The sequence below is a fragment of the Gouania willdenowi genome, chromosome 18, assembly GCF_900634775.1.
Source record: "Gouania willdenowi chromosome 18, fGouWil2.1, whole genome shotgun sequence".
Classification (NCBI taxonomy): domain Eukaryota; kingdom Metazoa; phylum Chordata; class Actinopteri; order Blenniiformes; family Gobiesocidae; genus Gouania; species Gouania willdenowi.
The window spans coordinates 13,599,669-13,743,847 of NC_041061.1; the positions used below are offsets into that span (position 1 = coordinate 13,599,669).

Below are 144,179 nucleotides of genomic sequence, written 5' to 3' on the forward strand. Positions count from 1 at the left end.
TAGCAAATATGTTTAAGTTTTTTCTGAGTTGATGAGAATATATATTTCCTATAAACAGAAAAACAATGCTAGTTAAACCCCCCCCCCCCTCAAAAAAAACAACTTTTTATCTCATCAAACCAAAAAAACATTTCCTATAAAAACAGAAAAAAGATTTTTATTTACTTATTTTCATCTCATCAATTCAGAAAAAATAAACCTTTTCCTCTTCAGTAAATGCAATAACATTCCATAGGATGCGATATTAAATTAATACAATTAAAAAAACAAAAAAAAACAATGATAAGGTTTTCAGGGGTAGTTTTTGTGCTGCTTCCACATGACGTCAGTTTTTTTTTTTTACCTCAGCTGAACCGTTGGGAAGGAAAAAAATGAATGACTCACTTGATGATAATTTGCTTTTCATCATCCTGGTTAGACATCATCCCAACAGAGCATAGGATAACATTTTCACGCCACAAAAACACAAAAAAGCCTCAAGTGGAACGTCGCTCGGATAATGTTTATGGAAAACACATTAGCTTCGATCTGCTTATTCTGTGACTGGCACAGCATTGGTGACGACTGCAATAGAGACGCTCCATGACCACACATTAAAAAAAAAAAAATATATATATATATTACGATTGCTGAGTAATCTTACATTGATCAGTTTCTTTACGGTCGCTTGGTGGAATAGAACCATTAAACCAAATGGAGAAAATAAACGTACAATGATGCGAACCGAATGGAATAAAGCCATTCTAAAAATTAAAAAATGAAAATTTCAATCTTTGCAAACATGTAACTAAACGTTATTTGCATAAACAAGGCAAAGGCAGGGAGCATGTCCTTTGTTTGCAGAGTTTGAGATGCTAAATATTTACACAGTAACGGCTCACTGGAGAACACATTACCACACGCTTCTTCTCAGAAACAAACAAACCCAGTTTTCCACCCAAAACATCCTCATTGTCAGTCAAACACACGTTTATTCATATACTTCATCTGCACAAGAAAAAGAATAAGGTTACAATAATGACAGTTCCCAGTAGGAATTCATCCAAGGACTGAATTCAAGATTATTTTGACATTTTGAAAAGAGGACGCTTTGGAAAATTAGATACTGGCCTTTTAGCTTCTGTATAACAAAACACATGATTTTAAAATGCATAAAATGTGTTCACTTAAGGTTTAAAGCAAACACACAAAAAAACAATTGTTCTTAGTGTGCAGGTTGGGCTGCAAAAAGCAAAGAGTCAAATTTGTACCAACACAGGTGAGTGTGTTTGACATAGATAAATTCTGCTTATTCAGAGTAACCAGAGGGCATGAAGCTAAAATAATAGGGCCATTTGTACGATGGAGGGTTGCCAGATCGTGTTGTTTTTGTAGAGCAGATGTTCAACCCACCAAACATTGATGGGGAATGCCAGTATTGTGACCAATTGTTTTGTTTTTTTTGGCTCATAGTATAAGCAGGTTTTTTTAACGGCCTTTTAAAGAGTAGTGCTGTCACAGAGCAGCAGTCAATAAATCCATACCTCCCTCTATGTTCAGCCACCAGTTATGATGGATTTACCCACTGAGATCTTTTTCTGCCTTTTTCTAATTGAAAGTGCATGTACTGATAATTCAATCCCTGCATATATCACAGGGTTATTCCATGCTTGAATCAAGGCAGTGAGGTCGTACTGGTCTGATCATGCACATGGGTTCAACTTGCTCAAACAAACACTAAACAAGCAACACGTTTTGTCATTTGGACTCCTAAATGTTATTGAAGAAATTTAAAATTATCACAAAAAAAAATTACCATTTGCCTGGTCAATATGAAATCAAATATGACAAATTGCATGTGTTCACTTACATAGTTACATTTTAATCTACTTTTTCCAAGAGTCAGTTCTATTAACATTGTAAATCAGTATCAGTAAATCATAAAAAAGGCGTATTCGGGAAAATAATATTGCTTCTATTTTTAATGAGTTTTGTTTTCTTTGGGCCACACCAGTTGTTACTTGTCCCTGTTTTGGGTTTCAACCTGCTGTTTGTTTGTTTTTATCACTGAATGCACAGGATTGACTCTTAAAGCTGCTCGTCTGCAGACAACACGTCACTACACTAAGCACTGACACGCCTTTTCCATGCATTGTATTCGTGATGATTCATAGCTGATGAATTACAGGATAGTTTAATGCAATTTTTTAATGAACCAAAACTACAATTCTGGCATCAAAATGTAAGACAATCCGAGTTTTATTGACAGTATTAATATCTGTTGGATATAGGCTGCATCTTGGCAAATCTTGTTTGAGTTATGTTCATACTAACGTTCGCTACATAAAAACTGTGAATCCAGAATATAGCGTCTAAAATAAGCAATTTTATCATGCTTGTGCCCAAGTTTTCACTTCTTTGTATAACAGTATTTAAAGTGTCAGTCCCTGCAGGAGCTTAAATTTCCTTGATTTTGTGAGCAGTAGTTTTTATTTCATTTTTGGAAATTTGAGGGAATAATTTAAGGAAAAAAATTTAGTATTTTGGAAAAAATACTCAAACCAATGACTGTCATCATGTGATACAGACATTGGAAAACTGTACTGCACTTGGAAACAAAACGTGAGGTTTCATTGAATTTGTGTATTTGGACGTATTGAGTTATCTTAAACTGAATTAGTTGGTGATTTACACAACGAGTCGCTGTCATTTTCACTTTCTCCTGCAGGACAAAGTAGCAGCACGAGTTTCACACGGGTTCAATCTAGATCATCATCAAGTTTGATGCTCATATGCAACAACAAATCACAGGAGTTATAATCTTAAGAAATAAATTGCACACAAACCTTTGTGTTTTTGTTTTAAATTCTTTCATAAAATTTGAACACTGCTTTAATTAATTTTGTTATGTAAAATACTATAAAGTGACTGAATAAAGCACTTTTTTTGGTGGTAAAAGAGACAATGTGATGTAATGTGCTACGATTTTTTTGCAAGCCTGACTTGCAGGAGGAATTGAACTTTAGTAAGAGAAAATTCCAGACAACTTTGAAAAGCATGTGCATCTCAGTTTGTGGGATATCCCTTTGGAACAATCTTAATATTTAACTTAAAAGTTGTAACAACACACATATATATATATTTATTTATTTTTTTTTTTAGTTGATCAATACAAAGACAAGAATATTATGGGTAGGTAGACATGTGGATGTTATTTAAGTGAGTAGGCCTATGAATGCTTGTTTTTGTTTATATTTGTTGTATTTATACATTTGTTTGTTACCAGTCATCTTTGTGGAGACATTGGTATGCATTACACACACAAATAGTTTTACACATTGGAACACCCCCCCCCCCCCCCCCCCCCCCCCCCCCCGCGCACACACACACACACACAAATAGTTTTGTCACAATATTAGCCCCATAGATTGGTATAGTTGTGTTTCATAATAATGGTTTTCATCTGTTTTATACTGTATGTTGGTGCTTTTATCTTGTGAAAACTACTTGTGTCTATGTTTTTAAAATGGACTCCTGAGTCTGAAATAAACGATGATAATGATGATGGTATGTATATACCTGCATTTGCTCAATTGGGAGTCTATTTTTTTTAATAAGTGAACAATGATTGCTTTATATAGTTTTTTTTTTTTTTTATGTTTGAGATCCAATCCAAATAATGAAATTTAATATGTGGATTTGTGGGTGGGGGCCGAATGTGCTGAAGAAGAATTTCAAAGAAAACAGCAGAAATGTAGGAAATGTTCCATATCAACAGTGAAAGTGACAGCGGAGGGAAAAGAGGTGGGTTTGCTGTCATACCAAGGCTCATTACTTTCCTTATAGAATGCCAAGAGCTCATCTTGCGGCATCTAAGCTCACTACCCTCCGTTCACCCTCCAACCCCCACCCCCGAGCAGGTGAGGGAGTCACATGCTGTCAAGCACGCCTGCTGCCATCCCTTTTTGGGCCTGTGACACCCATAAACCAAGACGGCGCCGTTTGGAGAAGACGCTTTTAAGCTGCCATTGGCTCGTTGAATGGATGGATTCACTGTTTAGCTTAATTCACATTCCTTTCAGTCCTTACGGGAAGGATTTGACCCTATAGGGTTAAATAATGTTTGGAGCTTATATGGGGGATGTTGGGGGGCAAGGCGGAGATAAATGCACTGTGACATTCAGCCTGCCCCAGCATCCCCCCGACGCGTGATTTCAGAGCAGTCTATTAGGAACATGCTTTGCTTAAACATGGGAAGAGTTATTAGACAGGGCAGCAATGACTGGAGGCTGCACAGGAGGCGGCGTTTGAGCAGAGATATCAGTGTAGGCAGGGCTCCACAGCCATTTATCAAAGCAAATCTGAGAAGACACAAAAGTCCATCAAGAATTAGCCCTGGGCTAACACTTGATCGACAGGGCAAATTAAGCACAAAGACAAACTCTGGGTAAATGTTTTTGATCGTGACTAATCTAAGAAAACAAGCTGATTTGCTTTAAATTAACTCCACTTTATCTCAGGTGTGTAAGACCACGGGTGGTGATTTGAAAAGTCAAGGTGTTCCAAGGGTAGGGCAACCGTTGACTCCCAATTCAGTTTATTAAAATATTTACTAAAACCATGATAAAGCTGTTATTAGGTCAGCTCTTTGTTTTAATTTGAATTATTATTCCCCCAGAAAATCTTAATAGGGGGAACTTTTCAATTCATTTTTACATTTTTCTTTGGCCATTTTGCAACTTTCTTTGTCCCATTTTTGCCTCTTTTTTTCACAAAAAATTTAACTTTTTTTGTTTTTTCAGATTTTCCCTTTTTTTTGCCCATACATATCCATTTTTCCTCATTTTTGTAAAATTTTGCACTTTCATCCACTTTTTGTTTTTTCTTTAACCATTTCTTTTGCCAATTTTCATCCAAATAAGCTACATTTTGCCCTTAAAGAACACTTTTTTCCTTTTTCCCTACATTTTGCCACTTTTTGTTCCACGTTTGCCAATTTTCAATATAGTTTGCCATATTTTGCTCATTTAACCTACCTTTTGCCATTGCATACCACCCGTTTCCTCTTTTTTTTCCATTTCTTTGCCACTTTTGACTGCTTTTGGCCCATTTTAGTCACTTTTCACTGTTATCTTGCGGCGTTTTTGGACCTTTTTTGTCACTTTACTCATCGCTGCTAACTCTTTGGCTTCGTCAAATGGCCGGCTGTGATTGGCTTGAATCAAACTGCACCAATATGTTTTCAACAACGAATCCCTCTGTAAAAAAATGAAGGGGATTCATTTTTGTTTTAATGAAAGTGTGGGTGTCGCATCCCCCACGGGTGAGACGGGCCTGTGTAGGACATTTACCTAAACCAAGCAAAACCTTGAATTAGCCATTTGTAAAAACAAACAATACTTTATACCTCAGACATGAAGTGTTATTTCAAATGTTTCTTTGAGTCCTTTTTGAGGCTGAAGCTCATCTGAACTATAGCAAATATATATGAGCAGATACAGAGGGTCAGCGGGCAGTCGTTGCTCAAGTACACTCAGAAAGTCACTCGTAATGTTCTCGGTGTTCAGTTACAGGATGTAAAATGTCTATTTGGGAGCAGCGCTGGTGTGAAAAGCTGTAGAATAAATCAGAATTTGACTTTCACATGTGTAGGCTACGCAAACCTCTCAGTGACAAACTGAAAGAAATATTGCATTAATGTGGCTCATTTTAAAATAGAGTTTTATTTTCAATATGGCACTTTTTAATCTCAAAATTGTGATAACAGCCATCCAACTTTTTATATTGGTCATATATAGAAACAAGTTTGATGAGAGCAAGTTGTGGGTTTATACGCTTTGGATACTTTTTTGAGTAGAACACAGTAAAACTTTTAAAAGTGCATTTGTTTTTTGTGTTTAAAATTGCTACAATACACTTTCAGTACAGAATTTAAAACCATTAATGATCAGTTGACTGGAGGACATTGGAGACAGAGTTTGTTTGATTGACAGCTTGTTCACGTTGTATTCTGGCTGGGTAAGATGGGTTAGGCTCAGCACTTTAGGCTGTACTAAAAAAAAAAAAAAAAACAGTCAAACCTCACTGTTCAGTTTTTATTTTATTTTTCATAACTACCACCAAATTTAAGCCCATAATACGGGTGGAATTGCTAAGGTTTGCACATTTTACTCTTTTCCAATTGTTCTAGTTCATACAGGCCCTGTAACTTCTCTCTACTGCCATAAACTGCAACAACAAAGCAATTATTTTATTATTCCACTATATCATACAGTCAAGGAACTATTCAGAAAGAAGTCCAATAAATCATTTTTGGACTATTTAAGTAGAATTTAAACCATTTGCACAGCACAGCCAGATATTGTACGAGGCAAATTAGTGTTGACATCTAGAAAGAATAGTTCATGAAAATGACATTAACCATAACTTATTAAGTTATCTGGAACTTGCTTTTCTACACAGATTGCAATTTAGTTTAACATTGTTAGAATGTGATTAAAAAATAAACACTCAAGCTGAATGCACTTTAGCACAGGCATTTGAATTTTTAATTTTTTAAAAAGGCCGAAAATTTTGAAAAAGTGCCAAATTTGGCCCGCTAAATTTCAAATTGCAGACGTCCTGTTGGATTTAAGTTACAAGTCCAAAATACATATTTGATAGTCACTGTCCAAGTGTCAGAAAAAGAAGAAAAATAACTAAAATCTGTATAGAAATAATCGGGCCAAATGAGAGATAATCGGCTTCTTAGTTACCCATCTCTGATAAGTCAACAGGTTTGACTACAGCATGTATACTGTATATCTCCATGTGAAACATATGTGCTTACTTTAAGGACAAGTTTATCAGCAATTAGTTTCAATGATTAACTTTTGTAAAACAATTTGTCTTTAACCTGCTAAAATGTATGTAAAGTCACACATGCTAAAATAAACAGCAATTTTTGGCTACATTTAGCAACAAACTACATTTAAAAAAAACATATGCAAATGTTTTTTATGTTACTTTTGACCAGATTTACAGCAATATTTGTATAATGTGATGTTTTTTTTTCTCGTAAAAATATAATGTCAATGTTACATCTAAATGTTAAATCTAAATGGCACGAGTGAAACTAAATGTTGAGCTAATATGCAAATTCACCGTTTAGATTTAGCATTTAACATTTAGATTTAAATTTAAGATTAAGTTTTAACATTTAGATTTAGCATTTAACATTTAGATTTAAATTTAAGATTTAGATTTAACATTTAGATTTAGCATTTAACATTTAGATTTAAATTTAAGATTTAGATTTAGCATTTAATGTTTAGATTTAGTTTTAACATTCACATACAAGATTTAGATTAATCATTTAACATTTACGATTTACGTTTCAGATTTAGATTTAACATTTAGATTGAACTTTTAGCATTTAGATTTAACATTTAGATCTAAGATTTAGCATTTAGATATAGACTTAACATTTAGATTTTGATTTAACATTTAGAGCTAATATTTAGCATTTAGATTTAACATTTAGATTTAACATTGACATATTGCAAGGAGAAAAAAAAAATCACAAATTTCACAAATATTGCCGTAAATCTGGTCAAAAGTAACAGAAAAAAATTCACATACGTTTTGTAAAAGTGGTTTGTTGCTAAATATGGCAAAAAGTTACTGTTTATTTTAGAATGCACAACTTTACGATCGTTGCCCGATAGAAACGTGTCACATTAGATTATTTTCTATTACTTTTCCTTTTATAAATCATCTCTGTAGTTATCATGATGTTACATACAGTGGTGGCAATCGCTGTGAGTCACTGCAAATCAAAGGGCGCGTGGATTGAAAACGGGAGAAATTATGAGTCACACGCCACTCAAACTTAAAATGCAATAAAATATGTTTAATTATGGTTCATGGTCCTGCTAAACTGATGATAATCTTCACAATGTCTACACTGATTTGTGGTTTTTCAAAGTAAACTTTCCTTCATCGGCTTGCGCCCACATTGTGGAACGACAAACTGATATTATGGTCAAGAATTTAGTCTTGAACCACAAACTAAAGTGAGAGGGAGGAAGGATTACATGTTAGTCATCCCTCCTCTATGGCTCATCTCTTTAATAGTGTTTATCCTCACCCGGGGGAGGTCAGACGGACTTCTTTACTTTTAGATGAAGGGTAAAAAAAAAACAGAGGCTTGTGAAGGGGTCAGAACAATTTTGGCCGTCCTCTCACTCTCTCTCCATCTGTTTGTATTGAAAATGTGAACGTCCACCCCCATCAACATATTCCCACAGTGACAAAACTAGTTAGCCAAGTAATAAATCAAACCCTGACTGCCCAATTTGGCTTCCTAATGTAATTAATAAATGCTAAAAGCATTTAACCAGCCATAATTTGCGGATGCCACTTGTGAAGTGGCGATTCAAAGAAAACTTTATTTATATAATTGAAAACTTTTACTAAACACTGAAGAGCTGGGATTTTCAAAGGGCTCTTTTTATTCTATTGTGGGAAAAGAAAATGTGATAATTGCATAATTAATAGGTAAATTATAAATATATTGGGGATTAAAACGATAGGATATAGTATGTAATTGATGTAATTTCATTAAATGAATGGATTTAACGGATATTAATTATGACAGAAATCAAAGTAATCCATTTATGCATTTTATGCAATGCGCTGTCTTAGTTTCCTTTATTTAAAATTGTGTGTAAATTAATGAACTATAAATAAAATAAAGGTTGTTAAAAAAAAAAAATACAAGTAAAATTTATCACAACAATCCTACAATCTTCACTTTAAACCAGTGGTTCCCAAACAGGGGTACATGTACCCCTGGGGGTACAGGAACACATTATTAAAAAAAAAAATATTGGGAAATATTCCGATTTTCTTTTAAGGCCATTTTTTTAAACAAATTCACCACAAACTAACAGTACTATTGCTTAAATTTTTAATTGATTGAAACAGGATTATTTTATGCTGTAGAGGCCATTTTATCACACTTTAGGAAACAATAATTAGCTGCATTTTACAAAAGGAGACCGAATTTACTTGATATTTAAGTGAAAAAATTCGAGATTAAGCCTTAGGGAACCAATGGTCGAGAGAGTCGAGACACTAAAAAGATTGGTAACCACTAGGCTGTCAGCGAGATTGAATGTATTTCTGCAAATCTATCTACTGTATCTCTACAAAATAGTCAAAGCCATTTCTGCTTTAGCGTCTTGACTTGTTAATCCCCTTCTTTTCCATCTCTCTGCAGAAAACAAGTGAGAGAATAAAGCAGGAAGTATGGGTACTGGCGCTGGCTGACGAGCAGAGCTCGTCATGAGTGGATTTATAGCTCGGGAGACATCGGCGGGAGGGCAAGTGAATTGATGGGTGACACATAATCACCCTCCTTATCGTAGCCCCGCAAAACTGGATTGCATCCAGAGGCTTGTGATCCATCCGGATTTGGCTAATGTCTCCCACTCCTCTCCTGAGCCCCGACAGCTCTCTGTTATCAGGGTCTGGCCTGGGCTTCCTTTCCTTATTCCTTTGACTAGAATCCCACCACCACCACCCAACCCTCCCCATCCACTGTCTCACACATGTTGTCCAAATCTTGACAATGTCAAGATTAGAGGCAACTGGAGGTTTGTTGTCCAGGTGTGTTCATCCAACCTCGTTCTAATCTTTGGCCTGAAGCCTCTTTGTTTAATTCTTCCTCTATTTGCTGCATTTCCTCAAATGTCAAACAGGAAAAATAGCTTCCCAACTTCTTGAATCAGCGCCGATTGTTTACGGTTTTATTTGCAGAAACAAAAGCAGATCGCTCATGTGTCACTTTGTTGAAAAACACCTAAACCTGTAAAGCGGTGTTTCTCAAATGGCGGTAAACGATGGCACTACAGGGGTTTTATAATGTTTATTTTTAGTTTAAAAATATATTATCACACTGAATATTACCAATCACTCACAAAATGACAACAAAATCCACACAAAATAAGAGAATAATGTACTGAATTGTAAAAAAAAAAAAACAGACAAACAACAACATAATAGACAAAATGACACAAAAACACATGCACTGAGTGAAAAATATTTACTATTACCAGAAACACACAAAACGACAACAAAGACACAATAAATGAGGGAAAAAAACCACAAGATTACTACAAAAATAGCAACAACAAAAAAAAAAAAACATACAAATGACACCAAGAACACTGAATAATAAAAAGAACAAACAACAAAATACACAAAATTACACCAAAATCACAAAAAATTACAAAAAAAAAAAAAAAAAAACACAAAATGATACAAGGATCAGGTCGGAGATTACCATAAACCATAAAATCTATGGAAATAAATCTATTCAAGAGGCACTAAATGCTGTTTTATTCCATGTATTTACAAAATGAGATCCTTTAAAATGTGTGTTATCACTCATTCAATCCATCATTATGCTCTATAGTTGTTTTTTTTCATAGAATTCCAAGCAAAATGTTCTTGTTGCACAAAGGGCGTACCTGGATTCAGAAGGACGAGAAAGAGGGTACTTGAGCCAAAACAGTCTGAGAACCACGGCTGTAAAGCAAGGCAAGGCCAATTTATTTATATTGCTCATTTCATACACAAGGCAATTAAATGTGCCTTACATGGTTTAAGTTACAACATTTTGAAAACTGTTTAAAAAATAAGCAATACATACTTTAAACAGTTTGAAATCATAAATGTACTTGTTCAAAAAAAAACTCCCTCAGTCATTAAGACAGAGTTTTTCAACCTTGGGGTCGTGAACCCATATGGGGTCCCTTGAGATTTAAATGGGGTCACCTGAAATGTCTAGTAATTAATAATAATTACAAAAAATTATAAATATAAATCTAGTTCAAATAAAAATGCAGTTGAAGGAAAATAAATAAATAATAAAAATACAGCATAAAAAAAGTATCTGAGCAGGCACATCTTGTCACTATGTGCACTTATCCTGTCTACTCAGTATTTGTTCCACACTACAGCATAACAAACATGATCAAATACTCTTTGGGGTCACCAGAAATGTGTGATATCAAAATAAGGGGTCATGATCCAAAAAAAAAGGTTGGGGACCACTGTGTTGAGAGGAGACGTCTTTGTAAAGTGCTGGGTTTTTCTGCTTTAGGATGGTTAGATATAAAGGAACTATTTGGGAGTTTGACTGCTTTCTGAATGACTATATTATTTGTAGTAACTAGTTTTACATAAATCTACTTCAAACTAAGTCAGAGTTTGAAAATATCTCAAGTGTTGGCCAATCTGGATCACATTTTTCATGGAAAATCAGAATCACACTGCAGAAGTCATTGGAAAACTAGGTAATCAGTTTGCGTACAACAGGCAACGCAAATTAAATTGTCCGACAGCGTCCCTATACAACCTTAATTACTAAGCTCATTAAAATGCCAACACATAAACATTCCCTAATGTTCACATACACTCTACTGTACAGCTCTACTTACAGATAATAAAAAAAGCACACAAAGCAAATCTCTGTCCTTTTCTTTAAAGAAAATGAAAACTAAACGTGCAGTGATTGCCAGTCACCATTCTGAATGACAAAACAATACAAGTCAACGCCAGTATAACGCAATAAGCTCATAAATATTGCATTTGCATATAGATTGAGTGAACTCACTTTTTTGTTGCCTTAGATTATTCAGTCTTATCAGTCAAATAAGTTGATTTTGGAAGAGAGAAAAAGAGAACCATGTTGACAGTGCATTAAAATAGAAGCACGAGTGCCTTTTTCTCGTCTGAGGAGCTTTAACTACAGCAAATACACAAAGGCTGACTATGTTGATGCCCTGAACAGTGAGTTAAGTATATGTCTATGTGGACAAGATTATAATAATCAATTACCAAGACTTTTATTTAAAAATTTCACCAAACAAATTTTATAAAATTATGATTCAAAACAAGCATTTTTATCCAAATTTAGACATGAATTGAAACAATGTAAAAATCCCACCAGTAATTTAAATATACCAACAAGTAAAGAGAGATTTTACAAAAAACTACATCTTATTTTGAAACACACAAACCAGAACATTGGTTTTGGTTTCAAATAAATAATTTGGGAAGATCTATAAGAGTGAATATGAATATTAAAGACAATAAGTAAAACTAGTATTTTTCAATCATTTGTTACATCTTTCCTCTTCAACATGACTGAAATATCGCACAGACACAACAACAGAAGGACAAATGAAGCCATAGTCCATACATAACTGTTGTGTGCATGCATTTGTGAATATATATATATAGGTAGGCAGAACAAAAGAAAGCAAACATCAGCCTAACAGCACTGATTCATTATTTAAGCAGCGACAACAACAACAAAAAAAACATTTACTCAAAAAGGAACGTGTAGTATTTTACTTTCTCAGCTATAAGTGAGTAAGTTTTCTCCATACTTGCTACAGAAATATAGACCACGACGTGGAGGGGCACTTTCACTTCAATACATTGTAATGGTCATATAAATCCCACTCGCTTTCAACGTGTCACTAATAAAATATCCACAGGCTTTAATTCTTAGACCAAACAGGGCTATGTTACTGCTACAGAATGATGAACACCTGTGCCTTTATAATGCTCTCTTAACCTTTTCCTTAAAGGTGCAGTCTGCAACTCTTATAAAAGTGACTTTTTGTCATAATTGCTAAAGCGGTCACTATGTAATGACAGCTTTACATGAAACTAGTAGTTTGTGTGAAAAAAACAGACTCATTGAGTCCCCTCTGCTGCTACTGCTGCCTTTGGCAGATTGCCAGAATGCACCGCGACTGAGCAAAAAGACACAATCAGAGTCAGAATTGTGTTTGATGGACTGTCTGACAGCTGTTGCTCACAGGACCCGCCCCTTTCTCAGGGCTGAGCGCCGTCTTTTTTACGGTGTATGGTCTGGAGGAGTAGAACATGGAATTGGTGCATTTTCTGCTTGAAAGGTAATTACTGCTGCTTGATTTACATTATGTTTGATGTGTAATTGTTACACTAGAACTCTGTAGTGCATGAGTTGTTCATGTGCGCGCAGCAGCCTCCGTGTAAGCTGCTGTAAGTGACACTGTGTTGCTGCTGCTACTGCTGCTGAGGTGTGTGCACATTGAGAGAGAGACGCGCTGCAGTAATATGTTTTTTACAGAGCATGTTATATCACTGTGATGTTGCTGTCAGACTAACGTTAGCTTATTAGCTCATCTGAGGGAGGGACTTTGGAAAGTTTGTGAGGCAGGGGAAGAGAGCAGCGGGGAGGGAGGGGGAGGGAAGGATCTGAGAGTTGCGGACTGCACCTTTAGATATACATCATATTCATACAGAGGTGTATTATTTTACACAAAATTCCTTTTTCTATACCTTTCCTATGTCTGGATTTGATTTTTTCAGAGTTGAGGGATTTTTTATTCTATTTTTGTGAATCAGTGCAGCATGATGTCATGTGATCTATTGCAATTTTCCCAAAAACAAGTGTAGAAAAATGACACATTTCCTTCCAGACGATGCAAATAACCGTTTAATTATTCTTAATGTTATGACTTTTCAAAGGAAAGGATCTTTGTCAGTTTTACACTTTCTGTGATTGCTATACACATCTGCACATCTGTTACAATTGCATAAACATAACATATGTGAATCTAATAGTCCTACTACTGGTGCTGGTACATTAATCTACATTCTTACGCTTTGGTGAATACACACAGAAATATGTGCAAAAGATGGACTTTATTTCGATACTACTATTCAAACTGAGACGAGACACACATCAAAACCATTTTCAAAAAGATTGAAACATCTTCAATCTTTTTGTAATAGGGCTGTGTACTGGTGCTTGTGCTGAAGGACATCATGCTCTGCAATATCAGCCGTTCTTAAAATAGATGCGAGTATTTGATCACAAAGTCATAACTTTTCTAAATGTGGCAGCTAACGGGGTTTGTGATTGATATAGATCTGTTCGTGTTCCAAAGATTCACAAAATAAAGCAGCATTAGAAAAACAATTTCAATGAAATTCCCCCAAAAAAAAAAAAAGCCTGAGTTGTGAGATTGAAAAACTTACTGTGAGCCAAACACGGTCCAACAGTAATAAATGGAGGTGAAAAGAAGAAGGAAGATAGAAAATGTTTTTTGTGACACCGCCGCTCACTCTGGTAAACACCGAGTGGTGCCTCCCTCTGATCTATGGACTGTCAAAACAGATGTTTGTGGAATGCTTTATTCTGTTGCTGTGTACCATTGACACACGCTGGAGGAGAGAATGACCTCAAGAAACCCGACAACACCTCTCTGTGTGTGCGTGGAAATATTAAAATATTTAGTAAAGACGCTTTGTTGGAAAAACAGGAGCAAGCGATGGTCATTGACATTTGGTTGTTTATACAAAAGCATGCTGGGTTATTTCTCTGATACGCTTCTTTGAAAAGCGATTCAGGAGGTGGAGTGTAAACTATTGACATTGCATTTGGAACCTTCAAGCTCTCACTTCAAACTAGGCCTTGGTTTATTCGCGAGGATAATTCAGAGATGAGAGTCTTGCCTTCTGGGAAGGATACTTGTGGCAAACCTCACAACATATTCTTTAGTCTCCCACTGTGCTTATGTGGTTGCTACTCAGAGAGACATTTCTGGAATGATGTGCAGCTTTAATTAGATGAAAATACACTGCATGTGTTCTCAATTCTATAATGAATCCCTGGTATGAGTGTTAGCTTTGAGATGGTTTGTGGTTTTCTGTCACATTCCCCATTCTGTGACTCAATAGCAGACACTTTGTTTATCGCACTGCCCATCACGGTGGTCACAAGTAATAAGATGTGTTGATGTTAGATGATTAGACGTGTTTATTATGAGCAAGTAGCAGACATTCTAGATTGAGCTCACCTCACTATGAATGGATCAATTTACCTGAACAAGACATTTAGTATCATGTGCGTGCGTGCGTGCTGGAGTGTGTGCGTGAGATGGAGAGAAACACAATATTTACAAAGACTACTGATGGTAATCACTCATAAGCAAATCAGTCGTAATCGACTCCAACAATACAACTAGGGTTGTCACGCTACTAAAATATTCAACTCGATACCGATACTCAGGAAAATATTTGGTAATCCATGGCATTTTCCATACCACGGCAATCACAAAATGACCCTAAAATGTAATAGAAATGCAAAAAATATCCTCTATTACAACGCAAAATAATTAACTGAATCTCAGGTTAAATATTAACGATAATAAAGTTGTGCAAAATCAAACTTCAACGACAGGATAACAAGTTTCAGGTAATCCAAGGTAGCGCAAAAAATACCTTCCAAATAACAATTAGCACAATATTTTGAGGTGGTGCTGTGCAAGACTTCTAAATATTAGGTAGGGCAGATGTGTGCACTGCTGCTTTGTGTGTGAAAAAAGAGTGTGTGAATTGGGTGGGGTTTGTATCGACACTTTTGCAAATGAGTATTTTATCCAGATGCAATGTTTTGGTATCAATACTACTTTTAGATATCAATACTTTTGACAACCCTATGCATTTATTCATTAATATTATTTCTTTCCTGAATGCAGCTGTTAGATCTGCACCAACCAGGATCCTTTAATAATGGGCAGGTCATTTTCAAAGAGAACTGATTGTTCAGGAGGCAGGACTTCTGTACTTGTTCAGATCCTATGCAGAACAAAAACTACTCCCAACCAGGTTAGTCATTCAGCCTAAGTTACCATGGTAAGTTAGCTGAGTAAGAAGTTAGCGTGCATCATTGTACAGCACACCCGATTAAATCCTGAATAGGAAGAAATCTAACTTTGTAGTACAGGCCCCTAAAGTTTAGCAAAAATAAATATTTGCAGTGCAACTTTCAACAACTTACTTTTGAGCTCAAATAATTGGATGTTGCACTGAAATCTAAGTCTTCCACTAATAATAATAATAATAGAAAAAAAACTAAATTCTTCCCTCGGGATGGTTGTCGAGCATATACATAAGTCAAAGAGGTCTTTGAGAACCCATGACAGCTCCTCAAACATTAACATTTTCATTCTCCTCTCATCACTAACAGCCCCGGGGAGAGCCAGTCATGCGTATTCTATTAACAAAAGGCACGCCCGATGCTCCCAAGTCTCTGACTTGATTCATACACATCCACAAATCCCTTGGCAAAAACTGTTTGTGTTCACTAGAGCCTACAAGAGAGCCACAAAGGGGGGAAAAGTAACTGACAACAACAAACTAAAGTAAAGAAATAAAAAGAAAAAAAAAACTAAGCTGAGAAAAATACAACGCATAAGTTTGGTCAACATTTGACCTTTTTGTGTGGAGTTTGCATGTTCTCCCCTGGAATGGAGTGTGTAAATTGTAAAAGTAAATGGATGCGTTTTCAGTCCATGTGTTGGGCTTGAAATAAACCAGGATAAAGTGGTGACAGAAGATGAATGAATAAATCCAGTGTCAACACAATCAAGCTTTAAGGTTTTTTTTAATGACGATAAAAAAACAGTGGCTTACCTTTGTTTGCTACACCTTAGCTCCCGAATTAACCAATAGATCAATAGGAGTCCCATAATACATCTTCTCTTAAAAATTAGCTTCTCTAGATATCTCATCAAATTTAACATTTATCAAGTATAATTAGTACACAGAATTGCAGAGGATGTTTGGAGTTTTCACATCCAGGCCTTATGGTTGTGAAAGCTCAAAATCACTAAAGCCTTGCTTTCAAAATAAACTGAATTTGCATTGGAAACCTATCACGACAGCTTTCTCGCACTTGTAATCACGTGCAGTATATCATTATAAAATGTATTTCCTTCATGGCATGATTACTGAGGTATTTCCCACTGAAAACATTATTTTCAGGATATTCTTACATTAAAGGAAGGATAATCATTCTCACTCTTTTTGCATTGCAACACATCCAGCGGGAGATTTACTGGTGTTTTGGTCAAACTGGTGATGGACTTCTGCGCACGACCAAGTGACAATCGGACTCACTCACCCGTTAAAATGAGACCCCGGTTAAATTTAAACTTCACTCAGAGCCCACATCATGACTTTTACACATGTTTACCACATTTTTACACATGCGTGCCTCAGAAAAAGCCCTAAGAACGACTTTATGGAGGTTTTGTACTTGGTTTTAGCTAATGGTACGAGACGAGTTGCACTGCAATCCCTCTGCTTTTTTTCTTTCTCACTACACGGGCGCTACCAAAGGAGTGTTTATCAGTGCAAGATAAACACTCCTGCTGCCATACATCTTTGACATGGTGCAAAGTTTCTCTTTCAAGTGATGATATTTCTCTTCCAATGCACAAAAAAATAAGCCTAATGACGCCCTTTAGAATCAAATGGACACAACGTTTGGCCAAAACTGCAATAAAGTTGATCAATTAGATAAAACTTAAGAGGAAAAAGGGAAACATGGATCTTGAAGTCGCATGAAAGGGGCAAAATTCCAGTGACAAAGTGGCTTTGAGACAAGCAGGTTGCCCACCCCAGCACTAGAGTCACAAGGATAAAGTGAAGAGTAGTTGTGATGGTATCTAAGGATAAAAGCTAAATTATAAGTGTACAATGAAAAAAAAGCCACATAAACATTAACCAAATTGATATTCTCTGATCTATTGGCGCAATAAGAATGAACGACATTCAATAAATCATGTAAATCATTAAAATACCTTTAGCCATTTATGTAAAACATAGCATTTATGTAAAACAAAAACAATTTTGTATAATTATTAGTAGGGGCGAGACGATACACGGCGTTCACGATATGATACGATAGACCAGTGTTTCTGATTAAAATGGTTTTTTGAAATTTTTTATTCATTTATTTAAAACTCAATTTACTGTATTTCTATACTTTTGCTTTGTGCAATATGAATCTAGTTTGACTAAAATGCAGTTAAAAAAAAATCTGAGCTTAAACATGAAGAAAAACTAATTCTAGGGGAAAAAAATGACTTTGGGGTCGCCAGAAATTCTAAATCCAAATGGGGTCACGATCCAAAAAAGCACTTAATACTGTTTCTTTCCACTTGTTTACAAAATGAGATTCCTTAAAATGTGTGTTATCATTCATTCATTCTGTCATTATTCTCTATAGTGGTTTTTAAATACTTATATAAGCTAACTGTTGTAGTCGGACAAAGGGGGTGCTTGGATTTAGAAAAAAAAGGGGGTACTTGAGCCAAAAACGTTTGAAAACCACTGCGTTAAACGATAATGGATGTGCGAGTGGATCATGTGGGTTAATTTTTTTGCATCTGGACCACTCTCACCCCTCTATTAATTATTAGCTATGTACAGTATATATGCTAAACAACAAGTTTGCAAACTTTCAAACTGCTTCAAATACTGGAGCATGCACCAGCAAATTGAAGAGGGACATCATTAACATGCTGGTGGTAACTAGAGATGCAATAAAAAGCATACAGTCTGAGGAGAATTAATTAATTATTGACTAGAAAATCTGATGTATTATGTCCATCGAGCAGAAAATGACAGTGTTTTTCTATTCTGTCTTAAAACACATTTGTCACGTATGCACTGCTGTTCCTTTTCTTGTCCCACAGAAATCCAATGCGTGGTTAATTTCACAGTGGGAAAAAGCGCAGCCTGGTAGAATTGCTGATGGTGGAAGTTGTCGGCCCAGCAGGTAAGGAACACATCACTGACATTTGCCTCTATTCATTTTCAGAAAGTCTTGGACATGCTGCGATCTCGACCAGTCAGATTGTTAGAAATGATCTCCGTGGTGGGTGAAGTTGGAAAACCAATCACACCTAAATGCCACCTTCTCTCAGGGAGGGATACAAATGGGGAAAGTTTCAACCATAGTCAGACAATAACTCGCAAATTTGGAAACATTACCGTACATGCTGCTTTACAAGATGAGCATCCATTCGACAAAACAAACCAATATTTGTCAAGGAAAACTTAATGACCATCTAATGATCTGACATAATTTAGCCATTTATAACAAATGGGAGTCTTACTGGTCACTACATCACATTATGGGTCTGACTTTCTTAGAGTATTTGACTTCAGATAGTGAAAGGTGTTTATCTCGTCATTGTATTTACCTTATATCCACTGCTTGGTGCAGATAGCAAAGGAGCCATTTTCAGATTACTCTTTTCCAGCAGCCATAATGGTGGCTGCAATGATTAAATAATGGGCCACTTTTAGGATTTTAATTTTGCTCTCACCAAGACAAGTTGTGACTGGCGCGCTTCATTTTCTAAAAAACACACACGCTGAAAGAAAAGAGACTCTAAGATCCTTCAATAATTTCACTCTGCAATTTCCTCTGAAGTTTAAATAAATCTGGATTTATTTTTTTGTATTACTTTGTTAGTTTGTTACTATAGCTCCTTTGCATATACCAATATATGAGTATCTTTAAGAACATTCAAAAAAAACATTATTAAACATAACTACAAGAAGTTAACATCTCTTTTCTGCTGTCACGTGCCACACAAGGAGTGAGGTAGCTGAAAATAGTAGAACAGAAAATCTAAAACATGTTTCTATTGATATGGAGGCTTAGCAGAGGAAATAAAAAAAAACAACCATACAATGGAAAATTCAGGAGCAGTTAAAGAAAGTCAACACTGCCCTCTAAGTGCAAAAAATACAAATAAATAGAAATAAATGTAGAGAAAAGTAGAAGAAACTTAAGTTGGCCCCTTTTTAAGGCTGTTTTCATCATGTAAAACAGTGTTTCTCAATTGGGGGTACATGTAGCCCGAGGGGTACGCAATGGCACTACAGGGGTACTTGACAGTTAGAGTGAGTGGAAAATTAACAAATAAAAGCATGAAAAATATGAGAATTTTTAAAAGTGTAATTTTGGTTAGAAATTATAATCATAACAATGAGGTTGAAAATAATGGACTGAAAATAGAGTCTTGGTCCCACATAAATAAAAAAAAACTATAAATCCATTCAGGAAGCACTAAATGCTGTTTCATTCCACTTATTTACAAAGTTAGATTCTTTAAAATAATTATTTTACCATCTGTCGTCATTTTGTTTTAATAGTTTTCTGAGCAGATTGTTGTAGTTGGACAAAGGGGGTGATTGAATTCAGAAACAAGAGAAATGGGGTACTGGCAGGTGCATCTTACCCGTGGCAGATGCGGGAAATGCAATACATGCACTTTCATCAATACAAAAATTCATCCCCACCACTTTTTAAAGATTAAATTGGGGCTGTCGTCTTTATTGGTCATATTTTGTATTTTATTACAAATATGAAATTTGTCCTCAGCATTTAACCCATCCCTGAGGAGCAGTGGGCAGCCATTTTTGCAGCACCTTGGGAGCAGTTAAGGGTTAAGGGACTTACCCAACATCCCACAATGATGGCCCGGGTGAGATTTGAACCGACAAACCCTCCGATTACAAGCCCGGCATCCTTAACCACTAGGCCACCACTCCCACAAAGTGTAAGTAAAGTGACAAAAAATGTATAACAGGTGGCAAAAAAAAATTGTCCAAAAGTGGCAAAAATGTGGCAAGAAAAGAGTGAAAAGTGACTAAGATGGACCAAAAGCTGTCAAGAATGGCAAAAAAGATTGCAATTGCAATTCATATGTTGCCAGAAAAGTATTTCCTACACCGCATTGATATGTTAGGCTAAACTGAATGGGAACATGATGTTCATCAAAGTGGCAAACCATTCATCACCTCTAGACTCATGTCTACCCTTCCACTGTGCCCCACATACCTAGCTCAACCAACTGTGCGTCGTTGGCGCTGATCTGGTTGTGAGTACTGTTGGCGGTAATGGGCTAGGGGACAAAGGGGCTGCTGGGTTTTCAAAAAAAAAAAAAAAACCTGTGCGGAGAGACATCAGTGATTGACAGCTACAATTACCCTGCTGAAGATGCGTCGACAGAACGAGGCCAAGGGGAGGAGCTGGGATGTTTACGAAGCATTTAGTACACTTAGATGTGGACAAACACGCATTTTTATGCAAATAAGTGTTACGATGCATGGGCACAGCAATATTTTCTTTTTTTCTGTGATAAGTACCATGAAAATGAAGATGAATTGAATGCATCTAAAGCAGCAAGTTAGAACATGCGTCTAACAGTGAAATGTCTTTCTTTAAAGTCTGAACAAGTTCAAACACTTTCTGCTTACAGTCAAATAAATACAGGCTGTGCTTAAACAAAAGCTGAGAAAATGAGGACAGAGAAAGCAGTAATGACCAGCACCTTCAGGGCGCTTGAAGCAACACAACTTCTGATCACGGGTAATGGAGGTTTTTTGCACCCCGTTCTCGCTGCTCTTGGCTCCTTTTATGAGGAATATCATGTCACTGTCAGCGTGGCCATTAAGGAAGAACGAGGAGAAGAGGGCTGTGACTCTCTGCCAAATGGTCCAGAGAAATGAAGATTCCATCAGACTGACAGACCCCTCGCTGGCTTTCTGAAAAGGTGTCATTTCCTTTAATTTGATTGTGTTTGTTTCCATATTATATGGCTTTTATTTGGCCCTCCTGTGGATTTCTTGTGATATGCCCTTTAGTAAATTGGTTTGTGTGTACCTGAATGCAGATTTTTTGTACACATTTTGGATTTAGTAGGTTATTTAAATCGTGATTTTTCTGAATGACAATAGACCCATTTCATTGTGGACAAACATGAGACACGTGACTTATGTGCGCATGCATGGCGCAGAAACCATGTTGTTTACATATGGGACGCTTGAAAAATTGAAAAATGGCAATGAATGAACAACTGAAATGAAGATGATGAACCTGCAGAACCCTGACAAGTGAGCTAACCAAGCACCGAGCTAACGCTAGCGCCAAGCTAACGTCACGAAATGCATTTTAATACAGTCTTTTCGGAGACAAAAACGGCAAAATGAAATGACTAATGGAAACTTTAGACTTAAATTAAATCACGTAGGCCATATCATCAAGGATCTAAAACGAGCACACAGCGCTAACATATGAAGACGGTGCAACTGCTAATGCTAAAAAAACAATGACAGGGACGTCTTATCATCACACTTTTTAGCGTTATTTACAGCTTACCAAAGTGCTCTGTTCGTCTTCTCCAAAGATAGAAGGAATTGACCCCTCAATCAGACATAGTCTTTCGGCAAATCCTTCTTTATACTGGCGGAGGTTGCAGAAGCAGTCATCCTTGAAGTGCTTCGTGTACACAAAAATGACCTTACCCACAGATGTGGGTACATTTCCATGAAAAATAAAACTCAACCAGGCACTTTGAAAAGGTTCTGATGCTGGGAGAAGGTGTAATGAAGCGTGTGGGTTACTACATCCAACAACCGAACATTTTGACTTATCCTCTCGTAACTTCGGCATCCTTGAGCTTGGACTACAAAATAAAAGCGAGAAATAAATATGGCGGATTGCTCGAAGTGTTGGACCTGGAGTTGATGTACTAATTTGGCAGTTCTGCTGCAAATAGTGTGACGTTATTGTTCAAAAAACGTAATAGAGAATCGAAAAATCGAAACAGATTGAAAAATATGACCAAAACAGAATATAAAGATATCAACGGAGCACCTGAAGAGACTTTTCTGTACTTCTAAGCACTCTAAATATACAACAAAATGCATTTAAGGGCTAAAAAAGTGGATTTAGCATGATATGTCCCCTTTAAGTCTATAAATGCTTATAACTACTTGAACGGACAGGTAGGCGGGCTGCTGTTCTTGTTAACAAAGGTTTCCATGCATTTCTGCATATTCTGATCAGTTTCAACGGATAAGTTTCCATCTCTACATTAAGAGTCAGATTCACTAAAGATATATGGGTATTAAAACGTGTGCAAACGTTACTCCACGCGCTATTAAACCATACAAACCCCAGGGAATCAGGAGTGCGCTGCTGCTGCACGTCGCAATGCGCCCTCAATCCATTTAGAGCGTTTCCCTCTGATGAATATGTATAATAGGCAGAGCTCCTAAGGGGAGCAAAAATCTGGTAGGAAGACAAGCCAATAAGTTAATGCAGTGGGTGCTATCCAATTCATCAAACCAGGAACTGTTCGTGGCTATTGTTTTAGCACAAGATACAGTAATAGTACAACTGACAAGCAAGTACAGGGTTTATCAAAGTCACTTGTAGCGTCTGCATTGAGCCTATAATTTTAATGTTATTTTTTTTTGTTGCACAGGAAAAAAAAAACAAAGACACTGACTTTGTATCGAGCTCAATGCAAATAAAAAAAAAATGGAACCTTCCAACTCATGTCTATAATGGGTAATTTAGAGAAGGGAAATATATAGAAATGTTGTACTGATTGTGTCTGGTTTTCTTTCAACAATTAAAAAAAATCTCTATTTTTCTCTTTTTTGCCTTTTGTATTGCAATACCAATAAATCCTGCTTTACACAGATAGACAAAAGTACCTAGTCCTCTATAACTAAGGTAAATGAAATCTGGATTCTATAGATTCCATCTCAAAAATATGAATGCACTTTGTCACTAATTCAGCTGTGGGCTGAAATAAGGCGGCATAGTCACTACAGCTTTAAGCACCGTTCTGACATTTAGAAGTCATAGTTACAACATTTAATTCTAATAACACCTGGCTGCCACCAGCTTGAACTATAATTTAGAGCAGAGCTTTTGTAGAGCTGTCATTTAGTGTTGGCCTATTATCACAAACTGGGCGCACATTCTTCAACTTGTATTTATTAACTTAAATGTCCAGCGTTCAAATTCTTTTTTTTCCCCCTCCAATGAAATACTGAATTTCAACCTCTCCTTAAAAAGCCTACTGTTAATCCAAGTGATTTGTCCAACTATAGGTCAATATCCCAGTGCAGCCTTCAATACAGTGGATCATAGTTTATTGCTGCAGAGACTGGGGAGTGTTTTTTTAACTAAAGAAACAGCATTAAGTTGGTTTAAAACAAATTATCAGGGCAAATAGCATCTCAGGATGGCATTACTCTTACTTAGGTTTTATACCGACTTATTCTTTAACTCTCACATTTAGCAAATCGTAAGGACAGCCTTCTTTCACCTCCGTGATATGTCTAAAATCAGGATTATTTTGGCCCAGAGTAACACTGAAAAACTAACCCATGCATTTATTACATCAAGACTAAATTATTCTAACTCTTTACTGTCAGTATGCCCTAGTAACTCACTAAAAAGTCTCCAGTTAATTCAGCCAGAATACTAACAGGTACAAACAGGAGAGAACATATTTATCCAGTATTGGCTTCCCTTCATTGGCTTCCTGTAAAATCTAGAATAGAGTTTAAAATCCTCCTGTTAGCCTACAAAGCTCTACATGATCAAGCTCCTGTATATCTTAAAGACCTGTTAGTGACCTATCGTCCGGACAGAACACTCCGCTCTCAGTTTGCTGGTCTACTGGAAATTCCAAACATGTCTAGAAGTAGAACAGGAGGAAGAGCATCCAGCTACCAGGCTCCTCGCCTTTGGAACCAGCTCCCAGTCTTAGTATGGGAGGCTGCTACTCTCTCCATCTATAAGGATAAACTCAAAACATACTTATTCGCAAAAGCGTATACCGTATAATACCGTTAACCTAACCACTAGGAACAAAACCCAAAACCAGGAACTAAAAATTCAAATTATATAGTAGAATACCAACTGAAGAGTAGTTTTAGGTCCATTTTATAAACTCAAAATGTTAACATTTATATCTCTAACTTTTTTAACATCCAGCTGTGTGAAAAAGATGCTATGCAATTCTGATTCAAACTCCTATGTAAACCCATCAAGCTATCCATTTTGCTCTAGGAAATTCCAGCTTGGATAATAGATGTTTAGCTTGAATATTAACCACTTCATTAAGTGGTGCCAATCCCACAGTGCAAGTGAGAAATCAATATTTTGATTAGAAACAGGTGAAAGATGTACCTACTTAAAACAAAACCTCTCTAGAAATTTGCACAACTGATCTAACAAACATGACTATGTGTTGTTCACGGCTGAACGTTGTAGCACCAGCGATGGAACAAAAGGTTAAATGCAGAATTTCCTTACTGTGACAAGAATTGACTCTTGTGACCTTGTTGGTATCGCCAGGTAAAAAGGAAATGCAAACAGATTAGGAAAATGCCACAAGACAGTTTATTTATTTTATTTTTTTTATCTCCACCAGATAAAATGTCCTCAGTGCATACCATTAAGTCACCATTCACATGTACAAATCTAGAGCTGCACTGCATTTTAGAACACAAACTTTGCCTTAATGATGTATTCCAAGTCAAATATTGTATATTCTTAATGTCTATGTGGGTTAAATAGTGTTTATATATGATGAGTGATGTCTGGATAGATGAAAGGATAATGTATACAAAAGTTGTGTTAAAAATAACAAAAAAAAACATGAGTGACGGCACAGTTTTAAACATAATGTGGAAATCCTCTAAGTACATAAGGTCTTTTCATTCTTATGTATACTTTAGATTGTACCAACTCTGCCATAAGGAAGGAAGAAATATCCAATGAAATGCATAAATAAATAAATAGCATTTAAGGCATGTATAGTTAGGTATTGAGTGCATTATTTATGTATTCATTTATTTATTTATGGCATATAACTCTCTGTATGTACATATTTATGCCATATATAACTGTAGGTATTTATTTATTGTGGCAGAGTTGGTCCTCCAAACATCTGTATCAATAAAAAATAAATAAAAAAAAGTTTTGTTGTCAAGAGCGGCAGCATTGACATTTTATCAGTCTGCCTCCTATATATAAAAGCTGTTGTCTTTGACTATATAAACAATAGGCACATAATTAATTTTGACATCTGTATTTGCTTCAACAACATTCTGTTTTGGCAGAACAGATACTACACCATTACTTAAATAATTGCCATTACAATGTCTTTAAATTACTTAATTAGAAATAGGTATGTCACTTCTTATTAAAATATTTGCCTTATAACAGCAGTATTTAATTTTTCTTAAAAGGGAGAGAAAAAAATGACTTAATGTGGGAACATTTGGTTGTTTTCAAGCTAAATATTTGCTTTTACATCCAGTCCTCCAACTGCCCTTTTCCTGTCCTGAAAACTAAGACCAAGTCTAATATTGTGCTGCTCTAAAGCTACTGTTTACCAGCAGGTTTAATGCAGCAAGCCCTTAATTGCATTCATTATCTAAAGCTCCAGGTCTGGGCCAAGGTTGCTGAAAGAGATAGCGGATTTCAGTTATCTACTGTTTATTCAAAAATATATATAATAACTGCGAGGGCTTAGATAATAAGTAATGAGCACATATTGTAAAAAAAAATAAAAAAATAAAAAAAAAGGAAAGGATTTCCTTGGCACTTCTATTATCCCAATTTTCCATACAGGCAAGAAATAAGGATGTGTTTGGCCATCACAGCTTAAGCCATATCAGAAGTCTGGTGGAAAATGGAAGTTCTTTTGTGCAAAAGAAAACATAATGGAGTCTTTCCCAGCCAGAGGTGCAGTGAAAAGTAGGAATATAATTGAAAAGCAGTTTTAGAAGATTAAACGATTCAGAAATACCTATTTTTAAAAAAGAGACAGCCGTACCAAGTTTACCTTCAAGCATATACTGTGCCAAATAAATAAAGTTTAGTATTTTGTAAGAAAAGTCATTAAAGCATTACATTTTTTTAGAAATTAATGCCAAGTTATCTTTCACCCAAGTCAAGCCATACGATTACTGCATGGGTAAAGCATTACCTATACATGAGAAAAGTAAGACTGAGTATGTGTTCAAAATCACATACTAACGTACTACTCATACTAAGTCTTTAATATTAGTATGTAATGAGTTCACATTAGACAGTATGGAAAGATTTAGTATGCGAGAAATACCCGGATGTATACTATATTGGTAAATGCATGGTGGGCACACTAGTCATACTCAACCGCCCCATGATGCATTGCGAGAAGAATCTAAAATCATCCTGGGACCGGCTTCAAACTAGAAGTAAAACAACCGCTTTTCAAAACAAAATATTTTTTTTTTTTTTTGTCTTCCATTAGTTTTTTAAAACTTTTAAGTTAACCGGAAGTTTAGTCAATGACCGGTCTCCAAAAATCTCTGAAATGTCAACGTAAAAAGTGTATACGTAGGTTTTATGGATCAAATGACCACATGTTGATATTCTTCTCAGGGATATTTAGCTTCAGTGTGTTTCTGGCTTTTATTGTTGTAGGTTTGAAATGCATCTTGGGAAACTTGAAAGTATACTTCAGTGGGAACTATCATCATCCTAATCCTACTTCTAGTAGATACCAAACAGTACATACTCATTGAGTTTGTAGTGTACATTACGAAGTGTTCCATTTCGAACACAATCTGAGAACTTTGAAACATTTTGATCTTTGATTTTCATTGCACAATTGGGATTTTACTTCCAGTATTAATAAATGAGTTTACCAAAACTGCAGAAGAAAAATTACGGAAGGACTGTTCACATACAATACTGAAATATCAAAAAAAAACATTCTACGCTCTCCATAGCCATCCCTATGACCACTTGTGTACGGTCAGCCGATTCAGTACAAGAATAACATCACAAAACTCAACTCACCAGATTTCCTTCAACTAGGGAATCTTTGGGATGTGGTGGAACAAATATTCATAATATGGCTGCACATTATGAAACCTTGTCCGACACTGCAGGTGAGAGTGTTCCCGAGCCCTACCTGGAGCAGAAACATATAGACGGTGTCATACTACCTCCCCCATGCCTCTACCTTCAGATCAGACCACTTTTCTTCACGTTTACCACTCTGTAACACTATATACAACAGTTACAACATGCTCTCACTATCATGTTTTTGTTTTCTTGGTGATGCCACAGGGACCAACACATTAACTCATTGAGTGTCATTCACGTCTATAGACGAGAATTGTGTTTTTTGGCTGGGGTTGCATGGAGACAGTGTGAAGAAGCTCTCCGGTGAATAAATAACTTGTACAATGATGTAGTGACCAACTGGTGACATGTAGGTGGTTGCAGCGCACCTTTGGATGAGAGATCACCCATGATGGGCAGAGCTCAGAGGGAGAGGAAAGAAATTTACAAGACAGAAAATGGTGCTACGAGAGTTGATGCTGAAGTTCCTACCAGCTCACAGCAGCGCCCACTGGAGCAGAGCATATGTGGAACTAAGTGGACTATTGAGAGTGTGGCGATGGTGAAATAAAATGATAAAAAAAAAAAACGGGGCAAGCGGTGACACAGCATGTTCAGGAGGAGGAGGAAGTTGCAAGTGTGGAGAACAGTGGGGGGAGAGACTTGGAGAACGGCCAAAACACAATAAGAAATCCCTTCAACTCTGACTCCGATAGCAAAATAATAACAATGTTGCCATCAAAGTCTCAGTGTTTTTTGTAGTTTTATAGAAGGAAAATAATGTTGGTGTCCCTAAAGCAAAAAAAAAAATTGCTTCAAAGTCACTAAAAGGTTTTTTTCAGAATATTCTGGCCTCCGTCACTCACAAGCACTCTTTATTCTGAAATTCCCTTTCCTCGTCTTTTATGTCAATTGGTCCGCAACTCATTTAGATGCATAAAAAATGAAGTCCTTTGCAATGACCAATTATTATTATTTTACAGATTTATTTGTTGTTTTTTTTCAAGTGCATTTATGTGTTGGTTTGTGAATTTCTACAGCCACCAGACCATAAAGTCAAGCATGTGCTGAATCAGACTCAGTAAGGCGTAAGCTCCCACCCGAGTCAGCTACACCAGATGACATATGTGGAGGCAGATGGGATGAGTAGTTCCTCCAGGTTTATTTATCAGGCTTGTCGGCAGCGTGTTGTACCAACTGATCGAGCCAGGTGCCAAATCAGATAACGGCCTGATTGATAAAAGCTGCTCCAACAAACATCCACATTAACATTGGAAACACTTTGCAATTGCAACGTGCAGGTTTGTTGACCCGATGCATTATTGTAAACTGTGCATTGCATGGATATATCATAGATGCATAAATATTAATAAAAAGCCATGTGGCATTGCACTAGCATGAAACGAGTCCTGCCGATTATGTTTTCACAGCACTCGCTGAGGTAAGGGCAGAAACTCTCACTGTCGTGCCAGTGCACAGCGACACTGCTGATTTTATTTTGACTCAATGACCATATGCTCTTCTCTGTTGTTTCAAATATTCATTCACCTCCCCTCCTACATTTCCTGTGTCTTCCACTCTATCAGCTGTATATCTGGCAGTCATCCCAGGGGACCGGAGTACACAGCTGCTTTAATAGAATCTGACAGACTTCCCACCAAAGCACCCTTTCTTTCTCTTCACATCTCAGTTGACAGTGAAAAAGCCTGAAAAAAGATTTGCACTATTTCTTCTTCCCTGTTCTTGAAATAGAAAATGTGTAAGGTCGGATCCCAAAAAGGCAACATGAGCCATGTCACATGATGATGACCCTTCTGGGCTCACATTCAACTACATCACTCACCCCATATGACCAGTTTAGACACTAATAAATAACTAGCTTTTAACTCATGATTTTTATGTATTTTCTGTATTTACCTTTCTTGTTGTTAGTTTCTTTTCTGACTTGTTTGTGTGTTTCTTTGGGAAAATTTATAGAGAAATATTGTGAAAGCGCTTTGCCGGAAGAAAAATGCTAATGTCTAAAAGTCTCTTCTTTATCTTGTTACCCAATAGGAACTCTATGGGCTACTTTAGCAAAGATATCAAGGTCTGTTGGGATAGTTTAACCACACTTTTCTATGTTGCCAGCTTTATTTTCTGCATTATCACTCTTAAGCTCTAAGACAGTGAGTCATATTATTAATATTCATGTTAGCATTTTGAATAATGACCAATCTGAGCATTATCACAGGAAAGAACAAAGGGTTTGTTAGTTTTTGTAGTTGTTTTGTATAACAATTGTCATTTTGTGCGAGTTCCGCATATTTATTGTTATTTTGTGTTTCTGTCCTCATTTTGTTCTTGTTTTGAATGTTTTTTTGTTTTTTTTCTGTATTTCTGAAGTAATCTTGGTGTGTTTTTTGGGTAATTTTGATTATTTTGGATATTTCTTGTGGTTTTTTTTTAGTTATTTTGTGCACAAAATTAGCCCAAGGGCCCACAGTTAACCATGTTTGCTCTAAGAGTCAGGCAGAGGCAGGGTTGGGGTCAATTACATTTTTCAATTACAATTACATCTTCATTTATCCATGTTCAATTACAGCTCATTTATGATTACGGTGACCAGCATTTTTTGCAATTACAATTAGAATTACAATTATTATTTTTCCCCCTGAAATTCAATTACAATTTTGTTTTCAATTACTAAAGTTCAAATTTAATTAATCACAATTACTGATCCTGACATAAATAACTCCATAAAAAAAATGTGTATGCCTTAGCTCAAAAAAAAAAAAAAAAATGCCTTATGATCAGTGACGTGCAGTCAGGGTCGGCAAAGTAGGCAGTGCCTACCAAAAGGTGAATTGATATTTTGATTATTTGTTCTAATTATATTACAATTATAAATTATTTATTTTTTCAATTTTCTAGCCTACAGTTACAATAAGTTTGTAAGTGTCAACATTTTGTCCTTTTTACAGCCCAGATGACTAAACATCGCTATTTCCTGGTACGGCAGAGACACTGCACAGTCTCCACTGTAAGGCAAGAGGAGGCCACACCCCCTCCCAAAAGCACATTGCTGCTTTGCCTCTGTTTCCATAGCGTGTTTTTATGTGTTTGTGCATGCGCAGTCAGGTCCCCAAGATGAAAACCCTTTACGTAAAAGGGCAGCTCTCTACGCTGCCTTTGGACGTAACCGTGCTATGCTAAATGCTATACGTACGTTCACAGTGCGTTTGTGAATTGATGCAGCGTAGTCGCTGCTACGTTCTCAAGCTAGTGGGCGGGATAACACTACAGGCAGGATGACAGCGCTAGAGACAATAAAGAAAATTTATTTTGAGGAGACCAACACCTGAGCTACCAGACCTTCAGCAAAGGTAACGTCAGAAAATGTTTCATATTTTCCACAGTGAAAGGAAGGATTGGCTTTGTGGTTGTACCTCACTGAGGCTGTTCTGCTGCTGTGTCATGAGATATATCTTGTTGGGAGAGCATGGAGGCTATATTGAATGGGTTTATGTTTCTTTAATGGTGTTTTACGAACTTGATTTTGTTAGATTAACACTTGCCTTGTCATTGGTGTCGACATTGGTGGTCTCGATTCGCAAGGCCCTGCCTACCCAACCCTAGTGCTCACGGCACTAAACTGCTTATGATAGCCTTAATCTTTCCATTTTCATGCCTTGGCACTGAGTTTTTATAGAATTCCCATGACAATTACTAATACAAAGTACAAATTAACTATGATTACAAATACAATTACAATTAGAATTAATGATCAATTACGCAATTATAATTCACCCAACCTTGATGTCAACTACTTTGTATCAATTATTCAACATTGACTGAGAAAATGTGCGCTAAATGTGTCAAAGTGATAAACCGTCGCTGACTCAAATCGATGCTGTATGTTCTGATACAAATAACCAAAGGGCAAGAAATAAACTTATTACTGACATAGTGTTGGTTGGATGAAAAAATATTACTTTTGTCATTTTAGGTCGTACTTTTACGTTCCGGGAGCAATATTTATCACTGTAGTAATGATGTTGCCACCTTGCTGAATCTATAACCAATTTAATGTAGCAGAAGGAAAAAAGGAGGATGGAAAGAGGAAGACAATTTTTATCGGAGAGGGGAAGAATGACAGTTCCATTACCTGAAAGTCACGGCTGCATACAGCATGCAATCCAACAAGCAGACTTTTTCTTTTTTTTACCCAATGAGGCCTTATCAATACTATGGGCATGCCATTTGGAACCATCAACAGTGAGGGCTCTCATTGATCACAGCCTACAAAGTCAATAATGTTTTCTAATTTTTTTTTTTACTAATCAAAGCCAACAATGATTTATAAGTTATCTTCAGACGACACTCACATGTGGTGCCATGTGGACTGTCATATAGAATCTGCTCATGTGAATCCCACCGATGGCAGTGACAGCTTTAGTCCTTTTCCTACTTTATAGGGATTGAACTATAGAAAATATTTATATTCACACATCAGTTTATTCGTTTATAACACATAATAAAGGATTACATGAAATTGAATTAGAAACAGATATGTATTTTCCAATTTAAATGTATTTTGGTATATGATTAAATCGATTAAAACAATAAATGACCATAAACAACAAAATTGTGTTGTGTGTTTTTTGTGAATACGACATGTTTCCAATGTAAATTCTTATCCACTAGCATACCTAAAAATGTTCTCATGTAGACATGTGAATTTAACCACAACTCCTAACCATTTCTGTAAAGATTGATAATAAAGCCAGCTCTCAAAACAAATATTACACTCAAACAGCAACGGCAAAGTTTGACATTTTGTCAGTTGAGTGACGTGTTGAAGTGTCTGGAGTGTTGTACACACAGGCAGGAATATTTTCAATTTTATATAAATAAAGATCTATAAAACAAGTTTTTAAGATTGTTACTTGATCTGGCATTTGGGACACATCATCAATCATTAATACCTGGGCTTGAGCTTATTTTGAAACCAAATGTATTCATTGAAAAGGTAGAGAAGTTAAAATCTGAGATAATCTATGCGTTTTTTTCCCCCCAATCACTAATAAAGAGACTAAATCAAAGTGTAGATAATGGCTTTGAATGTTTAAACGAATAGAAGAGACTTTTGGAACCCAAAGACAAAGACATTCTTAAGGTAATCTAATCTAATTGTTATTGCACTTACTTTAAAACATAATGCCTAGCAGCCAGCAGGTTTAAACTTTAATAACAATAATGAATAATTTACGCTTTAGGAAAAGACTATTTAGCGGACCAATAAAAATGAAGAGCACAGCTAAGGTAAACGCTATGGACTTGAATAGGTCCATTTGTAAAGAATTAAATTAGACTGATTCAATTTGTGTTCAATAAGATTAAAAGACATTGCTACCACTTTGTAATTATAGGGTAGACCACAGAGTCTTTGCATACATTTTAACCAATCAGGTAGCTTAAAAATCTAAGCCACCTGCCCAAACTAGAAATAATTATTTACCTTGTGAGCTTATTGGGGTTTTCTTTTAGGTTTAAGATATTGATAATCATGAATTCATCTGCTCACCAGAAACTGCGTCTGTACACACTTCATTCATTGTGATTACATCAGCCTTTTGCAGGGCCAAAACTTACATTTAGAAAGAGTAAATGTTGAGATGGAGAATTAAAAAGCTTCGTCATAAAGGACTAATGCCAAACGCCATTCCACACAGCGGGAGGACAGAGCGATCATTTTGAAACGAAAAGAAATAGCATCCACATATTTAGCTTAATGCGAGTACTCCAAGTCATCATTTCTGCAAAGCATTAATGACATTTGTCATCACTACAAGGCAAAAAAAAAAAAAAGAAAAAACTTCATTACACAAGCATAAACAGACTCGAACTTGGGCCGCTGGGTAAGCGAGTGTCAACGTTCGGTTTTACAAATAATGAGCATTTTCATAGTCATCGACCACAGCTGTATGTATTAAGAAGTGAGAGGAAATCTGTGCAATAATGAAACATTTGCTGTGCGTTAGGCAGAGGTGAAAGCAATGGATTACTAGTACTCAGATTACTGTAATTGAGTTGCTTTTATCTGTACTTTTTTGGGGTATACGCTATTTCTTAATCAGTAATTCCACTTGTGCTTAGGTACATTTTAAAAGAAGTAAAGTCATTCGCTACATTTCTACATAAAACCCATACGCGGAGTTTGCAGGCAGGCGAGGGGGCATTGCCCCCCTGTGGTGCCAAAAGTTTTCATTACAGTTTTCACAAATTAATTTTAGTACAATGCTTTGATTCTAACATAATACTGTTAGTATCATGTCACAGATGTTAGTTCTACCTCAGGTGTGTACTATAAGTTTTTTATTGAAATGGTCCCAAACTTTTGAGACTTTTGTAAGCAAGTAGTTTATTTATAAAGTGCTTTTTGCAGATAAAATCACAAAGTGCTGTACAGAGTTGTGGTAAAAACACAAGTGCAACACAATAGAATAATAAAACAAGAGTGCATAAACATCATAAGAACAGCAACATTAAAAGATAAATAAAAATTAAAATCCAGTTAACTAAAAGCTTTTCTGTAAAGTGTAGGTTGGTTCTTCTCTGTTGTGCAATTCTTCTTCACAATGTAAATGTTGAGGAGTCACTGCGTCGGGCAGTTCATGTATGATACTGCAGCAAAAATCAAGCAGACTGATTTTATCATGAATTTACAACATTCAACAGTTTTTTGCGTTACTTATCATTTTTGCATTATTGTGTTTGTTACACACATTGTGGTTGGCACGAATCTCGAGATGATCTATTTATTTAAATCTATTTTTTGTTTTGTCCCCCCCGGCAAGAATCTCAAACTCGCCTTTGACCCAACCGTGACTGAGTAAAATATTATTTTTGGTTTTACAAGGCTCAATGGACATTGTGAAACTACAAAAACGAAATGACCAGACAACAATCAAAGGCATAACATCATAGCCGACCAACCAGACTAAATGTAATGCACTGCACCAAAACCAGCATTGAATGGAGGTTATTTTCTCATCATCGCTGGAAGAACAACTAGCTACTGCTGCTCATGTGGACCCAAGTGAGCCATGGACGGTATGGGAGACCGTCCGGAGAAAACACCACAATAGAGAAACGCTGATGATGACGCAAATCCCAGGCCACATCTTTCTGAATTATTTTCATTTAAACATAGGAAAAGAGACAGTATCATAATGCAATGTAAACATTGCCTCCATAAGCAAATGGATGTTGAGGGCTTTTGCGTCAAACTTAGGTAAAGCATGTAAAGATAAGAAGCATTCACTGCTAATATTTGGCAAAATATCTATAGACCACATCCCGGGATGACAACACAGTGTTGTTAAAATGTGACGATTAATTAGGTTTCCTAATTCACACATAAATTAATACAGAAATAGACGTAATATTGCTTCATTCCAGCCAGGCAACCGTCAACTGCTGCCTCATTAAGTGTCGTAAAAATAAATATATTTATATTTGAGAACTTATCTTTCATTTTATACAGATGTCTTTGTGAAAAATAAACTAAGTTTTATTTGTGCAAGATTTCTTTTCCTTTTTAAGTTTACGGAAGAGATACTGTATGCAAGGGAACCATGGCAAAATGTATTACCAACAATAAACGTAGCGGATGAAAGCAACTAGTAACTTTTATTTTGAGTACTATTTAATTCAGCGACTTTTTACTTGTACTTGAGTATTTATGTACAATTTAAATTAAGTAACAGAACTTCTACTTGAGTGGGATACATCAGTACCCTTACACCTCAGCGAATACGTTTGGCCAATTCAGGTCTTGAGCGCCACAGATACCCGCCTGTGCTTTTAGGTTTTAAAGCATTATTTTTTTTTACCTCTAACAAAGATGTCCATCATCTGAAAATAAGTAACCCTGTTGACCTGCCCAGACATCACGAGGCTAGATGTGGAGGCGGAGATAAGTAACCCACAAATCAATCATGCATAAACAACGCACCCAGATGAACTCACTCCAATACAATTCCAAGAGAATATTGCAGCTTAGAAATTGATAACGAAAGCCAGTGAGCGTTGCCAGTAATAGCATCAAGCTAATAAAAGAGATAAGCAATCAAATGAGAAGCCGTTGTGGTAAAGGGAACAATATCTGCGCTCATTCTTTATGATGGCACAGAGGGAGATGGGGGGAGGTAGCTGGCACCCACCCCAGAGGGGCAGTAATTTCATAACTGGAATAATTATAATAATGAAAAATAAAGTTAAACGAAAAAGAGCAAAGTTCTCGTCGACCAGTGCGAAAGTTATGGCTCCAGGAATTGTGCGTTAGTTATAAGCCAACCACTATAATACTTCAGAAGAATTTACCTGAACGTTTGATTGCTTTTTTTTTTTTTTTTTTAAGTGACACGATGATGCCAACTCTTAATGTGCTTTTTAGAAACCTATGTTCTTAGTGGATACATTCAAACATCATGCCTGGAGCACATGCTTCACCAAGGCAGGGTTACGGATGACGAGCATTCAAACAAAGAAGCACAAATAATTGGAAGACAGGAGACAGGAATCCATGTTATCCACCTCACTATCTCGTCCCTGATATACCACATCATATGATGCATAAAAATCCATTTGGCACAATCCAGGCGGTAAGACAATGCAGACAGAATAAAAATGATGACATCAAGGATGGATGGCGGAGAAGATGAAGCTCGACTGGTTATAAATGCAATCACAAAGCAATGGTACTAAGAAGAGGTCAAATTAAGTACTTAAAAATTGCTTTTTTGGGTTTTCTCAGCAGAAGATTGTAATATATATATATATGAACAAAGAAATGAATGCTTCCTATACTTTGCAAAAAACAATTATCCAGCAACTTTTCTTGTGTGTTACAATGTGTCATACAACAAAAAAGTTTTAAGAATACATACTTTAAACTTCTAATACAAATGCAAAAAAATATTTAAAAAACCACACCTATAATGTACAATGTCTAGGTAATAACTGTATTCACTGTCATATGAATAAGACATAAGGAAGGGAAGGGAAGGGGCGGAGCCTATGCAAACGCCACATGCCTGTCAGTGACCAGGGACCCTTGTCATCTCGTAGGCATTTCCCCGCGCTTTCCGAAAATGTATAGTTCATGGTACTCAAGAAGGGGAAAACATTGCTATTGGGCTGGAACATTATTCTTTCTTTCTTCCTTCTTTGTTTCCCGGTGTCGGAACTTTTCACCCACTGAACCATTATGCAGAGTCTCAAAAATTCAAACAAAATTAAATCGCGCGCCTCTCAAATTTCTGGCTATTTTTGATTTAAAAAATGAAAGCATCTGACACGACAGCACCCCCAAGTGTGCCAAAGATGCATTACGAGATAGGAACTGGCAAAAAAAATTAATTAATCACAGAATCATGAAAATTGACACAGAAGTAGACCATGACAAGACAAGTAAAAAATATTATCATGACCATGCCAAAAAACACACAGGACCACAGTTAACGCCCCCTACAGAGTGAAGACAATTTAAAATGGTAATAATAATGTTTGAAATTTTTCACAAACTTCTGTTTTGGCCTCTCGATCAAAAAAGTCAATGAGGTGCATGTTTTTTTTTTTTTATTGTGTTATTTTGTATCGAAATATTCTCCAGTTTATGTATAGGAAATTGGCCAAATCTTGAAAAGGAGGTGCGGCAAAGGTGGCGCCGCAAAGGCGAGGGCCGTTAATTGCCGCTTGCGGCTATATTTATTGCTATTATTGATTTGTTTTTCTTTAGCAGATACAATCTCAAACAAAACTATTCTATACTTTCACTTTCTCAAATATAATTATTTCAAATAAAACTCAGTATTAAAAATATCTGAGCTGGCACATCTTTAACCCTGGTTACTCTGTATTTTTAACACAGTATAACAAACATGATCAAAAACGAATTCTAGAGGAAAAATTTGTGATATTAAAATGGGGTCATGAGCCGAAAAAGGTTGGGAAAAAAAACAGACATTTAGATTTTGTCTAGATGTCTGAAAAAAGGGAGCTTTTGGATCTTGAAAGTAACTCCTTTCTTGTGAAAATGAAATAAAATATTGAGATATTAAAGTTTCTATTAATTTTATTTACATAAAGTCATAAAATGACTTGGTTATCCATTTTCCAAGAGGGTTTCTGATACATGGTGTAAACTGCTCTCTTGCACGCTTCGTCTGATTCTGAGCGTTCTTGCAGGAAAACATCATCTGGGATTTTCTCAAGCTTCCATCTCACATGTGGGCACAGGTGTTGGATTTCCTCGTTAATTGCAACCCCATGGTTTTGCTGTCTGTGGCACACCTGGAACTTCGTGGAAGCCTCAGCGACAGTGGTGCGTGGCTGTCACAGACGCAGATTTGCATCTCTCATCATGAACTTAACTGATTTGTCTTTTGACAACCACAAGTGCTTCCTGAACTTATTCTAACTTTCTTTTTCGGAATGTTTTTTTTCCCACATTTCTGCTTTATTTCTAATCTCCCCTTATAAAGTCAATAAAGATAGCTTAACGAGGACTAACCACAACCCTGTAACGCAGGGGTTCTCAACCTTGGGATCAGAACCCTATTTGGGGTCGCGAGACACTGGGAGACAACAATTTGAGGCCATTTTTGATTATTTTAACCCTTTTTCTGCAACTACACCAAGCTTGCCACAATTTAACCTATTTTCATCACTTTTTTGCCATATTTTTGCTCCATTACTCATATTTCGGCACTTATCAACCCTTTCCACCACTTTTCCCACCCATTGTTGCATATGTTGACCCATTATTAAGAGGACTGCTGTCAGCAATTATCTTGAGTCTCGATCTTTAAAAACTAAAGACCAAGTCAAAAACCTTGGTGTTCTGATTGACTCAGATCTTACATTCAGCAGTCAGATCAAATCTATCACAAAAACAGCCTTCTACCACCTAAAGAACATCTCCAGAGTGAAAGGTTTAATGGCTCAGAAAGACCAGGAGAAACTGGTCCATGCTTTTATCTCCAGCAGACTGGACTATTGTAATGGTCTTCTGACAGGAATCCCCCAAAAGAGCATCAAACAGCTACAGCTGGTTCAGAACGCTGCAGCTCGGGTCTTAACCAGAACAAAGAGGTCAGAGCACATTACTCCAGTTTTAAAGTCTTTACACTGGCTCCCAGTCAGCCTCAGAATAGACTTTAAAGTTCTGCTGCTGGTGTATAAATCTGTGAATGGGTTTGGTCCAGAATACATCAGTGACATGTTAGTCAGGTATGAACCCAGCAGGTCTCTCAGATCTATGGACACAGATCAGATAGTGGAGCCCAGAGTTCACAGTAAACATGGTGATGCTGCTTTTAGTTGTTATGCTGCAAAGAAGTGGAACAAACTGCCAGCGGAGCTGAAGTCAGTATCTAATGTGAACATTTTTAAATCAAAGTTAAAGGCACTTTTTTTCTCTACTGCGTATGATTGAGAGAGAGATTTTTTGTCATGTTGTTGATGTAATGATGATTTTACTGATGATTTTAATTGATTTTACTGATGATTTTAAATGTTCTTATTGATTTAAATGTTCTTATTGATTTTAAACAATTGAATGTTTTATCATGTAAAGCACATTGAGTTGCCTTGAGTATGAAATGCGCTATATAAATAAATTTGCCTTGCCTTGCCTTGCCTTGCCATTATTGTAACTTTTAACCTCTTTTCACCATATATCATGCTTTTTTTTGTCAATTTAACTTCATTCATGATTTGCCATGCCCATTATTTGCCACTTTAAATTAAGTGTTCCAATATTGACGTTTTTAACACTTTTTGTGTCTGCTTTTGGCCACTCTAATTTGCAACTTTAAACCAATTTCAGTGGTTTTTAAAAATCCCATTTCACCACTGTATAACAGTAGATTATATTCAGATAAATAAATAAATAAATGTGGTTATCACAGATTCATAAAACAATGGACCATCATTTTGCTGACTTTATGGATGGCCCTGTCTCCACATGACTGTTCTTGAATATTCATGCCTGTGTTCAACCACCTTCAGGTACAGTGGGGGTTCCCAAGCTCTGGCACCTTTATTTTGAGGGTCGCGGGCTGGAAAGTTTGAGAACCCCTGATGTAAAGGGTAGTTTAAACTAAATGATATATTAACAAATGAGTGTCTAAATGTCTGAGAAATTGCAAACAAAAATATGTCTGTTTAGTCAAAGCTGTAATAGTGTGCGATCTGACAATGTGAAAAGTCTATTTATCTCTCTGAACATGGTGGCAGAAGCCAGGCAGGATTAAAGGACTCGGTCTCCTGCCGACTCTCACCTTCAGCACCCTCTCAACACGGAATGAGGTTACTCCATCATCCAACGTGCACTGTGACACTGGCTGAGCAACTGGGTACAAAGAGCAATGGGATGTCGTGCTCAATGAGAGCACCTCCCTTTTGGTGAGACGCGGTCCGCTCTGGCTTCAACTCACACATCAACTGAATATGGACAGAAAAGAAGGACCAATGAAGAAGGATCAGGATCAAGGCCATTTTTAACCACTAGCAACAACTGGAAGGGTTTAGTTTTTAACGATAACGCTCAGTTTCCAAGTTTTTATAGGCCCTCACAATGAAATACATCATACATTGAAGCATTATTTCATGACTTTACCTCTTCTAACTTGTTTTGCAACAAGAAATGCATCTTGCATCGCATTTATTTTAATTAGAGGTAGTGGGCAATGCAGGACCACAGCATGCATTTTAATTTAACCCAATTAACAGAGAAGCAGCACTCTATCCATAACTGTCACTTTTTAATCAGGAAGTTCCTTTACAGAAGCAGCAAAATAAGTCAAACCAGAAGAGTTTCCTGTCATAGTGACAAACGATCATGGACAAACATGGAATTTCCCAATGAGAAAAACTAAAGAAATCTTTACAAGGATTTAAAGCAAATGTTTTTGACTATAAAGTAGTGTTGCTGATTGATTCTAGTCCGACTCTTGATATTTTAGTCAAAGTATTTCAATTTGATGTATTTTGTAAATTTTTGCTATTGGCTGAGAATGATGGGTTGTGACGTTTTGCTGGCTTCTTACGTCACAAACTAACACGGTTAGCTCCGCCACCTCCTATAAAAACTAGAACGTGTCTATTGGTATGGTTGCCATACAGACAACCCCCGGTGCTATTGGTATGGTTACCGAAGTACAAGTACGTAGCGTCTTAGGGTTAGGTTTAGTCACGCGACCTAAACTGGCCAATGACTGGCCTATCACGTGACCTAAACTGGCCAAATAGGGGCGCTCCGTACGGACAGAATGTCGGTATATTGATACGGCAACCGTACGGATAGCCACTGCCTAAAAACTATCACCTGTTTACTTTGCAATCTCTGACGAGTAGGTTGGATTGAGTGAATTGTGAATAAAGAGGTATCGTGAATATTGAGTAGGTGGTTAGTGTAGAATGTTTTGTAGAGATTTTATGCTAAAGACCGGGCATGTCTTAACTGCTCCAAGAGCCACAACCATAATCAAGGCATTTATCGTCATCCATGTATGTGTACATAAACAGAACAAAATTCTATGTTGGAGTCAAACGTTAAGCTCTTAAAAAACAAGAGCACTCGGAGATCGCAAACCTCCACAAAGTAACCAGCAAGTGGCGCAGTAGAACCAGCCAAATATCTACAATATGCTCCAAAATGGTTCTGTCTCTACAATATCTACCGGATTCACTTTAACAGACAAATGGAGGAATGTCGGTGCACACATTGCCTCCTTGGCAAAAGGAAATTTATAAATGTGTAAATAAAATAGAGAAACACACTTGTGTACAAAATTAGTATCACAGCAGCAGATCTTAAAAGTGCAAGTGTATATGTGTGTGTGTCTGTGTGTATATGAGTGTGTGTTGAGGGGATGTTGGCTACAGAACTCAACCAGTTTTCAACGGTCTAACACATTCAGCAAGAGAAGCTGTTTCTTATTCTGGTGGTACTGCTTTTGATGCTTTTTCAGACATCTTTCTGATGGGAGGGGGTAAAGAGTTCGTATGCAGTGTGGATATGATTCTCCATGATGCATGAGACCCTCTTCCTGCATCTGGAGGAGTACGGTAAATGTCCACAGCAGTGGGTAGGCCGCCTCCCACAGTCTCTGCAGAGAGTTGTTCTCTTAAAAATATTGTTTGCCTTTTTTAACTGTAAAACCAATCATTTTCATTGATTAGGAGCTTTTAGATAAATAGTATTAACTGCTACGACATGAATACATGCACACGTGCACTTTAGGATACAAAAAAATATGTATCTGGAATTGCGTGGGGAGTTCCTTCACATTTGCCCTCAAACAGTCATGCTGAAAATCTGAGGCAAATTTTCATTTTACGGCCCGTCAGCTCCCTGATACAGAGCAAATGAATGCAGCAGCAAACAAATCTATCAAATCCTACATCAAAACAACTGTGCGCTCTGCCTGTGACTTGAGGACACAGACAAAAAGAAAAGTATCATGAAAGAAGGGAAGGAAAAGGTGGAAGGGGAGAAATCAAACCCGCTAAGGAGCCAGATCTGTTCTGGTTCTAATTAAAGGCAAAGGTTGACACGAGAAGCATTTATTTATGATGTACACAAAGAAAACTAGAACTCTTTAAAAAGGTTTTGAAGCGTGAAGATGGCTAATGACACGACACGAGTGGATGGACATACAGGGGAGTCTCCATTCAGTTCAAGTCATCATAAAAAACATTGTAGTTGGTTGAAAATGTCAATTTCATGCCATATAGGCTTCGATTAAAGAGCCTAATGGATACCTCTTTCCAACATGACAGGTTAATCTGTGTCTTTTCAATGTGATTTTTTGGCCATCTCTGCATGACGTTCTTTCTCGATGAACAGAGAAGACAATCTCCAGAGGCATTAGACCATCAATTTGAAGCACACTTTTTTTTTTTTCTTGTGCCATTGAATCTCAGCGTGTCAGTAATATGTATGCTGTCAAGTAACATTGGTTGATAAAATACTGTCAGAAGTGGATGTCAGTATGTATAAATATGACTACAAATGTTGTATCGTTTCATATTTTTTTTTATATGTTTGGTTCAGGCAGGCATTCTTAAGGTTCTTGATCTTCTAAATCAGAAACTTTTCATGCAAGTCTTTATCTATCCACCACGTCAATGCACTTAAAATGATGGCGAGAGCAATTAATGTGCTGCTGGGTTACTGTCAAAAGGCTGAGAGTACTGAAAGGCAGAGGATTGCAATCATTCATCAATGGCCATAAATTTCTTTGCAAAGTATAAGAGGCTGCCATACTTGTGCTGACGTGGCAAAATAGTTTGACAGAGCACCGGCGCGTTATACAGTTTTTATTTTTGCAATAAGTATTTTCCATTAGGAAAATATGCACTTCTAGTTTTCTACCTTCACTGAGGAGCTGACTTTAAAAATTCAATACATGTAGATAGGTTTGGTACCAATGTGTACATAGCTTAATGGTTTTTATCGCATGAGTCAAACGAGCATAGAGGAATGGTGGATGAGGTCATATCCAGTTATAGAATTGCCACTTAGACCCAACGGAACCTTATATGGATGAGTTTTAGCTTTCAGAAAGAGCATAAAGCCAAATCTCCAACAACTTGTAGATACAATCTACAAAAAAATTCAAGGCTAACAATTTAGTTCCTCAAAAACATTTGCAAAAGTTATTTAAAACACTTTTGCTCAAAAAAACAAAAAAAAAAACAAATCCCGAATTATCAATCAATACAATCTTTATATATATAGCGCAAAATACAACAAAGGTCATCTCATAGTGCTATCAACATATAAAATTCATATTAATAGGGACAAAATCCATTATTTTTTAGAATTAGACTTTATATTGGTCATCTAGGGTATTTTCAAATTAATATAATGTTTTACTGTTTTATTGTGCAACATTTCTCCCCAAAAATGGGTTCTAACCCAAAGAGAAACTTAAATAAATGTATTTGGCGCTTCATTTAGAAGACTGAAAGTCATTCGAAAGTGGGTTTTATGTTTGAGACCAGGGGTTAAAACTAAGGTTGTCCTGATCCGACCGAAGATTATCTCATTATATTGGCCTGCATCTATAATCACCGCTTTAATATGTAGTATATTGTTTTTATTGGATTTATTTAGATTATTTTTCACCATCTCCTCCCATTTTGTTTTCCATTTATTTTATTCAATTGTAGAATATTCTTCTGTTTAAGGTAAAAATGTATGTAACTCATTGATCAATAACAAATAGGCCAGTTTTTGTCATACCTACTTTTACTGACTATTGTTTTCTTCACTTCATCAAGCCTTTTATAACACTCTACACTAGAAAATAAGTTGAATGTATGCTGATATTGTATTGATCACGGCAAAAACACAAAGTTACATCAATATTGTATCAGAAGTGAAAAAGCTGTACCGGAACACTTCTGGTTCACATTTTTTGGGGTATTTTACTGTTATGTGTCTGGAGCTGGATACATTTGACAACTTCAGCGTAAAGAACTCTCAACTGTAAATACTTTGCCATGTAGCCTATACTGGCAACAGCAGTAGAATTAGCTTGTCCAATTTCTTCTGAAGTGAAATATCTGATACACGGTAATAAATCCACACAAATGCCCTTCCAACAGTCAGTAGCTGTTGCAAATGTTTTACAAAGACTAATTTTTAACAGGATTCAAACTGATGCAGAACTCTTCTATAGTATAACACATTGTCAAAGCCCAGACTCCCTTGCAAGTCCTCACTATTCTCTGTCACCCCCTGCAAACACACACTTTAATCATTTAGATTTCCATTATCACTGTTTCCGCTTCTCATTACTCAACCTAGTTCTCCTCACTACTGAGCCATGAACCAAATTTAATTCATTACCTTGTCTTCTCCGAAGAATTGCTACATGCACCGGCTTTGAGTCCTTATTCCAACGGCAAACATTTAACATTTTCTATATTTTCACACAGAATCGTGATAGAATTATTAGCATAACTGAGGAGACAAGGCACTTTGTAAGTGCTTGAGTGAATATGGCAAATAAACGTAAATCTGCAGACTGTCTGAGGCAATTTCCCTGAGACAGTTAAGTGTGACTTTGAGGTTTTTCATTAACAGCACATTGTCATTCGCAGGAACCTGTGCCTGGTGGCTTCAAACAGTGTGTGTGTGTGTGTGAATATGCCCGGCTTGTTCATTTGCTCTTCTCAGTTGTTCTTACAGCCATCTTTGCTTTTGCTGTAGCGCATTTCACATTCAATAGAAAGCAAACAAGCAATGTCATCCCTCTACTATTTGCAAGAAAGCCGACTACTCAAGTCTTGACACTTGAATAATAGGAAGAGAGCTCTGTTAAATGATCAGAATCAGAAAAGTTTTTATTGCCATTTATGTTTGCACCTAGACAGAATTTTCCTTTGGTGTTCTGGTCGCATACGCAAAAGAAATAAAATAATAGGCTGTATTTATGAATGATCATATTTACAGCAAGTGTATGTTGGAACTGTGGGTGACATGTGCCTGTTACAGACAGGCGTGTTTTGTGATGTGAAGTTTTAGTCCTAATAGCTCACAGCCTCTTGCCAGAAGGGAGCGGCTCCATCAGAGCTGATGTTCAGCTCCTACTTAAGGTTCTGGGATGTGAGGCAGCCCAGGAAGCAGTCAACAATCTGCACTGGGAGGTCCAACAGGATGGTGGACATGGGGAGGGGGCAAGGTTATTCCAGGGTTGTTCTGGCTGAACCAGGTCACCAGATGGTCCATCTCCCACCTGTCGTCCGACTCTTATCAGAGACGAGTCCAATGAGGACAGTGTCGTCTGCAAATTTGTTGAGTTTGACGAACTGGCGACTGGACATGTAACTGTCGGTAAGAAGCCTGTGCTGATGGTCTCGGAGTTTGAGAAGTGGCTGCCGAGCGTCACTTACAGTCCCATAGCAGGGAGTCATTGATCCACCTGCAGATGGAGTCGGGCACGTTCACCTGGATCAGCTTCTCCTCATGGGAGGACTGTTGAAAGCAGAGCTGAAGGATGACGTGGATGGCTATGTCGACTGCATCGTCTTCAGACCTGTTGGTACTTTAGGCAAACTATAGGTGGTCTAAAAATGGCTCTGTGATGGATTTTAGATGGAGCGCTCATAGGACATCATCACCACAAAGGTCAGGACGACTGGCCTGTAGGCATTCAGTCCACTGGGCCTTAACTTTTTAGGGACTTGGATGATGGAAGAAGTCTTGAAGCAGGTATTGGTATGGTAATACCTTCGTTTCTGCTCATTTCCTCGGTTCGAAAGAAACTGAGCCGGACAGAAAGAACGTCACATCTCCTGCGCTAAGCAGAGTCAAAACAACAAATATTGTGACCGCTACAGAGAAGGCATTCAACGCTGCGCTCTGCTCCATTTTAAAAGACCTGGATATATTGTTGAACCCACAACAAGAAGAGGCTTTAAAACCATAAGTCTGTATTGTACTGGACGTCAAAGCAAGAGTTTAAGAGTGCGCAGAAACCTCTGCTTTTTCCGTTTGTTCTTTCATAACATTCAACAATGGAGCAGCAACAAGTTGCCGTGCATCTGGTGGATTTAATGCCTTGTTTTTCACCGTTGCCAGTTCTTCTGACCACCCACAATGCCTTGTGTTCAACGTCATCTCTGATACTTCCCGTTTTTATTCTGCGGTGAGCACACATAATGCTCACAGTGCATTTAATCGCTCTAGGCTTCGATTGGCAGAATTCACTGGTTTGATTTCACATGTTTACACCTCCCAAACGAGGCAGACTAACTGAGCAAAAGAATCTTAGAGCATTTTAAGTGCATCTGATTCCTTCATCACTTGTAGTTGGACATGATTCTGCTCCTTTGACACACAGATGGACACAGAGGTATCGGAAATCTCCAACAGTTTAACAAGGATGCTCGATGAGGGGAGGAAAAATTAGGGTGAAACTCGGCTTGGGTGGGATTATGACTTTGATCAATGACCGAGGAAACTCATTACCAGCGTGAACCAGTGTGTGAGGCGTCCCCTAATTGTGTGCCACTCTGTAATTCTGCACTGTAATTGACAGCTGGATGGAGCAGGTGTGCCCAGTGACACAGTGGCACTGTGAGGGAGACAAAGGATAAAGGGACGAGAAGCTCACAAACAGGACAGAAGCTATAATGAACCTAACCATCAAGGGGAAATCTCCCTCCTTTATTTAGCCTGCATGTTTTATGATCCAGTACTAAAACTGTTTTATCCAAAAAGTTTAAATAATTTCTGAAATGTTAAGGTTTTGTACATTCTACGATGCTTTGGTATACTTTTTTCTGACAACGGGCATTTATGCTTGATAGAAAGCCCACTCAAACCTGGTCCATCCATGAGCCTGAAGCTTTAGACGTAGACTAATGGCTAAAGATGTTGAATATCAATCAATCACACCATAACACTTTTCATTGTGTGAGTGGAACAGGCTCACATCACAACTCACACTCCTAATGGCTGCTCATAATCAAGCACCACGATTAAGCACTTGGGAAAGTGGCTCGTACTGAATATCCTTTGGAGATGTCTTTTCCCTCCAAGTTAAGTACACTCATTACCTTGTGGCGATGGGTACGTGGGTGCTTTGATACTTCAGTACTTTTTTTTTTTTTTTGTGTGTGTGGATTTTTAACAGATACATTTCCATAGTGTGAAAGTGCTGCCTCGAGAGCCCTCGACTGTAAAGCACTGAAGTATGCAGGATATAAAAGTCTTGAACTGTCCTGATTTGGAGTGTCTAAAACAAAAATTCTAATCATTTATTCTTACATTTAGAATTAGTCAAAATTAGTATATTTCATCATTGTTTTCATCAACTGTATTTTTTTTGTGTAAAATGTAAAAATGTAATGTAAAAAAAATAAATACATGTGAATCAAAACATTCTGATAGTTTTGTGGACTAATAAAAACTAAACTACAACGTTCACATGAGACGAAATCCAGTCGGAAGTTTGGAATTAAGTTTGTTTCCTGGAAAGTATCCAATCAAAACAGTTTTTTGTTGCATAGAAAGCAGGACAAGCCTTTAAGTGATCCAATAGGAATTAAGCCGATTGTGTTTGTGGATGTAGGATGGATAATGTGCTTTTACACATTGATCATATTTACTCTGTCTGCGTGCATATTTACATCCCATATCAGATTGATAAATGGTAATTCAATCTTGAAAAAAATGCATAAATGTATGCTTTATATTTTAGTCAACTGTATTTGTAACAGATTTAGTCTACTAAAATATTAATGTCATTTTGTTGACTAAAACCAGAATATATAATTGAAATATAATTTACTGTAATTGAGTTGCTTTTATGGTTACTTGTACTTTTTTGAGTATATTTTTAAATCAGTAATTTTACTTGTACTAAAGTACATTTTAAAATAATTCAAGTAATTCATTACATTGGGTGTTTTTTTTATTTTTGTCTTTTTTTGGGCCTCACTGCTTCCTTAGCCCTGTTTAAATATGTGCATTATATTTACAGTAAATGGTAGAGGGTTCGTCTTCCGATCGAGAGGTTGAGGGTTCGATCCCCGTCTATACGTCGAAGTGTCCTTGGGCAAGACACCGAACCCTAAGTTGCTCCCAGTGGTCGACTAGCACCTTGCATGGCAGCTCAGTCCCAATGGTGTGTGAATGAGTTGATATGTAAAGCACTTTGTGACTTATCTGTCTGTGAAAGGTGCAATATAAATAAACATTACTTACACTGCTACGCCCAACTATTACGGATTAACTGTTTTTTGAGATTATTTATTTCCGTTTCATGGTCTCTTCATAAAGTATGAAGCACATTGAAATGAATCCATTTGTTCTCAGTTGCGCCATTTCTGATCGACACCCAGCCATTTTCTTGGGTTCAGGTTGTGGTTTCTACCTATTATGTTGTTACCCACATGGCACATTTGGCCTGGCACTGTTTTAGAATTCATAAATGTATCTATTCCTAGCGCATGATATTTTTTTTTATATATATTTTGAATTTAAGTGATTGTTATTTTTATTTTTAAAAGAATTGTTCATGTTGACAAACCTTTTATTTGATACAGATGCCTTTGTGGAAAATATTAAGTTCCAATAGTGCAAAATTTGGTCTCTTCCTTTTTAAGTTTATACATGAGATGTTTACTGTACGTAAGGGAAGCGTGACAACGATTTATTAGCAAAAATAAACATAGGGGGTGAAAAAACAACTAACATTTACTTTGAGTACTATTTAATTGAGCTACTTTTTACTTGTACTTGAGTTTTTTATGTATGACTTCTACTTGTACTTGAGTACAATTTCAATAAAGTAACAGTACTTCCACTTGAGTAGGATGTATCAGTACTCGGGCGACCGTGGCTCAGGTTTTGAGGGTCGTCTTCTGATCGAGAGGTTGGGGGTTCGATCCCAGTACCTGACTATGTGTCGAAGTGTCCTTGGGCAAGACACTGAACCCTAAGTTGCTCCCAGTGGTCGACTAGTGCCTTGCATGGCAGTCCTGTCCCACTGGTGTGTGAATGTGAGAGTGATTGGGTGAATGAGCTGATATGTAAAGCGCTTTGAGACTGCTTCAGTGTGGTGCTAAAGCGCAATATGAAATCAAGTCCGTTTACTCTTTACACTTCTGAAAATTAAGTTGCATTTTGGTCAAAAGACTATGAATAAAAATTAACTCTAAGTTTGTTGTCAAAAACAACATTGGTCAGAACAATTAAAAAAAGTTTAGTTAAACACAATTGACCAACCTAAGGTCACCATTTGCACCATTCTCTCAGACACTTTAATTTAGTTGTACAATCACAAAGCTCACACTTAATTGACACTGTAGATGCTTTTTTGTTTTTAAAACCAACTTCTTGCAGGTCATGGTCAGGACAAAGGGGGACGAAGCGTTGGGGATTCACTGATAGAAAACTAATCACAATGTCAACAAAGCCGATAGAGGTTTGACAGTGTATGACATTCTCCACATGGCAAGATACAACAGTAATCTCGACAGCTGCGTGAGCCGCACAGACTCATTAGCTGAAGTCATTAGGGCTCTGATAGAAAACCCATAACTTTGACCAGTACCATCTGCACTCCAATAACATTGCTTATCGGATTTTATATCAGAATCCCCATTAATAATCTACCTGGCATTTCATAATGAGAAACATTTGGGCATTGATCTACAAGCTTTCTTTATTACATTAGTGCCCTTTTTAACTTTTTCCAACAATTACACTGCTGTTTTATGCGTGCATACACACAAATACATATACCAGCGCCTCGAGGCACAAAGGAAGATGGATTGCCACTAAAGTGTGCTCTGAATCATGTCACAGCTCAAAGATTATAACCATTATAGGTAAGCCTCCTCGCAGGAAGATTAATATAATTAGCTCTCTCTTCAAATCGGCATGTCTTTGGTTGGACACATCTATGATGCATTGCCTCCTTAAAATTTAGAGTTGTGAACAGAATGCCATTTTAGTCAAATGTTTTACATCTTCCTATCTGTTTACCCTTGGCATCATAATGAGTGAAATGCCTAAATGGCTTTCCAAGCGATTTATTGATAACAATTTGCTTGATAATGTTTGAAAAAGCCTGGCGAAAAAGAAAACTGAAGAAACAGTTGCACTGCTGTGATGCCTCTAAATGAAAGGCATCTTCCATCAGCTCTGAGTCGTTTTTTTTTTTCCTTCCCCTCTTGAAAATATGGATTTGATGATAGTCATCTCTCACTCCTAAAATAAGCACAGACAGATGCCTGACAAATGCCCTGATATCTATCAAAGATCTATCTCCTGGACTTGTTTTTCTCTCGCCATGCAGCTCCTGACAACATATCACTGCCTTTGATTCAAACTGTCACAAATGTCTGCTAAACATCACCATTTTGACTGCTGTTTAGCATGTGCAGACATTTGTGCACAAAGTTTCTGTAGAAGTTGTAAAGCTGAACAATTAAAGTGCATTTGCGATGATATCGCGATTTGACTTTAAAACCACAAAAGGCTGTGATTTGACAGGTCACATGATCTGGTCCCGCTATGCACTGTTGCGCAATGGCCTCAGGCTCACAGAAACTGATACGGCACAACAGTGACAAACCTATTAAAGATGGAGACACCGATACACTGCATCTAATCACGAGAGATAACTGACGGGGTAATTTGACTCAGCAGCCCAGTCAGCTATAGGCCTTTACATTATTGTTTAATGTAAGTGGGATCAAGATAAACATTTTATTTTCTATTGTTGGAATGTCAATGTTCAGTAAATATTTACATGTAATATAAATTTAGTTATTCTTTGAAGCATTAATATTAAATTATACAATTGCAATGCTTTGATTTGAGTGAGGTTAGTACACACTTATAGCTATAAATGCAATGTACTAATACATGGCATACATTCAGTGTTTCGGTTTTTGGGCTTTTTTCCTCATTTTCAGCTTCGGCCAATAATTTTTATTTCGGTGCATCTCTGATATGTACATTTTATTTATTCATAGACTGTCTAGTTAAGTTCAGACAGAATTTAAGTTGTGCAATCCACACGTTTACTAATGTTTCATGACAAATGAAAAGTTGGGCCTCTTGATGAGGTAAAGACACAGATTTGTTTGCGCGATTCATTTCTAACATATACTTATTTTTACACCATACTTGTTCTAGAGAACTCCAAGAAGAAGTACTTAGTAAGTTTACAACTGTAATTTAATTTGATTTAAAAAAAAAAAAAAGCCTTTCATACATGTTTTGGCTTTATTTGCCTTTATCTCAACATTAGCCTAACCTACAAGAAGGAACAGTTTATGTATACCAAGTCTGATATTATTGATTATAGTACGGATTGATTTATTGCTTACGTATGTTGAAAAACACATAAAATACAATATTTGAGGCGAAAAAATTCACAATAGGATTTTACAAAATGGTTGAGCCCTAAGTTGTAGTACAATGCTGCAGGTGCAACACTGCTATGAACACAAATGTACCAAGAACATGAAGGGACAATAATGTACCTGAGGTTGCCCTTGCTCAAAACATGTACACCTCTGAGCTCAAGTCTTATCCTGAGAGGGATAAATCCAATCCATTACCTGGCGAGGCCCAGGGCAGTTCAATCGAAGGCACTTCCAGTGGCTGCTGATGAACTTCCCTCTTTGACAAGGTGCATCATTCAGAGCTGTCACCATGGAACACCGTCTGGCATTTCTAAGCAGCAAAAATATCCCCTAAAACTGAGGCAGTGCCCCATTCTATTAAAGGAAATATTCCTTCACACTTGTAATCTCAATGGCATCCCGTCATGTGTATCCATCATGTTGGAGCATTGCTCAGCATTACTGGAATCATGTATTGTCAATTCATGCATGAGTTGAACATAAGCTGTAATTATATTCAATCATCCTGTATGGAAAAAAAAAAAAAAAAACAGTGAATAGCACGCTTTAGGCATGTCGAATCTAAACTCATCTCCAGGCGTGTTTTCTTATCGGCCTGCCACTTCCCTTCAACCTGAAAAAAGTGAGGGATGAAGGGATGGAGGAGCAGGCAGTGTGAAGGAGGAGGAGGAGAAGATCAAATGGCAGGACGGTTATGAGATGTGTGTGTGATGCCTTTGCAGACTGCACTGTTTTGGCCGGCGCACCAGTCAATCACGATTACAATGGCTCGGAGAGATGGGAGCATTGGTGCAGAAAGAGCAGCAGTGATAATTACAATGCAAGGGACAAGATAATGGGAACACGCTGCACTCTCCCAATCATTTCATGTATCAGCAGCTGACTGACCCACCCCCACCCCTTCACTGACAACCAGCAATCACAGGTCATATTGTGAAATCCAAAATGAATTAATATGATGTCGGTGGAGGACGATCTGCCTCTATGGACATACTTGTTTACGTGTGTGCATGCTTTTGGCAAGTGTCACAGATTACTTGCTTCTTAGTTCTCATGGTGAGAAAGGCAGCAAACAAGACTTTTTTTATATGGAATTTCACAACATAATAGATTTATATCAAACAAAAACACTTGGAGATCGCAAACCTCCGCCAACCTCCAAATCTCCTCTTCAGATAGTGGCAGTTATCTGGATCAGTGATCCTATGGGACCATAACCATTCACACTTTAAAGGCTTGGAAGACATTTCTATCTTCATTAATAATGAAGCAGTAGGTCCAAATGTATGGGCACACCCATTTTAATGAAAAATCCCAATGACATGCGCAATCCAGATCTGATCCGGATGAAACTAATGGAACCAACCCGACATAATTCAGTTAAATTTCATAAAGATCGTAATTCCAGCAAGACTAGTTTTTTATATGTCAGAGGCTCAAAGTGGATTTCCTGATGGAGAGTTGTCTGAATAAATGAAACCTTAACATATTATTCAAAAAAGAAGCCAAAAAAAATCTTGCTGGAGTTATTACGCGAAAGTCAAGGAAACTTCAAAGTAAACATCAAAGCGATCAGCAGACGCCTCTGACGAAGACTGGCAGTTGCCAGTCAAAACATGTGAAAAAGTCAAAGTGGATTTCCAAAGCAACAGTTGTCTGAATAAATAAAACCTTAACATATTATTCAAAAAAGAAGCCAAAATGAATCTTGCTGGAGTTATTACGCTGAAGTCAAGGAAACTTCAAAGGAAACATCAAAGCATTTTTGACGCAACAGTTGTCTGAAAGAATGAAACCTTTACATGTTATTCATAAAGATCGATCAATTACTAATTAAGTTATACATTACTTAAATCATGCAAAAGAGATAGGGACATTTCGATTTTTCAAAATGATCCAGAACCAGTATATTGATCCTGATTCCCTCCAAAATTGCACGGAATCATAGTTTATATTTGGTTCAAATTTTGTCAAAAACCATGTCATACTTTTGACGTATCCCACCAGCAGACAAACAAAAAATGCTGGAGAAAATTTCACCTCCTTGGTTGGGCTAAAAACCCAACAAAATCATTTATTTGTACATGAAATTTGAATGATCCTGTGATTACTATCCATAAATACCAAGACGTATTAGATAAGAGGTTATTCACATTTTAAATTAAAACATATCCTTTATCAAAAAAATATGGGTTATGTGCATTTGTGCTGAACATTGTGTAAAATGTCAAGATAAAAGATACTATACAAGTTGTTTTATTCATTCATTCATTCATCCTCTTACAGTATTAACTACACACACACACACAGATGCTTTCACACCAATTTCTCTGCTTTTGAGCAATTTACAGCCTTTAATAAGCATAACATGTATGTATTTATAATGTGGAAGAAAGCCAGAGTACATAGAGAAAACCCATAAAAGCACAGGGAGAACATGCAAACTCCACACAGAAAGGTTCTTCATGTAAACTCTGGTAATCAAACCACCAACTACTACCATCATGCTGCTCCCATCTATTACGTCCTAATAATTCCGACATAGAAGCAGTAGCCTCGTGGACTTTTCATACATCTAGTTAACTCTCAAAAACATGAAGCAAATTAGTTACATTCCAATAACTTGGAAAACAAACGAGTCTTTAATCTCTGTTTATCGCAGCTTTCAAAACACAAATTAGCACTTCCATCTTTCGCTGCCTTGTTACACGTCATGCATTATTGCAGATCCGAGTGCTTGGTCTGCTTGGTGTTTCCACTGTGCTGAGGGCGGTACATGCTTTCCCACTGCTCTTATTAGGTATCGTCAGCTCAGTGCATTAATCATAAGATCGTCAAGATTAAATTTACCAGAAAGAATAAAGTGGCTTAATGAAAATGAAGTTGTTTATGATTTACATGATTACAAGGGTATCTCCTCCTTACTGGAAGTACTTGAGATGAATAATGGTATTGGAGCCACGGAGGAAAGGACAACTGATCTGGGTCAGATCTTAGGAAAGGGTTTAACAGAGCACTTATGGCTAAGTTTCCTATGCCTCCCCATAGTTTTACATAAACACCTGCTAAACTGCTGTACGAGGGGCGACATTAGCCCTGCGGAGAAATACAGACACTCACACTAATCATGTGTACTACTATCTGCCTATAGTTGTTGCTTTTTGGAATATTTTCATCTTCTGACAAAAGTCTTCAGATTTAATATGAAAAATTTTAAATTTCATGCTAATGTGCGAAAAAAATGTTTATAAAGAAGGCATTTTATCATATTTTAGTACCTTTGGTTGACATGATTTAGTTTTTTTTCAACTCTTAAAGGTGCAGCATGCAATGCCGGAAAGCTAGGAAGATTTGATCTAGCTGCTTTAAGCTCCACCCTCTCCTCCCCCTCCCATTATGCTCCCATCAGTGCTTCGTCGAAAGCCACGCCCCCACAAGCTTGAATGTGAGTGGGCATCTGAAGGCATCTGATCAGTTATCTTCAATCGGACCAAATGACAGTTTAGGGTTAGGGTAGTTAGTTTCTGAACAGGATTGCAGAAAATACCTTGAAGGCTTGACAAAGGAGAGGAGGCCGCAACATATAAAGGATGCCAGAAAACTGGAGGTAATTTAAAAAAAAAAATAAATAAATAACAATCAATTTCATCACCTTTGGTGGCTGAATTCTGAGTCTAGTTTACATTGGGTAATTGACAGCTTTACCCTAAAAGGTGCTGTATGCAAAATCGGAAAGCTAGCAGGATTTCAGCGAGAAAGACATCTTTTAAGCTCCACCCCCTCCTGTACGCTCCCGTCACTTTCACCTGCATCCGACACAAAAAATAACAAATCCCCCTGAAGCAAAACAAAAAGTATCTTTCCAAGAGAAAGACAGAATCCTCTACATCACTTTTCAGGCCCTTCAGTTTCTTCATTTACGCAAAATATTGCCTGGAACGGTGTAACACAATGAGCGTGATCACAGGTAAAGGGAGGGACAAAGACATCAAGGCATCTGATTGGTTCTTTTCATTCAGACCAAATGACAGGGATTGGTCAGAGTTTTTACAGGATTGCCGCTGATACAGAGCTCAATTTTTTTTAATCCTTTTTCTGAATACATAATATATTGATCATATACTGGGATCACTTCACCCAGTTTAACTAAAAGTGTATCTGAACAGGATTGCGGACTCAACCTTTAAAGTGGGTTAAATATAGTTTGAGCTCATATTTGCAAAAAAAAAAAAAAAAAAAAAAAAACTATATGACTACAGATGAGAATAAATCCTACATAAAAAAGGACAAAATGTGGTGAAAACATTGTGTGGCAAATAACATGAGAAAACCAGTGGCCATTGTTCAGAATCCGCCAACACAGCTACATCTTCATATTATTAGTATGTTTCATATAAATGTTTAGGTAATATAAACATACATAACTAGCTACTAATCTTTACTACCAGATCAGAACACAATAAAAGGGTCAAATACTATAAATCATATGCCCAGATTGTTTAGACAACTGTCGTGAGTTCAGATTTCACACTAAGAATATTTTGCCTTTTGGCCTAATGTTCAAAGTTGGACGAGATATTTACACAAGCAGCCCATATTTATTGTACAGCACCAGTTCACACAAAGCCATCGCTCACACGCGCTTTCTTCCCCATACATGCATTACCATCTGCTGCATGCACAAACAAAGAGGGAAGGTTGAAAAGGCAGCGACCACACAGTAAAAGCCGCTTTATGGAGGAGGCACAGCTAATCCGCTGTTATCAACACTTAAAAGCCTGCAGTCTTCAGAGCCATTTGCAAACTCCCCCTCCCCCCTTCCCTACTTTGACTTCTTATTTCATGTACATGTGAAGACGCCTGTGTTTTCCACCTGAATCTGTGACCAACCATCTGCAGGAGGCAGTTTCCACGGAGACGTTGAAAGCAAAGCTCCTTAATGTACTGGGGTACAATGCGTCATGCCCCATTTCAGCTCCAAGTCCTCCAGCCAGCTAGCTTCTACTTCAACGTGCTTTAACTACATAATCTCAATGTTTGCCATAACGCTCCAGTGTGTTCAACTAATTTCACAATATAGTTGTTTTTCTGCCATCAAAATGCCACTGTTCATAGCATGACACAGCAATATTAAACACTTAGACTAACATAACGCCTTAAGCAACCCTAATACAAACATACAACAAAAAGCCTGTTTGCCATTAAATGTACACTGTGCTGAACTAAAACTACATTTTCTTTGGACTCACAAACAGTGAACACAATCAACTCAAGACTGGCTCAAAGTATTTGAGAATGGTCAACAAAGCATTGCCCCCCATAGTGGTCAAAAGTGTTCATTTGAAAAAATACAATTCTCAATATAATGTATATAATATACAAATATTTTCAGTGCCATAAAACACAGTAATTGTACAACATATATATGAATTAATGTATTATTTTAAAAAAATTACAAGTTCAGGTGTGTAGTATAAGGCTTCAATGAAATGGTCCCAAACTTTTGAAACTTTAGGTTGGTTCTTCTTTTGTTGCGCAATTCTTCTCCACAAAGTAAATTGTGACGCGACTCCGCCCCCAGCTGTTCATGTATGGTACTGGAGCAAAAATGAAGCAGAAGCAGCCACCAGTCTGATTTTATCATGAATTTACAACATTAAACGACGTGTTGATGCAAATTTTTGTAATCAACATTATCAATTATGTTATGGCAAGAATCTCAAACTCTGCATACGTCTGCTGGCCACATTCCGGCCGTGTCAGTATTAGATGCGTTTCCATTACATTTGACAAAATCTAAAAACTGATAATCGAAAGACCAGAATTTCTGAGAAAAAATAAATTATAAAAATCAAATATCACTAAAAACTTTTTTTTAAGATGTTTTGATATTAAAATGTAGTGCAAAAGCTCAATAAAAACACTTTTTCCGCAATTACACGCCACAGGACATGACGTATCTGGTCACATGACCAAAAATGATTACAGCCACATTAGACAGCAAACAACAAAGGAATGCAAAGCGTTATAAGGAGGTTTGGAGCGTCCATCGTCCTGCAGCGAAGTCTCGCGGGATGAGATTTCACGAGAGTTACAAGGCTCCGGCCCAAAACAAACTTCAATAGAAACACTTTCGAAGCGCAATTAGACTGTCGAAATTTTATTTTGTGGAAAACTTCAATTGATTCTGTTAGCTGTCTGTGCATTCAGAAGAAAGTCAATACTGATGAAAATTTTATTTTGTAGGATTTGGTTATTTTATTTTTTTTACCAATGAGATGAGACCATTAAGTGAACTAGGATTTGTGTGATGGAGTTAAGCAGCGAAGACAAAGATTTATCACCCAGGGAGTCTGTTTTTTTTTTTAAATCTCGATAGCTACTGCCCACAGTGTAGCTTCTCTGAAGGTGAGAAACAACACATATTCGGGTGTTTTCTATCCAATTTGCTTTCATACAATTACTCCAGGCCTTTGTCAAAAGAACCTTTACTAGAAATGATCTCCATTGAGGCATTTAAATCCAATAGGAATAGAAGAAAAAAACACATTGGAGGTATTTCAAATTTAATTGAAAAAGGCTTTTCTTTTCTTCCTGAGCTCCATGATGCCTAACTTTTTATTGAGTGTGCATGTATTTTATGGTGAAAATTAATTCCCTAATTAGCGCAGTTTGACAGGCTAACAGAAAGTGGAGAAGAAAAAAAAGCACACACCAATTTACAGTTAAACCCACTGAAAGCTAATTTTTTATTTATTTTGTTTGTTTAAAAAGCCTCCAAGAATCTTTAATATAGTAATTAATGTCTTTCCTTGCATAATACTTGCCCTTCAATGTCAAAGGCGCGAACAAAACTATATGTTTAAAATGTTTTTACTGAGTTATATTAGGGATAAATATGAAACTTTTTTAAAGAAATATAATAATAAATACAATTTTAAAGAACATCTGATTTTAAACTGCAATAAATTCACACACAAAAAACCACTAAAGAAAATGCTATGCATGTGCTTACACTGAATTACAACATTTAAGGTCTTATTTGCATTGTTTGAAGGAACTTGTCAGTGTTTGTCCTGCTGGTGGAGCACTTGAGCTACTGTGTTTTGGTTTTTCATGGCCTGAGGGCTAGAGTCAAACTAATGCACTGTACTTTAATGCCCTCTAGTGATTCATACAAATAATGCTCACAGTCATGTAATACAAGAAACAAGAAATAGAAAATTGTATTTTTTTTATAGTTTTTTTTTTTTTATCCACACACTCCAGAACTTCTTCACAAAACTCCATTGGGTCAACCTATCAAGAGTGAAAATTTGGCAAATCTCCGGAACAGATTACACCCTACCCGCTTTATTTCCTCACCCCTGCTCATATTTAGAATCCCACCAAACCTCACGGGCCCCTATTTTTTTTTAAAGCCCTCCAACGCAATCAGATTTCACACTTTCCTCTGGGCTTCTACCTATAATCCTGTTCCTGACTGCTTGTCAGGAGGATAACAACAGCAGAGGCCTGTGGGCTGTCTGTCTGTCTGTGTGTGTCTGTGTCTGTGTGTGTGTTTGTGAGCAACGTGCGTCTACAAAACTGAGCAAAAATGAATGGTCTGCTGAAAAAGAAACCCTAGTAACTCATACATAAAACACCCAACAAGGAAATTATTTCACTTTGCTGCATCTGATTTTCAACACATTTTTTTTTTTTCAGACACCAAGGTAGGAATCAAAATTAATATGCAATTAAGTAATGCCAATGTCAAAATGTTATTAAAAAACAAAGGGTGCACACAAGTTCAAATGAGAAAAAAACCCAAATAACTTTTCTCTTGACCAAAACTTAACCATCTGACAAACATTTTCTAACTGCTGCTGATATGTTTCAGCTGCAAATGCAAATTATGTCAATGGTCCATAGCACTGGGCCAGCATACACATCAAATAAAAACAACTGCTGTCTGTCTATTCACCAAAAAAAAAACAGCAGGATCACTTACTCAGAAAGGAGAGTCTTGATGTGTGTGTGTTGTAGTTCTTCTGATGGCCTCTAGATGGTGCCTTCAATAGCACCTCATTGAGATCAGGAAATGGCAGCATCCACACAAATAACTTCACGTGAAGACTAAAAAAAAAGACAATCATTAAGTAAATTGTTTAGCAATACAACTAAACCTTCCTTTTCTTCATTGTCGTATTATTGTTATTTTGTATTAAATAGCTAAGAAATACAGAATTTTGTTTAAAAAAAAATAAATAAATAAAAAAATACAGCAAGTGGTACTACCTACACTATCAAAGGTAAGCCTAAAAGTCATGTGAATAGGAACATAAACAACTGTATTTAAAGCTCCTATCGAGCATCAAAAATCACCATTATGTTGCGCGTCGCCATCTGTTATAATGCTAACACTAACACATCTTTTAGTTTTCTTCTAATTGTAGGAAATTGATAGAATATGTTTGTTATTAAATGCTATTAAGTGCAGAAAGTGATCAGAAATTGGAGGTTTCTTATTTTCTTTGTCAAATTCTAAATGTTCAGTTGCTATGCTTTGGCTTAATGTATAAAGTCACAACATTAATTTCTAAACAGAAAAGGCGTGGGTAGTGTTTGATATTGTCATTTGAATCAAATAAGTCAGGTTTTTATTCATTTTTTTTTTTTTTTAATGGAGAAAATGATTCCAGAAAGCAGTGGTTCCCAAACGTTTTCTGATTAAAGAATGAAAAACTATCAGGCGCCACATCATTGTGACAAAATGTCAAAAAATAAGTTAAATATATAAATAATAATGTGGACTATTCTTCTTCAAATGTCATGAAACTAACATAAAATATGCAAAAATATTTTAGAACAGTAATAAAGCTCTTTATTAATAATGCGCAAAGAAAAAAAGAAGAAAAAAATTTCATGCTCATGGTTCAGCACCCCTGCCATGACGTCACGCCTTCCCCGAGGACACGCACCCCCCAGTTTGGGAACCACTGCCACAATATAGAATCTTTTTTTTTTTCTTTTTAGACATTTTAATAAAAAAAATACAAAGTGTGACACACAGTGAGCTTATTTCTAAATAATGTACCATTAGTGATCCATGTGAGTCACGTGTGGTTTCTAGTTTGTACTATTATTTATAGAAGGAACATGTAAACATGACGTACCGTTGTAGGCTTTTGTTACTGTTCCAGGTTAAAATATGTAGTGTTTCTTGTCCATTTTAGTTTTTTCTTCAATTAAAAACACTGAAAGCTACTTTGGAAACGCGCTGCTGGAGGAGCGCACAAACACGCTCAGGTGTTTTCAATTACATTCACTATGGGAAAGATGCGTTCAAAGACTCCTCGGAAAACCCCATATCACTCACCCGGAAACAGGAGGCATAAAAAATAGGTTTGTGACAAAAAATTATAAATAACAATAATGTATAAGCACAATGAAAATAAGTGTTAGTCTGTGTGTGCATGTGTGATGTCAAATATATTGTGTTTCTTACTTTAAAAAAAAAATTAGCAAATGTAATGAATCTACTGAATAACTAATTGCAGCCAGGCAGCCATTTAAAAAAAAAAAAAAAAAAAATCGTTTTATTTCATTTTTTAAATAAAATCTTAACATGTAAAGTAGAGGGTCTCAACTGGTGGGTCGCAAACCTGCTTCAATTTTGAAAGACATCTCAGTGCCATTTATTCTGACCTCCAACCGTAGGGGGCAGTCATGAGTTTTTATATTTCTCATTACTGCTTAGAAAAACGTATTCTCCATGAATTAATATTTGTTGGGGGAGTTTGTATAAACATTAAAAATGTATTAGGAATTTTCTATCAAAGTGAAAAGAAAAAAAAGGATATGTTTTATCAGCAAAACCAACAACAGTTTTATTCAACACATAATCAAGTTGTCCTAATGCGCAGTGATACGATACATATCGTATACTAACTGCACCATATAAGTATTTCTTCATATTAAAAAAAAAACAAATCAATAACTTTTTATATCTGATGATTGCCTCTTTTCAAACACTGTTTTTTGTTTTGTTTTGTTTTTAATAATATGTAAATACATGTGTGTGATATGTTATTACGTCGCTAAATTTTTCACTGTATATTCTATTGTATATTTCCTGTAATTAGTGTTCTTTTAGGGTGACATTTCAACATTCTGTACAGGAACTACAGATGGAAAAATAGACTTCTGGCTAAATCTGGTAGATTTTCTATATGTATATTAATGTACACTGTCCCTGTTAAATAAACCAATAAATAAATACAATAAATTATTGTGTTTGTGTTGCAGCTTGTTTATAAGGGTTGATAGTGGGTCCCAAAGCCAAAACAGTTGAGAACCACTAATATAAAGCACTAAAAATAATGCAGTTTGGATACATATTGAAGGTATGCCAGCTAATGTTATGGAAGTGTGTCTTTTAGCTGTAAATTCATATATTTCATGCAATTTTAGATGAAAATTTTCACTCAAGTCAGCTAAAAAATTGCAATTTTTTGTAGTTATTATTGCTCTATAGTCTGGTGGACAAATCTCCACAAAAATAATCAAGAATTGTTCTTAGAACCAACCAAAAATATTAGATTTAACACGCTGCAACTCATTTCTAGTGTTATGTGTGTATTTTCCCAATTTAAAAAAAAAAATAGATGTGAAGCGATTGCTCTTATTTTTCCTTAGAATAAAGATTACAGAGATAGATGGGAACATATTTCTAAAACAAAACAAAACGTGAGAATGCAGGGTAGGAGCAGTGAGATTTGATCAGAGAAGACCAAAGTGACGTGACGTGAGGAGTCGGGATGGGTGAGAGCTTGGGGGACAGTTTGTGGGGTGAGAGAGAGCAAACTAAGGGTGCAGGAATGAGAAAAACAGGAGTCAGAGTGTGACAGTGGAGCACTGAGCTCAGCTGATGGCCTCTAATGAAGTGCAGCAGCTGCACAGGAGCCCACACTGACAGCCTGACTTCTACTCTGATGGATGGATGGATGGAGGGATGGATGGATGGATGGATGGAGAAGACACACACCCAGCCCAGAAGAAGACGACAGCTGAAATTTAAACAACCCTAAAAACTTTGATTGACAGGTCATGCAAGGGAGAGCAGGGTGTTGAGTCAAGGTTTTTTTTCTTCCTTTCTGTCCTCTAATAAGCACTGAATGAATCATTTCCTGCTCTGAAGCTGTTCTAATCAATCCATAACCTTTATTAATTGTCCTTGTATTGGTTTGTTCCTATATAGGAAGTGAAGTCAGGAGGTCCTTCTGCCAATCAAAGATGGGGATACATTTGTGACTGCAGTAGCTTAGATTTAAAAAAAAAAAAAAATGAATACAATACAATTGGCCAGATTTGATTGATTCAGGTGGTAAATGTATATTTGCATCTTACAGCTAAAGGTGTAAAGTCCTTTACTTCCCTCTTCTGGATGGATTCAGAGCATTCATCCTATCCAAGGCTTTATCTGACTGATAACACTTATTGGTAAGCTTGGCTTAATAATCACACAAATCTCCATGCTTTATTGGCATCACTTTTTAGCTGTAGAGGTTATTGCAGTATCCTAAACTGAAGAGAGATCCAAAGTATATATAAAAACATATATATATATATATATATATATATATATGGAAAAAATATCACAGTTCTCTCTTCTTTGTTTTTTTATAGGCCGAGGGACCGGACTCAAAACGCCACTCACTGTTCTTCTTCTTCTTGTTGTGTACACTCGTTAAAATCGCTGCTCCTCTGTTATTCGTGAACGCATCAGGCTGAATTTTGCTAGCTATAATCAATGGATGTGTACACATTGAAATTCGGAGCCCGATTTTTGATTTGGTTACCAGGGGGGCCCCAAAAGAACAAAAAACAAAAGTCAATTTCTCATCTATTTACGAGTCAAATATTACGACAGTTGGTGGTACCGAATCATTGGCACATACCAATATATAAATGGAGCTTATTACCCTATACGTGTCACGGGGGCACCTCTGGGGCCCCGTTTTTCAATTGACTACTCCTCTTTTAGTTCTCGTTAGATCAGAATGCAGTTTGGTATGGATACTCTATGAATTAATATGATGAGAACCTTGGAGCCCTTCTTTTGAAATTGGGTAGGGGGCCCGGGGGCCCACCCCCCATTTCTGGTAATTTCCAAATATATGGGAACATAGTCGTGTGACATTGTTTCAAAGGTAATTCAACGTAGATTACGATTATGCCTCGCACAGTTCGATCAGGGGCCCTAGATGCCCACACCCCTTTTTTTAGGCAATTTCCATTAAAGTAGTTTTCTCATTCATTTGTAAGTCAAATATTGCGACAGTTGGTGGTGGTTCCGAATCATTGACACATACCAATATATGAAAGGCGCCCATTACTCCATATGTGCCACAGGAGCGCCAAGGTGCCCCATTTTTCAAACGGCTAGTCCTCGGTTAATGCTTGTTGAATTAATTTGACATGGATATTCTATGAGCAGATGTCAAGAGCCTCTCGGAGACCTTTTTGAAAGGGGAGGGACGGGGGCCCACCCCCTTTTCCGGTAATTTCTAAATTCATTGGAATATAGTCATGTGACATATGGTTTCAAAGGCAATTTAACGTAGATTATGATTTTACGTTGCACAATTTCATTTGTTTTACTCATTGGAACAGAGTCATTTCACTGAATTCTCGGGAACATGGTACGTGCGATTCGGCGCGGGGACGCTCCGCAGGCCTGGCCGTAGTTCATTAGAACTTATCTTTAAATGACAGCACAGTAAAAATCATTTGGAAAATGATTGAGACGTTTGTTCTCTATAATATCTTGTTTTAAGGTTAAGATTTAGAGGATGTTACGATGAAGGAAACCGTGCAAATGTGCAATTAACACAAAAAAGTGACATTAAGATTTAATATAATTTGGTTTAACCCCTTATCTCCTGTTGTTCTTTCTTTTTTTATGGCCATTTCCAGTGATTTAATCCCATACAAGCAGTATGTTTTTAAAATTATTTTTTCATTAATCTAAAAATTTTAATTAGGAACCTACTGAATGTTTAACTCTATGAATACTAACATCTTATATGTTTAAGTCAACATATTTCCAACAAAAAATATTTTCACCCCTGAAACAGTAGTTTATACGTTTCTATTCTTTTAAACACTCATTTAAGCCTATGTTATAATTTACAGAGGCGGAATGTATGGTCAAAGTTTCAAGGTTTTCTTCAAACTGTGACAGAGACGTGTGTATTAAAGATATCCAACAGCAGGTGGCAGTAAAATCTCACGTTCCAAAAGTTTGATAAAAGTGTAAAACAATCCTTGGTTCCTTTTAATCTTTGAGGGTGTTGTACATGTTTTAACCAACAATTAAATGAATAGTTATATATATATATATATATATATATATATATATATAGACATTTTGACACCTCTGCTTTAATTATTACAATTTTTCTATAATTATGACATTAAATAACACATTTTTTTACAAACTGGTAGTTGTGGAAAACATTTTATTCAACAATAGTAAACTAATAAAAATAAAAGAAAATGTTACAAAAAAAAAAAAATCCAAAACCAGAAATTGTACAAATCACAGCTACGCTTTAATCTTGTCTCGCCATACAAAAATACAAAAGGCACTGTGCACAACAAAGCCCCTACACATATAAAACATCTGAACCACAAACAGTACAATGTACTAAGAAGAAAAATCACGTTCCGTCTTGATTTTCTTGCAGAAGACACTGTTGAACCGAGATGTCAATGTTGTACGAGTGCAGACTTACGAGAGGTAATCGAAGGAAACAGGATTCAATATTAGACAGAAATAAAAAGGAGCAGCAAGAGAAAATAATAGAGAATCAGACATTAAAAGATGATAACATGAAGGGATATGTGCACTGTGTATCAGACGAGGTTCAAATCCAGTGCCATTTAACAAGCAGAGGTCATCAATGATCCAAGTTTGGTAGATTTTACCTTCATAACCATTGCACGACGACATTATTCAAGCCAAAAAACAAAGTTAGGCCTCCTGGAGTTTCCTGACGCAGATCCTTGGGATCCATTTTTAACTCATACCAAAAAAACTGTGTCTGACATGTCAAATAACTAGAGATGTTCTATTCTGGCTATAGTTGGAACTCCATGCATCCAGTAAAAGCTGCTGAAAAGCAGATACACTGTGTCGAAGGCTGACAGAATCAGGGCAAAGACCTTCTAACACTGAACTAAGTGTAGTTAAACAAACCTAAGTAGCTTATAAAATGAAGGGACTGAAAAACTGGGAGAAAGTTTCTCATCTATTCTAAGTGATTCATTAATCTCATGTGTGGTAAAGTGACAATATGTGAAAACATTCTTTTACATACTGATCCCTTTTCTTCTCAGCTCAAAAAGAAAAAAAAGAAAATAATCCAGCATAAAGCTTTTAGGCATATTTTTAGTGTACCATTCAAGCGCTCTCTACTGTGCAAAGTCACTATTCAAAGCTTTAAGTAGCTCGCATCAGATTAAAGACACCTCCAATGCTTTTTTACAATCTCTTTGGCAGCTAGTTTATTGTCCAACCTTCTTCTCTAAGAGAAAAAAAAAAAGAAAATCACAGGAGGAGTTGAACTGTGCAGCAGTCATAGTGCATAATTTCTTTTGGCATCCAGTCACGAGGCCTTAAGGAATATGTTATTAACGCTGTTTAAATCATAGGAAACCATGCTCATCTAAACCTTTAGGAGTAACTGGATTCCACTTTGCAATGGGTTTTGTCGTAGAAAGACCTGAAAAAAACAAAGTAGATCAAATGAATTGAGGCAGAATTGTTTGATTTTAATTAAAAAAAGAAAGTGTGGTGCAGTTTTTGGTTACCTGACTCAGTTTTGCTTTTAGACGATTCAAGATTTGGAACATCTGCTAAAGGAAGCCCCCTTCCTTCCATGTCACTCTCTCCAGAGGACGTGTGATCCTCGGCTCGCTTGTACATGGCAGGCTTTTTGTGATATTTGGCCCGGTACGTATCAGTCATACAGTTATCCACGGAAAAATAAGTGGTGGGCAGAACCAGGTCTGCACCGTCCTCATGCCTAGGCCTCGGGCTAGGTAACCTGTCATCGCTCTCGCTGGCTGATAAATCGTTCCTGTCCTGGTCTGATGAGCCCGACTTTGAGCTGGCGTCAGATGAAAGTCTGTGTTCGACAGGTGTCTCGATCCACCGCCGGAGGGTATTGTGCGAAAGGTACGATAGGCCATTTTTGGGTTCGTTGCGGGGGCTCAAGAGTGCAGCCACCTCCGGTTGTAGGGCGTGGACACCGGAAAGGTCGGTGAGATTGTTGCCAAAAGTCCTTGGGGGGAGCTGAGTAGGGATAATATGAGAGTACGTGTCTTTGTGGGCAGTGCGATGCTCTTCTTGCTCTGACGAAAGTTCTACAAAGTCATCCGAGCTGTTCCACTCTGAGCTATTGGTTTTTGGTAAATATGGAGGAATTGGGCTCACAGGACTGCTGTCAAAATCATCCTCTTGTTCACTATCAATGATTTTGTCCCTTTCAAAAATCCCAGGGGTGTATCTGAAAGCTCTTCTTCTTTTACATAACAAAAGAACAACATATTTAGAAGAACTTAATTGAAACATTTGACAAACAGTTGAAAAGTTACTCTTACCTATGTACATGCTGGCCAGACAGGAACTTAGAATCTGGAAGATCTGGAGAATTACGTCCTTGTTCGTCTAGAAGATTAAAAAAAATTATTGGGATGAGTTCTTTGTACCATAAAACCCCAATTTGTAAATGCGTCGTCATCACAACCAGATGGCCAAGGCAGGCGCCAGGTAACATCTGTCATTGGGTTTTATTTGAACATGGCTCCAGTTTTTTCTTTTCCCTCTACATGTTATCTAACAAGGGTCATAATGAGGCCCCTCTGCCTAGAGCTGGAAGAGGAAGTATCAAAACTGCTCGTCTGGCAGAGTGCCCCCCGGCCCCCTGTGTACCACTCTGACTGTCTGATCCAGCCAAAGAACATGCCCCCTGACAGGGAATTTGGGTTCATATCCAGGCCTAGCTAGTATTAGGCTAATAAAACAAAAGCAACCCCGAATGAACTCTGGAGACTGTGGTATCTTAGTGTGTTCAATTCCGGAGAGAAAGTATCTGTGGACGTTCTTGGTAATCCAGGTCATGGTGTATTTGGTAATAATAAGTAACAAGGGCAAGTTAACTTTTCAGATGTTTTTATCAAGGGTTTTTCACCTATCATCTAATTAGAGCTTCAGTCAGCTTGAGTCACAACCAAAAGAGGAGATAATTCAAAACAAAAATACCTTGAAAAATGCCATCAATGCAGGCCAAAGTCCCAATGAGATGCAAGTACAAAACCCAGGTAAATGTGGGAATGATGAAAGATGTTATTGCCAAATCAGCGCAAACACTTAGAATCATGGTAAATTTGGTAATGATGAGTAACAAGAGCAAGTTGACTATTCAGACGTTTTCCTCAAGGGTTTTTCACTTTTCATCTAATAAGAGCTTCAGTCAACTCAAGTCACAACCAAAAGAGGATATATTTCAAAGCAGAAAATGCAATCAATGCAGGCAAAGTCCTAATGAGATGCAACTACAAAACCCAGCTAAAATGTGGGAACGATGACAGATTTTATTGCCGAATCAGCGCAAAATACTTAGAATGGGATCCTGGGGTTGAGGAGGAGAAAGAACCTTTGACAATATGGAAGGGTGGGGTGTTATTTACAAGGCTCGAGACTGACAACAGCTGAAAAACACGACAAGGAAGAGAGTGAAAAGGGTTGAGAACCATCTGTGATGTGTCAGCACACACCACCCGTCCTCTCTCAAAGCATTAGTGGTTAAATCCTTTGTGCTGGCATGAAATTATGCCCGGGTCAGACTGCAGACTTTACATCCCTACCACAACACTATTGCATTTTTAAGCCGCTAAGTCTGTGTGCTGATTCACAATTTGATGCTGCTGATCTGCAATGTTGGCAAGCAACTGTTAGGATATCTTACTTTGAAAATGAAAAAAGGGATCCTGTTTACAACATTTTCTTCCATTTAAAAAGTCCTCCTCATCTTTATGATTATGTCCACTTTGTTGAGTAATGCAAGATGAGGGGGGGGGGGGGGTGGCAGCAAAATTGCAGTCAGCCAAGAGTGTTAGGTCTATTTAAAATAGTTTTTTCCCTTCAGTTAACAACCTTCTAATCATTACCATATCACCATCCAAGTCCTTTGCAACCGTTTCCCAGGTTTGGATGATTTTCACTGAAATCTCATCTCAGTGGAATTTTGGTAGGACCACTAAAAGCTGCGGACAACAGCAAAACAGATGTAATTCAGGGCTCCTGCTGTTTACACAGCCTACTGCACTTGGCCGGGGAACCCTGTGACTGCATGGATTAGACCGCGTTTCAGCTGCATTCGATGCAGCGTCTAAGCCGCAGCACGCACAATAAAATATCCCCGACATTCCCACACTGAGTGGAAAACATACAGTCGAGTCGTTAAAGCGGATTAGAGAAAACTAAGGTGTTTTATGTGTGCATGTTAGTTAAAAATTGTGAGAATAATCTGTTTTACTACTACTATTTAGATTTTTTTAAGGTGCTGAGAAAGATTTAAGTAATGCCTCGTGGCTTGGATGGCTGTGGAGAATTATTGCAGTGTACAGGCTTTTTTTTTTATTACGAGGTCCAATGAAACTCAATGATTGTTAGTCACTGTTTGATTCCAGTGTTATTATCACAGCTTTCTGCTGCATTGTTAGACTTAGGACAGTCAGTGCTAATCAAACAAAATGTTACTTAATGTTTCTGAACTCAAAGTCTGTACAAACTACTTCAAGTATGTAGCTTTAAAAATAGTGATATAATAGTGTGGTATCCCACCAATCCTTTAAGATATTCAAATAAAAACCGACAAAGCCACCTTCTTAGAGGTATAAAAATAGAAATTCTAACTATAAAAACATGTTTTTTTTTTAATATATTGAAATGTAAAATTTCAATTCTAAAAGAATAGCCTAACAGTTTTTTTTTTTTTTAAAACACATTCTAAATAATTAAAAAAATAAAGCAAAAATAAATCATGTTTTTATTTTACGCTTTTACAAAAAATGATTGCGTAACCGGTGGTGGAGTGGTTAGCACAGCCACCTCACAGCAAAAAGGTCCTTGGGTGGACACTTTCTGTGTGGAATGTGCATGTTATCTCCATTAGGGGTGGCTCACAATATGAAAACATTTTGAACATCTGTACCAATAAATGAGCCAATATAACATCAGTAAAGGGTGGCACACATTTTCACAATTTCTATTGCTCAACCGAAGAATGCGTAACTTTCACAGATATCAGAAACTTGAACAATATAAAGGTTTCTCCAATGTATTTATACTAAATGAGTTAGAACATGAAAACAGTTCAAACACTATTATTATCACTATAAAAACAGTCACTGGAAAAAGCACTGGATTAAAAAAAAAAAAATGACAATAAATGATGGAAACCTTAAGAACTTCAGCTAGAAAAAAGTTATTAAGAGGACGGCAAACAACTGTTACCAGTCATTATTTCAATAATTTTACCAAGCTCTCCCACAGACCCTGGCAGCAAACCCAAACTACCTTTGACACATTTTGGAAAAGCTCTTTGAAGTTTTCCCATGGCAAAACATTTTAGCTCCGAGTGTGTTAAAGTTAGATTTGTTGACTGTGTGATGCTGTTGGGCTACTTTAAATTCTTCAACATCACTCTGAAGTGGGAGCATTATTAGAATTAGAACTGTGGTGTGGACAGATTGGGATATTTTCAATGTTATCTGGCTGTTTATCCCAAGTCCACGAATTCATAACTGGCTTTTATTCATATTTCTGAAGTAAAAATGCAATGTTACTGTGTTAGATAGTTAAGTCATGAAAAGCAAACAGGTTAAAATCTCAATTTTTTTGCTTACTTTTCCCATTTTCCTGCAATAAACCAAACTTGCCATATTTTAACTTATTTTCATCACTTTTTCTTGCCATGTTTTTGCTCCTTTAATGCATTTTTGCTACATTACTCCCATTTCTGCTACTTCTCCATCAAATTTCAATGCCCTATCTGCATATTTTTTCAACTTTCAAAAAATTTTCAGCACTTATAAACCCTTTCCGCCACTTTTCCCACTTAATGTCTCATATGTTGACCCATTATTGTCACTTTTATTCTATTTTCACCATATTTCAAGCTTATTTATTGGCAAATTAACCACAGTCACGACTTTTCATGCCCATGATTTGGCAGGTTAAACTATTTGTTCCTACTTTTTCCTGCCACTTTTAAGTGAATATTGACACTGAAACCTTTTTACCACTTTTGTATCCGTATTTGGCCACTCTAATTTGCAAATTTGAACCAATTTCCGTGGTGTTTGAAATCCCATTTCACCACCTTTTCCATCATTTTTGGGTCACTTTTAACCCATTTTTATTTCTGATTAAAACAATGATTTACATCTTTAAGATGACTGTATACTATGGTGCAAATAAACTTCCTGATAACAGTGTTATTCAGATTGTTCTTCAATGTCTGTGTTCAACCACCTTCAGGTACAGTGGGAACCACTGTCTTACAGTGATGACAAGGAACCTCAAAAACAATCCAGGTAACATGAAACTAAAGTTATGATGGGAGTTAAATCCTTATACGCCATTTTTTTCCCCCAATGATGATGGTGGTAGTGGGGGTGAAACTCCTATCAGTGTTTCTTACCAACTGTCCACCCACAGCACTGTGCTTTCAGAAAGAATTTTGGTCTTTAATGGATGACTGGAAGTTGCTCAGGCTTCACTGAAACTGTAGCTCATGCCAGCCTTCCGCCGCTGAATTCCAGCCAATTTGACTCTCGGCACATTTACATCAGCTTGTCAATACAATTTTCAGGCGGCGCGGCAAAAACATTGCATACTTGTTTTAAAATAGCCACGAACGAATGGCTCCCAACGGCGAGGTTTAGAGCCGACGAATGTCCCATCTCCACAAGACATGATTGATGGCACTTTTTGAACAGCTAGGGTTGGGGTTCTAGATCTCGTCTCACAAGAGATCAGCGACAGAATAAATAGTGAAATATATCTCTTCAAATAATTAAAATCCACTCGTGGCAAAACGTCACATTTTCCCTAACTGGCTTCAGCTAGATTAAGATGACTAAACAAAACTCTCAGAGAATCTAAGATTAGGATGTATCTGTCATTGCTTCCCGGAAGACCCCGAAATAACTAGTGTTTGGCGAAAAGGCATTTTTCTTATTTGAGTCTTGTTTGAACACCACCTTCTGACAGGGCTGGCCATGGCATTTTCTGCCTGGCTGGGCACAGCTGGGTGGCCCCTGGAAGCTTACTCTCATCCCCATACACTCTGTTTGGCACCAATGATACAACTGTTAAAGGAATTAGTAAGACATATCTGTTCATTTAAACAATTTTTCCAAATACAAGGTACGCATGAAAGACTGAAACAACTGGCGTGGTTGTTCTCTATCCAGGCGGAGTAACCCTTTAAACTAAGGTAGAATCTTCCTCGCGCTGCACTACATAAACTTTACTCAAGGGAGAAAAAAGGTCAAGGCCAGTCAGCCAAGAGCGAGAGCGCACTTATTTCCATACAGTATCCCTTCAATCAGTCTGTGACCTTACCACCACTGATGGAATGATAAATCAAGGAAATTGCTGAGTACAATCTTAATGTTTCAGGTCCTTTACAACACATGGAAGCCTTTTAGGCAGAAGAAATCTCTCCAGTGTCAGGGCCGAGTCTTGGTACGAGACAGACACTCCCATCGCTTCCTTTGCAGCGTAAGTGTATGTTCTTTCACTTAAGCGACTGTGGCCACATTTAATTGAGAGCTTTAATTCAGAATAAAAGTTAAATCCTCTTTAAACAGAGCTTGTAAACGCTTAATTCTGAATGAAAACGGGCATTCCGAATTAAACTTAATTCCAAATCAAGTAGCTGGTTAATTCCGTTAATGGTATAATTCCTCGATCTTGTAAATGTTTGATTCCGCTAGGGCTGGGCAATATATCCATTTTGGCGATATAGAAAATTACAATATCTCCTATATCAATTTACAGTACATATTTTTATGTTATAGCTTATTTTGTATTAAAATACTCGCATGAAAAGCACAGTTAGATGATTACAGAGTGTGTTCTAACCCAGACCTTCCCTTAAATAAGCCACACTACATAACACTCGCACATGCTGTCCCTTATAGGAGAAAAAGCCAAAACTGGCACATTATGTGCAGCTGTTTGTTGATAAACATCCCAGTCACATTGTGTATTTTTTCCTCCTTTTGTGTGATTTGCTGTCTTTTTGCGTTCTTTCATTTATTTCTGATGTCCAATTGATATTTTCTTCTCTTTTTGTGTCCTTTTATGTCTTTTTGTTGTTCTTTTGTGTATTTATCCATTTGTTTGTAAATTTTTGTAGGTTTTTTTGTGTATTTTTGCTGTCCCATTGTGCATTTTTTCTCATTTTGTGTATTTTTTGTTGTCCTGTGAAGTATTTTTGTTGTTCTTTTGTGTATTTCTATATTATTTGTGTTTTTGTAGTCATTTTGTGGTTTTTTTGGTGTCACTTGGTGCATTTACTGGTACTTTTGGGGCTGCTGTTTTTTTTTTTCTTTAAGCACCATGATGTTATTTTAGTTTCTGGTCAGACTTTATTTGAAATTATTATTTATATTGTATATCGCCATTTTGAGGAAAAATATTGAGATATGAATTTTGGTTCATATCGCTCAACCCTAAACTATGCTCTCAATAATTCAGATTGCTCTGCGCATGCTCGTCCTGTCGCGATAACGCGCTAGTGACGACATAATCTTTGATGGCCGCCCGAAACAAGTGTTGGACGACACATTGTAGTCAAATGTAGCTTCAAAACTACAATCAAAATAAAAATGAAAATATTTCTTATGTCATCTTCTATCTTGTAGCCAAAAATAAAAGGTTTGTTGTGTTTTTTCTGACAGACGTGAATACGTAACGTTCGCCCCCAATCGGAACCCCTCCCAACCCCGAGACCTAAAGTGGAACTGAACAAAGGCAGAAAAAATACGTGATTTCCATGAAAATCTCAATTCAGAATGACTATTTCCATGTAAACACAAAGCAAAACACTTTAATCCAGTTAATTTAATTCCAAATAATTATTTCCAAATTAAAAAAAACATCATGCAAACATGGCCACTGAGTATTTGTAGCAGATTTCTTACCAGTGAAAAATGCAGAGGGCAACACATCGTTCTTTAAATCGTCACTTCTTTTCAGAGGAAAGTGATCCCTGTAACGTGAAGCAGATACAAGCATTCATTCATTACGGAAAAATACACAATAGTCCCAAATTGTGAGGTTGGTTCAAGCTTTATCTCTGACAAAACATTTGAACCTATAGTCGAATAAGCATTTTTAGAAGGTGAAGTCAGACAGGCTTAAATTATGCATCTGCAGCTGATGAGGTCAGCTTTCTGCACACTCTCCCCACTGACTACACCAGTTGTCAGCGAGTCGGGATCATTATCTCCAAACAAAGCCAGCCAGTGACAGCCCAGCATAATAGGGTTTGCCTATCTGCCCCGTGCGCGTTTATGTTAAACGGGTCTTGCTATTCTTGGAGCTGTGTTTGTTTGTTTGTTTAATTGTTAAAGAAAAGAATATCATTTTTGTGCTTCACGTCCTTCCACAACGACATCAAACAGCAGGAACTTCAGCTGTATGTGAGTCACTTAGTTCAGTGATTGACTAGGGGAACTTGGTTCACAAAAACGTCACTCAGAGGCAGGGTTAAAGTCAATTATAATTGTAATTGCATAATTGATAATCAATTACAATCATAATTGTAATTGAAAAATCAATTGCTGTTGTAATCGTAATTGAATTGCATGAAAATTCTATAAAAACAATTTATTTAAATCAAAATGTATCAAAAAATATGTTTTATAGGGTGTTTTAGACTCATTATTTGTCAATAATTGTTAATTAACTTTAATAATTGAGAACGTTGACTTTCAGGGGATAAAAAAAAATCGTAATTTAATTGGAATTGGGAAAAATGTCAGTCAATGCAATCATAATTGAATTGGAATTGAGTTAAGAAAATTGACTTTGTAATTGTAATTGGCATGAAAATTCTATAAAAACTGTTCATTATAATTTAATTAAACGCAAAACTGGGAAACCATGTTACAATTATATGGCTTGTACATATATGTAGTTAATTTTTAAATGAGAAACAAATTAGATGATACATCATTGTCTTGAGTGTAACCGACCAGTTAACATTAAGTTTTATGGTGTTATTTAGACAGTATTTGTGATTAATTGTATTTGAACTTTAATAACTTAGAACGTAATTGACGTTCAGGGGATAAAAAAAAAAATAATCGTAATTTAATTGTAATTCGAAAAACTGTTGGTCACTGCAATCGTAATTGAACAAGGATAGTTTAAAGCATAATGATAATTTAAGAATGTAATTGAGCCCAACCCTGCTCAGAGTTGTTCTAACCTGGTCAGGTGCAGCTCAGGTATGGGTCGCAGGTCCATGGAAGACAGGTTGTCCACCACAGGAGAGTCCAGATTTGCCGAGCCGTTGCTGAGTCGATCACTGCTTTCATATCCAGATTCAGTCCTCTGAATCTTCCAGTTGTCGTGATGCACTTTGAGAGTGGCCGAGCCCTTCGCTCTTTCTTTGTCGCTGTAGCCCCCCCGCCAGTCGGAGTCTAACGAGCTCCGGCTGCCTCCGGTTTCGTTCCTCTGCTCGTCCTCGTAGATGGTCATTAGGCTTTTTGGTTTCCTATCTTCCCGTCCGCCCCACGTAAAGTCCCCGTCTTGGTCTCTGACTCTGTCGCGTGAGGGCGACTGACTGCTTGGCCGTTGTCTTGGGCTGTGTTGCCTTCGGTCTTGATTCCCTGAATTTCCTCCACCAACGCCACTCAAAACACTGTCCACGTTGAGCGCCTCTCGCATGGGTTTCCACGGCCGACTGTTCCGGCTGCGGGTGTTGTTGACTCCGTTTCCAGAACGCTCTCGAGAGTCTTGGCTGCTGTCGGTATCGTACCCATTGGAGATCTGGTCTATTCTCACGCTGTTTGGCACCGTAGGCAGAACTTGGACCCTTGAGTAAGATTGAGACGGCATTTCAAAGGAGGGACGGCTAGCGAGCTGTGGCATTCGCTCACTGCGAATGGGACCTTTGCCTTGGCTGCTGTACAGTCGACCATCCACGTGTTGTCTGAAACCATTCTCAGGAGGGGAAACAGAGCGGGAGTAGGTCCGGTCATGGCCTGGATCTGAAGGCATAGGTTCAAATAAATCAGAGAATGTGAGCACCGAAGAAGACACACCTACTTACACAAATTACTACACAGTTTCATGTAACAACAATGTGTGAATAGAGCAAAGATAATCAGAATCAGAATTTATTAATCCCAGGGGGAAAACATTTATTACAGTGGGGCAACAAAAATGTGATTGTCTGATCAACATTTATGTTAGCATTTAGAATAATGACCAATCTAAGCATTAATACAGGAAGGAACAAAGAGTTTTGTGCATTTTTTGAGTCATTTAGTGTGTCTTTGCCGTTTTTGTTTGTCATTTTGTGTATTTCTGTTGTATTTTTGTGTATTTATGTTGTCATTTTGTATATTTTTCTGTTGTTTTTGTTTTTGTTGTCATTTTGTGTCGTTCTGTTGGCCATTTGTTTGTGTATTTTTGTCGACCTTTTGTGTATTTTTGTTGTCATTTTGCATATTCTTCAGATTTTATCGTAATTTTGTGTGTTATGTGTCATTTTGTGTATTTCTGTGGTATTTTTCCTGTTTTTTGCTGCCATTAATTATTAATGTTAACAGGTAGTCTTGGTAATTCCGAGTTTACCATGCTACAGTGACCAGAGCGTGTTTGCTGAGCTTGAGGTGCTTGGTGGAGGTCTGTGCTCCCCGGGTACTTTTCAAGTTTCTATATGTTTCTGTGTCATTTTGTGGGTTTTTATTTGGGGGGCCGCACAAAATTTGTCCAAGGCTGCCAAAACGCTGTGCTTCAGATTAACAAAGGCTGGACTGGAAGTGAAAAAAAGTGTAATAATGGCAACAATGGCACTGACATTTACTTGTGTAGATTAAAGAACGGTGCCAATGACAGTGGGTGGGTGGTGATATTCCTGCCATGGAGTGTGTGCTACACAGAAGGTCACCACCACATGTGCAGACACCCGTGCAGGTATGTACTCATTGAAGGACTAATACTCTTTTCTTTTTTTAAGACAGTGAGACCTAGATTTGTCCTATTAGCTTCTGATCTTTCTGTAAAAGAAAAAAAAAAAGAAGTTTGTCATTCATCAGTGGTTATGTGCTTTGTGTAAGATTTAAGGTTTCAAAACTGAAAATCCAGTCGGCCTTGATGATGCCATTGAGTGTACAAAAAGTGGATTTAGGAGCACATAACAGTGTCACTCCTTGTAAATAAAACAACTGGAGATGTGCTCCCTACTGCTCCAGATTCTGCTGACTATGGGATGGGCTTAAATCATTTTTAAACATCTATGCATCATCACATACGTGCATTTACTAAGCCAAAAATACTTTCTGCTGCCAGCTCCAGATTGTCAATGGTACACAAGGCAGTGGATCATTTTGGGAGAATATCTTCCTAAATCAATAGCGGGAGAGATCGTTTTGAAGCTCCCCGGGTTCACCTCATCATTCACGTAGGCAGGAAAGTTGCTGAAGCTTTCCTTTAGTGCGCTGTTCCTGATTTATACTACTTATGTTACCTCAAGGATCCCATCCTGCGTTGTCATTCATCAAAACGATGACACCGGCCTGTGTCAGAACGCTGCATTTCTTTATGATAAAAGCTGTGCCAACACGTGCTACTGCAGCTGAGCTAAGGATTAGACGCTGCTGCTAAACTCCTTACCGGTATTTAACAGAAGGTAATGATACACTAATAGAGCATTGCACACACTGATTAAATTAAACAAATTACACAAAATTTGGAGTTGGAAAAATGGGTAAAATGTATTTACAGCTAGACTTTAAACCTTTGAGAAAAAAATAGTTTGTGTCAGTGGTTCTGAACCTTTTCAGCCCGCGACCACCCAAAAAAAAGGTGCCAGGGACACAGGGGCCCCCACTGTACCTGAATATGAACATTGAAGATCAGTCATGTGGAGACAGGGCCATCTATAAGAGGGAATAAAGGGGAGAGCTTTTGGGGCCCATCCATCAAGTCAGCAAAAACCACCGAAATTGGTTAAAAGTTGCAAATCAGAGTGGTCAAAAACGGACAGAAAAAGGGGTAAAAAGGGTTTAAAGTGTCAATATTGACTTTAAAGTGGCAGAAATGGGGGTAAAAGTAGGTTATAGAGAGTAGGTAGAGATTAACTATTGTGAATGTGGATAAAATGGCAAAATGAACATGAAATATCATGAAAAGAGGTTAAAAGTGATAATGGGTCAACATATGTGACAACAGGTGCAGGGAAAAGTGGTGGAAAGGGTTTATAAGTGCCGAAAATGTCTTGAAAGTGGAAAAAAAATGTGCAGAAATGTGAGTAACGTCACTAAAATGCATTAAAAGGAGCAAAAATATGGCAAGAAAAAGAGATGAATATGGGTTAAAATATGGCATGTTTGGTGAAGTTGCAGAAAAAGAATAAAAAATTGTTAAAAAAAATATATATATATATACAGTATATATATGATTAGTTTCTTAAAGGCATCTGGCGACCCCCTACCAGTGTTTTGGGACAACAAATGTGATCCCAACCCCAAGGTTGAGAACCCCTGGTTTATGTTATATAGACCACAGAAAAATGAATCAGTAGCAGAGAGAGCAAGAGAGAGAGAGAGCGAGAGAGCGAGAGAGAGAGAGAAAGAGAGAGAGAGGGGGGGGGTCAAGGCAGACTCAAACAAACGTCAGAACCTAATCTCTATTCTGACACATTGCTCCCAAAGTGAGAGTTACGTAAGCACTGGAAAAGCAGAGGCCTGGCCTTTTGTACCATAACATCTGACAATTCTCGTGTGTGTGTGTGTGTGTGTGTGTGTGTGTGTGTGTGTGTGTGTGTGTGTGTGTGTGTGTGTGTGTGTGTGTGTGTGTGTGTGTGTGTGTGTGGTGCCAATCATGCCATCAAACTTCCATAGACTCCAATTGAATGCAACCAACCTCTGTAGCGTGCCTCTGCTCTCCGGTGACCGCTCCGATCCACCTCTCTTCGGGATGGATGCATCCCCCGCCCCTCCTCTGCTTTGTGCGCACCTTCTCGAGAAAAGTCCCTGTGGTGACTTTTAGGAACAGTGGTGCCAGTTTTTACTGGAAAAGAACAAAAAAAAAAGATGTCAGGTAAACAACATTTTTTTTTCCACCCCATTGAGAATCAAGATTTGCACAGGCAGTTTATCATTACTGGTAACCTTTGGAGGAAAACATTGTTTGCTGAATCAGGTGGGGATTTCCACCATACACTATACTATGAAAGTTATTTTCACCACATTGTACAAAATACATCTTTGTTGTTGCTACATTTCTTCTTCTTGTTGCTCCTTTTGTGCGATTCGTCCCCAAAACCCCCCTCCACAGGCCCAGAACAGCTGCTAAGGTGAGTTTTTCAGGGTACCATTGTGCTGATGTGCACACTACAACAGAAGAATAAGCAGCAGGGAGGAAACATGAAATTTGTTCCTCAGAAACAAAAAATGCTGCTGCATCAAACAGCAGTTTGAAAAAGAACAATGTAACTCCTACAACAATGTAAAAATAAAGAAGAAAAAGCTAAATTTTCCCTTTAAGAAATATGAAAATAAAGAAAAAGCACAATTTTTCCACTAAAAACATACAAATAAAGAGAAAAAAGGGACATTTTCCCACAAAAAAATAAAAAAATAAAGAGGAAAAAAGCACACTTCCCTTGGAAAATATAAAAATGAAGAAAAAGCAAATTCTTTCCCATAAACAAAAATTAAAATAAAGAAAAAGCAAATTTTCCCTTCAAAAAAAAAGAAGAAGCAAATTCCCCCCCCCCCCCCCCCAAAAAAAATATATAAATAAGGGAAAAAATATATAATTTCCCCCCTAAAAAACATAAAACGAAAAAAAAGAAACTTTTTCACCCGAAAAAGAACAATAATAAAGAAAAAGCACATTTTTATCCTAAAAAAATATTTTAAAAAGCCCATTTTTACCCTATAAAAAACTAAAAATAAAGAAAAGACAACACACGTTCCTACCAAAAAAATAAATATATTTTCACCCAAAACATACGAAGAAAGAAGAAGCACATTTTTACCCAAAAAATGTTTTAAAAAGTACATTTTTACCCTAAATAAATTCTAAAAATAAAGAAAAGACATCATCCCACCAGAAAAAGGAATAAATAAAATAAAGGGGGGAAAAAGCACATTTTCCCACAAAAAAATATCAAAAATTAAGAAAAAGCTAACATTTCCCCTAAAGGAATATATAAATTGAGGGGGAATAAAAGCACATTTCCCCCTAAAAAAAATAGAAATAAAATATATTAGGCTGTGAGTCACTCTTCAGTGATAATAACATTATGATTTAAATATGCTTTGCTGCTGCTGAAAGCTGTGGGCATGTCCTGGCATTTCACAAGCTGCGATCGCAGCCCGTCCTCCAAAATGCCACAGCTTTATGAACCATTTTAAAGCTCCAAAGTGCTCAAAGACATCCATAACTTTAATCACCACATCAAAGAATTTCCTCTTCCTCACAACTTTATCTACACGATTAAAAACTCGTCTTCCGGCTTGGACTTCAATATGAACTAAAGTAGCTCTGTGTAAACTCTAAAGAGTCATGGAATTATCAATAAAATAACTTAACAATCCTAAAAACTGATCAATTTCCTCCAAACACAATGTCCACAAATACACAAAGTGTATTTAATTAGAGATGTTTTTTTTCCTCCAATGCAACATGAATGCAAACACATCTTATACATACATTATTGTACACACTGGTTTCTCAGCTTTACCTGGTCCGCGTCCACCACTGGTTTGAACTGTTCCCCGACTGATGGTGGAAGAAGATTTCTGTTTGAAAAGCTCTTGGCCTAAGAGGGCGTTGAGATTTTCTCGAGTAAGCTCCAACTTCTTAGGCGCTGTGATTCCAAACCAGGCAGAAGAGCAAATAAGAGATTTTTAATAATCATTTATATTGTTTTTTCTGTGGCAGTTATAGCTAATACAAGTTGCATGTTAGTAAATACTCAAACCGGAAACAAAATTTAAGAAAGGAAAAAAAAATCCACAACTATGAGTTTGATGGAGTTTTAGGCTTCCTGTCAGCTCTGATGGGCAGAGAGCGGCTGCTGCAGCTTGGACCTGGGACATGGCCAGCATGGACGGTTGGAGGAGGATCTTTAGAGAGGATAAAATCCTCACCAATCACTCAAATCCAGGGATGTTTAATCCCAACAGCAGAGATATTTCTCTTTTTTTTCTGGCAAAAAAAGGCTTGCCGCATAATTTAGTGCCCTTTTATAGTGTCTTTCAATATAAAAATTTCATTTTTTTCTTTCCACTGAAGCAGCAGAGGGAAGTGTCACTGTAAAGGTACACTAATACACTTTAACCTACATAGGCAGGTGTTAATTCAATTTCAAGGGCAAAAGCTTTATGTGCTAAGCTATGCTGATGATGTCAGACTATATTCAGAAATACAAATAAACAACTGCTTTATTGGACTGACTTTGAAATATTTGTGAATACAATTTCAGAGGTCAAGCATTAAAATTGAGCACAAGTGTTTTACAGTTAATAGGAAGACTATTGTGTTGCAACTAGGGGTGTGCATACAATAGACTATACATCGCGAGATACTGCAATCTCTCTATAAAAGCAAGGAAGTTCTGCGTGCGTGCGTTATTTAAAATAAGAATATACTAATTGAGTAAAATAAAACAAAAAACTAAACAATACTGATACAAAAAAGTACACAAAACGACAACAGAAATGCACAAAAATATACAAAAAGGCTCAAAAAACCACACAAAATGACTCCAAAAAACATACATTACAGAAAAATACACCAAACAACAACAAAAAAATGAAAATAACCCAAAATACACAAAACTAAATATTTATACAAAAAATACACAAAATGACAACAGAAATGCACAAAACTACACCAAAGAAGATACAAAAATACACAAAATGGCTCCAGAATCACACTACAATGGCAACAAAAAACATAATTATACAACAAAAAGCACAAAAAGACAACAGAAAGATACAAAAACACACATAATGACTCCAAAAAACATACATTCCAGAAAAATACACCAAAAGACAAAAATATAAAAATGAGTAAAAAAAACAACAAACATTAACATGCGCATGTCCCATAGAACTAAACCAGGGAAATTGCACACGCCATTTTACTTTGCACCCGCAAATATACCACTTTATAACACTACATAGTACAGAGTATGTACACCTCTTTGTACATCCAACCTTCAAACAAAAAAAGTTTAACTTTTGCTTCTACAACAGATTCTGTAAAGTTCTTAAAACAATAATATTAATAACCACATACTGTACATCATTTAAAGTACCCAGAATGTTTTATGAAAATAAAGTGCAATCAACTAACGTGCTATGCATATGTTAGCATAATTAAATATATATATATTTTTTCGTTAAAAATCATGATTAAAATTGGATCGATACAATAATTGCACGGTGAAATATCACAATATATTGCAGAATTTATTTTTTCTTACACCCTTAATAGCAGATGAGCATTTAAATTGGAAACATGTCATTTTTATCCACAAAAACTTTTAGACATTTGGCCTTGTATTATTCTTTTATTCATCCTTAATTGATTTATGGTAACATACGATAGCAAACCCCTTCTTAAAATGTGTTCTCTACAAAAACCCTTAACAAGTAGAACATTCTTTCAGCTTATCATATAAAGATATAAGATGTGTGTGTTTACTGAAAAATACATGTTTTTACATTCATCTTTACCATCTTAATTAAGAAACGTTTTCAAATTAATTTCACCGATTAATTTCTATAACACCAGACAGGTTAGTCATCTTTACCTTCCTTTCTATAAAACTAAATAAGGTCAGTTATCGTGTCATGGTGTACAATGACTGAATGTCAAAAGATATGCAACTGCAAGCTATTAACCGGGCGTTTAAGTGCGATACATATTCAGCGCAATTCAATGTGTTTTTTTGTTAAAAAACATCAATTTGAATCTTTTTTTTATGATAGATACGATAATCCCGCGGTGAAATATTGCGATATATTGCAGAATCGATTTTTTCTTACACCCTTTGCTGCAACCCATTTGTGGGCTCAAGAAATGGGTATAAATGTCCTCCACTGGCATTTGTTTCATTCCCTGCCCATACAACCATAAATCCATAACATCATGCAAAAGAAACAAGTCATTCATGTGCAAGGAATTTCAAATGGTACCTTTAGTATCTCCATTAACCGGAGCTTTGGACTGGGACTGGCTACTGTTTGGTTTAGAAGCCTCGTCTGTTGTGATCGCAGTCCCATCAGGGTTTGAGTAAAAAAGGAGTAGAGGCTGGAAATGGCCTTTGATACATTTACTGACCACGTCTTTCCATCGACTGCCAATCTACAGAAATCAAAAAGTTAAATGATTCAGACTCAAAGGATAAAATGCATAAAGAGTCACCAAAGCAAACTGTCTCTGATTAGTAAAAGGTAATCAAACTGAATTGTATAATAAAATGTAAAAAGCTAAATCAGTGATTTCCTTCACAAAATTGTCATGACACATTTTTCTAAACGATCAGAACCAAAGAAAAGAGCTTTAGGGCTCCACAATATGACAAAGCAAATGAATCCCATCTGCTTTTACAATGATCTTACAGTTTTTACTTACAAATTGTCTGGATTTGTGTCTGTTTGTAACACAGAGGCCCAGTCACACAATAACATTAACTAAGCAGTGTGTGAGAACAGCATGCCACCACAAAAGCAGGCTGCAGGCTAACATACTGTATGTGTGATTTTAAGCACCAAGCAAATACTGAGTTTAAGGAAAAATATATATTGTAACATAATATAGTATATTCTTATTATTTGTTGTTTTTCTTCTTGTTTTTTGTGTTTTTTTATTTTTTATTTTGTGTATTTTATATATATATATATATATATATATATATATATATATATATATATATATATATATATTTATTTTTGTTTTGGCTTTGTAAATGTGAGTTTTTATTGTTATTTTAGTCATTTTGGGTTTTTTTCTTTTTTTAAATATTTTTGTATTTTGTGAGATTTTTTCTTTAAATGTTTTCTCCTTTTTCTTCTTTCTTTTTAGATTTTGTTGGTTTTTTTGGGAGGATTTTGGGAGTTTTTGTTGTTTTTTTATCTTTATATTTTGAGATCTTTTTATATTTTCTATTTTTAAATTTTGTGATTTATTTTGTTTTTTGTCTTTGTTTTTTTGTCATTTAGTTTTTTTATATACAGTATACCTTTTTAGTAATTTTAATATTTTTCAATTTGTGTATTTTTTTTTTTTTTTTGTTTTTCTTTGGATTTTGTGAGTTTTTGTTCATTTAAATTTTTTAGTCATAGTTTTGGATTTGTATCTGTTATTTTTGGGGTTTTTTTCTTTTTAGTGAGCAGTTTTATTTAAATGTTCTCCCCTTTTTTCCTTTCTTCTTAGATTTTGTTGGAGAGTTTTTTGGGAGGATTTTATGAGGGTTTTTTTTGTATTTTATACTCGATACTGCTCTTATCACGGTAAGATGGGACTTCATGGAGGAGATTTATTATCATTTACTCATTTATTATTCAACAATATTTTAAACTGAACCCTTTACACATTACTGAGGTTTCTTAGAAATCAACTAAATGGCCAAGTTTTTCAAACAGGTTTTTAATGCGTTAAATGACCTGGTTAGAGAAAGATAAATCTGAGCCCAATACGTGTCTTATTGTACATAACAATGAAATAATAATAATAATAATAATAATAATAATAACTGCCATGCAGGGACGGTTCAGAAGTCTTAATAAAATATTGTTTGCATAGATTAGAAAAGTCACTTTTAGGCTCACACATCCCTCAGTGCAGTGAGCATTTTCAGTCTCAAACTTGGGGAATCACTAAAATCTGATTGAAAAGGAGACTTGGCAGGAAGTGAGTAGCGTAGTTCTTGTGTCTCAGTAGAGAGGAGGTTGCACACACAGCACAAGCTGCTGATAAATTAATATAGGGCTGAGCAGGCAGTGCATACAAGACAAAAGTAATTTTCACGTGTGCATTAACACAAAATATACATCTAACAGTAAAGCAGGAAGAATGGATGGATACAGAGATTTTGGTGCAAAGCGTTTACTTGCTACTCAGCAACTTTGCTACTTGTGAGAAATTGCAAAGGTTGTATTTTTTATTTATTTGTTATTATTACAGATTTTGGCTTTTGCAATGGAAATAGTTTTGCAATCTGGCTGATTTTTCAACACAATTAGGGCTCATGAAGTGCAATCAATGTGAGCTTTATTGAACAATAAATAAACTCTGTGCGGCTTCTTCTAACAGAAGCTGTTTGATCAGCTTGGATATTATTAGATTATATAAAGTAGTGCATCACCGTAAATGAATGGCAAACCACTCCAACCAAACCAAGTCAAATATAGACGGTCAATAAACTTTTATACTTTTAACATGTACTCTCGTGTTGTTGTGAGTAAGATCTAGGCTAGGGATTTATTTCACCATGTGTGGTGCAATTTCATTTTGTTTTTATGGACTTAATGAGCTTTTTTCTCATTTTGGTTTTATATGGATTTTGAGTAAGATTTGTGTAAGAGTTAGGGATTTATTTCACCATTTGAAGTGAAATTCTAGGATTTTTTTTTTTTTTTTTTAAATAAAAAAACATTTAATATATTATTTATTGTTGTTTTTTTCTTTTTATAATTTCTTAGTTTTTTATGGATTTTGTGAGTGTTACATATATTTTGTTTTTAATTTTGTGATTTTTTTTTTGTCTTTGTAGGATTTTTCATTTTTATGGACTTTGAGTTTTTGTATCGTTAATTTATTTATATATATATTGTAATTTTATATTTTTTATTTTGTGTTTATTTTAATATTTTTTGTTTTTATGGATTTTATGGATATGAACCGTCAATACACTTTGCACTTTTAACACGTACTCTCATATTGTTGTGAATAACTTGATGGAATGTGTCTTTAAGGTTGAATTTTAATGAAATGATATCTAATTACTAACTATCCCGTGACCCTGAAAAACAGGAACAAGCGGGTCTGAAAATGGATGGATAATAACATGACATAAGAAAAAAAAAAAAAAAAAAAAAAAAAAAACCTGACAAACAGTTCAAGTGTAGTTACCCTACACTTGATTGTGTGGACATTCGGAACCAAAAGTGAGCAGCTACTAATTTGACCTGCATTAAGCGCACATAACCCCCTCACCTCTTTCACTGTTGCGTCATCAAAGAAGACCCATTTGGAGGATTTGGTGTGGAAGGCGAAGGCACAGTAGTGTTGGCTGGAGTAGCAGATCATCCCCACCAGAAGCAGCTCTCCCTTTTTGGCATGCTCGTCCGTCACCCTGTAGAAAAGCTGCACCCACACACAAAAACAGTATAAAAAGTATTCATGAACATCAGCACATGGTAAAATACATCAGTAGCTCTTAGGGCACATGTGTCAAACTCTAAATTACCAACTAATTTAGTTGTAGGTATCTCAAAAATGATTCACAAATTCAATGAAACTCTACAATATTAGTAGGGCTTACATTTCTCTCACGCTTACATATATCACATGATGGCAGTCATTTTTAATCTCAAATTGTTAAAAGAACTGTCAATTTTTATCAAATGATTCCATAAAATCGCTGCAAACTACATTAAAAAAAGCTTATAACATAATCAAAAAATAAATATTACGGGTGCCTTACATATTTTATAATTTATTTAATCGTGGAAGTGCAAACTAGAGCACAATAATGACTACCTTACTTATTTTCACACCTAAAAATCTGTGGCCCACTTTAAGATAAACTGTTTCTTATTTGGCCCCCTGAAATGAAATGAGTTTTACACCTGTGTCTGACTCTTAGCGCAAACATGTTTAACTGTGGGCCTTTGGGCTAATTTTGTGCACAAAATAAGTCCAAAAATACACAAAAAAATTCCCTAAATAATCAAAATTACTCAAAAAACACAACATAAATAACAGAAAAATGTACAAATCAACAACAAAAATGAACAAAATGAAGACAGAAACAAACAAAATAACAATCAATATGCCAAACTCACAGAAAATGATAATTAATATACAAAACAACAACAAAAACCTGTATTAATGCTCAGATTGGTCATTATTCTAAATGCTGACAAGATAACATGACATGACATAATATGACTCTGTCTTAGAGCTTAAGAGTGATGATGCAGGAAATAAAGCTGACAATCAACATAGAAAAGTGTGGTTAAACTATCTCAACAGACATATCTTTGCTAAAGAATCCCACAGAGTTCCTATTGGGTAACATGATAAAGAAGAGACTTTTAGAGATTAACTTTTGTCTTCTGGCAAAGCCCATTCACAATATTTCTCCATATATTTTCCCAAAGAAAACATTGTTGGTAGATTACTTTTAACACCTAAATATGAAATACTCCTTAATAGATCAATGCCTTTTGAGTAAAGCACAGTAAAAGGGTAGATGTCACCAGTTCTTCTGCTCATATACTTTGAAAAAGCACAAGAGGGAGCTGTGAAATAGACGGTCCCATTAACTCCACAGAGTTATGTAACGTGTGGCGTGTAAAACAGGCATGTTCTGGCCTGGCCTACACACATTGATTGGTGCGTGTTTAGCCACAACCACACACTGGACTGATGGGAATTCAACTAAAACTGATATATACAGTATAGTGTCGTTGGGGTTTGCGTTAGCTGTAACAGGGAAACAAGAATTTCAAATACTGGTGCTGATCCTACATCTGTGAACAATTGTGATTAAGAATGTGTTAAAAAAAATCTCAGGATTTATTGTCCTTGTTTCCGTGTGTTTCAGCCCAGATGTTTATTTATACTATGAAACAAAAAAAAAATAAACACTTGGGAGGGGCTTTTTTTTTTTATTAAAGGGCTGACCAATGCCAGCGGGGGCTTTTTGATCCGTCGTGCTGCCCAACAGGGCACTGGGCGTCGACTGCTTACGCAACATTCCTGACTTACAGACAAATAAATCCCCTCGTTTTATTTCTCACTCGTTTTACTGCCTCAAAATAAAAGTAGCTCTATAACAGCAAGAGAAGCATTCTAAATAGGAGAGGAGATTTGCATCATTCAAATGAATTCTCATCAACCCGTAGAATTTGTTTAAGCTTCCCAAAGATGCTCACCGTAGAGAGGCTGAGATGAGGTCCGAGTGAGCGGATCACGTCCTCAGTGAGGTCCGACTGGTCAGAGTCCCAGCCAAAGCCAATGGTGACGATTTCAGGGGAGTTCATCAGAACTCGTCTGATCTTAATTCTTTGCCCACAGTTGCTCTAAAACAATGAGAACAATCCATTAGGAATGATCATAATAAGTACTCAAAGTGGACTTAAAGCTGCTGGAAAGACTGTGGCTGTGTTCAAAATGCCACACGCCGTACTATACACTACAAACTCAATGAGTGTATACTGTCTACTATATACTATGTAAGTGATGTGATAAGGATGACCGACGATGATAAGTATTCCCAATGCAGTATACTTCCGAGTTTCTCAAGGTGAATTTCGAACCTACGATGACAAAAACCTGAATCACACTGAGGCTAAATATATTTGTTAATTCTCCACCATTAAAAGTTCTGAAAGCATTTTAAGCGAGAAAGTGACCAAGTAGAATATCAATACATGGTCATTTGATCCATAAAACAAGCATATACGCATTTCATTCCAGCATTTCCGAAATTTTCGGAGACCCACCTGTGTGCTACTGACAAAGCCTCTGGTTAACTTCAAAACAAGAGCCCGATTTACAAAAGCGTTAAAAAACCACCGGTCCCATTACGATTTTATGCTCCCATCGCAATGCATCATGGGGCGGTGGAGTATGACTAATGTGCCTACCAAAATAGTATACATCTGGGTATTTCTCATGTACTCCTTTCATCCTGTCTAATATGACTACACACTCATTTTGACATCAAACTTAGTATGAGTAGTACGTTAGTATGTCATTTCAAACATAGCCGCCATAGTGTAGTAATAACAAATAGCCTATGAAATTGAAGATCATTTGCTTGATAAAAAGCTGTACAAGCTTGATATTGCTGCTTGAAAGGTTGTTTTGATCTCCATTGTTATATGCACTCTGGTTATTTACATTGTCGGGATGTGGAACCCTGTAGACGGATGCATAGAAGTGTTTTTACTTCATTTTTTTCATGATTTCTTATGCTTCTTGGCCAGACAAGGAGGAGAAAATGGGCTTGACACAATTTTTGTTCCAGTTTGTTTCTACAGGTGTTCTTTATGATATCACATTCATTTATGGCCGGATCAGGATCTTTCCCTTCCTAAAATAAACATCTACTATTGTTTTGCCACAACTTTCAGTCTGTGAAAGCATAAATTTTGGCTGTGTTTTTGGGAGCAAACACAAGAAATAATGGTAGGAATGAAGTAAAATTATGCAATGTGCAAAACTTTTCAAACAATGTCAATAAGACCGAGCAGGAATTTCAACCGTTTACACCTTTTTTTTCACCCCCCCCCCCAGGAAAATCTTTGATGTGTTGCTTTATGAGGCCTACACTATGTCTTTATCTGATAACAACATTATCATCTCCAGCAGCTTCAAGAGAAAAATTGGACAACTTTTATTGGGTTCTTACGGGACAGTTCTGTTGATCACCAATTGTACGTGCTGCTTGTAAGAGGTCCCCAAAAGTCTCATCTTTGTGTCTACGTTGACGAATCTGTTGACTAAGAAGACAAAAAAAGGCATCATTAGCAGGGTCAAAGAAAAGCAAAGTAGCAAAAATAAACAAAAAAAATGATACATTTTTTTTTTTTTTTTTTTCAGGAGGTTTACTTTGATCTCCTGACATGGTTTGGCTGCTGAACTGCAGAGGCGTCTGCTGGTCACTTTGATGTGTCATGGACTCGGACTAATGCAACAATAATTGTGACGGCGGGCAATGGATGCAAACGCTGGATCAAGGAACCCATCAACATCAGGAAAAGTGGGGCTTCAACATCATCCACCAGGACGAGGGACAGTAACAACTTGTAAGGACACATCAAAGCGATCAGCAGACGCCTCTGAGGAACACTGCAGATCAGCAGCCGAAACGTGTCAAGAGATCAAAGTAAACTTCTGAAAAAAATAAAAAAAATAAATGAAACCTTAACATATCATTCAAAAAGATGACAAAACAAACTTGCTGGAATTAAAACAAACAAACAAACAAAAAAAATAAATTAAAAACAAAATAGCTGTGAAAGGTAATGTAAGTCACTTTTAAAAAGCAAAAAAAATAAAATAAAATAATTCTTGGGAGCATAACGTTGCTGCAAAATAGAAGCTAACTTACTGGAGTGCAGTGGTGGTGACATAATGCACCAGCTCTGTAAACGGCAGTGGGTCAGAAGATGCCCCACAGCTACGGCACACGTACTGTGGACAGGAGACAGTGGGTGAGCAAAAGTTTGACTGCATCAAAAACTTTAGCATGCAACACCACCAAAAACTAGTTTTTAGTAACCGTTCACATTTTAACACACCTGTGAACTGCCAAAGAGCATTTTTCCCTTTTAATTAATCAATCTCTCCAACTTCTGCAATCGTCATTTACTTGGGTGACCACATGTCCCTGAACGCATCTAGGGGAACATGTTAATTTAAATCACCGTAACTCTGCAAATATTTGCTCTATCTGATAAATCCCAGCAGTTTCTGAAAGCTAATGAGTAGCTTTTTACAGCCATCATGTCAATTTTATTCACATGTGATAGAATCATTAAAGATGCCACTTAGTTGTGACAAAATCATCACACACGAAGAAAAAAGAAGAGAGATTAAGGTCAAAGATGGATTGAAAGAGACCAAATACTGTTGGATTTAATTGAAAAAATATCAGCAAGAAGATCCTCCTGGATGATAAACCCTCCATGGAGGTTCAGAAGGGGATGTGAACATGAAGGAGCCACTGGGAGAAACTCAAAAATGTTTCCATCATCTGGTCTGGACCCCATCACTTCATCACCTTTGGTACATTTTAAAGTCTTAGGTTAATTTTTTAATTATTATTTGTTGTATAATTCTTATCTAAAGCTTCATTTTGCACTGTAAACTGTACACATAGTTTGTTTAAAACTAGTGTAATAAAAACCTCCCCTAACATGATATATAATTGTGATTATAATATTGATCAAAATAATCGTGATTATCATTTTGGCCATAATCATGCAGTCCTAAAAGAGAAAAATGCATTTTAAATCTTATGGCCTTTTTATTTTTAATCCACCTTGTAACCAAAAAATATTATAGAAGAGTAATTTGAGTAAATGCTGTGGTTGGCCCAAGTGTCCTCTTTTTCACCCTACATTTACACCTTGTATTATATGCTAGCATGGCTGAATGGAAGTTAGCTCTAAATCCACTGAGTGTCCTTAAAAGGTTTATCTCAAGGTTTATTATCAAAGTTTAGAGATGGAACAGGTAGTCATCTTAAAGATGTAAATCTTTGTTTTAATTAGAAATAAAATGGGTTAAAAAGTGACCAAAAATGGTGGAAAAAGTGGTAAAATAGATTTTAAAAACCATAGAAAGTGGTCAAAAGTTAGAGTGGCCAAAAACATACAGAAAAAGTGGTAAAAAGTGTTCAAAGTGTCAATATTGGCTTAAAAGTGGCAGAAAAAAGTAGGAACAATTACTTTAAACTGGCAAATAATGGGCATGTTGGTTAAATTGCCAAAAATAAGCTTGAAATATGGTGAAAAGAGGTTAAAAGTGACAATTATGGGTTGACACATGCAACGTTAGGTGGGGAAAGTGATGGAAAGGGTTTATAAGTGACGAAAATGTCTTGAAAGTGGAAAGAATGTGCAGAAAAGGCTTTTAAATTTGATGGAAAAGTGGCAGAAATGGGAGTAATGCAACAAAAAAGTGATGAAAATAGCTTAAAATATGACAAGTTTGGTGTAGTTGCAGAAAAATGGTTAAAATATGTAAAAAAAAAATTGGCTCAAATTGTTTCAAAAAATATTCTGTCATTGCATCTGGCGACGTCCTCCCAGTGTCTCTCGACCCCATGGTTGAGAACCCCTGATTTAGACCTTGACTACAGAAGTAGGGTCTAAATCCACTGACTGTCCTTAAAAGGTTTATTATCAGGATTTAAAGACACACAGTTGGTAAGTGTTAACCATCAGACTGGGTGGGTAATTTATGTGTAGACCATGTGTCATCTATCCAATTCTGCTACTGCTGCGCTGTGGAATGTGACCACGAAACACACTCAATATTCCACTGAGGGCGACCCCTAGCATCGTAACATGACGGATTAGATTACTATGGTCTCAGACAGTGATTGATTCATGTTCCTGTCTGGGTGCACGTACACAAGTACAAGTGTGGGTGTTAATTCCGTCAGTGGATGTTCACACTTTACAGTCTTAGATTGCTGAGCAAACAGATATGATAAACACAAAATAAACAAACGTACCTGCTCATAGAGCGTCATGGCAAACTTTTGATGTGTGATGCAGTTTTTGGAAGTACAAGCGTCGGTTTCTTCAGGCACAATGTGCCGGTGGATCCTGTCCAAAATATTCTCCTGTGTTGGAAAAAGAAGAGACAGGAAACCGGTATCAAAGTAAATAGTTCCACCTCAATCACAAAGCGACAGAAACAAGTGCATTTCAGACCATTAAACAACACGTTAAGAGTTATGTTGCAAATAAAAATAAAGTATATTACTTTATCCTCTGTTTGCTGTGCTTGTTGTGAGTTGATAAAATATTAAAAGGCCAGCAAAGGGTTTCCAGGCTCTTCTTCACAGCCTGTTAATCTGACATTGGGTAACTCCTCACATAAATTTTCCACCAGCTAAAAAACTGCAGCAGATGCATTACATGGTGAACGGTTCAAGGGCAGAGATCTGTGTTAGATGAAGAGTTAAAGCTCTCCATAAAAAGGAGAAACTTTAGCACATAGACTTCAATCTGACACTAAGAAAGTTACTGTTAAATCGGCAGAAAACATGTAATTTTTTTTTTCAAAACACTTTAGACATTTTTAGCACCCAATTAGTTTTCTACAATTGGTGCAGTAATTATGTGCATAAAAAAAAACAACAACAAAGAAACAACAGAATCAGGTCAGGGATAAACCAAAATAAAAGAAAACTGTCAATAATAACAGTAGCAATTATAGTAATAGTAGGAATAATAGCAACAAATAGTCAAACAAAGCAATAGATAACTTTAAAATCAAACAAAAATTATATATATATATATAGGGGAGAGAGAGAGAGAGAGAGAGAGAGAACAAAATGTACTAAATAAATAAAAAACACAGCATACTGATATTTAAATTAAAAATACAGTAAATAAACAGAATTAGAATTATATAATTAAAAAATAAAAAATAAATGAATAAGCATGTAATTATTCAATGTGGAAGTGCTGTTGTCCGTCTATGATACAAAAAGACTTGTAACAAAGTCTGGAGACTAATAAAAAAAATTAAATAGTAATCCATATTTACAAAAGTGCATCAACAAACCTAGACCTGTTATAACTATAGGCTGCAATTTAAAACCACACATGACAAACAAAATTAAATTAAATAATATTCTCTTCAGGAATATTGCTGATAGTAGAAGATTAAATAATCCTTTTTTATACACACACACACACACACACACACATATATAATTTTAAATAACGACCAGAAAGATATAAAGTAGTTTTCTCAGGGTAAACGTTAACCTCGTCTCTTTTGTTTCCTAGACGATAATATGTCATAATTGTACTGTTTTATCGTTGTTCAGTTGTAATATTTCACTGTATATTTATCTAACCTCGCTGGAAAGGAAGTCTGTGAAAACAAATGGGGTCTCAAACAAGTCATTCTTTAAAGAGAGACTTGTTTGAATGCAAACAAAACAAACAGCTTAAGAACAAGAGTTTAACATGAACGTTCCAGTGATATTCCAGAAACAACACCTAGAACCTGCTAAAGCACATTTCAGAAAACACACCCTGTTAAAAAACTGTTCTTTGGGCTAAATGTAGAAGATGACATGTTAATCAATCAAACTGACCGTGATGACAAAGCACAGGATTTGGAAATGTGTTGCAGAAGAACAAAACACAGAAACTGTCACCATGATATTTAACACCAATGCAGAAAAGGGTTTTGATGAGAGGGGAAGGAAAAGACGAGAGGATATTTTAGTGACCTCGCGAAAGAGCTTGTTGCAGTGCCCTGCCCGAAACTATGAGGTAAAAACCAGCATAAAATAAACACACATTCTTTTCAATATCCCCACTCACTGTCTCTTTAGACGCGAGAGTTGCCACGGGAACTTACAAAGCACTCCGCAGCGTCATCCATGAAGCCCAGCTGGAAGCGCTGCTCGTCCTTAAAGGTCTCTGCCAAGGCGTGACGCAGGTTGTCAGAGGGCAGTGCGCGTTCTCGGCTCTGTTGGAACTGAGAGAAAATGCCCTGTAGAAAGGAAGAAAAATTTACAAAATGCACGTTACATTACTGAGCTTCAAAGATGCAATGCATGCACTGACATTTTACATGTTCCTATTAGTTTAAAGCAGGGTTTTACAACCTTGGGGTCGTGACCCTAAGGTTGAAAAGTCTAGTAATTATTAATTAAAATGATCTGGATCTATTGAGGCTACACGATTGATCGATATGAAATCAGAAGCAGAAATATCCCAGGGGGAAATTACTTCAATCGAAATTGGATTATTTATTTGAGGGGGATTTTGAAACAATAAATAAATCGGAAAAATCAATTTTCACATTTAATAATGTGTAATCACAGCAAGATTCTCTCTCCATTCACAAACTGTTGAAAAATGAGTTTCAAACACATGTTAAACATTTTTTAAATGTGTGAGGTTTTTCTCTAATTCTTTTTAAAAATGGTGAGAATGTTTTAAAGGGCCGGATTTGGCCCCCGGGCCTATACTTTCACTTTCTTGAATATAACCAATCATGTGCACTATTCCTAGCTACTCAATATTTGTAACACAGTATAATAAAAGTTGATGAAAAAACAAATTCGAAAGAAAAAATGTCTCTCGGGTGGCCAGAAATTTGTGATATAAAAATGGTCGTGAACCACTGGTTTAAAGCAAGTGAGCTCTTTGAGCAAATATTAGGTGGTAGAAATCCTGCAGCTTACCTTTAATGCACAGAAAATGCACGACTCTCCCTGGCAGAAGTGTCCAGGTAGTTGCCTCAAGCTGCGTCTAAAGATGTCCAGATGCCACAATACCTACACACGGACAAATACTGGATTAGCATCGATCCTCAACACTCGTTAGCAATCCTAGCTACATGTAGCTCTTTGAAGCATGTCATTATCTGAACTTGTGTACCAAGTTCACATTTCCCAATACTAAGCAATACAATAATTACAAATGTCACCTTTGCAAGTGCAAAAGGGTATGAAATACAATTCATTGAAATTTTTTAAACTTGCAAGAACAAGTAAATGGTAACTACTAATTGTAATTCATGTACCAATATCAAAAACAAGTGGTATGTTTATCAAACTGTGAAATTACATTTTTCAAATAAGTTTCATTTTTGCTTCTTCAACAGATTCTGAATTTGTTAAGTTCTTAAAAGGGTAACCACATACGTCTATTAGGGTGCCCAGTATGTTTTATGAAAATAAAGTGCAATCAACTTCCAAGTTAAAATGCATTGAGGAGTGAGGTTGTTTAACAAGGTCTGATGTGGTTCTCTGACACCTAGTGACTGGGCGTTTATGTGCTATCCATATGTTAGCGCAATTAAATGATTAAAAAAATCAATCTGGACATTTTTTGGATCGATACAATAATCGCGCAATATCGCAATATATCGCCGGATCATTTTTTTCCTTACACCCTTAGTTGACATAGTGGGATATTCTGTCCAACTGCATTTATTTTAGATAAAAAAGGTTTAAATTAATAAAAAAATATATTAGGCTGGGCAATATGGACCAAAACTCATATCTCGATATTTTTTCTCAAAATGGCGATATACAATATAAATCTCAATAATTTTAATTCAAATTAAGTCTGACATGAAAAGACAATTCTGAGTAAAATTTTCTGATGAAAAATTCCACACATGCACAATAATTAACAAGCAGCTGCACAATGTGACACTTAAGGCATTTTCTCCTCTAAGGGACAGCACATGTGAGAGTTCTGTAGTGTGGCTTGTTATGGGACAGGTTAGTTTTACCCTACTGATGATGTGTTGTTGCAATAGTAACACCCTCAGAAATCCATCTAACTGAGCTTTTCATGCTGTTCTGGGAAGTAATAAAGGCAGCAACTCCTAAAGCAAGTATTTTAATACAAAATAAGACAATATTATAATTTTCGTCAAAAGAGAAAGCTTGTTATATCAAAAATATCGATATATCACCCAGCCTTACGGTATATATGCACTCACTTTGATTTTTTTTTTTTTTTTTCTTTAAATTGCACTTACTAAATTACTTCTGTATTCAAAGTGTTAAAATAATATCAGGTGGTGCGACTATCTGGCCATGGCTTCTTTGAAATTACTCCAAATCTATTGAAATGTATTTCCTGCCTTATTTTAGTTATATTACAGTCCTGTATAAATATTTCTATATTTATTTTAATCATGACATTCATTGTAAACCTTGCCCGATGATGCCCATTTTAAGAAATATCATGCAGTGATGTCATTGACCGATGTATCAAACCAGAAAAAAGTCCTCAAATAGTTTAGGTTACTGACAAGAATTGTAAATCTAGCAACTTCAACAATGTGAACATCTTAAAAATGTGGACATTGAAGCATTCAGCTAAATTCTGCAAGGTCAAGGACAGCCAAGATGAGTAAGCAGCGCGACTTAGCCACAGAAACTAAAGCCGAGGGGTGCGATCATCTTTTGTCTCACCCACTGACTCAGCATCTCCCACAAATGACTTCCCTGTGAGACTGATGGCTTGAAGAACTAACTAACCACACTGCTGGTAACCCTCTGGTGCAAAACAACATTCAAGTACTTTCAGACAAGCAGACTCAGAGAGAGACTGTGCTTTGATTGTTCCACATATAATTCCCCATTAGGCTGGGCTAGGTCATTGAAGTCAGCTTCATGGATAAAACAGTGATTCTTACACCAGCAAGCTAGTGGGAATCTTCTGAGTATCGAGATCTAACCAAATATGAAAGATGCGGTTTGGATCTTATTCAAAGTCAACAGCTGTGTGCTTGTCATACTCCGTTTTATAAACTCAATTAGTTTATACTGTCTACTGTCTACTATATACTATAAGTATGGTTAGGAGGATTAGGTTGGTGACCATTCCCACTGAAGTATACTTCAGTTCCAAGTTTCCCAAGATTCATTTCGAACCTACAACGACAAAAACCTGTAGCACACTGAGACTAAATATGTCCATTGATTCACCACCTTTGAAAGTTCTGAAAACATTTTAAGTGACAAAATGACCAAGTATAATATCAACATGTGGTCATTTGATCCATAAAACTCACAGAAACACATTTTATGCCGACATTTCAGAGATTTTCGGAGACTTGCCATTGTGCTACTGACCAAACTTCCAGTTAACTTCAAAACAAGAGCCCTATTTACAAAACATTACAAAACTAATGGAAGACAAGAAGGTATGCTTTTGTTTTGAAAAGTGGATGGTTGAATTTTAGCTTGAAGTCGGTTCAAAGATTTTTATTTATTTATTTATTTGTTTATTTATTTATTCAGTTTATTTCCGACATGGTTGCATTCACAGAAGTTTTGTTATTCTTTTTTTTTTTTTTGTACATGCCGAAAAAGGAGACGAGAGAAGCAGCTTGCTTAGATGATTTTACGTTTCGCTCGCAATGCATCATGGGGCGGTTGAGTATGACAAGTGTATATAATCAGGTATTTCTCGCATACTCAATCTTTCCATCCCATCTAATGTGAATACACTACATACTAATATAGACGTTACACTTAGTATGAGTAGTACACAAGTACGGTACGCCATTTTGAACACAGCCAAAGTCTCTAAATTGGCCCTGAAATAGACTATAGTGAGCTGTTCGCTGATAGACTCCAGTGTACTACAACCCTCATCAGAATATTTAGGGAGAGAATATGAATATTATGTTGGTGAAAACAGGAGGGAACATTTTGACTCAGCAGGGAATAGATTAGTAGCCTTACCTGCACAGCACTGTTGAGGAAGCAGCTGTTCTGGCCCGGCTCGTTCAGCAGTCCTTTAGTCGGGGCCAGAGACATCATGCTCCCCGCAAGGTAAGATTTCCCCAGTTTGCCCCCTGGCTTCCTGAAGAAACTGGCCAATGCCATTGGATATTAGAGTTTGGCCTTTGATAGACAGGTGGGAAATTCAGATGATAGGAAATATCCCTGGGCCTCTGTAGGAGTGACTCCCAACAGTCCGAGGCTAAGTTATTCCACAAGCTGCAGATGATGCCCTGCTGCACATGGGCGACTAGTCCATTTCTGCAGATTACAGATTAAAAAAAAAAGTAGCCTTTTCGGTTTCCGCTATGACCTTGCCTTTCCAAAGAGGGGAAGAAAAAAAAAAAAAACAAAAAAAAACAGAAACTTGGGATAAACTAAGGATCACAATCCAAGTCTTTGTTGGGGGAAAACTTTGATAATCAGGGCTCTAATCACATTAACCACGGAGGAAGATGTCTCAGTCATCTTTGGAGCATTGATGGAAAAAAAAAACGTTACATTTGCTTCGGTGAGTCGTTTACAGTCATGTCCGGATGCTCTTGGGGACATTCAGCTGGAGCGAATCACCAACACAATGATACAATCCAGGCAGAATGGTAAAAATAGATCTGTGGAAATGGAAAAAAAAAAAAAAAGAGTGAGACTGGATTAAACTTTCATGGCTTTTTTTTCCATATATATATATATATTTTTTTAATGGTAGTTCTTCTTGTAGACTTACAAGTTTCTACTTGTATTCCACAGTCTTGTCATTATAAAATGGGAGAATGCACGTGTGTTTTATTTTTCCACATCATTCTCTTGCTACAAATACAAATAGTGTATTTTCTTGCAACAAATAGTGAAACTCATTGCCACAGCTTAAAAATTTACTTATAAATACCCTTTGTTCAATAGGTGAGTGAAACTAAATGGAGCCTGAACTCAGGTTGCACATTAACATCATAGCCATATAATAGAATAAAAATCAGAATAGAACTCCAAAAAAAGAGAGGGAGAGCATATTAGACTTAGAAGAAAAAAAACATACTGGTATTCAGAGTCAGAATGAGAAATACTTTGTTCCAGGGGCTTGAGAAATATTATAAATAAAAAGAAGAAACACTAAACAAAAAAAACAAAAAAAATACAATTAATTAAAAAAGGATTAAATACAAATGCACACATTACAGTAGAATAATAATAATACAAATATACAAATAAATACAAAAAATAAACAATGGAACAACAAAAATACACAAAAAAAAAAAAAAAAAAAAAACAAACAAATGGAGAAATACACAAAAGAACAAAAATCCACAAACATACTGTGCATACCAAAAGATCACACCAAACAACCCAGAAAGACATCTATAATTACTGAAAAATACACAAAAGAACAACAAAATTACCTAGGACAACCATATACACAAAACTAGTCAAAAAAATTACTTTGTTTATAGAGGCATGAGAAATATTATAAATGAAAAGAAGAAACACTAAACAAAAAAAATTAAGAAATGGAAAAAGAAAATGTACATAATGAATAAGGATTAAATGCAAATGCACACACCACAGTATAATAATAATAATACAAATACAATACAGATATATTTAAAAAACTATGAACTAAATATTAAATCAGTTACTTTAGACTTTAGAGTTTTCCAGTGAGTTTCCGAAGAACGTAAAACCAAAAATGAATTATTTCTAACATGAGCTGAATATCAGAGCTCTCTACTATAATGGTGTAGTCCAGTTCCTAAAAGCTCCAATAACACTGAACAACAGCAGCTCCTGCAGTAATAATAATAGCATGTGCAATAATGACAAGTAAACAGACACTGAAGAGATTTGAAGATTAGATGACAATGTTGATTAAGGCAGTGGATGCCAATGCATATTTTTGCCAAATAAAGTGTTAATATACATATTATATTTATATTTTGATATGCTTATTAGGATTGTCCTCACCCATCATATAATACTAGAAAGAAAAAAAGACTTTCTAAGGACTTCTTTAAGAGTGTTAACAATAGAACAGAGTCACTCTCGCACTGAAAAACCTCAGGAGGGATGCAACACCCTATTTCATCCCCTGAAACCTAAGAATAACAAACCCTAAACATATTGTTGATCAGATTAAAGACAAAATAAACTGCCCTACATTGCTGCACAATGAAACTCCCCACTTGTGCCAGACTCTGGTGCCACAAAGAGTTTCAGCTCAGACCTGTTGAACAACTTCTACACCATTCAGGTATTTTTGGAATCCCATGTGGAGGACAAGGCTGTAAACATGTTTAGTTTAACCTTACGGTTTAGTATTTAAGTGTAGCGCCGTCAAAAATGCACAGTTCAGCCTAACAAGCTCCGAATGCTCACGCCCCTAGACACTTGCAACCATAGCGACTGAATTCCCCCAAGCAAACGCCAGAGTTTGTGGATTTGTTTTGAGGCTGAAGTGGGAAACCATTTGATGCAAATGTAAAACCCACCTTCACCAATGAGAATGCATGTAGAAATACTAAATAGAACATATTTTTCTCTAAAAATGGCGATATACAATCAATCATTTTAATTCAAATAAAGGCTTTCTTGCCAGAGAGAGAATTCTGGGTTAAATTTGCTGATGCAAAAACACCACACAGGTTAAATAAATAACATCCCGGTGCTTTAAGATTGGTATAAAAAAATAACTTGTGCATGTATCACAAACATGGGCAACTAGCGGCCCCAAAAGTAAATGCACAAAATGACAGCAATAAATACACAAAACTACAACAAAAACACAAATTAACAGAGAAATAAACAAAAGAAAAACACAATACTTAAATTAGCGGTCGACCAATATATCGGGCCGATACATGGACTTTTTTCAAGATCGAGGATTGAATCTCAATGTACTGCCCATCCCTATGTATAACAAAATTTAAATCTACTGTATGTCACATTTATTTCATTCAAAAGAAAGAAAAACAACATTAACACTCTTATTAACTCTAATAGAGTTTGTCCATGACATTATAGCACAATTAGTTTGGGCTAAGATGAACCCTAATGCACAGCCCTGACCATTTATAGGAATAGAATTCAGTAGAATTTAATAGAAGTCCCACTCCATCCATTTACCAGCAGAGCAAACAGTGTCACATGGCCCACTGACGGTAAGCCCTGCAGGCTTTGCATGGTGACACTGCTGACAACAGCTAGAGTAAATATGGCTCTGCCTTTCAGGTTCCACACTGATTTCATTGCATTACATTGGTTCATCTGAAAAACTGCCAACCTCAGTTATGTTCCACTAACCTTCTGTTTGAGCTGAACAAGCACACGCTGCCAACTGTGGGAGGATAAGACGAGTTGAAAGATGATGCTGTGTTAAATGCATTTTTTGGAGCACAACAATGTGAAGCTATGAACAATTCTCTATGCAAAAAAAAAAAAAAAACAACTACTTAAAATCTCTCAGGGATCAGGAAGTCTGCATGTACTGTAGTGTGTTTAAGAAATGAACTGGCTAAACTGCAATCCACAAAAGGTTAAAGAACATGACCAAGAAGTGTGAAAAACTCAGAGTGACTCTGCAAAACTTAGTTCTGTTGACTTTCTGAATAAAGTATGAGAAAGAATCCAACAAACTAAAAACTTACAATTTGTAATCATTGCCAACAACAGTCGTCTTTTGATACGATCCTTTTTGTTTATAAAGCTAACAGGAGAATGTCACTCCGTTGCCTGGCAGCAATGTTCTTCGGAAGCCAACTTTACGTCATCGCCTAATGTAATCCAAGACTGCTCTCCACACCCTTCTGTGCTAGACTGGGTCGCTAATTACAAGTTTATACTATCAGGTGCGATAAAACAGAAACAGTTGATATCTGGTGTGAGACAAGAACAAAATAATAGGTCATATGTATCTGCAGACAAAATATATAAACAGTCAAATCAATATGATTACATATAATGTGCCCTATCACATGCTCTAAGGGTCTAAGTGGAAAGTAAAGCAACCAAATTAACAAATTCATCAATGACGAACCAGTATGAGGATTTTCACCACGTGATGTTTCATAAAATGGGCGTTTCCATGAATATTTTGATGAAAATAAAACTAGAAATACTTATAAATATTATGCAGCACTACAAAACACTTAGGCCATCATACCAAATAAAGCAGAAAATAAATGTAAATAGATTTGGAGTAGTTTTAAAGATGTTTACAAAACACTATTCGATATTTTAATTGACACTTGGACAGAATAAATTACAGATAGGTAGCGTCATGTTTTTTTCTGAAAGTTCAAATTGAGTGTATATATAAGAGAGGCATATTCATGGTATGTTTGAATGCATTTAAACCTCTTTAACTGAAATAAATCAAGTTGGACAGAAAATGTGGGTGTCACACAAGGTCATTGACCTAAATATAAATAAGCTACAGAAATTCTACATTTTAGCATTAAGAAAAATGACCAACTTTCATTAACCACAATGTTATTCTAATAGTTAATAGATAGATTATAGTTAATTCCAAAACATGGATTTCTATTGTGTGTTTTCTATGCAATCAAAAGTGTACCTTTGAAAAACAAATTGAAGATAAACGATATATGACCTTTATCTTTTAAACTGCTATAAAGGACTTCTTGATATCTTAGTTGCCAGTCTTCATTTTTTATTCCCATTTACTTAAAAAAATATTTCGGGTATAGCTTTAATTACACATATAACCGTCTATTAATCAGTAGATACATTGACATCCCTCTTTTATGCCTGCAAATTAAAAACCTCACAATGGATTTTTATTTTATCACACTTTTGTGGCAAGTGCGGGAAAATAACTTTCATTTTATTTATTTATTTTAAATTAAAAGTGACCAAAAATCCAAATCACATCCATAAAATTTGTTACTCTTTATAAGTTCCTAATGATACACTTCAAAAAAAGTGAGGCCGGCCAAAAGCTGGGTTAGGAACGGCTTGTAGCAGATCAGCCAACAAACAAGGATCTCAAAGCAGACTTTTGTTTTGCTATATGACATATATATATCATCGGGCTGTCTTCTTCTCATAATTAATGCTGATATGTCAGGCTCATAGCAGTTTTAGTGGAATAGTTCTGGCCTAAAGTCTTGGTGGTATGGTCTGGGTCAATCAAATGAGAAATATCTAGTAGCCATGGTCCCTTTTTTGCCTTAAGCTTGAAACACTGAACACTAAAGATAAACTGCAGACTCTTATCTAAACATCATGGAATCTAGTAAAGATTGAAGGAATTTGGGTGGCATAACTTAAAGCTGATATCCGGAGTTCCTCAGAGGATCTTGATGTCCCGCCCTCAACAGCTCCACTTCATCCCACTGCCTCTGCAATCTACCAGAAGCCACGCCTCTACTTTTCTGCACATGCATCGCAGAACATAACAAGGTTGTATCAGGTCACAATGATATAGGTCTATGGTTCAGGTAAGAGCCAAAATCATGTTTACCTGTTTGCTGTTGTGACGCGCGGCCTTGTTTCCGTGCACAGTTCCGCATTCACTTTGATTGACAGACTCAAAAACAGGAAGTCAAAGCCTATTGGCTGGGCGCACTCAGCAATCATTTCCAACTTAATATGTAATATACACATGTAAGTGTAAGTAGAATTTTTAGAAACGAACGGGTGATCCTCCCAATTATTAATTATTGGAGACAAACTATTAAAATAGCCATTCTACTGGATTGTAATGCTGCACATATAAGATAAACAGAAGAAGTACTGTAATTTGACTTTTTCTCTGCCCAGCAGGAAGCCCAGTCCTCCTCTATATACAAAAGCTGGCTGAGATTCATCCAGGAATGACTCACAGCCCCTTTTTCCCCTTTGTCATGAAGAAAATGTGAAAGCTCTGCACCTTGATGCAGTCTTCCAAAGAGTGTAGAGTGCATCACCCGCTTTGACAAGCATTGATGATCAGTAAAATGCGAGCACACTTGGTTTAAAAGCCTGGGGAGTTTGACACTATAATTTATCTATTAGCAATCCATTGATGGATGGCCTCATTAAGACTGATTCGATTGATTCCCTCTATAGGCTGAAGCCAAGAGTTGCTGATGAATCAGTCCGTGCTAAAATGAGTCATACTAATTGAATGTCTTTTAATTGCGAGAATAGAAACATGTCACAGGAACACAGAGGAGAATGAAGACGTATCGATGTTCACACATAGTCCTCCTAAATCATATCAATGTCTTTAAGAAGCTAAATGTTTTAACTGCTTTAAAGACTTTTAAATATTTCTCAATCCATTTATTTCCTGAAGGAATGTGGCTCACTTAGCGGCAAGAATTCAAAAGTAAGGTAAAAGAGCAGATCTAACTTTCTGGGCTACATGTTTTTTGAAAACTCTAGATTAAAGGGATTCTCCACCGTTTTTACAAATGTGACCTAAAACCTTTGAAATGCACTTATTATAAGATCTATGCCTAACAAAATTAAAAATGAGGACTAGTATACAGTTTTAGAACCTGTGTTGCGCCTTCTGAAATCGCGTGATTGATGATGTCACAAGCCCCCATTTGCCTGTAAACATCCCATTGTTTCTTATTGGACTGTTGAAGGACCCTGACTGAAAAGGACTTTCATCCTCAGGGTTTGTGTTTTTTTCAACAGTCTGTGATTACCCACTTAACCTCAGCCATCAGAGTGTCAGCCTCACACTGTTTAAGGGGAAGTAAAGGTCCCTGAGGAGAGCTCTTCTTCTCTGCTTCATTGTCTACGACTGCGGTCACAGATTTTTTTGGGTCACAACTGTTTTATCCTCTTTCAGTAAACAAAACAGGTTTACATTTACATCTTTAACTTTTCCTAATTATCTAGAGTACCTGTGTCAAACTCAAGGCACGGGGGCCAAAATACGGCCCTTTAGACCAATTTGGCCCACAAGAGAAAGTAAAAATGACAGAGAAAACATGAATTGTTGCATAAATTACCAAATATTTAGGCTGTAGCTATCTTTGTCCCTCCAAATACACCAATTTAATTAAAAGACAATATTTGCTGGGGCTTTTGTGCCTATATCACCCGACTGCAGTCTTACTTGATTGTAATTTTTTCTGAATTCCAGCAATTTCCCCACAAAACTCTTCTAAAATTGGTCACAAAATCAAGGATATTTGAAGTGTTGATCTTGCAGGGACTGATATCTGTCTCTTATTACTTGGATATTGTCAGCGTCTTATAAACTTTATAAATCAGTTATACATGGAAAGGAAAACTAGGGCACAGTACTGTTAAAATTGCACTTTATTTCTCCCCAACTAATCTGCAGCCCACTTGAGCTCAAACTGCACTGAATTTGGCCCCTGAGCAAAAATGAGTTTGGCACCCCTGATTTAGAGCAACCAAAAGCAGCACAAGTTTGTCACTTTGACTGAAAAAGCTGCTAAATGATCTAAAAAGCAGGCTGAAAGTTTCACTCCAATAGGAAACAATGGGATATTTACAGGAAAATGGGCCTTAAAACGTCATCAATCACATGATTACAAGACAGTGGAACACAGTCTCTGAAACTGTAAAGTAGTCGCAATTTTAAAAGTTAAAAAAATGTAAATGGTGCAAAATAATGTGTTTTGTTAGGCATAGATCTTCTAATAAGAAGATTTCAAAGGTTTTAGGCCACATTTGTAAAAAAAAAAAAAAAAAAATAGTGGAGGATTCCTTTAAAAATATCTACACAACAAGCAAGACTACGACCTTACAGGTCACAACAACAACAACAACAACTGTGTTCCTTTGAGGCTCCAACGGTCGACTGTAAGGAACAATTTCAATAATTCATTGAAACAAAAGAGCAACCCGCTACTCAGAGGTCATTTAAACTAAGTCTGTGTGAGAAGACGGGAGCAGGAATCCACAGAGGCCCAAGTTTCTGTGAAATCTCTCGAAGCATGCAGATTTCCTCGTACATACCACAAATAAGTGACTAAATACATGAAACCTCTAAACTGAACCGTGGAGTGAAACAGTAAACAGAGTGTTTGTTTATGGTGGATTGTGTCTTTGTGCTAGAAATGCAATAGTCTGGCCTTCCATCCAGGCCAGGCCGTATCCTGTGGTTTGTCCGATGTCGGGTTCCACTGCCCCTGGACTCTGATAAGATATTAAAGGGGTGGATTACAATATTATGTATTAACTGAACATATTTTAAACTTCTGGCTTTCTTAGAAAAGTTTTTGATGTTTTCTTTTTTTGTAACACGTACTTTTAAACTAACTCCCATTATTTTTGAAGTGTCAAACGTATTACATATGTAATCTTAGCTTTTTAATCTCACACAGCTTTTTTTGTAACTAGGAATATATATATATATATGTGTCTAAATGTCTAAACACTGAGTGAATGAAAAATGTCTGTTTCACATTCAAACCTTTATTTTTTTTGCCTGTTTGTGGTCTATTTGTACCATGAAAAACTGCTGGGGTGGTTTTGAGATGCAAGCTGAGGAGAAAAACTAAAAGAAAAAATTCTCCTAATGAATGCAGTAAAAACAGCTGAGTAAGGTAACAGGCTGTGTTGTGTTTGAGGTTATGCAAGGTAGTTTCTAAACAAGATGCACTTTTTGGGAAGCTTTTTGCTTTACTCTATTAGTGTAGGGCTGGGTAAAATAAAATAATTGGTCAATTAAAATTGAATTTCCATTGAAGGGCAATTGAATGTCTTTTCTACATCTTTTCTTTGTTTGCTTGTTTGCATTGTTTTTCTTAATATCTCGATTACAGTATTTATTTGTATTGCCCATTTAGTTTATTTTATTGGATTTTGCATTTGTTAATGGTGAAGAATGGGGGTAGGACTTCACAAGCAAAGGATTCTTCCTATCCCTTGTCAAATGAGTTAAAGGTGTATTATATCTAAATTTATATTTACATTATATTTACCTTTTTTATTTTACAGAGATTTCTGTTGAGATGCTTTGTTATTCGTTTGTCGTTCAAAAAATAAAATATATATATATATATATATATATATATATATATATATATATATATTATTTTTTTTTAAATACCATGTGAGGTGGGCTTAATTCTTAATTAAGAATTAATACTGCACAAAGTTAGGTTAGAGTTAGTATTGACTATTTACAACATTAGTTCTCAGAAAACATCTTCTTGACAGTATATACGCGCCAAAAATCAAAGCTTTCCGAGAATATACCATTCTCTGTGATTATATTTGGATACAGGTGAAAATATTTGATTTCAGCCATGTTACTTTTTAAGAAACCTGTCTCATATACTACAATAGGATAGAATAAAGTTTATTGTCATATGTACATGTGAAAAAAAGAACAGGTACAACGCAATTCTTGTGCATGTCCTTGAGTTAGAGTCAGATTGAAAAAAGAAATGTCAAACAACAACAAATCAGCCAAGACAGTATTAATAAAGGTGCAAAAATAAAAAAGAGCAGAAGTATACTCAACAAAAAGATATTTAAATAAATATAACTTAAGTTTAATTTACATATAGGAGAGCGTGAGGTAAATCGCCCAGCATGGGGGATTCATTTTTCAGTTTTTTCTCAATGGGAGAGTGCTGAGGTATCTGCCCTCTTTAATGTCCTGTGCCACGAGGCTGAAAGCAGCTGCGAGTTACTTTAGATTAGGTTACATTCTTTCTTCTGGTCTTCAATTTTCAAACTATCCATGTTATTAACACTGATTTTTTTTTTTTTTTTTAAATCAATCCTTAGTTTACTTTAATTTTTGTGTTTCTATGTTGTGTGTATTTCAGTTAATGTTATTATGTATTAGGGGTGTGTATTGCCTGGCATCTGGCAATACCATTCGTATCTCGATACATCGGTCACAATGCTATACGATATATCCCGATATTAAAGTATATGGCGATTATTGCGATTTTTTTATATATATATATATATATATATATATATATATATATGACTTAAGAAACAACTAATGTGTAAATGTGTACACCTTCATGAGAACAATATACTGTATATATCGCCAAAACAATTTTTTTCAACACCCCTATTATGTATTATTTATGTATGCTTTGGTTATTGTGTTTTATTTTGGTTGTATTTTCTTTGTTGTGTAAATGTTGTTTGTACATCCTATCTAATCTGTTGTATTTGGGTACTGTCATATACAGTAGTCAGATGTAGACCCCATGAAGAATAGCTACTGTTTTCACAATATAATTAATGGGGATTTAATGAAAAACAAAAAAACAAAGGTCCAAATCAACCATTTTCTGTCGTCCCAACACAAAAAGCCTTAACAATAATGGGAAAGTGCAATAAAACGAGACCCTGGCCTATACATCACCCCCCAAAAACAACAAGTGGGACTCGACTAATATCCACCCGGTGACCCAACACGCCACAGGCATGTTTAAAGCATTCGGACAACAATGCGGAGGTCATTTCCTCCCTACGAGGGCTTCCTGTTCAAAGCCTTTCCACTTCTCAGCTCATGTTCACCGTGTTGAAACCTGTGACACTGACTGAACAAGTCCCCCACACCTCCCTGAGTCACCCATTATGTTGTGCAGCATCCAGGAGAGGAAATGGGAACAACAAAGGAAGAGGTTCAGTTCCAGGTCCCACAATGAAAGTCACTACAGGGAAATATAACATCCTCCTCATTGATTTCCATCTTTTTTACAGTCCCTGTCTTTCAAAATAAAGGTATTCCTCACTACTAACTTTTGTCTCAATCAAAGACCTATTGTGACACAGCACAAACAGCATGGTTGCCAAAGACGCGAGAGGTGGAAAGGTGTCTAAACTGGTTCTTCAGCATGCCTCCCTATGGATTTTTACCACCTCAGTCCTTAAGGAGATGATGTTGCAAGCAAACATCAGCATAATGGGAGTGTGTGTACATGATGATCTCACTGCGTCATCATCGACTGTGCTGAGGGGTGGATAAGTCGGCTGCTCAGGGGGTCCCGTCATGGGGCTGAACGAAAACACGGGGGGAAAACACTGGGTACGAAATGAGAGGACCTGCAGAAAGACACGTAGGAGCTCCTAATGCTGCTTACTAGAACATGGGATGACACGTAGCAAAGGGCTGCAGGTTTATTTATCCTGGCAGAGTGTCAGTGACAAAGAAAAGTCCAAGTCTGGGGAAATGTTTAGATTTAGTATAAAATATAATACACATTTGTTGATCCCCAGATTAGAAATTCACATTTGCAGCAACAGAATATAAGAGCAGAGAGTAAGAACAAAAATAAAAACTAATAATGCAAAATGTAGGACATACATAAATTAGGGGAAAAAAAACAAAAAAACATCAGCAACAGCATAAAAAATATCAACAAATGTGCAATATTTATAATAGTTGTTTCTCCCCGCTGTAGCTGATGCATGTTCATATGTTGTTTTTTTTCTTTTTTTTTAAGAATTTCATGTTTTCAAGAGGACTATTGTAATTTGCACTATATAAATAAAGTTGCATTGAAATTGAATTAGTTGTAACGTATACAATTGAAAATATTTACAATGGGTTTTCTCCAAAACAAAAGGTTATATTAAAAGGAAAAATAATATGAATCAGTTGCACTTAAAAACAAGCCTCCATAAAACTTAAAAAGCATGTAAAAAGCTTATCTTGTTTTGTTTTTGTACTTATATTTACTATTTTGACAATTGTTTCTGTCTGTTTGCAACCAAAACAAGAGGTCAACATTACCTTTATACACAAGGTGGTCAATGTAATTGTAAATAAACAAATACATGTGATTATTGGTACTCGTATTAAACTACTAAATTAAATCACTTATCAATGTTTCATACCATTTATCATGGCAGTGACAATAAAAAAAATGAGAAAATCTGTAGATATCTATAACAAAACATGTTTCAAAGGGGAATTAGTTGCAACATATACAACTGAAGATATAAATAGCATTTACATTTATCTGTTTACATGGGAATCTAAACTGAATTGCGAAATTGTATTGACAATTTTGTTTCTGATGATATTCTGTTTACATGTTCAAAATATATAAATAAAAATATAAAAATAATTTAACCTTCTTACAAACAAAAGGGCAGTATTAAAAGGATAGTTTATATATATATTACACTTAAAAACAAGCCGAAAGTGTGTGACTTTGATTCAGACTATGAATGTAACATTTTGACATTGTTGCTGATTTCAAAACAAGAGTTCAACATTTCCTCATACACACGGTTGTCAATGTCAATGTGGTTGTAAACAAATAAATACAATTTATTTAAAAAAATACGTGTAATTATTAGTATTATTAAACTTATCAATATGTTATAGAATTTATTAGGTAATGACATATAACCTTGGTCCTGTCGAAGCATAGCACTTTATTTTGTTGTCTTCGTTGCCACATGCTAACACCACATTAGCATTTTCTGTAATTTTACACGTGTATTTACTCTATACATGCTTTTACCTACGATTCATAAACTGTTGAGTAAATTGTGTAGCTTGAGAGATACATTATGATTATTATTAGTATTGTTATTATTGCTAAATGTACTTATTATTATTATTATTATTATTATTATTATTATTATTATAAGGTAACCGGACGTCAGGCCTGCCTTGTTTCCGCTTTACCTGAGTTTCAGGTACAGCCACATTTCCGCCTCGCGCAGGTTGGAAAAAAAAAAAAAAACAAAGTTTAAAAAGCCGCTCGTTTCATTAAACAGTAAACACACACTCACCTGCGTCTGTCGCGTGGTTATATCCTCCTCAAAACGTGGTGTGAAGTTGAGTTTTGGTTGAGTTTGAACGGCAGAAAGGACAAGAAAACACCTCCGAGTGTGTGAAAGAGTCACAGACAGTGGAGGCTCCAGACGCCCAAAGTTCCCTCACAGTCACTGCTTGCTTTCTTTCCGTCTTTCTCTCCTTGTGTTCCCGTTCTCACACACCGCTACAGTGTGTGTGTGTGAGTGTGTTCCTGTTCCCAGGAGGCAGTGCTGTGGTCTGGTCTCTCTCGGTCTAGTCCCGGGCACCTGAAATACTGGATTAGAGCCGTTTCCAGAGCCAACATGTGAAACCCCGCCCCTTTCTTCACCGCTGTATTTACTGCAGTCAGTCTGCTGAGCTACTGTATAGTATACAGCACAGGCACCGCCACACACACACACACACACACACACATGCTGTCTGCTCTTTTCAGCCCCACTGCTGCAAACCTGTCTCACATGCATGTCTAAAATATGTCTGCAATCTGTCTACCTCTCAACAAGTTGACAACTCACTTAAAAACTATATTACAAAGTCTCTGATGAAGAAAATTATTAATTTTCACGCTTTTTCAGTGTCCGAATGGGACACAATCTTATTTTCACATTTATTAATTAGGCTACAGAAAAGAAAAAGTAAATATCTCCTATTTTATGTCACATTTTTAAGATTATTTATTGTAATAAAAAAAAAAAAAAAAAAAAAAGGAAAAATGTAAAATATACACCGTACTCATTTAAAACATGAATAAATAAAATAATGTAAAAATAACACAAACTCTCACACAGACATTCTACACATCGTCACCCCAACCAAAAGTGCATAAGTTTCTTTTTTCACATTTTCTATTTATTTTTTATCTATTTATTTTTTTAGATTCTATACCTCGTTCAATTTTTTATAACTTTTTCATTTAATTGTTTTCATTTAGATTTTTTTTTCAATTCATTATTTATCTTTTTTATTAATTATTATTATTATTATTATTATTATTATTATTATTATTATGTATATAATGTACAAGTTTGTAAGTTAGGTATACAATGATTTAATGCGTAAATCAATTGTTTTTCAAATATTTTTTTTCATTTAATTGGTTTAATTCATTCATTTTTATTTATTTTATTTTAATTTAAAAAGTGATATACCAACATTTGCGAGTTAAACATGAGATCTCAAAATGGCCAAAAAGTGACTTGAGTCACTATCCATACATAGTATATTGCACACAGTCAAAACTATGATATCTTAAAAAAAAAAAAAAAAAAAAAAAACACCAATATTTAAAATTAAATTTGCTGAGAATTTATGGAATTAACTTAATGAACTCACCACCAAAAAGAAAATGATCTGTGGGGAATGTATTTTCCTTTCCCAAGACCCCAATATCAGACCATACCAGTAGTTACTGTAGTGAATAATAAAAAAAGCTTTATTTAGATTTTTTTTATTAAATCCAGAGGCTGAACATCTGATAGTGAAAATAGAACTTTTTTTTGCATTTGGTATCTGTAGGAAAATCATTCTAAAGAACTTATAAGATTTTCACATTAGCTTGTTTTTTTTTTTTTTTTTAAGTTGCACAAACAGCAGATAAAGGGAATGAAAGATTGTTTAAGTAAACATCATGATTTGTGCTTGTCCTCGATCTTAATTTAAGTAAAAAGGACTTTCATTGCCTTAGTGCACCTTGCCAATTGAGACAGTTTATTGCGCCCAACTTTGTGAGCACTGTGGGCAAAACGCTGGGGAGAATCCTGACCTTTAGGATGAACTTGAGCAGAGAATGTGAGACGAGCTTTTTAGTGCCTGACCTCACAAAGTGCTTCTGGGAGGATGGGCCGAAATTCCCATCAGTACGCTCCCTAATTTTTTCAGAAAGCAGTCTCGGAGGAGTTAAAGTTGTTACAGCTGCAAAAGATGGGTCAACTATACTCCGCATTAAACCACAAACACGTAGCTGAAGATTTCTTATCAACACTTTATATGTTGAGCCCTTTTTTTTTTTTTTTTTTTTTTTTTAATTTATTTTATCATTTTATATCCCTGACAATGTGTCACTAATTTTCACTCTGATTCAGATCAAATGGTAGTGGATGAAAGTCATGTAAGGGCTGGTGTTACCCAAACACCATCTGCCTCATCCTGTTACATAAAGACAGTGTACAATTAAAGCTGTTTTTTTTTTTTTTTTTTTTTTTTTTTTTTTAAATGTGTCATCCCTCTCTTACACTTCATGGCTCAAGCACACTGTATTTTTAGAGCAATCCCAATAATTAAAAAAGATCATTTGGATTGATTCCAGAGAAGAGAGTGGACTATCTATTGGATATATTAATTCAGTGTTAATATTTCATTGGAAAGGTCAATAATTCACTTTGTATACAGTCTAATGTTCATATTTTTTTTTTTTTTCGAAGTTGTGGTTTCAAAAAAAAAAAGAAGAAAAGAAAAAGTACAAAACATCAATCACTCATTATAACCCAGGAAACTAGAGTGTGCACCATAAGGTCACCATGTATCAGCGTGATCCAGCATTTCCCCAGGAAGCACTTGAAAAGGCCTTTTGAAGAGACAGAGACGTTCCCCATGTACTTATTTCCTCTAGGGTACAATCCATGCTTCCTCTGAAGAGAAAATGCAGAATTATGAGGACAGTGTTGATAATTCATTTCTTTTTATTTAAAAAATGCATGTTTTAATCTAACCCACTGGTTCCCAAACGTTACACAGTCTTGTACCCCTTTAGACATTCAACCTGAAGCCATGTACCCCCTACTCTTGCACACTTAAAAACATAATAACGTAACGTCATATACAATGTAGCCCTACAGTAAAATTTGGTCCTGAATTTTATCGATGCTGTTGAGGAATAACAATAAAAAAGAATCATAATTTTTAAGCAATGCTGAAACTATGAAATAAAAGTCACTACAACTTTAATGAGAAGGATGAGGTTGAAAGGATGCACAGACATCTGTATTGTTTGGCTGAATTTGAAAGAGTCTGAGTCTTTAATCGTTCACCACGCACATAATTTTTATTTATTTTCTTTTCATGTTTGTCAAAAGCTGAAAATCCACTTTCACACAAGCACGTGGTAGCAAAGGGCATCAAAGTATTGGTTATACTAGTGCAGTGCTAGTATATAGGAAGTATGTACAGTATATATTTAGCACTGTAATATAGGCGAGCATACATCTGCAGCTTGCTGAGAGAGAGATATTTAGAACTACAAATGATCTTTCTTCTGTTGATTCTTGTTTTTTTATTTTGCCATTGAAAGAGGCCATTACGTCTCAAAATAACTTCACTAATCAATCAGTCTTTATTTGTATAACGCCCATTCATAACACGTGTTATCGCAGAAAGGAGGTAAAAGACATTACTGCTTGTTATCTAATTACTTCATGACTTTGATGCTTTAGACTCACATTACATAATAATCATATATATATATATATATATATATATATATTGTTGAATATTAGAATAACAAATTTAATTAAAAGACTTATGTGGGGTGGAATTGCTAGTTAAAATGTCCATCCCTCCTCCTTTATCCGGGCTTGGGACTCTGAGAGAAGAGAGAACCTATGATCATCAGCAAAGGAACTGGCTTTATTCAGGAGAACCTGTGACATCAACACATTTGAGCTGTTATGAGAATGCATTTAAGAAATAATTTATTTACGTATCATTGCAGTCCAAACAAACTTGACGTTGCACACCCTTGAACCAAGCAGCAGCCATGTTGAAAGTCTCTGCGCGATCTGTCCCTAAACCGCAGAGATATTTGAGCCACAGACAGACAGACACACAGACAGGGACAGACAGACACACAGACAGAGATTCTTTGCATTATAGATAGATAGATAGATAGATAGATAGATAGATAGATAGATAGATAGATAGATAGATAGATAGATAGATAGATAGATAGATAGATAGATAGATAGATAGATAGATAGATAGATAAATATATTATATCTATTGTGAATAAAAAAGATAACAAAGAAAAGAGAGAAAAAAAACAAAAAAACAAAACAAAATCTTGACATCATGTTTGACTAGCTAGCGCAAGGCAATGTTGCTCTTGTCATGTTTGCACTTTTTTGATAAGATTGTTTCACTGACACCACGAGAGGTTTGTCTTCCAGAGGCCTGTGTGTAATTTGAGGCAATGCATGAAGGCTCCTGTCCTGACTGCTGGTCTATTTATATTCTAGTTTCCAATGTTTCAAATGACTGAGAAAACATGAAGCATCATGTAAATTACCAAATAATTTAGTTGTGGATATCTCAGTAGGGTTGCAAAGGGGCGTAAAATATCTGGCAAATTTCCACGGGAATATAAGTTTGGGAATTTTGGCAATATTAAAAAATATAAACTTTTCATGGCAATTTAAAAATTGAAATTAGGCAGACAGGAGTAATTTTAAATCACTGGATCATATGCAAACATAAATACTGGCATCCATGCAACAGAACATTTCAAAATTTTGATTTGGAAGTAAAACTTAACAATTATTCAAGTGGAGTCTTGTTGAATTTGTCACAAATTCAATGAAACTCTACAATATTTGCAGGGGTTGGCAGTTTCCCCATGCTTGTATAACACGATGGAAGTCATTTTTAACTCTCAAATTGTTGAAAGAAACCTAATTTTTCCAACATCCTGCTTGATCCTCAAATTATTTGACTAAATTTCCCCAAATTAAACAAATAGTCACTATCTGTCACCTATTGCTTGGATTATATACTGTACATGCTTTAATATCATTTATACATGGAAAAGCAAAGAAGCACTAATGTTATTGTTCAATTCCCCACCTCTGTGACCCATCACAGATCAAAATGATCCATATTTGGCCCCTGAACTAAAATGTAATGTGATCTACAGTATATGGAGCTGGATAAGGATATATGATATACTGTAGAGCTGGTCCTGGACATTCCCCGCAGCTATAGGTTTGTGTGCCTTGAAGTGTGTAAATACATACATTATGCACCCTCATGATTATGGATGAGACAACTTGAAGAAGAAAACTGGTCTTTAACAACTTCTACAAACACTCTTTTCTTGGAAACCCTGCGATCCAAGTGCCGAATGTGACAGATTCTGCTCTGAAGCTTTTCTTTGAGCCAACAAATAAAAACGATTGTATAATTCTTGCAGACTCTTTATTGACTGGGTGGGACGCGGTGGGAATAACACTTGTGGAACAAAGGATTGTTAAATAATTCTCTGTATCCACCTTTTATTTCAGATTGTGTTGAATTTTGTGCAAGCAAAGGGTAAACAAAGAAGCAAAGTAAACTCCTGAATTTACACGCTTTAGTGTTATGATGGGTATTATTATTTTCAGATTCATTAGCGACACTTTGCAAGCACAGCAAGGTGGGGGACAGTGCCCCAAGCAGATGCCACTGCCCTGACTTCTCACCTTGAGGACGCTCCAGTGAACAGTGAGAGAAGTGAGAAAAAATGCTGAACATGGTGGATAAATGGCTGGAATGACACATCGGTGACCTCTCTTTGCTATTTTGGTCGATTTCTCACCGCAAACATAAGCCAAACATGTTCAAATTGCTGTATTGGATTTAGTTTGTATGTACTTAATTAAAAAAACTCCAATGGGAGCCAAATCAGATTAATTTTAAGAGATAAACTATACCCATGTTGGTTATGTGGGTTTTTCTGTGGGTTGTTCAAATAATTATCATTCTCCTATTATCCTTGGGGTCAATTTGACCCCATTTAATGTTTATCATTCAATAAATAATAGTTGATTTTTTTTGCTACATATTTCACATTACACAGCGCACACATGATGTTGTTCTGGGGTCAATCTGACCCCAAGCTGATTTAGCAGTGTAAAACTAAGTAAAGTTTTACTGTCGATGAGATTTTGGAACAGCTCTTTCACAGTGAAAGTGACGTAGAGGTGAATGTGTCTGAGACAGAGGACTTTATTGTGAATAAACCCAAATATGTAACAAAAAGGAGATAAAAAAACTAAATAAATATGTTTATGGGGGGGGGGGGTCATGAATGTGCACCCCAAATTAGAAAAGATTTGGATGAAACATTTTCAAGATATATTAACTCTAAAACTGAAAGTTTGACCTGATGGTGGTGCTGAAGGAAAGGTCATATCATCACCACAACCAATAGGGTTCATACTCTTGTGGTCATTAATGTCAGTAAATCTGAGAAGTTGTTAGAATATTTAAAAGTTTGGCCTGATGGTGGCGCTAGAGAACAGGTCATGGTTTCTGTATCGAGATGTTTTTTTTATGTATTCAACAAATAAACAAAGCGCCTGACACAAAAACTTGATCAACAGTTGTCTGAAAATCATTTTCCAGAGGCAAATATCCCTGGGGTCAGATTGACCCCAAGAGTAAAATGTGTTCGTAATACTTGAGGATAGTAGGAGGGTTAAGTAGCCAAATTTAGGGAAAAGCAAATACACAATCTGGATTATTTCCCACATAAAGCCAAATATAGTGACACCTTTATGTCTGAGAACTGTAGAGACAAAACAAAATAAATAAAAACATTAGCAGGCACAGCTTACGTAAACCTTTCACAGAAACATTCTTGCCATCTTGCTGGGATGCACTGTTGCTAACCTTAACTCTCACCTTGCTACCCACCCAGGGATTTAGATAAAGTAAACATTCATTTTTCTCTCTAGCATTTGCTAAATTAAAGTCTCTAATTAAAATCTAAGCTAAATCCGCTCCCGTCTCTGCTCAGGCAATAATAAGTGTTATAGTTTGTCTGCTTGTTTGTGTACACACACACGCACACACACACACACGTTTGGATGTGTGTGTTTGCCACCGTGGGAATTGCAAATGATTTAAATCAAACGGCTTATAGAAATGAAATTAAATGAGAGGACACACTAGAGAGAAAGAGAAAGAAATGTATTTATGTCCCTCAACTACTTTTCACATCTGCTCCTGGACGAATGTATGTGAATGTTGTGTTTTCTGTGAACGCCATTTGTTGTGTTGCTATTGAATTACTAGTAATGAGAAAGCACATGGTAGTGAATGCCCTGTTATGTAAGAGATTAGACTTGCTCCAGTGCTTCAATGAGAGGCATGGGAGGCGACGCCTCTGAACCAACTTGTGCCATATTATTCATCATTACAGGGGGATTAAAACTCTGTCCCAACTCCTCAGGTTACCCAAGAAATAATGAAGCGACAATTCTTAGAAGGAGGACTTTTGGTTGCACTACATTCTTAACCCTCCTATTATCCTCAAATATTACACATAACACATTTTACTCTTGGGGTCAATCTGACCCCAGCGATATTTGTTGAAATTTACTGACAACATTAATGACCACAAGAGTATGAACCCTATTGGCTGCGGTGATGATATGACTTTTCCTGCAGCGACACCATCAGGGATGTAAGGTCACACATGGGTTACGCACAGACAAGTTTTACACAGCTAAAACAGCTTGGGGTCAGATTGACCCCAGAGGAACGTCAATGCTTGCAATATGTGTTCAGCGCATTGAAAAAATAATATTATAACCAGCAAATTAGGAACAGTTATGAAATATGAAGCAAAAGAAGAGATAGAAACAAAGTATTATTTTTTGAATGATAAACATTGAATGGGGTCAAATTGACCCCAATGATAATAGGAGGGTTAAATAACCATCATCCAAAAAAATTAAATGGGGGTAATAAGCATGGCAGCCAAATCTTGGGAAAAAGAAATACATAATCTCCACCTTTCACACACAAAACCAATATAGTGACACCATATAAACTGAATGTCTAAGAATGATAAACATTGAATGGGGTCAAATTGACCCCAAGGATAACAGGAGGGTTAATCACAGTTGAATATGTTAAGGTTCCATTTATTCAGACAACTATTTTTTTTATTTTTAGGAAATGTACTTTGATCTCTAGATATGTTTTGATCATCAGAGCGATCTGCAGAAATCTTTCAAGAAGACTGGCAGTTGACAGTCGAAACATGTCAGGAGATCAAAGTCAATTTCAGAAAAACAGCCTGAATAAAGGAAACCATTACATATGATTGAAAAAAGGGACAAAATGAACTTGCTGGAATTACTAATCACACTTTGTTCAATCTAAATATGTGGTGAATAGTGTTTGTTTCTTATTTTTACAATAAAAGTGCCATCATTGGGATGTCACATTACATCAAAACACATATGACATTTGTACATTGTTCATTTATGGAATATTTTATGTTTAACATTTCATTCTCCAAAACATGTCCCGTACTCATCGTTTTACTGCAGAAAAGTGGACAACGTGGGCATCTCTTCTTTTTTTTTTTTTTTTTTTTTTTGGCAGTTGCCCACGTTACATTAGTGCTGGAGTGCAGCCAAAGGTGTGACTGTGATATATTTCACTGCTGTGTTTGCAGTATCCATGAGAGCTGCAGCCCAAAGGAAAACCGTGCTACTGCCTTGGGGGGGCCCCGAGTGCTCTAAGGAACACAATAGGTTTCCCCTGCACTCTAGGATAAGATACATTACCCTTTCTTCCACCACCACCACCACCATTATAATCATCTTAGGTTTAAGTACAGATACATTCTCCACCTGTATTATATGAGGAAATATTTCCCATGAGCAGCATATATGCTACAATCTGTTCAATTACTTGTGGAATTGGAAAGTTCTTGCTATAAAAAAAAAAATCTCGACAAAAAGAGGAAGCAAACATTTTCTGACCAGTCAGGAATATAGATAAGCCCATTGGGGTGAAAGCCAAAGCCTGGATTACAGTGAAAGCTCAGCTTTAATTGGCCTCCAGGGCCCTAGCAAGCAAACAGGAGCATTATTTTCAATACTCATTTGTCCACACACAGGCAGGCTCTGTGCATCCTTCCATGAAGATCTTCTAATGCGCTGCATCAGTGTGTAGGTTAACTCTGCTGTGCGTGAGTGCACAGCGCTTAACAGACCTTTCAAATGAAATGGTCAGAGTATTCATTCACTTTGTAATTTGTGAAACTCGTGAAAATGTAGCTAAAAATGTCTTTACACATTCACAGAGTTGGCAGTAACACACAACTGATGAAGGGATATAAAACCCAATTTGTTGCTTCACTACCTCATTTCTTGTAAGCAATGTGCGCCTAGTTACCATCAACTCCGAAGCAACCAAACACCACCCCACTGACCTCTGGGAAACCTTCGGTTCACTCATATTTTTAGATATCCCACAAGCAGGCACGACGCGTCTCACCCGTGGGGGATGCGACACCCGCACTTTCATGAAAACACAAATGCATCCCCCTCACTTTTTACAGAGGGATTCATTGTTGAAAACATATTGGTGCAGTTAGATTAATTGAATAGTGATCAGGCCAATCACAGCCAGCCATTTGACAAAGCCGCCATTCCAATAATGTAAACAAAGAGTTAACAGCAATGAGTAAAGTGACAAAAATTGAGTAACAGGTGGCAAAAAATGGTCCAAAAGTAGCAGAAACGTGGCAAGAAGAGTGAAAAGTGACTAAAATGGGCAAAAAGCAGTCAATAGAGGCAAAAGAAATTGACAAAAAAGATGAAACAGGTGGTATGTAATGACAAAAGGTAGCTTAAATGAGCAAAATGTGGCAAACAATAGTAAAAATGTAGGGAAAAGGGGAAACAGGGTTAAAGTAGGGACAAAAAACTGTATAAAAGTGTCAAAAATAACTTGCAAAAATTGACAAAAAATTAGGAAAAAGGGACATTTATTGCCTATCGGAAGCTAAAACCTGAAAAAACTAAAAAGTGTGAAATATTTGTGAAAAGGGGCAAAAATGAGACACAAAAAGTTGCAAAACGGCCAAAGAAAAAGGTAAAAAGGGGTTAAAAAGTTTCCCCCTTTAAAGGTTTTCTGCAGGAATAATAATTCAAATTTAGACATAAAGAGCCACATGTTGAGTATCACTGAATTAATATCAGCTTTATCATGGTTTAAGGAAGTTATTTTGATAAACTAAATTGGGAGTCGACCTTTACAACACCTCCATTTTTAAAATCGCTGCTCCACCCTTACCCACAAGGCTTTGCAATTTCCCGCATTGAGCACCTCCTTCACCCTTTCTTACCAACGACTATATATCACAGATTTACACTTTAAACACAATAGTTAATTTCCAACATCAAACTCAAGTTTCGATCCCTTGCTGTTGCCATTTTGCTGCACATTTGTTTTTTTTCTCTCTCGACCAAACAAATTCTTCTGGGATGTTGGCGGTCAAGTGACTCAACCTTTTAACAGCAATGTAGTGTCAGCAGCAGCAGCAGATATTTGCAATATGGTGCTGTGTGTGCAGATGGAGACCCGTGGGAGTCCAGCACTAACATGACAGTGAATGCAGCAGCAGCATCTATTGTTAAATGCTGATAGGGACGCAGCAAAGCAGCTGTTAGAGCTTTTTCACTCGTGTCGACCAGTGAATAAGATTACATAGGAAGTAGATAAGATTGATTTCACACGTCTACCAGCTGTTTGTGTACTCCCTTTCTCCCAAAATGTGAGAAAAAAGATGCATCCCACATCAAAGGAAATATTAAAAATCTGAAATGCTGTATTCAATGTAAAGTAAAGGCAGTTGCAAGAAAAAATGTATCCTTTTTTCAACTTAAAGCTAAAAAGTAGGGAGGTACAGATACCACTTTTTCCCACCGATACTTGGGTCTGGGTATGTGCCGATCCTGCGTACCGATGTCGATATTTCTACAACACAAACACACAAGATACTATTAGGCAAAATGCAATGAATTGGAAGAAAGGTTTTATTTTCTTCTCTGCTTGTTACAACAAACGTCGATATATTAGATTTAACAAAATATCCAAAAAAAATTCTGTTAAACTATTTGAATCAAACAAAAACAAACTCTTTGGCAAATCTGTCTCCAGCTTTCAATAACAAAACATTAATTAAACTAGTGCATAGTGTCCACATTTAATTTAAAAAAAAATATTTTCCCCCTGAAAATAATTGGAAACTGTGGAAAATAAAAAGTTGACTTCACTTTAAAAGAAATATGCAAACTAAGTTAAGTTTACTTTGATCATTTTGATTTGATTAATACAATTATATAAATTATAGGTTAATAAAATATAGTTGATCGAAGTAAACATAGATTACAAGTTGATTAAATGCAATTGATCTAAGTAACCATAACTTATAATACAATCAATCTAATTGAGTTAAGTTTACTCAGATAAACTAGTTAGTCAATAAAATCAAGTTACGTTTACTTCGAGTGATAAACTTATAAGTTAATCAAATTGAACTGATCCAAGTCAACATAAATACATGTTTTTTTTTTTAAAGGAAAATAGTTTGCATATCTTTTTTTAAGTAAAGTCAACTTGTCATTCTTTACAGTGTACAAATTACCACTTTTTGGTACAAAAGTGTGAGGAACTCCTGCTTTAGCCTAGTTTTCCTAAAAGCATTTATCTAGAGTAAAACCTAAAAGCCGTAAATGTTTTCCCTGGCTAAAGAACACCCCAATAGAAATCACTGGTCATACTATACAAAGCCAAATCATGGGCTGACTTACAACCCAGTATCCGGCCTGTGTGCGCCATCCCATGCCAAGACAAATACCCCTGAGGGGAAACCAGTTGTACTCATAATCGAATTGTCTGGTTCTCCAGCCATCGTGCAGCATTCGTGCCAGTGATATTTCCATTGCACACATTTTTGATAATGACGGCGTTAAAAGTTCAAAGAGAGTTTATGCCAGCTCTCGATAAACACTGTTCGATACTTCCTGTGGGACTTGGCAAAGCTGCTGGGACTGTTTGGTGGTGAGCTGTACACACACTTCCCCCGAAGACAGTCTGGCAGGAGGAGTTGAAGGGACACGTGAAGGGAGTGGCACATTCCAATGGCCTTCCGACAGAGGCCAGGAATGCTGATGTTGGACTTGGTCACAAGGTTGCAAGACACTTGAGAAGTGTATCCTCATTTGTGTTTGGAATGAGAGAAAATGTCGGGGGAACTTTTTGGAATTCTCAAACAGTAGGAAAACAAATGTGATCAGTTTTTCGAGAGAATCGAAAAGGCTGCGTTTGGAATGGCAAAAAATAATCTGACGTCAAAATGAGTATGTAGTGTGTTCACATTGGATAGTATGAAAAGATTGAGTACGCAAGAACTACACGAATGTATACTACACCAGGACATTTTTGAAGTATGCACAGTGGGCATACTAGACATACTCAACCGCCCCATGATGCATTGTGAGCGGAGCATAAAATCGTCCTCGGACGAGCTTCAAGATAAAAATGTAACATCCTTTTTCAAAATAAAAGCATCTCTTCTTGAATCTTTCATTATTTTATTTTTTTAAAATGCTTTTGTAAAGAGGGCTTTTGTTTTGAAGTGAAGCGGAAAGTTTTGTCATTAGCACAATGGCGCATTGGCGGGTCTCCAAAATTCTCTGAAATGTCAGAATGAAATGCATATACGCAAGTTTTATGGATCAAATGACCACATGATGGTATTCTACTTGGTTGAGATATTTAGCCTCAGGCTGTGTTCGAAATCGCATACTAACAGTATGATGTGCGTTCACATTAGATAGTATGAAAACATTGAGTACGCAAGAAATCCCCTGAGGTGTACTATATCGGGACATTATTGAAGTATGTACGGTGGGCGCACGAGTCATACTCAACCGCCCCATGATGCATTACGAGCGGAACGTAAAATCGTCCTGGGACCGGCTTCAAGCTAAAAGTCAAACATCCACTTTTCAAAACAAAAGCATCTCTTCTAGTCTTCCATTAGTTTTTTTTTTTAACCTTTTTGTAAATAGGGCTCTTGCTTTGAAGGTATGACCACATGTTGATATTCTACTTATCACTTTCTCGCTTAAAATGCCTTCAGAACATTTTGAGATATTTAGCCTCAATGTGCTTCAGGTATTCGTCGTGGTAGGTTCGAAATGCATCTTGGGAAATTTGGAAGTATACTTCAGTGGGAACGGTCATCATCCTAATCATACTTATAGTGTAAAGTAAACAGTACATACTTGTTGAATTTGTAGTGTATAGTACAGAATGTGCCATTTCAAACAACAATTACATTTAAAACCTGCAGGGTAAGATAAGAAGAAAAAAAAAAACTATAAAGAAGCTTACATAAAAATAAAAAAAACATAGGAGATGAATAAAGTATTTTAAAAGGAAATTGCTAAAAGGTTGTTTTTCCATAACATTAAAGACTATTAATCATATCTAACCTTTATATAACTTGAAAGTCTGTTGGCTTTCGCCTGAGATGAATTTCTGAGCATGGCAATAATAAACAAGTAGACAGATAAGTGGTGGGCATAGCTCATCAGCCTCATGCGAGCCCATCAATTCCACTACTTGGACTGGGCAGAGCCGGAAGGTGAGAAACACATCAGTCAAGTCGCTCGTGTCAGAGAAGCCGATTTGATTTGTCAGGCAGTGTAACCTTGAAGCGTGTTACTGCTGCTCACATGTATCGTTGGCTTCTCATAAGATGCGGTATCTAATGGGTTTGCATAGGAACTATAGCACAGAGGATGACATCACTCACCTAAATGAGCTCTCACAGCTCACACCAACTTGATAAAAAAATAATTATGGCCTAGGATAATGTTTCTAAATATTCACTATCTGAGCAGAAGAAAACCGAGCTATGTTATGATTTACATACACCTGCTTTATGTTGCTTGCATATTCCACCATTTTATTCGGCAACAACTCTTCAGCACATTTTTCATAATTTACAAGAATTTTCATATATATTCTGTACACAGTGGGTTTTTTCTCCCAAAGTGAAAACCACTATTATGGGGCACCAATTGTAAAGTTGCACATGCTAAAATAAACAGCGACTTTTTGCAACATTTACCAACAAATCACATTTAAAAAACATAGGTAAAATGTTTTAATGTTTCTTTTCATCAGATTTACAGGAATATTTGTGAAATTTGTGATATTTTTTTCTTGTAAAAATATAATGTCAATGTTAAATCTAAATGTTAGATATAAATGTTAACAATTCATTCTAAATCTAATTGTAAAATGTTAAATCTAAATGTTAAATCTAAATTTAAACCTAAATGCTAAATGTTGAATGTAAATGTTAAATGTTTAATTGAAATCTAAATGTTAAATCTAAATGTTACATTTAAATCTAAATGTTACATTTAAATCTAAATGTTACATTTAAATCTAAATGTTACATTTAAATCTAAATGTTAAATCTAAATGTAAACCTAAACGCTAAATGTTATTTTAAATGTTAAAGGTAAATATTAAATCAAAATCAAAATGTTAAACTTAAATGTTACATTTGAATCTAAATGTTAAATTTAAATGTCAGGTGAAATTAAACATTTAGTTAAATATGCAATTTCACCGGAAGCAACCAAAATAAAAGTCCATTGAAGCAAACTTTAGATTTAGATTTAACATTGACATTTAACATTGACATTTAACATTGACATTTAACATTGACATTTAACATTGACATTTAACATTGACATTTAACATTGACATTTAACATTGACATTTAACATTGACATTAAATTTTTACAAGAAAAATCATATGTGAAATCACAAATTTCATATATATCTGTAACTCTTGTGAAAAGTAACATAAATAAATTCACATGCGTTTTTTGAATTTGGTTTGTTGGTAAATGTTGCAAAAAGTTGCCATTTATTTTAGCATGCGCAACTTTACAATCGGCGTCCCATACACTATCACTAAAAAATTGAACACATTCCACATTTCGAGATTAGTCAATGCGTGGAAGATCCATGTTGTACAACAAGTTCAAAGGTCATCTGACTCAGGAACTGGGTCGGCCTCATTGTGAAAGGTATGGATGGAGAAGGGACAGCCTGGCACCCACCCCAATGCAGATCTGTTGAAGGAGCATCGATCTATTCCAGCATCGGCCAGTGGCTCCTGGAGTGAGAGGTTTTCTACCTGGATGGCCTTAACAGGGGAAGATCTTGGTGCGTTGGCGAAACCACCGAATGGTATTGCAACTCTGGAGGTGATCAAACAACAGTGTCAACAGAAGCTTTACATTATTAAATGACGTTAGTAGTTCAAACTAAATACGTATATTCTGAGACTAATAGCTGCTGAGGGTGAAAAATCACAAGTTTTAATCAACAAAATTCTTGTCTACAAGTAAAACTGTTGAAAGTAGCTGAAATGTGTGTGGCTCTCAACTTCATTTATAGAATGTATTCTGAATAGCAAACATCAACTCACTGAGACTTCTCTGCTTTAATAACACTGCATTCTAGCCTCGAGTAAATACCAGAGCCCCAGCACAATTAAGATTTATTTCTATGTTCACACATAATAAGAAATACAGAAAAACTTTGTATAGTACTCTGGTCATCCTAATGTGGCTGGTGTGCTCCGTTAATGAGGATTATCATTTTAATTTTTAACTGTTTCTTCACAACTGTTTTGATAAAAACATACTCAAAGTTGTTTTGCATAGTTGAAATATATCTTACACACTGTATTTTTTCCACTTGTCAATGGCAAATTTTCATTTGATTGTGAAGAAATGTTGGCCTCAAAATCATCTGAGATATGTTAAGTTAGCATGCCAACCAGCTAACCCTATGCACCCCTGGTTAATTATTTTGACCTTCAATAGCTAGACCTATAGCCACTCCAATGTCTAGTCAGTCAACATTCCATGACAAAATCTAAAATCATATATATTCCATCTATTTTGTCTTGGCAACCCACTTCCTTCTGGGCTCTGGACAGTGGTGGATCTGCTCGCGGTCATCTTCAGCTCACATTGAGCATACTGCGTGGGGTACATCCTAGACAGGACACCAGTCTATTGCTGGGCCAACCATTCACACACTCATCCTTGTATGAGCCCTAGTTTTTGGATTTCGAGAGAGTACCAAGAACCCATGTAAGCTCAAGTCGAACATGTAAACTCACACTTAAAAGGTCCCTGCCTACAGCGTCCCAAATGGTCATAAATCCCATTTCTTCTGTGCTAACCACTATCCCACTAAAAAAGTAGCCCTTTGTGTGTTATACTCCTTGGTAATCTACAAACACAGATGTGTTTTTTGTTTGTTTGTGTGTGTGTGTCTTTCTGCGATTCTTATACCTGTTAAAACTTTTATACCCTGGTAGGTCTGGTTTAGGCACCAGCTCAGCCATACATGTGTTGAGAGTGTCGGCCAGGCCAGGGTCGCTGATAATGGCTTGCTCCCACGGTGAATGGTAGGACTTTGGCACGGATGTACTGTTGAACTTCTCTGGAGGAATGTCTTTCAATGGACCACCATAACCTGGGTTATTTATCAAGAAATTGAAAAAAAAACTGTAATTGTTTTTGTCACACAGAGACATTTTTGCAATATCGGTTGACATTTGGCTAAAGAAAACCCTAAAAGAGCAAGGACTTACAGTATGTTACACTTCAGTATTGCAGAAAGAATACGTGAAGAAATGGCTTAATGGAACTACATTTTAAAAATGACCAAGATACAGTTTTGTGTGTGTTCCTGTGTGTGTTTGAAAGTGCATGTGAAAGTGTCCCCTATTCTCAGCATGTGTTGACGGGAGAGTCCAGAGTACTATCCCTCAAAACCCAACGTGTTACTCGGGGGGGGGGGGGGCTCTTAAGCTCAGGCGTTACATAACAAGAGACATCGTGTCAAGGCCTAGCGTCTTACAATGAACAATTCCCCATCCTGAGTTTATGTTTTCAACAGAGAGGAAACAGGAGAGTCCAAACAGACCTGTGGGGAACTTTACAGAATGTGATAAAGTCCATTATAAAACTTTCCAAGATGGTAACATGCCAGCTACAGTAACTGAAAAGGGAGAAAGAACCAATAACTTTTGGTTATGGTTTTTTGTTCATACTGGATTCTTCAACGACTCAAGGAAGGGCTTGACTGCTGGTCTAAACACAATGGAATCTGTGACAAATCTCTCCATTGGAAAATTCTAAATAAGGTTTCACTTTGTTAACACATATTTAAACTTGTCTCTAACCATTATCAACCATATCAATGGTATTTTTTCAGCTTTGAAATCTCTGAGGTAAAGATACGTTAAATGTTTCCCCCCGCCCACCCCCACCCCTTTCTTTTTAATAAAAAAAAATGGAGTAATTCAAGAAGGGCAACAGAGATGACAAATAAAATGTGCAGTCCATAATGGTTAAAAAACACTTATTAAATCAGAACTTAAACCAAGAGTTTGATTGCCATTGCACTTTAGCTACATTTCTATACACAGCTATTCCTCCCATATAACTGTATATAACTTGGTGGTCCAAAATTAAAAGCGTAGTGCGGAAGACATATGCATGGTTTGCTTTCAATTAGGTTGATTTTCAGACATGTGGTACCATGTGAGAGCTAAGCTAATGCTATCAGGGCCTCAAGAACACCTCCCATCAGTTCAACTGTGTTCTCAATCAAAATAAGTGTAAAAACAAACATGATAAGAACAGAATAAAAGAAGGTGTAGACATTTTTCAAGAAGTGGGATACGAGGATGAAATAATTAAGTATAAAGAGGACTAAGAGAGACAGGTGTGGAAAGGGAGGGTAAGAACATGCATATCTTCTGCCTGAGGCTGGGAGCAGATTCCCAGCCAGAAGAAAATGTTTTCTTTCTAGATCAAAGCCTGTCTGAGACCAAACAATAAAAAAACAGCTGAATCCTAATCCACACATTGAACATCCAGTTCTAAATCAAAATAACACCAATTTTGATGGTATTTATGATACAAACTGCTGGGGTTTTTTGGAATAGAGATTTTGAAGTTCAAAATCAGTTCAATTGAAGTTCAATTCACTTAAAAAATTCTTGATTTTGTCACCAATTCTTGTGTAATTTAGGTACATTTTGTGCCATTGTTTGTGAGAAATTGCAAGACTTGTTTTTTCCACAATTTAACACAAAAAATGACTGCATTCATGTGGTATAAAATAAAGTTAACATGCAAGTCCCTAAAAATTAAATGGACTTTCATTAAATTGCTGAATTCATCCATTTACAACACAATAATATGGTAATTTATGCATTAATCCATGTTTTCTCTGTCATTTTTACTTTCTACTGCGAATTAGATGCTCTAAAGGGCCAGATTTGGCCCCCGGACCTCGAGTTTGACACATGTGTGTTTTAGTGTTACATACCAGGGGCGATGCTGTCTGGATCTGGCACTGTTTTGGTGGATTCTGTGTCAAACGTTACTTCAGGTGGGTTGGTGTCGGTAAAACCAGAGTTGCCTTCAGAAATATTTCCATTTTCCGATTGTAAATCCACTTCACCCTAAACAACAGATTAAAAAAAAAAAGCCAGTTATGCTTTGAAACATTATTTTTTGCCTTGGTTGGATAAAAAGTTATTATTGTACTTTGTAGCTCACTTTTTACCCCCACTTCTCTCAACATAATATTGTTTTCTGGGCTGGCTGAAGAAATCTACTGCACTCCAAGCACAAAGCCTTCATCCTTCTCATAGTTATTTATGATGATTTACTCCTGGACTTCCTCAGGAAATGTTGACAACTTGAGACAAATTCCGCCAGTGCCCCAAGAAATAAACAAACCAAGATAAATGAGGCGTTCTTACTTCAAAGATGAGGCGAAAGCTTCCCTGGGGCTTCATAAGTATTTATCTATACATTTAAGTCAGCAATATAAATCTATGGTCACCAAATTGAACTGGGAAGTGATGTTTTTTTTCTGTTATGTAGATATATAACAAGAGCCCTGAATAGTTTATCATGATTAATTGTTACAGAAAGCTTTGGGTCATAAAATATCCAATAATAGGAAGTGGTCAGGCTTAGATAAGTACAGTCTGGAACCATGTGTGTTCTACGCAGACAGACATTAATAAAGCTACATATAAACTGACACTATTTAATGAGGTTTCAGCTCTATAACAAAACACAAACATATAATTCCAGGGCCTAATCTTTCTTACTAATGTCAGGATGTGACGCAACATGTAAAGAGGCTTCAGATGAGTAAAAAATTGCAGTTTGCAGTTACAATTACATTTTCAATTACAATTAAATTATGCTTTTAGTGACCAGCATTTTTTCAATTACAATTACATTACAATTACTTCTTTATCCTCAGAAAGTCAATTACAATTACATTCTCAATAATTAAAGTTCAATTACAATTAATCACAATTATTGAGCCTGAAATAAATAATCTGATAAAAGTTAACCTTCCTCTTGTGTTAGCTTTTTGTTAGCATCTCTTATGATAACGGGTCCTAAATCATCTGTAAATTACACTAAAAACAAATGTCTATCATCTAATTTCTTCCCAATCTCTTGGTTACATTGTTTGGCTTCCTACTCAATGAAAATATTGGTATTAATATTTTTGGTGTGGGCGTCTGTGCGTTTTTTGTTTCAATATAGCTTGATTTAATTTTTTTTTAATGGTAAAATGTGGGAAAGCTTGATATGAAACAAATTATTATAATTGTTAACTACATATGTGTAGAACTGTACATAGAACTGGAACATGGTTCCCCAGTTTTACGTGAAATTATAATTGACAATTTTGAGAGAATTGTCATGCCATTTACAATTAAAAAGTAAATTATCTAAACTCAATTACAATTTAACTACGATTATGGCAGCCACATATTTTTTAGATTACAATTCCAATTATAATTACGGCATAATTGTAATTAATTCTAAATTACCCGATTACAATTATAATTGACCCCAACCCTGGAAAACACTTTGACAGTGTAGAATTCCAACAAAAACTCTTTCAATCCTAGGTTCCCAAAGTGGGGTACGCAAATTGTCATAGGGGGTACATGAATGGAAATTAAAAACACCGTGACAACATTGGAAACTAGGATATAAATAGATCAACTAATGCTAATGCTAGGTTAATGCTAATGATAGGCTAATGCTATTGCAATGCTAATGCTCGGTTAAAATTAATGCTAAGTCAATGCTAATGCTAGGTTATTGCTATTGCTAGGGTAATACTAGGTTAATGCTAGGTTAATGCAATTGCTAAGCTAATGTTAATGCCAGGTTAAAGCTAATGCTTGGCGAATGTTAATGCTAGGTTAGTGTTAATGCTAGCTAAAGCTAGTGATAGGCTAATGCTATTACAATGCTAATGCTAGGTTAAAGCTAATGCTAAGTGAATGCTAATGTTAGGTTTATGCTAATGCTAGGTTAAGGCTATTGCTAGGTTAATGTTATGTTAGGTTAAAGTTAATGCTAAGTCAATGCTAATGCTAGACGAATGTTAATGCTAGGTCATTGCTATTGCTAGGGTAATACTAGGTTAAAGCTAGGTTAATGCTAATGGTAGGTTAATACAACTGCTAGGCTAATGGTAATGCTAGGTTAAAGCTAATGCTAGGTCATCATTAATGCTAGACTAATGTTAATGCTCGGTTAATGCTAATGCTAAGCTAAGGCAGGACGATGCAGGCCAGCACCTGCATCCTCACTAGCATTTTCTTCAGGAAATGCAAATATTCTAGTTATTATGTATTATTCCATAACAGGAAAGGTACAATTAAGGAAGAAATTTCTACATTGTAGATGACATTTTGTTTATTAAGTGTGCAGGAGTAGAGGGTACATGGCTTCAAGTTAAGGGTACGGCACTATAAAGAGTTTGGGAACCGCTGCTTTAAATTATTGGGTGAGAACATATGAGTTTTATATGTGCTGATTGACCAATGCAAAGACACCAGATTACAAACTTGTGCTACAGTGAGATAATTACCAGTTAAAGTACTATCTTTGCAAATATGAACCATTGTTCTTACACTCAGCGTGTTGTTGTTTGCATTCTGGATGCTCTCAAAAGTGTATTTTTCTGAGCGTCTCTGGCGCTTTTTGAACAGCTGGGAGCCCCGATTGGATGTAAGGGAAAGCTCTTCAAGCATGATGTCCTTTGGCACACTCATCTTTTTCCCAAGATCCATTTCTATATCTGGAGCAGAGTAGAGACAAAACAAAAGACAAACGACCATAAGCGTGTTCAGTATTCATCAGAAGGACCCTTCTATGGAAGATGAATATGTTTTCTGTGGTTTTCAAACCAAGCACCGGTTTAATCATGTTGAAGATAAATCATATTCCTCTAAACCTGATGCAAAAGAAGTAATCTACATGACTTGCTGACTTGACAATTCTGCCGTTTTGATGAATGAGTAATTATAATTCCATGTAATCAGTCCATATCAAATCGGGTTTTTTTTTTTTTGCGGTTTGCTTTGCATGCAAGCTGCTGCATGCTGATCATGGATACTGTATGTCAGCGGTCTATATCCAAGTGTGAGACCATTTGGTTTGCATAGATATCTGTCAGCTGTCAGGAGCCTTCAGAGCTTCACAGTTGTCTTGATCCTAAAATAAGTGTTTCAATGGACCACAACAAAGGGATTAGTTACTTTGGCACGCAAAACACATCAATCTGCTTATTTATAATTTGGGTAATCAAGGGAATTATTGGCAGTTGCACAACTTTAAAACCATTTTACCCAGTTTTTTTAGTACATGCTAGGTATTATGGTAAATCGGGGTTGATTATGTATGTGAAAAACCATAAAAGCATGATGCAGATGTAATGGAAAACATAATATAACCACCTTCTTGAGCTTGAACTTCCCTGCAGATTGCCGCAGCCTGCATCTTCCTCTCCCTGGTCGTCATAGTGGAGAACTGTGACATGGTGGCCCCCTGGGGACTTCCAGCTTAGAAGGAAAATTAACAGGTGACAGCACACATCAGTTGAACTGTATAGCTAAGACAAAAGCATGAAGGCACTGGCAGCGAAACTGCCAATGTACGACTATCGATTAGCCAAAGTTAGCACATCCCTTTAAATAACCTTTGCCTGTAAAAACCTTAAGCACATGCTTTTCTGACATGGGACCCAGCTGTGTCAGGGGGTCTGGGAATCAATGTTTGAATTTAGGCCAAGTTAGCAGAAAGGACACACAGAAAACTCTGTGGTCACAAATGGAAGCTAACTGAGAATATTCATGTACGTTTGAGCAGTATTGCTAATATAGATGTATATTGCATGGCACACTCTTAAGTATTACTTGAATGTATTGCAAAATCATAAGACAATAAGTAGCCTACCCTATATGAAAATACACACAACTTACTTAAATGATGAAAAGAACCATGCTTTGCTCAAGGTGACACAACATTACACCTATAAAGACTCATAAATGATGGCTTACCTGTCCTCAAGGACTCTCAGGGGTAAGTAGCGTTGGATCTGTAACCTCGACGTAAAGGAAGTTAGAAAGATGAGAGGCTGGCGAGTATAAAGTGTGTGCACGCTTCCAGGGATTACAGCATGTCATGGGGAAGGTAGGTGTCAGCTAGGGCCTGATCTGTCTGTGTCTGACTGAGGGGTGGGTGGGTGGGTGGGGGCGACTAAATTTAGAGCATTACTATTGCTGCCCACTTATGTCTCAAGCTCATGTTCAATTTAATGCATAAGAGGTAATGGCTTGGAAAGAAAGGCAAAGGATGAATGCCTTAATGCATGTGTCAAACTCAAGGCCCGGGGGCCAAATATAGACTTTTAAGCCACCCAATTCGGCCAGCAGGAGAAAGTTAAAACAAGGTAGAAAAAACATGAATTATTGTCTAAATAAATACACAAATTCAATGAAACTCAATAATATTTGGAGGGTCGCGATGTTCCCATGTTTTTATCACATGACTGCACTCATTTTAAATCTGAAATTGTTCAAAAGGCTCAATTTTCCTGAAATTATTTCTCATAATTTCCCAAAATTAACCAAAGTTAGTCACTGACTCAAGAGAAAATCCTGCAGGGACTGATATCTGTCAGGTGTTGCTTGGATATTGTCGGCGCCTTAAAAACTTCATGTATCATTTATACGTCAAAGTGCAAACTTGGGGAAATTATTGTTGAAATTGCTAGTTTTTCCACCTAAAATCTGCGACCCACTTAATCAAACTACTTTATATTTGGCCCTTGAACTAAAATAAGTTGGCATCACTGCCTTAATGGCAAAAATTTTATATTTTGATAGTGCTTCGAGATGACTATTGTTGTAATATGCTCTATATGAATAAAGTTGAATTGAATTGTTGAGACATCCCCTGGAAAAACCTAAACTGTTTGAACAATTTGCTTACATCACCATGCGACTTATAAACATTTTAACTCAGACAATAACAATGTAAACCAATGGCGTTACAGATGAAGACACATTGATGTGCGTTTGTAATGGAGTTGAAAACAAATGTTTTTCCTAAGCTTGTAATTCTAATAGTGGCTGACTCACCAAAATAAAAGGGCAATAAATGCATTTTACCATGCAGCTTTGGGCGTCTTCATAAAATAAAATGTTACAAAGAAATTACAAGTATCTTTAAAACCCCTGACCAGTATTAAACAGCAGAAAACAACGCTGTTTCAGCAGTAATATCGTTTATCAAGGAGGCATTTTTAGCGACGCTAGCATTGTTAGCTATTTTCTACAACTAGTAATGGATGCAGTTGTTGAAATCCACAAAAGGGATAAAGTTGCATAGTGTTGTTGAGTTGATATGCATTTAAAAATAAGTCATTTTTAGCTATAATGTTTTCCAGCCCTCAACAACTGAATACTGCCGAGCAATAATCATCAAGAACTAAAATGTGAAGAAACTGTTCTGAATAAAACTTGCAAATGTTGTATAAGAACACTGGAGGTGGCCACAAACCAAGCTGTGTACATTGAAATCTAATTTATCTTTGAAGCTGGCACAAAAAATTTCCAACCGCAGCGTTATTTCAGAGAACATTTTTCATTGTTAATGAAATACAAAACAAAAGAGGATTGTACAGCACATAATAGAAGCGTCTGATTGGGATGAGCGTTGAATCTGCCTTGTTTCCTGACACGCTGCATGTGCAGCCTACATCACTGTGTGAATAATTATAAATAATGTGGTCTGCAGTTGACTGACAAGCTCCTCCCTTGAAAAAAAAAAAACATTTGAATTCCACTCTCAGTGTTTGTTAGAAATCTAAATTGGTTGGGGAAATAAATTGTGTTTATCGTCTCCCTGGGTGCCCTTATCGCTCCCTCACTAATGGCACAGCTACAGTGGGTATACTCACTATTATGTAACTAGTGGTCACCATGGGAACGTGCCCCTGTCCTAACCCCCTCCGGAGGATAGAAGTGACTTGTCAAGAAAATACGTGATAATAAACCAAGCTTCACTGCATGAAACGGCGAGCAACGCATGACTCAGTTTACCACACCGGTAATGGAAAGTGAACACCAGTGCAAGTAAGTGTGATTTGTTTGTATTTATTATGCAAATCACTTAATGTGAATCAACATCTGAATTATTAATAAACAGACAGTAAATTCATCATGCCACATATGCGACTCATTCTATACACAACACATATGATGAATGTATTGTCTAAGACAGGGGTTCTCAACCTTGGGGTTTGGACCCAACTTGAGCCCATTTTGCTTATTTTTTCCCCTTTTTCTGCAACTACACCAAACTTGCCATATTTGAACCTATCAAATTTCAATGCCTTTTCTGCACATTTTTTTTTTCCACTTTCAAGATATTTTTGGCACTTATAAACTCTTCCCACCAATTTTCTCACGTAATGTCACATATGTTAACCCTTTATTGTCACTTTTAACCTCTTTTCACCATATTTCATGCTTATTCTTTTTTGCCAATTTAACCTCATTTACGATTTGTCACACCCATTATTTGCCAGTTTAAACTAATTGTTCCAATATTGACACTTTGAACCCTTTTTACCACTTTTTCTGTCCATTGTTGGCTAGTCTAATTTACAACTTTTAACCAATTTCTGTGGTTTTTAAAATCCCATTTCGCCACCTTTTTCCATCATTCTTATTCACTTATAACCCATTTTATTTCTGATTAAAACAAGGATTTACATTTACTTTAAGATGACTATATACTAAGACCAAATAACACTAAACATCCTGGATAACAGTGGATATTATTCAGATAAATGAATAAATGTGGTTTTCAACAATGAACCATCATTTTGCTGACTTTATAGATGGACCCCAAAAATCTCTACCCTTTATTCCCCCTTATAGATGACCCTGTCTTAAGACTGTTCTTCAATGTCCATGTCTGTGTTCAACCACCTTCAGGTATAGTGGGGGTCCCCAGTCTCTGGCACCTTAATTTTAGGGTTTGCGGGTTGAAAAGATTGAGAACCCCTGGTCTAAGAGACGTTAATGAGAATCACAACAGGTCACAGCAACCAAACTTTTATTCTTGGAGATGATTCCAAGTGTCCAAAAAAAAAAGGTCCAAATGAAGCATAAGCCGCAGCCCAATCACATATTTAGGTAACTCTCCCATTCCCAGTAAAGCTCCTGATTAACACAATCATTGTCGTCGTCATAACTACATTTCTACAACGTCTGGCAATTCACTTTTAACTCATTTGCACTAAACTATTATATTTATGTCCAACTTTCAGAAAATCCCTTGTTTTTCCAAGATCCCCGACATAAATTGCTAGTCAGCTGCGATGCCCAACCTCATTTTGTCTGCTCTTAGTGGTCACATGCTTGTGCTGTAATTAAAATGCATCCACGAAATAAACAAGCTACTCTCACTTATTGGAGATTACATAACAATATGTCCGCCCACGGCTGAGAACTACAGCACTTATCTCTTTGCCGCTTCTGCTGCACTAATAACAAGGTTCAATTACAAATCTATTATTTATGCTGAAAATCAAGCAAACAATTTGAAAAATGCTGATCACTCGTGTTAAGGTACAAGAACACACAGGAACAGCAAGTACAGAAACAGATCATTTTCAAAAAACCCCAAGACGGACTCTTTACGGTTTCTCTCTCTTTCTTATGTTTCACTCAGCAAGACACTTAATCAATGGGGCGCCGATTGTAAAGTTACGCATGCTAAATTTAAGTTTTTGCAATATTTAGCAAAAAAAAAAACATGTTGACAAACCATATGTGAATTTTTTAAAAATGTTACCTTTGACCAAATTTACAGCAATATTTGTGAAATTTCTGATAATTTATGTCATGTAAAAACATAATGTCAATGTTAAATCTAAATGGTAAATTTAATCTAAATGTTATATATAAATATAAATGTTAAATCTAAATGCTAAATATTACATCTAAATGTTAAATTTAAATGTTAGATCTAAATGTTAAATCTAAATGTTAAATGTTTGATCTAAATGTTAAATTTAAATAGTAAATCTAAATCTAAATGATAAATGCCAAATCTAAAAGGTGAATTTGCATATTAGCTAAATATTTAGTTTCACCCGTGACATTTAGATTTAACAGTTGGGTTTAACATTTAGATTTAAAATTTAACATTTAGATTTAAAATTTCACATTTAGATTTGACATTGACTTTATATTTTTATGAGAAAAAAAATCACAAATTTCACAAATATTGCTGTAAATCTGGTCAAAAGTAACAAAAAAATTCACATACGCTTTTTCAATGTGGTTCGTTGTTAAATGTTGCAAAAAAGTTGCTGTTTAATCTAGCATGCGCAACTTTACAATACATAAACTACCTTTGCAAAATAACAAAATTGCCTATAGTTGCCTATTAGGGATGTGAAACATTGCCTCCTAATACTATAACATTATAGTCATTGTTAAGAACCATTTTAAATTACAAGTCCCTCATCCACTTCAGTGTAATACTAAATAATCAGGTAAACTTAGAGATATCTAGGAGAACCCAGAACCTTCTTCCACATAACTTAATCCAAACATGGTCAACTGGTGGTCAGGGGGCCACATGTGGCCCTCAGTCTAAATTTTTGCAGCTCCTAAAGCAAATCTCCAAAAAACAGAATTTAAGAAGTTGGAAGGAATATAAAGCCCAACATAAAGCACACAAAAAAAATCAAAAATACACAAAATGACTCATAAGACAGAAAAGGACAACATAGCAACCAAAAAAAACATCAACACATTACAGAATAGCTCCAAAGACACACAAACTGTCAACACAATTACACAAAATGACAGAACAATACAGAAAACAATACAGAGAGTGACCCCAAAAACACAGATCAACAGCTAAAATGCAGAAAATAACAGAAAAATACACAAAATTACAACAAGAACACAAAAAATAACAAAATCACACAATGCCAAATGACCAAAAAAGACAAAACCCTTTTTTTCCCCCTGTATTAATGCTCAGATTAGTTATCATTGTAAATGCTTTCATAAATGTTGATAATGTGGCCCTCAGATCAGATACAATCAAATGTTTGTGGCCCCCTCTGTGATAGAGTTGCTCATTCCTGACTTAATCCATCCTTTCCTCTTTTACATGCTACTGTTTGTCCTTCTCATCGATAGTAATTCCCAACCTCCCAAAAACACTTCCTATCCTGCAATGTCATGTCTGCTGCATTGTGTTTACATGGTCATGTTTATTGATCTGCAAATAAAGCACGTTGCAACTTTAACTTTGCTACTTAAATGAATACAGATCAGATCAATAAAGTAACAAAGGACTCCTGAAAGAGTTGCTATGATTAGCTTGCTAACAGCGAGTTCTTCTATCACACTTGAATCATTTCACCAAGGCGGAAGAGACAATGTTGAACAATTTTATGGAACCTTTAGGTATGCCATGATTCTCTTCAAAGTCCAAAATGGCCGAGTCTCTTCTATCGCCTCCAACTTAAAGTGTTGCTGGTATACACTGACTTGTAACTTTGTGGTCCCAGGGGTTTTTTGCTCTCATATGAGGACACTGGGGGCCCCAGGTTTGACCTCTGATTCTGCCACTGTCTGGGCAATGAGTTGTAGCCAGAATGAACAGGGACGGAGCCTCTCGTTTGAGGCACAAACGATGGAATGGGAGCTCGTCTGGGGCTGCGGCTTTGGCTCCAAGTCTGGCTAGCCATTTTTTGAGGGGCCTGGTAAGAAACTTTAGCCTTCCACTCCAATGGTGGCTTGGGCAACAATTTGCGCTGGGCAGCCGAGTTAACGTTTAAGGCGAGGTTTTGCTGGACGCTTTGGAAAGCAAAGGCTTCATCCACCAAGCCAAGAGGATGCCTTGAGGCAGCCTCCCAGGGTGTGAGGGGTTTGGGGCTTTTGTCGAGCCAGGATTTCTGACCTAATGAGTGAGCGGTGTAGGCCTGAGTTGAAGGCCGAGGGGAAGAAGAACCTGAAGCTGATTTCTGTCCTGTGAATGGCGCTCTCCCTCTTGGGACAAGAGAGTGGCTCCGGCCTGTAACCTGTAAAAGAGGTATCCAAAGAAATGTTTGTTAGTCAGAGTTTAAAATGTGTTATTTTACAGGTAGTCTATGCTTGGAAAACCATTAAAACCAGTATTCTCAGCGCTTTGGCTGCCTTTATAGGTTTGTGACACCTACAGGGGTGTCAAACTCATTTGAGTTCAGGGGCCAAATACGGACCAGTTTGACCATAAGTGGGTCACAGATTTTAGGTGGGGAAAAAGAACAAATTCAACATTAATGTGCCCTGGTTTGCACTTCCACATATAAAGTATATATAAATCAGTGTTTCTCAAATGGGGTACGCAATGGCACTACAGGTGGTATTTGAGAGAAAAAGAGAGTGGAAAATTAACAAAGTGTAAATTTTAAATTATAGAAATATATACAGAAGCCACTAAATCAGTGTTTTTCAACCTTGTGGTCAGGATGGGGTCGCCTGGAGTTTAAATGAAAGCCTGAAATTTCTGAAAAATTAAAATAGATTTTTGAAATTATTGTTTTTTTTTTTTTTTTTTTTTTTAAATCAAAACAACACACAATCTTAAACAACTATTTTAATACTTTGACTTTGTGAAATATACATGTACTTCAACTAAAATACAGTTTTTAAAAAAATCTGGGCTCAAACATGATGAAAAAATAATTTTAGAAAAAATAATTCTTTGGGGTCACCAGAAATTCTTGATGTCAAAATAGGGTCACGATCCAAAAAACTAAATGCACTAAATACTGTTTCTTTTCCACTTATTTACAAAATGAGATTCTTTAAAATGTGTGTTATCACTCGCTCATTCCTCATTATGCTCTATAGTTTTCTGAGCAAAATGTTGTAGTCTGGATTCAGCAGTAAGAAAAAAAGGCGTACTTGAGTCAAAAAGGTGTGAGAACCACTGATATAAATGATAAAGTATGTGAGTATATTAGTCTCGGCAGGAACTTCACCTAAATATACCTTATTTTAGGAATTCGGGGACATTGTGTGGAATAATTTCAGGAAAATTTGCCAGATTTTGGAAAAAATTTGAGTTCTTTCAACAATTTGAGATTAAAAAAGACTGCTATCATGGGATAAAACAACTGTTAAACTGAGATCTGAAAGAATTGTGGATGAGTTTTTGTATTTGGAGGGGCTGAGATACCTATAACTGAATTAGTTGATCATTTACAAAATGTTTCATGTTTTCTTCTATCATTTGTACTTTCTGGAGCGGGACCAAATTTGATGCTCTAAAGGGCCAGATTTAGCCCCCGGGTCTTGAGTTTGACACGTGATTTAAGATATCTGCACCAACAGTATTGCAACAAACATTGCATTTAATACTGGTAAAGCCACTGCAATGCTTAGAATGTCCTCAGTGAAATAGAATCTATAACTTTGTTTTTTTTTCTATTAAAGAACAACCTTCTACTCAAAATGAAATGATGCCCATTTATTCCTCTTGAATTCTAAGACTATATGAAGTTGGTGGGCCATGCAGAAAAGGCAGTGCTGCCATCATCTGGTGAAATGTATAAACAGCACAAAGCAAAGGTGGTTTAAAATAACCATCAGAGTCAGGGTGAGGTCATGCAACTATAAACACAAATGTGGAAATAGCGATCAAATTCCCTGCTGAGTCAGCTATACCTTGTAGGATAAATATGTTTTCTACAGCGCTATAATAGCTTAACCGTGACATTTGAATATAGGAGGAGATTAAAAACCATCTGAGGTCACACTTTTTCTTTCTTTTGAGATCAGGTAGATGTTGTTAATCATTTTCATCTGTCGACGAGCCCTGCAGAATCTAACATATGGTTTATCTTACAACTGAGACAGAACGTAAGAGCTCTTGCACATAATGATGTGCATGCAGGGACTTGGAGACAGATGGTCAAAGCAAGTCGAGATACAAAGGCATGTTACAGCCCTGTTTATGTAGATTTATGGTATGGCCAGTGGCACAGGGACATAAAAAATACATCTGAGACTCTAAAGGATTCATCCATATGTATAACAGCGTTCTGCTCCATTCACTAATCTACACGAAATACACAATTTACAGCTAATAATGACAATGGTTTAGTAGTTTTCCCCACATATTTACCACTGTTAGGAAGGCCTTTACTGCATGTATGTGATGTGCATTTTCAAAAAGAACAATAAGTGTTTTATCCAGGGTAATCTGTAACAGATCCAACTAGTATGAATATATCACATGCTGCGAGGTGGTAGGAATATCAGATTCCTCCAGATATAGCTCAAGAAATCTACCAGCTGTTCTCATCATTTGATATTAAAACTTCCCCTGAACAGATGAATGACCTTCTTCAAAATGCATGACGCAACATGGATATATTTCATCATGGGGCCACTTCACATCCTGAATTATTCTGTGATGTCACAACAAAAGTCATCAATCCAATATTATTCTTTAAGAGCTTGACGATGCAGCGAATCTGCATAAATGTGCCTCAGACACTCCAAGGAGTCGGCGATAATCATTTCTTGAATTGTTCCTTGGTAAAAACAAAGATGTCGATGCTGCAACTGATGCAAAACTGATCTGTGTTTTAAGATAACTGTAAACTACATGTAAATCCCTTAGTGCATGTGTCAAGGCTTCGAGAGTGAGAAAAACAGGTGAGGAAGTGAGCATGCACCAAAGGAAGGAAGAAACCATACAAAGATTAAAGACAGTTTAATGGCACTTTGGTGAATAATACAGAAAGTGCACTTTGAACAGAGAAAGCAACAATGAAAAGAAAGAAAGAAAGAAAGAAAACACAAAAAGAAACTAAAGCAGCCTTGTACCAAAATCTATTTCAGAGCATTCCAAAGCCTTTCAATGATCATTTATATCATTCATCTGTCCATATAACCATGTCACAAATCTACAAGAGAATTGTCAATATATAAATATATTAGTGTTAGGTGAAAAGAATACTTTAAAGCAACACAAAACAAAGTTGCGCCTTCCACTGGCTTAAGTTGAAATTTAAGACGACACTCTGGACCTCGCTACTCCCTCTCATGAGGCAGTTTACTTTTAGTGCTTAACATGATGCAACAGGTGGTAAAAGCTTTAAATAAAACCAGCCCACTTCATTTGGTGATTTGGAGAAGGACACTGAGCTACAAATGGTTTTTAAACCAAACTCTTTAGATTTGAGCAAACACCATGAGAAAAGTGATCATACAAACCTTAGAAAAGGGTCTTAAAGTCAAATGATAAAAATTCTTGTAAATTACATTCCTAAAATGGGGATGACCCTTAATTTATTTTATCAATTACATCATTACTGTTGTAAAAAATATTGAAACATGTTTCATTTTTCTTTTTTCCTTATAGTTTTTCAAGTAAGTTGTTAATTTTACAATCCAACTTCAACTTGACCTTAAATTTCCCACTGCAGGATCAATAAAGTCACTCTATTCTACTCTACTCTACCTTTTCACTCTCGTGTACCATTTATATCGTTGTTTTCCGTACTCTTTCCGTCATTCTTTATTTTACCCTACATTCATATATTATCATCAATATTCTTTTTTCACAGCTTTGTAACATTTGCATAGAACTATAGATCATTTTTTCTTCTCTTATACTTCTTCTTTAGACTAGTAAACCATCCCCAGTCGTTAACAACAATACCAAAATCTGACTTTAAAAAAACAAAAACAAACTGCATATGAGCTCAAATAGCTCCACTCTGCAGTGGGTGACTTCAGCACAAACTTTTTGATTTTAAGGAGAGATCAAACACCCTATGATTCTATGAGAATCACTCTTTCTCAACAGCCGCAGGCTTCCACACCTGAGCCGAGCTCTTTTTAGCTGTGAATTTAGGCTTAGGAGCGGAAGCCACTGTGTTGCCCCCAGATGAAGATTCAGGTCGAGCAGCCACAGGGAAACTGGGAGCAATAAAGCTACTACATAGTTGTGGCTGCTGGTAAGGTGCAGAAGGAGCTGCGAGATAGGGAGGGCTATTGGCTGGCTGGTAGGAAGCATTTGGAGACTGAGGGGTTTGGGGATGATAAGCAGGTGGTGCATTTGAAGACTGAGGGGTTTGGGGATGATAAGCAGGTGGTGAAATTTGTTGATACTGTTGGTTATATGCTTGCTGGTAAGAAGCAGTAGGTTGTTGATAAGGGTTAGCTGGAGGATAAACATTAGCTTGTTGATTGTGCCCATTTTGCACCATTGGTTGCATGGGCATATCGTAGTATTGCTGAGGGCATGGCCCACTAAATGGTCCAGATTGTTGGACCACACCCATTTGCTCATATTGAATTGAATGGTTATCGCAAGGTGGATCAGCAGGTGGGCAGGGCTTAGGGGGTTTTACAGGCTCCGGGCCAAAAATAAAGAGTGATGAATTTAGCTGATAGGGTTGATGCTTCATAACATCTACAACACTGAGAGGTTTGGGAGCCGGAGTCTGCTTCTCTTTGTCTTTTTTCTTTGCTTTGGTAGAGGGGCTAGTGGAAGGAAGATGTTTTGTTGCTGCTGGGGGATAAGAAGGGGACTGAATGGGGTTATATGACCTGGAGGGTGGAGCACGTACATTGGGAGTGTATTTCCACTCGTTTGGTAACGAAGCAGCTGGTGATGTTGATCGGCTTGCCTTGTTGGCTTCCACAGTCTCTGAGTCAACCACAAACTTCTCCATACGAGACTGCCTCTTGGCAAACATATCAGCTCCTTTCCCTCTGACAACTGGCATTTGGAGAGCAGCGCTTGATGATGACGGGTTCAAGACGGTGGCCATTGGGTTTATTGGTGATGAAGAGTGCATCCGTTGCGGTGGTAGAGGAGGGATTCGGTTTTGTGGGGAAAATTTTGGAGTGTGCCATGGTTTAGGTGAAGGTCGTGTGTTTGTAGTTGACAAAGAAACTGTTTCTGTTGATTGGCGTGATTGTGGTGCCCAGGGATTCACAGGTGCTTGAGGCTGTGTCTCAGCTGGAGACCAAGCATTCATTGGTGGCTGTGGTGGAGTGTTTGGA

General features: G+C 36.5%; 3 protein-coding genes across 5 annotated transcripts in view; all 3 read right to left on the reverse strand.

Moving 5' to 3' along the window:
- Positions 1-65,843: 65,843 nt before the first annotated feature.
- usp53a (ubiquitin specific peptidase 53a) lies at positions 65,844-111,165 on the reverse strand. Of its 3 annotated transcripts, none has more exons than XM_028474565.1 (17): positions 110,824-111,165; positions 98,080-98,729; positions 95,053-95,145; positions 94,221-94,355; positions 92,350-92,460; positions 90,217-90,299; positions 89,515-89,605; positions 88,034-88,180; positions 86,088-86,237; positions 83,066-83,234; positions 80,602-80,727; positions 78,774-78,920; positions 75,109-75,892; positions 73,817-73,884; positions 67,199-67,265; positions 66,407-67,116; positions 65,844-66,318 (listed from the first exon to the last, which is right to left on the reverse strand). In XM_028474565.1, the coding sequence occupies exons 2-17, from the start codon at positions 98,221-98,223 to the stop codon at positions 66,242-66,244; spliced, it is 3,102 nt and encodes a 1,033-aa protein (XP_028330366.1). In that variant the 5' UTR covers positions 98,224-98,729; positions 110,824-111,165; the 3' UTR covers positions 65,844-66,241. The 3 variants fall into 3 exon arrangements, with proteins under 3 accessions (XP_028330366.1, XP_028330364.1, XP_028330365.1); XM_028474563.1 differs by having other exon boundaries at positions 66,407-67,119; XM_028474564.1 differs by lacking the exon at positions 110,824-111,165 and adding an exon at positions 110,717-110,770 and having other exon boundaries at positions 66,407-67,119.
- Positions 111,166-125,504: 14,339 nt separating this feature from the next.
- myoz2a (myozenin 2a) lies at positions 125,505-133,737 on the reverse strand. Its single transcript, XM_028474707.1, has 6 exons — positions 133,134-133,737; positions 132,531-132,635; positions 131,706-131,872; positions 129,071-129,206; positions 127,021-127,204; positions 125,505-125,913 (listed from the first exon to the last, which is right to left on the reverse strand). The coding sequence occupies exons 2-6, from the start codon at positions 132,610-132,612 to the stop codon at positions 125,694-125,696; spliced, it is 789 nt and encodes a 262-aa protein (XP_028330508.1). The 5' UTR covers positions 132,613-132,635; positions 133,134-133,737; the 3' UTR covers positions 125,505-125,693.
- An 8,123-nt stretch (positions 133,738-141,860) lies between these two features.
- The window catches only part of synpo2a (synaptopodin 2a), a 23,099-nt gene continuing 20,780 nt past the window's right edge, over positions 141,861-144,179 (reverse strand). Inside the window, exon 4 of the mRNA XM_028474406.1 lies at positions 141,861-144,179. This exon is cut by the window's right edge and continues 2,500 nt beyond it. Within this exon, the coding sequence (XP_028330207.1) occupies positions 142,958-144,179 (1,222 nt within the window). The 3' untranslated portion in view covers positions 141,861-142,957.

What these genes read in the sequence shown, in the direction of transcription:
- usp53a (XM_028474563.1), bottom strand. Translation starts at nt 98,223, where the DNA reads ATGGCATTGGCCAGTTTCTTCAGGAAGCCAGGGGGCAAACTGGGGAAA. An exon ending in GCATTTTCTGTGCATTAAAG is followed by an intron (nt 94,356 to 95,052) that starts GTAAGCTGCAGG and finishes TCCTTTCTACAG; the next exon opens with GGCATTTTCTCTCAGTTCCA. An exon ending in CAGTGGTGGACGCGGACCAG is followed by an intron (nt 78,921 to 80,601) that starts GTAAAGCTGAGA and finishes GTTCTTTTCCAG; the next exon opens with TAAAAACTGGCACCACTGTT.
- myoz2a (XM_028474707.1), bottom strand. Translation starts at nt 132,612, where the DNA reads ATGTCACAGTTCTCCACTATGACGACCAGGGAGAGGAAGATGCAGGCT. An exon ending in CAAACAACAACACGCTGAGT is followed by an intron (nt 129,207 to 131,705) that starts GTAAGAACAATG and finishes TCTGTTGTTTAG; the next exon opens with GGTGAAGTGGATTTACAATC. An exon ending in TCCAGACAGCATCGCCCCTG is followed by an intron (nt 127,205 to 129,070) that starts GTATGTAACACT and finishes TAAATAACCCAG; the next exon opens with GTTATGGTGGTCCATTGAAA.